The 144,179-nt window shown below is 40.5% G+C and overlaps 2 protein-coding genes across 3 annotated transcripts; both read right to left on the reverse strand.

The window, feature by feature from the left end:
- Nucleotides 1-2,978: 2,978 nt before the first annotated feature.
- LGR4 (leucine rich repeat containing G protein-coupled receptor 4) lies at nucleotides 2,979-100,301 on the reverse strand. 2 transcript variants are annotated; one of them, XM_060018628.2, is made up of 18 exons: nucleotides 99,648-100,301; nucleotides 48,724-48,795; nucleotides 30,494-30,565; nucleotides 29,173-29,244; nucleotides 20,787-21,002; nucleotides 19,871-19,942; nucleotides 17,916-17,984; nucleotides 16,938-17,009; nucleotides 16,684-16,755; nucleotides 16,281-16,349; nucleotides 14,241-14,312; nucleotides 13,167-13,232; nucleotides 12,387-12,458; nucleotides 10,645-10,716; nucleotides 10,265-10,390; nucleotides 9,329-9,444; nucleotides 8,990-9,073; nucleotides 2,979-6,206 (listed from the first exon to the last, which is right to left on the reverse strand). In XM_060018628.2, exons 1-18 carry the CDS (start codon nucleotides 99,830-99,832, stop codon nucleotides 4,930-4,932), a joined length of 2,856 nt encoding a protein of 951 aa, XP_059874611.1. In that variant the 5' UTR covers nucleotides 99,833-100,301; the 3' UTR covers nucleotides 2,979-4,929. The 2 variants fall into 2 exon arrangements, with proteins under 2 accessions (XP_059874611.1, XP_059874612.1); XM_060018629.2 differs by lacking the exon at nucleotides 19,871-19,942.
- A 17,111-nt stretch (nucleotides 100,302-117,412) lies between these two features.
- LIN7C (lin-7 homolog C, crumbs cell polarity complex component) lies at nucleotides 117,413-124,232 on the reverse strand. Its single transcript, XM_060018630.1, has 5 exons — nucleotides 124,181-124,232; nucleotides 120,542-120,660; nucleotides 120,211-120,282; nucleotides 118,280-118,489; nucleotides 117,413-117,683 (listed from the first exon to the last, which is right to left on the reverse strand). Exons 1-5 carry the CDS (start codon nucleotides 124,215-124,217, stop codon nucleotides 117,528-117,530), a joined length of 594 nt encoding a protein of 197 aa, XP_059874613.1. The 5' UTR covers nucleotides 124,218-124,232; the 3' UTR covers nucleotides 117,413-117,527.
- Between the last annotated feature and the right edge of the window lie 19,947 nt (nucleotides 124,233-144,179).

The raw sequence follows: 144,179 nt of genomic DNA on the forward strand, positions 1-144,179 counted from the left end.
TATCACTGAGTAAGGCAGATATTTTGGGGGGGAAAAGCAGGAGCGAAAACTAACCCTGTATCATTACAAGGTCAGGGTTACAAGGATCAGCCGTGATTTCTCTCAGCACACGGCCACACACGGCCGTATTTTAGGGGGTGGGGGGCGAACATTATCCAAGTTTAGAGATGTATCTAAAAATGCACTTTTGGTACAATCTTTCATTGTTTTTGGTAGCCCTTCGTCTGCCTAGCATCTTACAGGAACTCGTTTGTTTAGTGCATATGAACATCGGGGCCTTTCTGAAGGCTCTACTGTACTACGGTCTGTGCTAAGCACTGGAGATATATAAAATACAAGCCTTGCCGTTACAAGCCGTTACAAGCTCCTCATTCTTTTGTGGTGAAGAGTCATACCGTGAAAATATTCTGTTATATGCATTTTGTGAGGAATGAAAACATTTTGTGGGACTTCAGAAGGAGTACTCTCCTCAGGGATTGGGGATGGGGATGAAGGTAGTAAGGAAGAGGTGATACTAAAGCTGGTTCCTTTATTCATGCTGACAGAACTGTGTACACTTCTAAGTAAATGGGCTTTATCCAGCTCATAATGCATATTGCTGTAGAAATATCACACAATGAAAACTGACAATGGCTAAAACAGCACACAGGATTTGTCATTGACCAAAGAGTGATATGAAATCTTCAATGAAATTTAGATCTGCGAAATTTGACACCAAAGAATTACAGTAGAAATAATAGTAACTAAGGGCAATCCAGAAGACAGAAGCTATGGTTAATAAAATATGACATGGTTAAACTATTTAAATGGAATGTAAGTTTTGTTAAAATTTTCAGTAAAAACAATGAAAATGGAAGAAAACTAGAGCAATTTAAATGAGTGATAGAATTGATGGAGGAATAAAATGGCTTTGAGTTTTCATTCTGTATCCCAATTACTCAATATTGGTGTATCTGGTTAAAACCTTTTAGGAGAGCATCTCTCGAATCAATAACAACAGCATCACCCTGGGCCACTTTAGGGCTTCATAAGGGGGTAAACTTGAGAAGCTATTCCCAACAAACATCACCCCACATTACTGAAGCATAGTAGGAAAAAAAAACACCAAGTTTTAGTATGTAAGAGACCTGTATTTGAATCCGTGGTTTTCCTCTTATTTGCTAGTTTTCCCTAAACAAGCTGTTTTGCCATTCCAAGTTCTGACTTACTCCTCTGTAAAATAGGGAAATAATCTATCTCCCAGTCATATTTTATTAATTCTCAAAGCTTCTAGCACAGGACCAGACAAGAGAAAATGGTAAATGGTAACTTGTATCATTTAAACTCCAAAACCGTTCCACTGTAACCTCTTGCTATGGGATCTAAAATGTTTTAAACAAATTATGCCCTTGACGCCTCAGAATCATCATGATGACCAACTACTGCATTATGCTGTAACAATCCTGGAGCTAAGAGGCTAAGAGCTGCTGGTGCTGGTGCTTGAACATAATCAAGTCCTGTGGTCTCCTTTCTTACAGCACCTTTTCGTTACTGGGACAGAAACCATAATCAAGTTTGGTTGCATTATATAAAATGTATAAATAAGCTCGAAAGAGGGCCTCTCCCCTTAAGTTTCAGGGTATTAACTTAGTAACTTCTCTTCTTACTACTCATTTATTTTCACTTTCACGCTATATTTGAGATAATTCCTATTTTTTGCTGGCTTTGTAAACTTGTGTAAGTGAAGAGTGACCCTTGCTTGAAAATCTCTGTTTCAAAAATAACATCATTATCAGTGAGTCCTATTGCAATATATGACACAATTTAAAAAAATGTATCCCTGGACATATTGAAATATTTTCAGATGAAACAATTAGTTTTAGGTTTGCTTCAAAATAATCCAAGGAGCAGAGGGATTAGAGAAGGTGAGTGAATGGGATGAAGGGGAAACAAGATTTACCATGTGCTGTTGACAGCTGCCAAAGCTGGATGTTGGGTATGGGCAGTAAGGGCCTAGGGCATGGGAGGAAGGGTAATTATAGTATTCTACTTTTGGTTATGGGAATTCCAAACATATACTGAAGTTTAAAACAAACAAAAACAAAAAACATCTCAAATTAAGGGGAACTGGGTGCTGGTTTGGGTTCTAATTTGCTGTATGTGTCAGGTATTCACTTAAATTTCATTAGGCCCTCTATTTTCCCATCTGTAAAATGAAGTCTTGATGACTGTGAATACTGAATTATTTCTAAGCACAATAGACCCTTCTTATCCACAGGGGATATGTCCCAAGACCCCCAGTGGACGCCTGAAACTGTAGATAGTACCAAACCCTATGTATACTATGTTTTTTTCCCCATACAGTTTAATTTATAAATTAGGCATAGTATGAGAATATCTGAATTGCCAGCATCACTATTCTCATGCTTTGGGGCCATTATTAAGTAAAATAAGGGTTCCTTGAACACAAGCACTGAGATAGTCAGAGACAGCTACTAAGTGACTAACAGGCAGGATATACTGCACAAAGGGATGATTCGTTTCAGAGTAGACCAGCGCAAGATTTCATCACACTACTCAGAAGGGTGTGCAATTTAAAACATGAATTTTTTATATCTAGAATTTTCCATTTAATATTTTTGAACTGCGGTTGACTACAGGCAACTAAAACTATGGAAAGTGAAACCTCAGATAAGGGAAGAAAGGGAGGACTACTGCATTTGAGCAATTGGCTATAACTGGAATCATGCAGTTTTTAAAATAATTTGCTTTTAAATAAGATATAATTGATGGTATCCTCTTAAATTTCACAGTTTGTTTTCCGTGAGTATGGTTCAGACTTAAGATAGAATAAAACCTCACTTCTAAATTTCAGCAAAGTGTTCTCTCAACATTTCTTCTAATACTCTTAAAAATATTTTACTTCAATTTGCTTAGTTTAACACTAAGCAAATTCATTAATATATCTAGTATAAATTAAGGCAAAATAGATTGCTTTCCAGAAACTTTAATAATTAAACACACTGCATACAATATTGTATTTCCTACCATATGTATAGCACAGTTTACCACATATTTTAGATATCTGCTATTCTATTTTTTAAATGAATGCAATGAAAGTATTCAGTAACATGACTTTTGAAAAGAAAAAACTTTTAGCTAGATGTTTTTACCAAGTTATGATTTAATATTTATCAGATGTGTAAATATACAAACATGATAGCAATTTTAAAAACTTGTGAATAGTTGGCCTTACAAAATTACAACACACTGTAAATAAATCCCTCCCACATTTTATACAAACTACATGATTTTGATATACAAAGATTCTGTTTTTATTACACTGACAATATACAACCAAGACTATTTACAATGCAAAAAGTATATAAACCACAATTTAACATTCTGCTACTGGCAGCCACTATAGTTTAGGAGGTAGCTTTAATTAAACGAAATGAACAGAAGCCACATTTCCCAACTTGTGTTCTAAAAATAATTTACATAAGATAAAAATTCATTATATGCACATTATATACAGTTTAATTTTTAAACTGCAATCTAGCTTAATGTCTTTTAGTATCTCCTGAACAACTAATATGGCAGTGGGTTTGCTACTGATTTAGCATATTGTTCAAAAAACGTATTGAACCTTTATAACTTTAAGACTCCACGTAGTGAACATGTCAGAAGTCCATAGGTGAGAATCAAGTAAAATTTTTGATTTTTAAAGATATACGCCTAAGCTTTATGCCTTTTATTTTCTCCTTAGTGACATATTTGGCTTGTCAGGCCTAAGCTTTATGCCTTTTTTTTTCCTTAGTGACATATTTGGCTTGTCTCCCAAGAACACCGTTCCTGAGCTGTTGCACAGGCTCTTGTAAATCAAAGTAAGGGGGAAAATGTATGGCAGCTTCCATATAATAGTATAGGTTCAGGAGAATCCAGCTCACTAATAAATGTAAGTGCTTTGTGTCATAATTACTCACAATTTCTTCCAACTAAATGAAATCACTTGCCACAATTTACTTTCTGTATAATTTAAACTATAGGTAGATCACAGACCAACAAAACTGGAAAATACTGATAGCTCCAAGGATATTAGGACGTGTTTTATCAATGAGAACATCACACGGAGCCATCGAATCCCTCAGATACTATTAAAGTCCCATGTAAGTAGTTTAGCCAAATCTACTAATTCACACAGCAATGAGCCCTTTACTTTTTCCTAATAGTGTGATCACAAAACACTGAAGAAAAAATTGCTGTGATTGAAACAAAGCAGTGTATAATGACTGAAAACAAATGTGTTCGGTTATTCTTTTAAAATCTAACAGTTGTTAATATTGTTTTAAAAACATCTTCAGGTTTTATATTTAAATCTCTTAAACAATCTCTATTATGTCAGAGATGGATTAGACAATGCCAGACGATGATGCCTACATGCACTCTCAGAGTCCTATCTGGGAAACAATCCCTTTTTTTGGCCCTGCAGTAAGTTGTCCTGAGATTAATGATGAAACATTAGGTAAAATTAGCAAGACTTTTTCTTCAATTATACAAAATCACCATTTAAAATATTCTTAAAAAAATATTAACAGCTGTTCTTTATCTTGTGCTTAATTCAGAAATAGGTATAAATTTGCTTCTTATGGATCAGAAAAACCTAACGCTATATTGCTATGATATACATAGAATCTTTTTCAAGTTATACATTTGTTTCAAATAGACTACACATTGCTTGGACACTGCATTTTTTCATCCATTGATAGTTTAGGCACTTGTTCTTTGCAAAGGTCTGGTTTAAGAAATAAACTGCCGCCTTTCTCCTTCTTCTAAGTGACACCAGGCAGTGATCACAGAAGTGCTTCCCAGATGAGAGATCAGACTAGGGTTCATTCTATAAACACTGTGATTTGGGTTGATGGGGGAAACAGTCACAAACACACTGATTCAGTCTTTAACTCTTGGGAGATTGTAAGCATAGCGCACCAAAGGGAATCCTCGACTCTGATAGAAGCAGGCTCGTCCACAGGCCTGCACCTGGTCAGAACTGTCCGAGACAAAGGAATCTTCTTCATCTGCGTAATCAGAATGGGCAGACTGCGTGCCACAGTCGGACCAATAGCCGTCCGGTCTTTGGCAAGAACCCACTGCCAAGGCAGGACAGCTGTGTGATTTTATTAAGTGTTTGCAGGACACTGGCTTGGTCAACAGAAAGGATTCACAGCAGTCACACACAGTCAGGTTACCCTGCAAGTGTGAGTACATGCCGCAGTCATAGTAGAAATCCTGTTCCACACAACCAGCTTGGCTGCTGACGGAAACCGACACGGATCCGTTTTTCTTGGTAATATGTCGCTTCAGTAACTTCCAGTCTTCTTTAAACTTTGGGTTGAAGAAGACATACAGGACTGGATTCAGGCAAGCAGGCAATGGGAAAAATATCAGAGTAACAGACTTCATTATTTCGGGGCTGATAGAGATGGCAGTGATCAATGGCGCAAACGAGAAAAAGGCTACGGGGCAGAAAAAGATGCAGTTGGTGAAGATGAGCCAGGCAACATGCTTAATCATGCTAGAATGTGAGTTCTCTGAAAGGTCTTCTTTTTCCAAGTTGCAGTAGAGTTTAGTGTAGATGATGGCCATTAATAAAAATGCTAGTGAGTTTAACAGCACTAAGGTTACGGTAAATCCCAATGATGGGGTCTCTCCTGTGGGAAATGGCAAGCACAGAGGTGATGCAGAATATTCCCCTCCGTGGAAAAGGGGAAAACAGCCTGCTACTGCCGCACCCAGAAGAGCAAACAGGGCAGCAATCCGGAACTGTCTGAGATGATTGCTTTTCCCATTTTTCATTATATCTTTTGCAGATAAGCTTCTTTCGATGGCCGCTAACATTAATAAAAATATGGCACTCTCTGAGGAGAAAACGGCAAGAAACCCAGCTATTTTGCAGCCACTGCCAATCTCCCACCAAATGCCAAATTCGGCAAATCGGCCCCAGGACACAGCATCCAGGAAAGTTAAGATGCCGGTATAGGCTCCCATGAATAAGTTAGATATAGAAATCAAGCCTATGAACAGTTTGGAGGAAGGCAGTGATGTACAAGATGCAAATGTTGTTAAAATGACAAGCAGGTTGAAAAGCAATGCAACCAAGAAAATGAACCACACAGTAAGACGGATCATCCAGCTTCCCAGTAAATGTTCACAGGGCTTAAAAGCACCTAGAATGAAAGAGAGAAAAGACAACTTATAAAAGACCATATTCCATATGATATGGCTTGAGAGAGAAACTAGAATAATTAATCTACTACAAATTGAACTGATCCCAATAGAAAAGATTACCGTTTCTTTGATATTTTAGTCATTGGACTGGGCTATTTAAAAATTTATTTTAATATGTTATTTTAATATATATTTATTTCATTTCTTTTATTAACTATTGGGCAAACCATACAATGATATTTAAAAGAAAATTTTCACTTTTTCTTATACCTAAGTTAATATACATAGCACAGTGTCTAGTACCTGAAAGGTACTTCATAAACTGAGGGCTTGCAATCAGATATACTAGAGTTTGAGTTTGGGGTTCATAACTTGCTGCTCTTACTTGAGAGGGCAACTTAAACCTCTAAGAATTTCATTTTCTCACTTGTGGATAATAACACCTATTTCACAGCGTTGTGTAGCGTAAGTAAAATTACATACACAAGGTACTTAAGCGGGCTACTGGGTACATAGTTGTACTTCAGTAAATGTCAGGTCCTTTCCTTCTTCCTTCCTAGTTCCTAATATACTTTATACTAATTGTATATTATATGTATGTGTAATACATATATTTTTTACACATTTCTTATAGCTTTCAAAAGCAATCTGATGAAGCAGGTTAAGATAGGTATAATTATCCCCATTTTTCATCCAGAGAAACTGAGATTTCAAAGTGTTTGGTTGACCTGACAGAGGTCATTCAGACAGTATGAGAGCCAAATCAATGTTACACTAGTTAACACCAATGTTAACTAGTAATGTAAAACTATGTCCAATAAAACCCTACATAACGAACTAGGATTGCAAGAACTAATTTAGTAGCTGAGCTGTATGTTCTAGCAACTGACTGGCATGCTAATTATGTCCCAAATGACAACCGTTTTATTTAAAAGTTAGAGAAAACAGGGAGATCAGCTCGGTGCTTTGTGTCCACCTAGAGGGGTGGGATAGGGAGGGTGGGAGGGAGACGCAGGAGGGAGGAGATATGGGGATATATGTTTATGTATAGCTGATTCACTTTGTTATACAGCAGAAACTAACACAACATTGTAAAGCAATTATACTCCAATACAGATGTTAAAAAAAGATAATAATATTTAAAAAATAAAAGTTAGTGAAGAAAAACAGAATTTTGTCTACAGAGCATAAGAAAACTATGTACTGCAACTGCCCAAAAGACACGTTCTAATTTATGTTTCTGGATTGTCCTGAAGTTTGATACATCCCATAAAGCAACTTAATCACTGAGATATTCACAGACCTAACAAACCAGCTCTGCACCATTTATATGGATCTCACTCAAGGAACTTAAAAAAAAATTTTTTTTTTCTAATTAATTTTTTTATTGCCCGTCAGGGAAGTGTTAAGAGGAACCTTTCACCTTTATCTCTGTATCTGAACTCTTCCTTCTGCAAGGAACAAGGAGTAGCTAATCCGACCTGGGAGAACAGGACACCCTTTGGAAAGTGTCTGATTAGTGGGTGGAATTACTTTCCTTCAAAAGCCTGGGAATCTGGCTCCACCCAGTCTGTCTTTGGAAACCTGCTGCTTCCTCGAGTTTTAAAAGAAGGTTCCTGCTCTCCTCCACTTCCTGCTTCTGTGGCAGCACATGGCTGTCTCTGTGTTACTACAAGTGAGTGGAGTGGAGGAAGCAGACCTGCACTTCACTCCTATTGCCACCTGGGGAGATGAGCTCAGACCAACTTTCCTTCTGGTTGACCCCCAAGGTTTAAAATCAGTGTGGAAGAAATGGAATCTCTGCATATTCAAGTTTACACTCCCCTTTAATAAAGACGATCCCTTCCTTATGTACATTCTCCAACACAAGAACCCCAGCAGGGCAAGTGACCCCTTAATTTCTACCAGTCAATACAGAAACTAAATAACTGCATAGACATAAATGATTCTTGTTAATCCCATTCACTCAGCTGATCACTTTAAGATTATTCTCTATACCAGGCACTGTGCTAAGTATTAAAAGAACACATACACAGCCTCTGAGGAAGCTCACAATTCAGTAGTAATCATTAAAGAATCCATAATATTTACGATTCTGAGTTATAAAATTAATGTCCAGATCATCCTGTGTGATCATATTAAAGAGGAATCTACTTCATAGCACACAATTTAGCCATTATTTAAATTTTTCTTTAACAGTAAAATTCTAAATCCATCTTCTCTGACAGATTAGGCAGAATACAGTCATGACCAATACGTGGTGTCAATTTAATAACTTTCCCAAGTCTACTGAAGTTCAATGAAATAAAACAGAAAGAAACGTAATGGCAACCCGCTTGTTGCAACTAGACAAAGCTCGCACACGGCAACGAAGACCCAACGCAGGCAAAATAAACAAACAAATAAATAAATTTTTTAAAAGTAATGGCAAGGTTTCATTAAAAAAAAAAAAAAAAGGATAACACCAAAAATCCTTACAGACCAGTAAGAACTGGACCTAGGGTTAAAGTTCCATGAAGAAAGAGCCTCTCCATCCTCAACGTGCATAACTCTCGTCTGGGGAGCTTGTTAACACAAAGATTCTGAGTCACTGGGTCTGGGCCTGAGACTCTGCAAGAGATGGCTAAGCTCCTTGTATACAGACCACACGTTGAGCCAGGCCTTATGAAACCATCTAGTCGCACTCCTGTCACAGAAATCACATCTATCCCTGGAAGTTTTAGGTATATTTGCCTAGTGTTCGTTTAAAGCGAGAAACTGCAGCCAAATGTGTTAGGCTTACCTGTCGAGGGTGTACAGTGGATAATGATTTGACTGTGCTCCTCCTTTTCAGCACTGCTGGTGACAACTGCTAGGTCAGTGGGACCTGAATATATAACACAAACTGTTTAATTCAAGGTTCAGGCAGTTCAAAAGACCCATCTTTTCCTGCAGTCTTCTCTCTTGTACATGATGTAAGTTCAGCTTGCACCAGGCTTAATAACATATTAAAGATGTCAGGAACACAGTACACAAAAGCCATTTTTCTCCACAGATTTCACATTGATCCTTTGCAAACTGATTACAATAACAGAGACTTTGATTAATGCTGTGTTCTATTTTCAAAAGTTCATGCACTTGCCTTTATCCTTTGCCACACTGTGATCTTGGAGGCTGTTATCTTCTGTGCTTGAATGTGCATAAGAGTCACAACCCCAAAATGCACAACACTGATAAGCATATGGTACAGATAAAGACCTGAAAAAAATGGCAAAATCTATACTGAAATACCAACTTCACAGACATGCTTTTGTTCTGTAAAAAGTAAATACTTTAAGCTGGTCATTATCCGCTCTGGACTTAGTTTCTTCATCTGTTAAAAAGCTCTGGTATCAGATGACACCATGAGTTTCTCCATTTATATAAGGTATGCTTTTAAAAACAATTTGAATCAAGACATCTTTAAAATTTAATAGCAATACTGCAATTTAAAGTAAAATCTTATCAGACTCCTTTCATAAATGAGTTAACCACACCCAATTTATCATATGAAACTGGTAGTTTCATTTAAAATTAATGTCCCAGGTCATCTGTGACTTTACACCATTAAATGAATTCACTTTGTTCATATAAGTATAATGAAAATATTTATTCTCTTCTCCCATAATAATATTCCCAAACCCTCTCTCTACTATATCTAGTAAGGTCCCCTCTCTAACTCTAATATCTCTGTAAAGTATTATCACATTGTGTCAACTTCCTGTAGGTTCACATGTGCTTTCTGCCATCTTGTTGCAAATGACAAATCCCACTATATACAAAACCATTCTGATGAAGCGCTAGATTATCTCTTTGACCAGCAACGTGGTCTGCAATTCATGTCCTCAACAACTATGGACTAATGCTCATGTTCTATTTTTTTCCAAGTTTGTGAGGACTGAGGTTGAAAATACTCTTAAATGACAGCCTCCCAGAAAATCTGGGAACCACAGCAAAAAAAAAAAAAAAACCCAGGACACTCTATAATCTGGAGGTTTACCAAAACTTCCACAAAAAAGAAAAATAAGCAAAAACACACCTGAGATTAACAAAGTCTTTTGCTGCTAAGGCTTCTTTCAGCTTGAAGTTGCCCACAAGTTTCAGCTGATTTAGTCCATTTAGGCCTTCCGTTGGAAATGAAGTTAATTCATTGAAACTTATATCTCTAAAATGTGAATAAGACTTCAAATTAACTCCTAAGACACAAATCTGTACATGCATTAACATCACAAGTCTCAGAGCTCTAAGAGGAAGTTTAGGTGTGCGAAAACCATTTCAGAAGCTGCCACTACATCATAGCAGGTTAGCATTTATACAAGGGAACACTAAAAAGAGAAAATGATTTGGGTAGCACAATGCTAAAACACAAGTTTCTGCAGACTATTCACTACTTTCATGATATTGCTGCATGAAACTTACAGGTTAGTTATTGACCCAAGCTTGGCAAAAGCTCTGTCGTGAATTTCATGGATCAGGTTTCTACTCAGATCTCTGCAATTATAAAAATAAAGTGTTACTCTTTTGAAATAAATTCCAAATGCAGACTACACTTTAGAATCTGCTGTAGTCACAATATCCCTGATAAGATAACAAAGATCTTTAATCTTGTTCAACAACATTTTTAATGTTTATGTTAAAGTCCTTCCCTTCACAGCCAAATATTTCTTGGAATGTGTTCCAGGGAGCAGTAATTCTAACTGGCATCTGTTTCAAACAGTTGTGAATTTTCTCCACCTTATCATTCTGATACTAGTTCAGAAATATAAATGATATGATATAACTTCTGGTCCTATTAACTAGGTGAGGAAAAGCACAGCTCCTGACAAAGCTGAAAATAAAAACAGGCTTCAGGTTATTTGCCTTCTCAAAGGTTAGTGATAAGGCCGTGAGGGAAGACAAATAATCAATATGCAAACAAGAGCATTCCAGAAGGGCTTCAGATATCATTCTTTCCCCGAGCAGGAAATAAAAACCATATCAACACCAGAGCCATACACTATATTCAGGAACACACCCTGAGGAATTCTGATATTACAGAATTAATAAAACATAGAAATAATCTGCAACCACACTTACACGGAGCCTTAATGGAAATTTAAAGATAGGTTAAATTCATTCCATGACACATCTCCTGGATAACAGGAAAATTCGACAGACTTGGTTCCAAATCATGAAAAGGCCAGCTAGCTTTTCATTGTTGTCACTTATCAGCGCTCTAGAAGTGATGGCAGCTGGGAGCCAGTCCCCTTCCCCACTACTGCCCAGACCCACAGGAAGCCTGTTAGCAACAAGGAAAGGTCCAGCAACCCAACTACCAATAAAGTATTTCTCTAGTAGACGCATGTTTAATTTCTTAATGGGGATCTACTGGAAAACATGATTTTAATATATGTAATTACACTTCACTGTCAATGTTTCAAATTCTTTTCTGTATAAAAAAAATTGTTCCCTATTTAGTGTATTGCGTCTTCTGCATTGCATGAAGGCCGTGACATGGTTTGTCTGTATTCCCAAGTGCTTAATAGAGTACCAGGCACAAATATGCACTCAAATACAAATCACTTTTTAAATGAGTGCTTCTACTGCATATTAGCTGTGTTTGCCATGATAGGTACCCCAGTGCAGGGGTCAGCAAACTTTTTCTGTAGAGGGCCAGATAGTAAATATCCTTCACCTCTGGGGGTCACACGGTCTCTACTGCAACTATTTGACTATGCCATAGTATGGTGAAAGCAGCTTTAGGCAATTCTTAAACAAAAAGTCAGGGCTGTGTTCTAATAAAACTTAATTTACAGAAACAGGAGGCACGCTGGATCTGACCCACAGGCTATAGTTTGCCCACTCAGCCCCTAACAAACTGACAAACTTCATTATTATGACTTGAAAACACACAAGGTGTGTTTCTCAAGCTATACACGTTATACTTTTTCACTCACAAATGGGCAATCTCATAAATTAGCAATCTCATAAATTAACTAAGGTGAAAAAATGCTGAAAGGAAATTATTTATGAAGTACCATGTGGTAAAGTTTGAAAAACAATATTTATGCATAATAAATCCTATATTTAAGTATATCTACTAACATGGGAATTATAATGATACATTAATTTACAGTTTAACAAAAATTTTATTTCTCTCTAATAATCACAGAGGAACTTACAGAATCCTTAGGGATGTCAGGCCTTGAAAAGTATCTTCCTTTATTCGGTGGATCTGATTACGTTGCAAAGAACTAAAAAAAGAATAAGAATTAAAGATAAAAGAAAGAGAAAAAAAGCAAGAAAATATTTTCTATTTTGAAAAATAACATTTCTTAATTAAACTTTTTCTAAGTTTAAACATTCATTCATGAGTAACATTAATTGATCTTGTTGAAAGTAAAAGGAACTGTTGTTTCCTCGTCTAGAAGATGAAAGGGTTAGACTAATTGGTATTTCACCCAAAATTACACTGAGAGTTAAGGTACACTATCTAAATTCCTCACCAACTCCACACAGGAGTGACAGCAGGAAGACAACATAGTGAGAAAGGACCCAAGACGCAACCATACCAAGTACCACAGAAGGAAGGTCAGAGGAAGGAGGAGATAAAACATGGGAGTATAAGTTCCTCCCTTTCCTGACCTCTCAGTCAACTCCCACCAGAGCTGTCCTGTATAGCTACACTGTAGATATCCACATCTGGACCAGTTTTTTGTTTGGTTGGTTTTTCATATACACCACCCTCCTCCCATACCATCTCATAGAATGCCTGATAGACAGGTGCCCGATAAATGCTGGTCACATGAACACACTTGGTACCATTGGACATTTATTCATAGGAACACCTGATTATGTGAATTTCTAAGATCTTAATATGAAAGCCATTTATTTACAATAGGAAAGGCTCAATGAATTAACAATAGACCATAGAAAAAAGAGTAAGTCAAAGACCAACTTACATTTCTTCCAGAGCATGGCAACCATTAAAGCTGGGAAGGTCTTTTATATTGTTGTAAGATAAGTCCCTTAAAATAACGGAAATTAACAAATTAATTTTATCTTATCAGAATACTACATTATGAGAGCTGTACTCAGAAGCACTGAAAGCAGTGCTAAGATCTGTAATAAAGAAATACGGCTAAACAACAAAAGCAACTTTTTTTTTTTTACCCAAGACACATAAGCTTTCTAGAGCACCTACCTCAGTGACAGAACAGGCTTAAGACTGGCAAACTTCAAGTACATAATGTTGAGTATAGACAATATAAAATATATTTTAAAACATTAAGAATATACAATAAATATGAAAAATACAGTGCAGAAAATATATAAAAATTATGTCCAAATGGTAGAGTTACGAGTTTTTTAATTCATATTTTTATAATATTGTTTATACCATAAATAATTTCTATGTTGTTATTGAATTTAAAAGCTGTAAGAGGAGTGTTATATGTACTCACATTTTAAAAAATATTTATAGTAAATAAAAAATTGGGACTAGTTAACTCTGTTAATCCCATGCAGTGTTTCCTCAGTGTTATCATTGTGTTTGATACTCCATGACACCATTTAACTACTTGCTTGATCAGTCAGTCATTTATTTTGTTACTATCTCTTGCCACTGAATACTTGTTAACAACTTAGTAACTTAATTGTTTGTTCTTGTGACAACTTTACATCCTTTATTTACTTTTAATTTCCAGGGCAGCTTAGAGATTTTGGAAAGCTCCATGCTTAATTGGTTCCTGATCCAAGAAAGACTGGGGCTCTTACTTGGGTTATGGATGAAAGAGCAGCATACAGACAGCTAACTCCCCTGGGGCAACTAGAATAAGGATGAGGAGTCAGGATAAAAAAAGAAATCAAGGAAGCGGGATACTAAAATTCCTGCTCATTTCCATGAAGGGAACCAATAAGAAATAATTATACCTTAATGTCACCTAATGAAAAGAGTTCATTAAAAATAAAACTCAACATGTGTGAAGTACATAAAACAAAGAAAGGCAGGAGAAGGGAAGAAGAATCCAACTTACAAAGTCCTAAGCATCTTCTGTTCTTGGCACAAATTACTGGATATGCTGCTTATCTTTGTACCGGTCAAGGTCCTATGGAAAAACATGGTCTAAGAAATGATTCAAGTTGAGATGGTAAACAAAATTCTATTCTCATATAGAAACATACATGTTCACATACTTGCATATGGACTAGAGTCTATGTGTCCCACTGCCTAACTACTCCCTAAAGTAAGGCACGTGGGAAGAAGAATGAACCCTTAATACCCATATTATTTTCATAGTAATGCAGAAGAGCTTGTGACACGAGAAGTTAATATTGTCCAGATGATAAGCTTGAGTTCTCATGTGGACCAACAGAAAAAAATGAATCCGTAGTCACAGCCTGACCACAAGTTCTGCAAGTTCTGTCACCCCCTCATACCCAAAACATTTGAAACCAGGATAGCATCCTGCCCCCCAAACCATGTTTCTATCTTTTCTTTCAATCAACCTGACTCAATGTTCTGAAACTTTCTTTTAATCCCTGTATGATCAGGCCACTCAAGATGGCTGTTCTCTTGCTCTCTGTATAGCCCCTGCCTGACCAGGGCCTGCTTTACCCTACTCACATGACTGACCTTCCTGCATACTTGCCCCAGACCCCAGCTAGTGATAGTTCTTATCAAAGGGTGGTGAGAGGCATGCCCCTCTGCTGGTTTCCCTGGTAACTAATTAGCCAACCTGATGTCAATTCCTATAACTGGCAATCTCCCCTTCCCCCCACCCCAGGAGCGAAGACTGCTGCCATGTCCTGCCTTCCGTGTGCCAGCGGGGTGTTGCTCCAGGACCTTGCTTCAGACATGTAAGCTCCCCCATCCATTAAACCACTGCTGTCTCTGTTGCTGACTCTGGGCTCTTTCTTCGGTCATGAAGCTGGACAAGTGCAGGTCTTATAGACCTGAGGGGTGCAGCCCAGCAATCCCCTCCCTTTCTACCTCCCCATCTGCAGTCAGTCACCAGTTCCTGTTCTTCCGTCTTCTGTAGGTCTCAGCATCTGACCCTCTCCATTTTTTCTGCTACTATGCAGATCAAGGGTGAAATGATGCAGAGAGGGGTAGAGGAATCTCAGGCCACATGGAGGAACTCCAGTGATGGATCAAAGACACAGAACTCTCATGGTTAAATGTGTTCATTTAGCCAAGTGGAGTATTCCCATGGCCCCCTCACCATTCTACCTCTAGTCTCTCTTCTTATCCTCCTCACGCCTCCTCCTCCAACATTTTCAACACCTCCAAACTGCCGTAAGAGTAGACTTTAAACTCCTTAGCTCAATGCTTCCCAACTTTTCTTACATCTTGGCACACACGAATGTTGTAACTTCTGCGGCACACTGTGGTAAGGCTCCTTGTGGCAGAGATCCTAACCACGGTCAGGCCCCACGTGGCTTCTGGAGGGCTGAGGTCATCAAGATCTTAGATGCACCTGCAGCCCATTCACAGGCCGCCCACTGAGAAGCTTTACCATAACCAAATGTTCAGTACTCAAGGTCTGTCACTTTAAAATTACAAGCCCAACAATTTTCCAGATTTCTCCATATCATTCCCCATTTGATTATAAACATGCAATTTTAGCTATATTTGATCATCTGTATGCCATACCTGAGTATATTTTCAGTATTCCCGGTTTTACTAAATCCTGCCTTTCTAAATAAAAGACCAGGTCTGGGAGACCTGACTATCCAATTTTGAAACATTTCACCTCTTCCATAAAGCCTTTTCTGATCGTCTACATCGATTGCTCCACTTCTGAACTCCTAAAGCACTGCTTCTAATTTGGTACTTACTTACTGCCTTATAGTTTCAGTGACCTTTTCAGAACTTACCTCTCACATACTAGGCTATATACTCTACCTGAGTTGACTGACTCCAAACCCTATCCATCTCTATGCGTGATATTCACAAACCAAGATTGTAGAAATCAACATTAACTCATCATCATCACCAAAAAGCACTGGCAACCTACTAGCAGGCCAGCGTGGTGTTATCTTTACACAGCCCTTCTTCAAAAGGCCACACTTACAGACTCTCCAGATGGGCAGTTCCAGTCAGATTGGGAAACCGCTGTACCATGCTTGCACCACGAATGACTCTTTAAGAAATTGGGAGATAAAAAGTAATTTAAAATAAAAATTTTCATAGATAATATTTTCATTTTATTTTTTAAACAGCTTACAATTACAGTACCACTATACCTAAAAAGATTAGTTTCATCTCTTGATTGGACCTGAAAGTGTGATAATTTTGACCAAGTGTTCACATAAATAAGAATCATCATAAATTTTCAAAATTGTCTTTTGGATTTCCACCCAAGAAAAAGAAAATAAAAGATTCTGCTGTCTGGAGCTACAATGATAAATTCTAGTTTTCCATTAAAGCAACTGTGTAAATATTCAGGTTTGTTTTTAAATTTCTATAATACTTACAAGGAATGCAGATCAGATAAATTGTGAAATGCTGAGTTCCCCACAAAAGATAGAGGATTATCATACAAATGTCTGTAAAAATAGCCAAAAAAGCAAAGTTTTCATATGTTCACAAGCACTCCAACACTAAATCTATGTTCACAAAGCTCATATATCTAACAGCCTGAATTTCCATTCTTTATCCAGATGTTTGGCATTGTACAGACATTGCTTTACATGATTACATATTAAAAGAAAATTTCAAAACTACTTACATAGTTCTTAAGAGTGGATTACCATCAAATGCTCCATCAGGAATAACAGAAATAGAATTACTGTGAAATAACCTACAAAGATAGAAGAAAAATATTTTGAAATGTTTATCCCCTTGTGAAATAAGTTAAAACCTGAATATCTACTACTCTTCAGTAGGATGTAAAATATAACTGATAACAACTACATGAAAATTTCAAAAATGTGGGGAAATTGAATTTTTAATTCCATCTCATCTTTTTCAGGACCATACCTAATTCTTTTTAAACCCACTGCTTAACCTACTACCACTGCCAGGTTCCTTATATACATTTAGCTTGCTTCATCCTCAAAGAACTTTTGACTGCATGCATCACAGGTCTTCTAACCCCAAAATCTCCCTCATTGTCACCTGCATTTAGTTTTTAAGAAATGCATCTCAGAATATTTGCTATCAACTCATGACACACGATCTCTGTTATGCCATGTGCATTCTTATCTCTGACCTTGACAAATCCAATATCTAAAATGCTCCCTCATCTCTTTCATTTATCTAAATATTTCCATTCTTTCAAGTCCAGTCAAATTCCTTCTCTTTGGTGATGTTTTTTTCCAATGACCCCAAGCCTCAGTGAGGTCTTTTTCTGGAATGATTTATTTATCCTATTCACTCAGCACTTATTTCCACCTAGAAACTGCTCTCTGTCTGTCTTATATGGTCAGCCTCCCCAGTGGGACTAAGACCACAGCTCCTATAAAGCAGAGACCATACCTTATGGCTTGCTTCACCAGAATCCAGCCCTATACAGTAATCTATGCTCAGAATTGTCCGTGCTAGCCAATATAATCCAATCTGTATGATTGTGTGTGCATGTGTGTGTGTGTGTGTGTGTACTATGATACATATAATGGAACAAAGATGTTCTAAAATCTCATTGTTGGAACATTAAATGGTGAGTTCTAGGGATATTAAGGCACAGATAGAGCAAAGCAATACTCACAGCTCTTTTAGGCTGGGAAGGGCTTTAATTGCCTGAGGAAATTCCCCCAAATTATTATAGTTCAAGTCCCTAGAAAAAAATTGGAAAAATACATAAGAACATTGAAGGATGGTCACAATTTATAAGGTATTTTGGTACAAATTTTTTTTTTTTTTTTAAATCACATCCTCTGGATGGTAATCTTTCTTTGACAACCAATCGCCAGTCCATTTAATTAAATGTACACCTTTTCTTAGATTACTGAATAGAAAAAAGAATCTTAATGCTTCTATGATGTTTTAAGTCAACAACTTTAAAAGTGCAAACAACTCTCAGAATCACATATTACGGGTGCATTAAATAAGCCAATCACCTGAATGGCAGTTCTCCATAAAATGGAATTTATTGACTATCATCTGTAAATGACAATAGCCTGAGACTGAGGTTTCTATTTTAGGTTTAGAGTGGCTTCCTGAACTTCTGGTATGAGGGCGGCTGACCTCGGCCCTAACATCAGCAGGATGACCTAAGTATGAATAAGGAGAAGGACCAGGACGGTTTCATACAACCACAGTCCTCAAGTGGGTTACAAATTGTTGAAAAAGTTCCATTAATTAGGAGAGGGAAAAGCCGTAGTGATCTGTACTTCTAAAAGTCTTAATTCTGAGTGTATTTTATTTTATTTATTTACTTTTTGGCCATGCCACAAGGCACGTGGGATCTTAGTTCCCCAACCAGGTATTGAACACTCATCCCTTGCACTGGAAGCGTGGAGTCTTAACCACTGGACAGTCAGGGAAGTCCCTCTGAGTGTATTTAAACTTTAATTTCTTTTAACCTAAAGAGAATGTTAGCATATGATCAGCGATTGATTTCAGAATGAGAGTAAATAAAATCAAAAGGCCAGCACCTTAGAGACCAATGTTGTTTTCCTTTTCTACATAGAAAAAAATGGTAAATAAAAATTTAACTGGGAAGAAGAGGTTTAATTTTAATATAATTAGAATAATATATTGGAATAATACAAGGTTTAGGATCAGAAGACCCGCCCAGTCTTTTGTTCCACTGGTATTTACATACTTAGAATAGAACTGGGTTCGGCAGTATCTTCTTCAAGAGCTTCAACTTTCAAATATCCACTGATACTTACTATCTTTTAGTGGTTTAAACAGGAAAGTGAATTAATAGAGTACTAAAAGATTTTAAGTCTTCTCATTGACTGACAGTTAACCCAAAAATTCAATTAAACAAAATATTACAAACCCTAAGCATTCCAATCAGATGTTACTCACCCATCTAACTGGGACATTCTCTGAATCATTTACTATACCACGATGGCTAATATTATATGTCTCTGAATAAAGGCAACTAGTACAAACCAAAACAACAAAAATAAAGACCCTACTCTTGATTACACACAGCTGCACTATGTCTTTTGCTCATATCATGGTACAATGGACAGTTTTGAAACAGCCAGAATTCTCTAACACTTTAACAATAGAAACAACAACAAAAGTATCCTAAGCAAAATGGAAACCTTCATCACATTTAGCATATAAAAGCAGACATGGTATTAAAACCCACTGTTAACAATTAGCAAGGCAACTGAGATGAGGGAGAAAATAAAGAAACAAAACAACTTTTCCAGTATTAATTTTATAAGGTTCAAAGTTCCAAAACTGCCTATCATACTAACAAAACCAAAGTTTTTGAAAAGGTGTACGGCTTGGCAGACTGAGCTGGTTTTACCACGTCCTTTTGTAAGAAATATCAACCTGGTGCGCCATTTTTAACCAGAAACCTAGATTCGTTTTCATGACTGTGTTATCTGAAGGCAAGACTTTAGTCATGTATTAAAGCAAATTAATCATGAGCTGAACTTAAGACCATTACTTTTTTTCCTTTTTCTGCAATGAAATGCAAAACTGCACTGTCAACTTCCCAAGTGTGATCATCCAAAATACGAATAAACTTACAAGGTCTCCAGGTTATCGAGTCCCTCGAAACAGTGTTGACCCAGGCTTTTAATTTTATTGTTATGAAGATGCCTATGGGAAAAAGCACCAAAATGACTTTTGCCTCACCCAGAAGCAACTATTATAATGTTTTACATGTCTAAATTGGTAGAGCTTAAAGGAATGGTGCAGCTAAACACTGCAACACTTGACTAATGGAAAACAAATAGCATTGGGTAGATATCTCTTGATAAACACTGCACAGACTCGGATTCACTGAACATAGGAGGCCAGTGGAAAAGGAACATATCTCTAGTGGAAGAGGGGTGCACACATGGAAGATTCTTAATTATTTATCCATATCCAAACAAAAGTTTTGATGAGCTTTTAATTATATGAAGCAAAACTTTGATGAGTTCTCCTATGGGGAGGCAGGGGAAATGTCAGCTTACATCAGTGAGAATCAGTAACAGATTTTACAAGAAATGCCACTTTATTATGTCCAAGTTTTTGAAACAACAGAAAATCACATACTCTTTGAATAGACAGTAAAAACATGAAATATCACTGAAACTCATTTTCTATGGGCATCTCCAAAAGGATTTCCGCCTCTTTTAACACTGAATGCATTGCTGGGATACAAGTAAAAGCTGTACCAGTGTTTGCTGAATGACCCACTTTCTTCTCCTGACTACAAATGGCCATTTATTTTTGAGACATTCAACTGTTACTATCGAACGTTAATTTTTATAAAATTATCTTGTTTTGTATTTTTAAAAGTCAGCACATGTAACTTTGTAAAAAAGGCAGATCCCCCAAACACCAGCTCTCCAAGAAAATACTCCGTGAGGTACTTTCATAACAATTTGTCACAAGAACTCTGCTTTTGCCCCCAAATTAACACAAATATATAGTATTAAAAGGGGTGGATACTTACAGAACCACCAGGCTGGACAGGTTAGTAAATGCAAAATCCGGGATGCTGGAGATTTTGTTGAGAGCCAAGGTCAGCGCCTGCAGGGTCGGCAGATTGCTGAGGGGATGCACTGGCACCTCTGTCAAACTGTTGTCATCCAGCCACAGATGCCGTAACTGAGTGAGCCCCTCAAAACTGTCCTCAGGCACTGCGGTGATATGGTTGGCATCTAGACGCCTGACAGAGAAAAACCACCACCTTCAATAATGGATTCTAGTGGAATGAGTCAAGGCAAGTCACACAACTCTCAGGGTTCAAAAAAAAAAAATGGAGTTCTAAAAATGACCAAAGCCACAGCATCCCTTATTTCTTTAATTTCACTAGAAGTTTTCCTAAAATCTAACAATGTTTCCAAGACCAGCATATGGAACTCAGGTGTCTCCCTTCCTTCATAACAAAGAGATGCATACAAATCTGAATCCTTGGCTAAGCACAACTGTATGGCAGAATGATATATTAAAGAAAGAAAGAAACCCTCAGAGCTCAAGTGCGAATTTTATGTTGCAGAATGTACTTATCAAAAATATAGAAAAACAACAAGAAAAAACTAAGCTGACCAAATAATCTATTTTACTTACAGTTTTATAACTAATATTTGATATTAAATTTAATTGCTATTCTGACTTGGTACCAAAGGGGAAAGAGTAAGAACATACTTACAATTTTTTTCTACAGCAACAAACCATTTCAATAGATTCTCAACAATCCTTATTACCACCAGGCAATTTAAAATATAAGTGTCAGGCTTCCCCGGTGGCGCAGTGGTTGAGAGTCCGCCTGCCGATGCAGGGGACCGGGTTCGTGCCCCGGTCTGGGAAGATCCCACATGCCACGGAGCGGCTGGGCCCGTGAGCCATGGCCACTGAGCCTGCGCGTCCGGAGCCTGTGCTCCGCAACAGGAGAGACCACAGCAGTGAGAGGCCCGCGTACGGCAAAAAAAAAAAAAAAAAAAATATATATATATATATATATATATGTATGTGTGTGTGTGTGTGTGTGTGTCACGCACTGGCAAAGCAACCCTCTCCTCTTCTCTTAGGCCTAAGTACATCTGAAAAATTAGTTTGTCAAAATTAACAGATATTAAGAAAAGGGCAAACTGTCCCTAGGAAAAAATTAAACAGCTCCTCCAATCAACATTATTGTGGCTTTAGAGTTTCTTAGATTTTCCCCAAAATTTTGGAATTAAGGACACCTTACTAATAGGATTACCCATACTTAAAAATTAAATCCCCATCTGAAAATCTGAGAAACCAAGTCCTAAATGTTAGTTTTGACACAACCAGGCGCAATTGTTGGAATAACTGCTTTTCGCCAAAATGACAAGCTAGTATTAATATGGTGAGGAACCGTATGCACCAGGCAAATCACAACTTTCTTCGCAAATACCTTGTTGATATAACTTCACTATTTAAATCCATATCTCACAGGCTTGGATCTCTTGGTGAAAATTAGGGAACACTAGAAAACAGGTGCAAGGTCAAAACGGCAGTCTTTTTTTTTTTTTTTTTAGCAGTACTTAGGCCTCTCACTGTTGTGGCCTCTCCCATTGCGGAGCACAGGCTCCGGACGCGCAGGCTCAGCGGCCATGGCTCACGGGCCCAGCCGCTCCGCGGCATGTGGGATCTTCCCGGGCCGGGATGCGAACCCGTGTCCCCTGCATTGGCAGGCGGATTCTCAACCACTGTGCCACCAGGGAAGCCCAGCAGCCCATTTTTTAAAGAAATCAACTTTGGCAGTCTTCAAGTTCAGGAAATTCTGACTTCAGAGTGCTTTTCGTGCCTCCTGTTTCCCTGTGCTGCTCCAGCTTCGTATCCTGCCATAAGTGTCTCTTTTCCCTCCATGCAAGTGCTGAGCCCCCGCTCCCAACTAACTGCCCTAGCCCCAAATGCAGTCTCCTTTCCAGAGGCAGATTGGCCGAGGTCAAAGACCCTTGGTTCCGGTAAGGATCTGATGGAAGCCTTCTGTTTGATAGTCAGGATAACTTGAAGAGCACTAAAAAGTGGAGAGCTTCAGAAACTGAGCAGCTGCCTTAAGAATCCACTTAGAAACAAACAGTTTTAGGTTTGTTTATTCCTTGTACTTTCTAGAACCTACCTAACCCTGAGAAGAGACAGGCATCCTTTATATAACAGACTGGCAAAGGACTGGCTACAGAGCTGCTTAGCAGATTTTCTTTAATGAGTAGATGGCAGTGTGTTCAAGCACACACACACATACACACATACACACGCACACGCTTCACAGCCTCAAGGAACTTCTACTTAGGAAGAGAGAGACATTTTGTTGAGGCGGAGGGAGTTAAGGACATTTATTTCACATTCACACATCTGGACATTTTCTATAAATAATGTGGAGCTGAAATATAATCATACAATTAACCATATAATGTAACTAAATCATGCAATTAAATTCTACACGTACCTAATCTATCTGCAATTCATTCAACTCGTGTAAACTGAGAATCTTGTTAGGTACAAAAGGTAAAAATGGTGAACACGACAGTAATGAGGAGACTGACCCACAATATAACTAACAGACTGAAAAATGACTGCAGAGTGCTTAAAAAGTGCTATGAAGTAAATAAACAGGGTACTGAGATCAGGATTAGCAGGGGCTGAGGGGGAGGGTAGCTTCTTACAATGTATTGGTCAGGAAAAGCATCTCTAAGAAGGTGCCATTAAACTGAGATCCAGAGCAGGTGGCAAAGGAAGCTGGGCAAGGAGTGTTTGAGGCAACGGAAACAGTGAGGGCAGAGACTCAGTAGCAGAAACCAACTGGGTGTGGTCCCAGCAACTCCCAGAAGGTCTGAGTGACTAGAACACAGGAGGAAGAGAGTGGAGGGTCCAGGGAGACACAGATGTGGATGCAAATGGGGACCAGATGACACAGAGCCCCATTAGATCAGGTGAGGATTTAGATTGTATTTTAAGCACAAATTGAAATCCCTCCCCAGTTTCTCTGTGTCACAACAGTTTAAAAGTTTAAATTGCTCATGTTATAAGAGTGAGGATAATGTTCATTCACACTGTAGAAAATAATGAGCAGTGCTCCCCACACATACACACACAACACTCCACTGACATTAAGTCCTCTCTATATGTGTTTCATTAAGATGTACATCCAGTATAAGGTAAATAAGTACTAGGGATGTAATGCACAACATGATAGATATAATTAACACTGCTGAATGTTATATATAAATGCTGTTAAGAGAATAAATCCTGAGCTCTCATCAAAAGGAAAAAAAAAATTTTTTTTCTATTTCTTTAAGTATCTGTATGAGATGATGTATTTTCACTAAATTTATTGTGGTAATTATTTCATGATGTACATAAGTCAAAAAATTATGCTGTACACCTTAAACTTATACAGCACTATATGTCAATCATTTCAATAAAACAGGAAGAAAAAAAGATGTGGCAAAAAACTATAATAAGAAAAGTTGTCTAGACTTTATTTATTTACTTATCTATCTATCTATCTATCTTGGTTGTGTCGGGTCTTCGTTGCTGCACACAGGCTTTCTCTAGTTGCAGCGAGCAGGGTCTACTCTGCGTTGTGGTGCACAGGCTTCTCATTGCAGTGTTTTCTCTTGCTGCAGAGCCCGGGCTCTAGGTGCACGGCCTTCAGTAGCTGTGGCACGTGGGCTCAGTAGTTGTGGCTCACGGGCTCTAGAGTGCAGGCTCAGTAGTTGTGGCGCACGGGCTCAGCTGCCCTGCGGCATGTGGGATCCTCCCGGACCAGGGATCGAACCCGTGTCCCCTGCGTTGGCAGGCGGACTTTTAACCACTGTGCCACCAGGGAAGTCCCTTCTAGACCTTTTTTAACATAAATCCAGTATTATATACACCATTTAGGCTCCTGCAGAATTCTGTGCTACACCCCACCAAAGAAAAGGGGTGGTCTTAACTTAGCAAGATAACCAGGTGAGTTCTGAGCTAAGATAGTAATGAAACTACCTTCTATGCAAAATAATAATACAACAAAAAGTGCACAGACACAATTTCCTCTTTTAAAAATTTCCCCAAATTGTAAAGTCAGCCATACGTAAGAGATCAAAAGGAAGAAATCTGGGGAAATGGAACCCTTAAATAAAAAGTTAATGAGAAAAAGGATTTGTGGTGACTCAAATGGTTAATCCTTACACCTCAATCCACATGTGGGTGTTGGTGGCACACCCATAAATGTAATGAGTTTGCACTTACACTGAGATCAATGTTTCACAGAGAAATGGTCTTAGAAGGCATGGCTTTGTACCAATGACCTACACTATTAAAATTCATCCTAACTAACAGACCAAAAAACAAAATCCTGTAACTGATTCTTTCAGTAGGGGCAGTAAATGGCATTAGATATCTCACAAAGTGAAGAGATTATGTGGCTTAAGTTATTTTACCATTTCAACTTCATTTGGCAAGAGATAACTATTACTTTATTTAAGTGCACTTGAGTTGTTAAACAGTTAACAATGTATTAACTAAATTCCCTTACTATTTTCGTCTTTAAAATGTGCTTCTTTTCCCTATCCTCAAAAGCCTGTTTTATATCTTACTAAGACTCACATACTTTTTTCTCTTGACGTAAGTGAAATTACAGTAACAATTTTAAATGCAGCTATTTACTGATGAATGTCTATGTTATCATAAACACTTGTTCTGTGTAATCAAAAGCTCACCCTTTTTCTCTCTACTCCTCACTTACCAATAATGTAGACATTATAGTATTATATTCTGTTACCAGTTTCAAGTTCAAAATACTTAGATTCTGTTACGGTAGAAAACCTAGGAAATTTAGTCTTTGAAATCCTTTAATAGTCAATATAAGTGTGAACAACTATAAAGAAAAAAATTCTAGTGGATCAAATTCTGACATGTCATTTTAATATCCTGCTCAGGTAACGCTTTAGCCATTTTCAAGGCTTCGTGGAAGGTTGTTAGGTTAGCTTTTTATTAATATATACAATTTACTTTCAGATTTTATAGCCATCATCACCCATTTGCATCAAACCACTTCTGATCAATTTCAAGCCCTAATGAACTTTGCTCCTTTTGAGTACTATTTCAAAACCACAAGGAAATCTTTCATGTAATTCAGGTCTGAAGATCAGATTTGCAAACTGACTCAAGTGTTGATAACACTGTTTTACACCAGGACAGAATTTCAATTGTATCCAACTTGACCACTGCACCCACTATGCTAACAAACCCATGAACATTTCCTTCTTAAATAAAACAGGCCTGGCACATAGCTCCTTATATTTCTGATACATATAAAAAAATCCCAGTGCCTTTATTAAAAAAGTAGTTTGACTCCTCTCCTTACCCCTACCTCCCTCCCATCCCAATCTGGGAGATAATTTAAACAATGCACTGTACTCAGTGAGTGATGAGCACAGTATGCTTGTTTAAAACATTATTTTAGAGGAAGATACCTATGATTTTTGTGAAAATACTTTATTTTTTTTTAACTTTTTATTTTATATGGGAGTACAGTTGATTAACACTGTTGTGTTAGTTTCAGGTATACAGCAAAGTGATCCAGTTATACATATACATGTATCTATTCTTTTTCAAATTTTTTTCCCATCTAAATGATCAAAAATACCATGTGTACTTTAGAGTACTTATGGACCACAAGTTAGAAAAAAACCTATTTGTATGTTTTCTTGGTAATTTTTCTAATGTTCAAAGATTTTAGCCTTCTCTTTTTCAGCCTTCCAACAAGACAAAATGATTGAATATTTTGATCATTAAGTCTTGGGAAATAAGAACAATTCTGTATGAAGGTTTTGAAGGAAAACAAATTCTGAAGAAGCAAAAGAAAAAGAGAACTATTTAAAGTATCTAATGACTTCAGATCCAAGGGAGGTAAGATGGCTCCTTCTGTGTACATCCGTCCAAGGTTAGAAATGGTGCAGAGGCAGCGAAATCACCTTTCTTTAAAGGAACTCATTCCAATCTATTCCCTGAAATAGTCTCTGTGGAATCCCATTCAATTAGTGATGGCAGATAATGAATCCTTATGTTCCATAACTCGGCAGTTGGTGAAATGAGCTACTTAACAAGTATCTACCTTAAAATAAACTTACATTGAAACCAGAACTTAAATGGCCAATACCCCAGATACTCCTTTTTATGATAGTAGATACATTTTAAAGTTTAACCTTTACAGCATATGCTATGCTTTATTAGTACATATTTTCATTTTCATATTACTGCCCATTAACTACCTGATTATCTAATCTAAAATCAAAGGTAATCCATAATTTACAATTTCCAGTGATGTGCTTTTGGTGCAGTTATAAATGGTTTTATATCAGCGAGTGGAAGGGACAAGCCGGTCAGTCACTTTCACCTATGTCTTCTCTAGCTCATGTGCATCTCTACAAATGCTTACCTTTACAGTTATTTCCAAGGGCAATAAAAAAAAATTTATGGGACAGATTAGTACACAAATATGTGATGTGGTTATACCCTAATTTTATAATTAAAATTATAAACACCTAAGTGTGATAACTATTACAGTTTTTCATTCAGTGATTCTCAGAACTTCTGTATCCATGAGGATGATCTGGGGAAATTTTTTAAACTACAGCTTCTTGGACCCTACCTTTAAAGAGAGAGTATCATGACTCCTAGGATGTGGCCTAGGAATCTGCATTCTAACAATATCCCCCTAGTGATTTTGTTGAGGGCGGGCCAAGTGCCACACTTTGAGAAACTAGGCCCTAGTCCCACTGTATTTAGTGTTAGGACATGAACTGAGGCAATGCACATTTGTGTTCATCACTGTAGTAGAATAAGAAACTAATGAAATTGCTTGTTTTAAAGAATACTTTTTCATTACTTTCAGACTTTCATTACTTTCATTACTTTGCCTAGTTAGGCAAATTGGGTAATCTAATAATCAAAAGAAAGAACAGATAAAACAGTCATCATTATTAATATTAATAAACAAATGTTTATTGAGCACTTACTACATGTCAGATACCATTAAAAGTGCTTTTCATGAATTAAAGTACATGGTAGGTAATAAGCAAACTACTGCACAGAGAATTTTAAATAACGTGCCCCAAACCAGCTAACAGATAACAAGTGGCAGAGTGGGGATGCAAAACCAGACAGGCCTGTTTCAGAATTCTAATTAATCTGAATTTATCTGAACTTCTTTTGAGAGCAATGTAAACATTCTGACAGATAAATATGCAAAGGGCTTCTCTTAATCTTGGCGAAAGATTACAATAACCACATGCTTCAGTTCAGTGCTTCTCAACCTTTTCTAAAACCGAGCCCCTGAAGACAGAGAAGCTGGATCTTCTAACCCAGGGATGGGGAGCCCTGACAACACTAGTCCACAACACGCAGTCTAGTCATGAACAAATATCTGTTTATTTAACATAAAAATGGTTGTTTCTTTAGAATCTTCTGTGGGTTTGCATGGTTCCTGTGATACTACTGCTGCTTACCTGATCCCCCCACTCTAGGGGGAAGCGGGGTGTGCATAGCTAAACCATGGAGGCAATGACCCCCATTCTCCAGGTTCATATACATATTAATATATACATACGTTTATATGGGAAAGAATTCAAACAAGAATAAAGTGAAGTGCTATGCGAAAAAGCTTTTGAAAATAGTGGCTAAACATGGTAAAAACCAAGAGCTGAGATCTTTTTTGTAATTTAAGTATACTTGATTTACAATGTTGTGTTAGTTTCTGGTGTACAACAAAGTGATTCAGTTTTACATATATGTGTGTGTGTGTGTGTGTGTGTGTGTGTGTGTGTGTGTGTGTGTGTATATATCATATTCTTTTCCATTATAGTTATTATAGGATACTGAACATAGTTCCCTGTGCTATACAGTAGGACCTTGCTGTTCAAGAGCTAAAATTTTGAACATTCCACATCAAACCAAACTTTCCTCAAAAAAAAACCTGAGAAAAAGACAGCACAGGCGATTAAGTCACCATCCCTGATGACTGCTCAACATCCACAGATGAGGGTCCATAACTAATTTGCTCTGATCATCATTACCACCTGAAACAGCAACCTCTCTGGCTGTTTCTTGAGCGTCATGGCACAAGACTCTGGAACTCCTGTACACACATAACTCTGATTCCAAAGAGGGTGTAATCGCCTGCTACATGCAAGCTTGTAGCTTTCTCCCAGCCTTTGAGACAGAATATTCCAATGGACATTTCAGTAACAGCAACTAGCCATCCCCATTTTTATCCCAGATGAGAGGATACATGTCTTCTTTCCCTAGGATTCCAGTTCTTTACCTATGTAGTAGCCAGAGTGTTCTCCTAATGATTCAAGAATGCAGCAAACCAAAAAGTTACTTACAAAGACTGCAGAGCACTCAGTCCTCGAATGGCTTCACTGGGTACTGTTTTCAACTGGTTGTTCTGGAGAGTTCTGGAAGGAAATTTTGGGTTAGTGAATAAGAAGCAATTATGACCATTTTTTCTTAGAAGAATTTAGAACAATTTCTTTCCAAAAACATCTTTCCAATCGCAAAAAAAAGGATCAGGAGTCAAGGTGGAAAGCACCCAAGATAAGAGAGTTGCCAGAGAGCAAGAGGCATTTGTCATAAAGCCAGAAATGAAACCTAGGCCACTGTCCCAAGCCATCTCCTAACACAGACCTGCTGGGTCATCCAGGATTGTTTCATTCTCAGGAATTAAGGCACCCTAATTAATATTCATCACCCAAGGTACCATTAGTGTTAACTGGGAGGTATAACAAGTTAACTGGGAGGTATAGCAAGCAAACCCACTAGAATCCCTAATGCCTTTTCAAATTGAAATAAGGCACAGCCCAGAAACGTGCACATTGGAGAAAGACAATTTTATCAAGAGGACAGCAGACCCTGAGCTCTTTCAGTGGCCATGTCCCCAGTGAATGCAGGGCCAGGGCAGAAATAAGCTTTAATTATCTAATAGTCTCCGACCTGGAGAATGGAGATACAGATCAGTAATGAACATGAAGTCTTTACTAGTTTTTGCCTAATGTCCTTCCTGGTCATATTAATAAAATGACTGCCTGACAAGAATCATCACCACAGAATGGAATGGAAAAGGGCCCGTCTAACTCACTGAACCAGAGAGGTCTAGTGACTTACAGATGGTCACCCAGCGGGGCAGTGGCAAGGTGGGGCCGGCAGTCAGTTTACCGGCTCCCCAATCTGCCAGTTCCTGACCGCTGCCAGGAATTTATTTCTTGATCTCTCGCAGGCTATGTAAATGACAGGCATCTCAATTCCCTTTAGCTCTAAAATGATTTTACATCTGGAGCTCTTGTAAGCCATTTTCCCTTTAGGGTCAGTTCATGCAAAGTTCTTATAGCTATAAAAGAAGTAGAAACAAAACCTTACCAGTGAAGCTTAAATATGATTTTGATTCAATGCATTAGCCACACAAAAAGCCTAACATTCAACTGTAATGCACCAGAGGTCAGAGTGCCTGTTATTTCGACGTTAACTTTTGTTATCTAGACCCAAGGTTGCCTAAATCAGCCTCTAGCCTCCCACACTACCCATTGGCCACTCCTTAAATCTTTTAATCCTGAACTAAAAGAAACTGTGCTTAATCTAGCTCCGAGCATGTTGACTACGCAGAAAGAAAATACACAGCCAGCTGTGAAACTCTAAAATTGCATTACTTACAGAACTTTGAGTTCTTTCAACCCCGACAAGGCCTTTGGGTGGATAAAAGAAAGGTCGTTGCCAGCCAGTCGTCTAGGAGAAAAAAAAAAGTAGCAAGAGAAAAATAGTAATTCAGACTCTTAAAATTCATAACTCACAATGACCCAGTCTGCTATTGAAGCTCTACATTAAACATCTCTCTAGTCTCTCTGACATTAAACATGGACTTAAACCTCTGCTAAAGCAATCCCAAAGTTCTTCCAATGAGATAAATGCCTCTAGAATTTTTTTTTTAACTTCAATACAATAATTTAAACAGGCACATTTTTATTCTGGTGAGGTCAAGCAAGCCAAAACATATTGGACCAAATTAAGTTTGCTATTCATGGTCACTCTCTGCCGCTTGCGGTGTTTTCCAAGTGCCTCATAAATACAGAGCACTGGGCAGCAGGCAGGAGTTTTATACAGATCAGAGCACATCAGTCTGTCAAGGAGGAATGAATGCCTTCGGGAGACAAGGAGAGCCTGTTATCTCTCCATAACCAAGGGCAGCATATTCCGTGCAAAAGAGAGGCAAAAAGTGAAAGTCACTGTAAGCATAACTTCCCAAACAAAGGCATTTTTTTTTTAAAGACAAATGTTTTCCTAAAGAAATTTCAAAGTGACAAATTTAAGTGCGAGTAAGAGTGGAGTAAGAAAAGGATAAGAAGTCCTTGGGCCCTTTTGTAAGGAAGGAGCACGCAATTCATCCTGAGCCCCACTTTTTCTCCCGTTTTCCCAGACACTCAGACACGGGAGGAAAAGTTGGACAGAGAACTTTAGGGAGAAGAAGCAGGAAGCAGGACTGCAACTCGTATGAGTGACTTGTAAAGAGGTGAACTGGAGGCAGGTTTTCAAGTACAGTTGACCCTTGAATAACAGCGGGTTTGAGCGGCATGGGTTCACATCCACGCAGATCTTTTCCAATAGTAAATACTACTGTGCCACACAGTCCAAGGTTGGCGGAATCCGTGGACGTGGAAGAACCTTGGATAAGGGGTGGGAGTGGGGGTGATGATAAATTATCAGTGGATTAACCCCCATGTTATTCAAGGGTCAACTGTATTGACTTAAAAATGATAGTTGCGTGCCCCGATGATTAAACATAGGACTGTTCCAGCTTCCTGGTTCCATCAGGGGAACTCTCCCAAGCAATGAGATTCTGTATGCATGATTTCTTTTTAAAGGCTTTCTCCCCATCATGTCTTGGGATCATAGTCATCAAGTCATATTAATTCCTCCTCGAAAGAGTCTAATTTCCATTGTCCTTTCTCTTCTTTCTGTAAGCACCCTGCCCTCCTGAGCCTTATTCAGCAATCTCTTCTTTCTGTAAGCACCCTGCCCTCCTGAGCCTTATTCAGCAATTCATTCATTCACTAAAAAGTTTCGTTCACTGATTAACAAACATGAGCACCTATTCAGCTCCAGGCAGAGGAACATCCTCTCCTTAGGCTTCAAGTCCCCCCACTTCAATCTGTTCTTCTTAGACACCCTGATTTTAGGGACATAAGGAGGGCTCCTTTACCCTCCCTAAAACTTGAAGTCACAGAGATCTGAAACTCTATTTTTTAGATGCATTATTTTCTCTTGAAGTTTTTGTCCCAGTTAAAATGCAAATAGCCCTGGAAAGGATAATACTTGATCCTTACTAACTAAGCATTAACACAGAAATGTGTACTGAAGATGTGTGTGTGTGTTGCAGGGAATGGGAAAGTGAAAGAGGACTCAGAAACCAAGAGTGAGTGTGTAGAATTATTTCTTCAATTGCAAGGACAACCAGGCTGGATTCTCAGGCAACACTACAGGTTTAACACAGGGTTCATGCCCCTAAACTAAATTCTCCCTAGAAAGCCCTCTCACCGTGCACGACTTTGTTTCTCACAAGGCACCCTAGCACCTGAGCTCTAAACTGCGTGCCCTTCAAGGGCATCCCTCAACCCAGGCTCACAACAGCTTACTCTTCACCATCAGCCTCACGGCCTTTCACCTCATGGGGTCCACCATATGTAAAATGAGGGACCGCAGAAGATGGTGTTAAGACTTTTCAACACTTCTATTTAAAACTATTCCTCCTCAGCAAATCCTCTGGGCTCTAGACTAGCCAGCTTGACCACTATGTCTTTAAATGCTTCACCTCACAACCTCATCTTCACCCCTTAAATCCCCGACTCCAGTGTGACTTCCCTAGAAAATGTCAGTTCTTACCAACATGCCTTACGTGTGGATTCTTGGAGGGCATAACTAAACAGGCTACCTTCTACTGGCTGTTTCTAGCACATAAGTTTTATAGGCCAAGTACAAAAGCTTCCAAGAACAGAGTGTGTATCTCACAATTCTGTCACCACCTACCAGTGTGTCAACCCATTAGTCAGAAACTGCATTCTCAGCATTTCCTCCTTGAAAACAGATAGCATCCTATAGTCTACCTTAGTGCAGGCTTAGTACAAGGCCTCTCAAGGGGATTTCTACACCCCAGACTCACTAATTACATTCAACTGATAATGCTCATAGCTGTAATGCAGTGTTTAAAACGTCACATTTTAGGGCTTCCCTGGTGGCGCGGTGGTTGCGAGTCCGCCTGCCGATGCAGGGGACACGGGTTCATGCCCCGGTCTGGGAAGATCCCACATGCCGCGGAGCGGCTGGGCCGGTGAGCCATGGCCGCTGAGCCTGCGCGTCTGGAGCCTGTGCTCCGCAACGGGAGAGGCCACAACAGTGAGAGGCCCGTGTACCGCAAAAAAACAAAACAAAAAAGGTCACATTTTATAAGATCAAATTGGACCATAAGGACTAGAAGGAACAATAGCCTCCTTCCCCCCAGGGCAGCAAGTAGTCACGTGACTCTGTTATCTGAAAGACCAGCCTTAAGAAGCTCAAGTCCACCAAAAAATGAACACTGTAAACAGACCAAGGGTGTCATAGTATTCTTGTGCTTTCCTCTCTTACTTTTGAATGTCCCCCTATCTATGGGCTTTCCTGAGGAGTTCAGTCTATTGTACTAGGGCTCATGAAAAGAGGATTTTACAAGGTGACAAAGGCAGTGGCACAGCACAGAACACCTGATTACCTTTACTTGTCAACAGAAAACAGTGTTGAGCCACATGAGCCAAAACATTTACTCCCTTTTCCCAATGATCTGCCTCTTGATAAGCCTGGGAAAACTAAAGGAGCCTGACTTCCAAAAGCATCCTTTCTTTCTACACTACTTACAGTTCAGAGAAATGACCAAATGGGCTGTGCACGTGACTTATCCTGCACTCCAGGCCTGCTCTCCGGAGAAGCCTACAGGGCTAGGATTCGGGCGGGGGCGGTGATAATGCTGAGCGAGGTGGGGCTCACACCACTCTGATTACTTCGTTCCTTAGGAGAGTAAACAGATCAGGTGGAGCCTTCAGGAATGCATCTACCCATGTTTACCTAGCTCCTGGGTTAATGAATAATAAACACGGCAGCCCCGTAAAGCCTCTGCAGCTTCAGCAACTGCACCCTCCCAAGCCTCTTTACATTTTGCTGATTTTATGACCCAGTACTTCTTATGGTAGACCCTGGGGATGCTTCATGTCCAAAAACTCAGATCCAGGAGAGAGCAAAGTGAATAAAGAACAGGGTTAGGGACAAAGTCCCAAAATCTCTGGGAGAAAAAAACCTACCATGTCATGTGCCCAGAGCAGTTGCAGGCGCTGAGCTAGGTGGTTTACATTCTTTCCTTTTAATCATCTCCTGACAGAGTCCCTGAGAGGTTAGGTGACTTGGCAGAAGTCACACAGCAGGTAAGCGGGGGAGCCAGCATTCCAGTTCTCGCCTGACTGGCTCCAGTGATTATCCGCGTCCTTCTGCAACTCGATGCCTCTGGTGTGTCACCAAGAGGCTGGGAAATAATTCCCAGAAGGTGAAACAAAGGGGACCTGGGCAAGTTAATAGCCTGGTTTGAGGAGCAACAGCTCTCACCCAGCAGACCAGTGCTCACAGCAGGGACTACGGCATTAGGAGCGCCGAACTGCAATTATGGAGGAATTTCCCCACAGCCAAAGATGACCAACGGGAAACGGGGGAAGATGGGATCCCTGGGTGGCTAAGGGTGGCGGGTGGCATGCCCTAAACTCACTCTGACTCTATTTAGGGTACAGAACAGTCTCCACTGTGCTTTTTTAGCAACTCCCAAAGAAAAAGAGATGGCTGATCCCGAGGAAGAACTTGTCCCCCATGGCCCTCTACTAGCAAAGGGCAGCTCCTCCCCAGTCTAGGCCTGCCATTTGTATGCGCTACACCCAACAGTTTTCTCAGCGTCTCACTTCATGAAGACCTACTGGCTGGCTCCAGAAAACTCTTTTAATGTGGTAAATAATGATATTTATATCTTTTACTATTCTTCCAATGACTGTGAAGCCCTAAAGAAAAAACTCATCAGGGTGAGAACAGAAGAGTGAAAAGTGGTACCATGTTCTGCCTGCTAAAGGGGGGCGGTCCCCCGCATCACTGCCTACCCTTCTGCGTCCCGTAGCTCTTCAGTCTCCAAAGCCCACAGGCAACCTCATGCAAAGTCTCCATCCATCCACTCTTTTACTCCTCCTCCTGCCACCTAAGTCTAGACCCTCATTTTCTTCTTCTTGGATTCTTGCCATGAACCTCCACAAGACTCCTGCCTCAAACCACTTCATTATAATACTGTGAGATCTAAATCTTAAAACGCACAACTCTGAGCATTTTCCCAAAGGCTTTTTTTCCCACTGAATTAGCTAGACCTTCAGGATGATCCTCTCCCCTTTTCACCTTATTCCCGAATGTTCCTTGTGTCCTACGTTTTAGGACACCCTGCTTTCCCACCTCGGACTCTTTGCTCACTCATGGCACTGCCTTCGTCTGAAATACCTCCACTCCAGTCTCTGCCAGCTGAAACCTTATTCATCATTATTGCAAGCTGGATGCTACCAACAGTGTGGAACTATTAGGATATACCCTTTCTTGGATTCCACAGGTTATCTTAGACGCAGCTCTCTTGTCGGGTGCATCTTATTTTGCCTCTGGTTACTATGAACTTGTTGCAACTCCTTCATCTGTATTACAGGTGCCTTATGGGCAGTGACTAGGTCATATTCATTTTGGATCCTCTTGTGTGGGACCTTAGATGAAACAGACACTCAGTATTTGCTGTAATGCCTCAACTAAACCCCAGTATAAGACTCTGGATTCAAAAAAGGTAACACTGCTATTTAAGGTGTGGGGAAAGCTGACTTCGCTTTTCTGCATGTTTTCTCCTCTTGTTTCATTGCTACTCCCCCACTCCCCTCTGCTCTCCTAACGGGACAGAACTACTTGGGCTTGATTTGAAAGTGCAATGGCAACAATTTTCTCTCTTAACCTGTTCTGGTAGTATATTTTCTTAAGGAAGTGGGATGGACCTTGAACATGAGAACACCAGTCTCCCGGGTCAACAGTGTTATCTCAACACACGCTTGGTCGTGCACACAATCGTACAGAATTAAAACAAGTCTAGCAGGACTTCAAATGGGGACACAGTCTATCTCAAGGCAACTCCTATTTATTCTGCTTGTTAAAACAGTCCCAGAAGCAGAGATGGAGAGGGAAGAGACAGAGAAAAGGTGGAGGAAAGGGAAACTGATCCATTAGCCTCACGCTCCCTTCGGATTTGGAACCATTCCAGGAAACAGGATACAAGTGGCTCAGCGTATATGTCTTTATGAGTCTGTTTTGTGTGCATTTTTATTCATAAGGACCATGGATATACATTAGGGGCTCCTTTTAGGGGAAGCTAGAGTTTTCAATTATATCCTCGATTCTTAGTGCATATGCTACATGATATTTTCTATCTGCCACGCCTCCCAGAAGAAGGAAAGCAGGAACAGCGCTGGTTAAATGGACACTGGTCCATGGTCACCTGTGCCAGAGGGTTCATACCTTCGTGAGATGCGCTGAATAGACTGGGATTTCTTCATCTGGGAAGCAATTTAAAGCAACAAGGGAGGCGAGTGTGAAACAGAGAGTATGCCAATTGGTGTTATGTCTCTGAGAAGTGCCTGGATTTACGTTTCTTCTGGTCTATGACAGAAATGTCCCCGTAGCCATTTGGCTGGAATTCCAGCCAAGAATCAGTGGGGTAAGGACTATACTGTCCACACTGACTAGACACACGGGCTGGCTGAGGGGAGGGCGGAGGAGGGGTCAGAAGCTTCCAGCAGCTGTCGTGAGGAGTGAGCAGAGGGAGGCAAAGCAACTGCAGCAGGAAGGCCCAGGCCCCAGCACGCGCTGCACGCCAACAACGGAGAGATGTGCTTGTGGCAATCTCTCTGTCCCCTGGTGGAGTGGACCTGGACCCTAGGTGACAGAGCCACAGCCTCCCAGCCGCTCACATGCCCACCGCCACTTTGCAGAGGTGGTTACCAGGTGGCCTGGCCTTGTGGCAAGTCCTGCCAGAAGAACGGCTGTGAGCACCACCCTTCCCTTCTGGGCCCCGTATATCTACCCCTTGGCTACGGCTTCTCACCTCTCTCACCATTTCTTTCCACACCTACATGTCCCCACCCCCAAGAGATCCTCATTCCACGCCACGCATACGACCTCTCACAGATGGGACCCACACATATCTGGGCCGCCCCTCCTGCGATGCCGTTAAATTCTCTCGAGGGGGTGCACCAGCACGGTGCCACGCTCTGTGCCAAGTTCCACAGACGCAACCACGAGCCCTGACTCTGCCTTCAGAGATGGCGCGTCCAGTTCAAACCTGATCTGGGCCAGGAAGGCCATGCACGGGAAAGCATCCAACAGGAGGTGAGTGACACTCTCCTATTAAATATAATCTGACATCAGCAGGACCCAAAATGTTTGCAACAGTTTTAAAAGTAAAATTTAAAAAAACTTATAATGTGTACCTCTAATAAGTCCTTAATCATCTATTTATATCTTCTTTTTTTTTTTTAGATGCTGGGGGTAGGAGTTTATTAATTTATTAATTTAATTTTGGCTGTGTTGGGTCTTCGTTTCTGTGCGAGGGCTTTCTCCAGTTGTGGCAAGCGGGGGCCACTCTTCATCGCCACGCGCGGGCCTCTCACTATCGCGGCCTCGCGGCCTCTCTAGTTGCGGAGCACAGGCTCCAGACGCGCAGGCTCAGTAACTGTGGCTCATGGGCCTAGTTGCTCCGCGGCATGTGGGACCTTCCCAGACCAGGGCTCGAACCCATGTCTCCTGCATTGGCAGGCAGATTCTCAACCACTGCGCCACCAGGGAAGCCCCTACTTATTTATATCTTAAGGCCCTACTAGGGGCTCAGAACTCTGCTGGATCCTGTGAAAAATTAAGAATTCAAGAAGTGTACTGTTCCCATTTAGGGATATTTGGTATCAGTACATCTTAACAAAAACTAACATTTGGGTAACAGTTTTCATTGTCATTACCCCACCATGTTGCAGTGGGCCTGCTCCTGTTATTTTTTTTTTAAACAGATGAGGAAAGTGAGCCTCTGTTTCCTCTGTGCCTTGTCTAAGATCCTACAGCATAGCTAAAGAATGTAAATTTTAGAAATAAAATAAGGTAATCAAAACAAAATAATGGAAACTCTAGAGACAAAACCACGTTGTTTTGTGACTGACTTTCAAAGGACCAAAGGATGTGGCTGTTTTCTTGGTAATACGGAGGGCCAACAACTGACTAGCATCCTTGACAGGTCTCCTTGGACATTCTTCCCACCAAGGTTAAATAAACTTCATCTGCCACAGTGGAGCAGAGAGTCCTGAATCAACTAACAATGTTTTACCCTATTTCTTCACATACCAGGGAAGAGTTTTATACTTTCATATAACTTTGGAAGAATATGTAAAAATTAAATATATTTTTTGAACATGCATGTATTAAGAACCCTTATTATTCCCAAGGTTTTTTAATGTAGTCTTCCTTCACAGAGAAGGGGAAAATTATTTCATATATATATCATATTACATAGTTCTGTCTAAATGCACAAAAATGAAAGCAGTAATGCTTAACAAAAAATAAGCTTGTCTGGGCTTCCCTGGTGGCGCAGTGGTTGAGAGTCCGCCTACCGGTGCAGGGGACGCGGGTTCGTGCCCCGGTCCGGGGGGATCCCACGTGCCGCGGAGCAGCTGGGCCCATGGGCCATGGCCACTGAGCCTGCACGTCCGGAGCCTGTGCTCCGCAACGGGAGAGGCCACAACGGTGAGAGGCCCATGTACCGCAAAAAATAAATAAATAAAAAAATAAAAATAAGCTTGTCCTTGCTAAAACTCAGTCTACAGGCCATCAAGAACTAGTCCACATACTAAAAGAGCTTTATTCAATTCAAAGAAACTTAAGTTCCACTGGCACCCGACTGCCCTTTTGTGTCTCTCACTTCCTCTTATAGTAAGTAACCCACAGAAGACTTTAATTTATAGGCAAATCAATAAAAACCCTGGCAATAGTTACATTTCCTGAGCAAAGTTTATCCTGACAACCTAGTCATTTATCTTCTGGCACTAAACACATGTAATATCTAGCCATATGAGGAAATATGTTACAGCTGAAAAAAAAAAATTACAGCTAACATCAACCAACAAATATTGACCTTCTACTACAAGTCAAACACCATAGGTATGGCAAAGTTAAGTACTGAGTTTTCCCAAAACATTTCTCCTTTCTTTTCTTTTAAATAAGGATAATTCATTAAACATAAGACGTCAATGGAATTTAGTTTTTATATAGGCTGATAATAAACTCAAAATAAGAGGAGATCCTTTGTCTTAACCCTTCCCTCAATTTCAAATTCAAAAATGTGGTCACTGTCACCAAAGGTCATGCAGGAGGTGTGTGACAATAAGTGCTGCGCTTAGAGGAAAGTCCATGGAGTTGAATAGACAGGTGCGCACTGATACGCTTAGAGCACAAAATAACAAGACACTCAATCCAGCACTAAATGGTGAGGGGCAGAGAAAGTACAAGAGGAATTTGGATAAGGACCAGGGAAGGCTTCTTATGGCAGAAAGGGCTCAAAACAGACTGAATAAAAATGGGTAAGATGTGAATTGGATAGAGAGGAACTATGGTACATACTGTTGGTTGCCTACCATATACCCACTCAAGCCTTCCTGGAACAGCCTGGGTTTATTCAAATATGACTTATCTCCATGAGTAAATTCTGATTGGTCTTAACCAATTATGCTGAGAAAAGAAATTACATACATATACTAAGAGAAAAGTCGGGAAGTATAAACAACAAAATATTAACCGTGGGTATTGCTCAGTGTAAGATAATAGGTGATTATTTTTCCTCCCTTCTCCTTATCTTTCTATGCATCTAGACTTTAAAAATTGAGTATGCGTTGATTTTAGGATCATTTCCTTACAAAGGCAAGTGCATCAATGAAACAAATATTTCTAGCAGCTCTAACATAATCTTTGATGTACACATAAATTCCAGCAGGGGAAAATGATGAACAAATTCTGAGTTAAAATTCTACGAAAGCATAAAAAAAATGTGTTAAATAAGCATGACTTGACTAAGAGTGGACAATACATGAAAGAAATGACTTAGCCTATTTCCTTACTGGAAAATTCAATCATGCCAGTAGAATATTAAAGACATTTTCACTTACTTGTAGTTAGTACTACCTTTAGTCAAAGAACAAATAATTAGCTTTGATTAAAATAGGTAAATGAGCCAGCAAACTGTGGTTTCATTAGCCTCGCTACACTTTCTGAATCCCAGGTGAAACACTTTAACAACTGTTGATTCTCCTGTTTGATTTCCCCTAGTTGCTTATGAAACACTAACTTATCAAACCCCAATTCTGAGTATATCACATGTTTCACTGCCTCTACTTCTAAGCTGCTAAGCACTATAGGACAAAGTTACAGAGCCTGTTGGTTCCACTGTAAATTTATATTATCTAGGCTTTAACCTTCCTATTCTTCAGTGATCCTTTGTTCATTTCAGGTTGACCCAAGTAAACAAACATTTCTTACAGCTGTCTACTCACTAGGTTCCAGTAAGCCGTGATAACTATAGTTTCTTTCTCTCAGGCGTGTCTTCCTTCCCCCTTCTGCTTCGTTTGGGGGACTTCTTCTCTACTCCAGGCGGTCCTAGTGAGGATGAGCCCAGGACCCAGGATGGACCATACCAACCCAAATAGAAGAGAGTGACTGGTTCAAGGACAGGCACATGAAGCCAGCCTGGCCAATGAAAGTTCTCCTAGGACTTTTCTGCTGAAAGCAGCGAGGAAGACTTTAGATATTCATCTTGAATCTCAAGATGCAAAGATGTACGTGGGGGCTGCTGAAGGTTATTTCTCCCACTATAGAACAAAGAACAAAGCCAAAACACAAAAGTAGAGACAACTGAAGCTGAAGCATGAGAAAACTCTCACAACTGTGAAACCTCCAGATGCAGGACCATCTGAAGCCAACTCCACCTCTAGACTTCCTAGATCTACATAAAACAATAAATCCTCTATTATACCTCAGCTGGGTTTTTGTCTCTTACACCCTGTGGACTCCTGTCAGATACAGGACATATTCCAAACTTTACCTTCTCTCCCCAAACCAGAAACTACCTACTAGCAGTCCCCAAATGCCTGCTTCATGATGAACTTCTTTATCCCAAAGTTACTCTCACAACTCTCAGTAGAAATGACTCTTAAGGAAAAAACACAACTTAGGGCTTCCCTGGTGGCGCAGTGGTTGAGAGTCCACCTGCCAATGCAGGGGACGCGGGTTCGTGCCCCGGTCCGGGAAGATCCCACATGCCGTGGAGTGGCTGGGCCCGTGAGCCATGGCCGCTGAGCCTGCGCGTCTGGAGCCTGTGCTCCACAACGGGAGAGGCCACAACAGTGAGGCCCGCATACCGCAAAAAAAAAACAAAAACACAACTTAAATTCAAGGCCTTTTCTCATAATCTGGCTGTGGGCACCTTTCTCTAGCATGTCAATGTTGATCCTTCATTTCTTGTGAAAAACCTCCCCTCCTGCAGCTCCCCGGGCACAGCTCTGCCCTAGTTCTCCTGCTTCTCTGGCACTTGGTCTTCTTCCCACACCCTGATTCAAGTGTTTCCCAACAAGTTGTCTTTGGCCTCCTTCCTTTTCCTTCTACCCTCTCTCCCTTGGCAAGCTCTTTCAACCTAATGTTTCCAGTAATCCCCTCAAAATAAAAGACTCTAAAATCTATACCCATGAAACTCCATTCTATAATCCACACCCATAAATCTCTAGTCTCAACTCCACACCTATATTTCCAGACACCCCTACCCACCTCTCACCTAAATTCAAGATGTATGTTCAAAAACTGCATATGCTGTCTTCACTTCTGAAAGTTTCTCTTTCTGCATGGTCTTTCATTTTGTCAAAGCACCACCAGACTCCTGGTAATCTAAAAATGAAGTGTTATCGACGACACCCCCTGTCATCCCAGCTGAGATGTCCTCTTGCTTCTATTCCCATAACATCTTTGGCTGAGTTCCCTCCTCCCTCTCGCTGCCTCTCATCTACCCTAGTTCAGAGACTCACAGGTCTCAACTGGACTATTGCCATTATCATCTTCATCAGTCTCCTACACTCTCTTAATCCCAAGCATCCTAACCTCTGCTATGAGATTATACTCATGGAAGGTCACATCTGATCAAGTCATTTCCTAGCTCAGAAAACTTCCATAGCCACTCAAAACTTGACACTCCTCCATGAGTCTGCCAAGAAAGGTCCTCCGCCTGGCCCTGAACTCCTTTCAAGGTTTCTTTCCCATAATTTCCTTTCAGGAATTCAGCCCTAAACTCAAACCAAATACCACAGCATTCCTCTCCATATCCCAGTCTGTCGCCATATCTTTGCTCATCCTCCTTTTTCCACATCTCCTCATGAATAACTCCTACTATCCCTCGAGGCTCTCCAGAAATGCCAGCTCTTTGATGAAGCCTTCCCTAATCTTTTTGCTTGAAGTTATTTCCCTTCTCCTTTGAACTCCCGTAACTCTACAATACCATTCACTCATCTCTCTCGAAGGCAAGAATCCCGGTTTAATTCAACACTGCACATAACGCTTTACCTAACACAAGTTTGGTGAATCAATGGATTGTTTAATAAGTCTTTCCTCATCCTTTCCACGTCTACCAGGCCCATTGCTAACATGCTGTGTGACCTTGGGAAAGTTACTCAACCTCTCTGAGGAAAAACTCAGCTTCCTCATCAGCAAAATGGGAATAAATATAGCTTACAGAGTTTTATGAGTTGAAACAAAACCATGGTTGTTCTAGGAGGGCCTATCTGGTACACAGTAGGGCCAATTAGTAGAAGGTCCCTCCATTTCTCTTTTCATCCTTATAATCTAATCTGAGAGCTCTCCACATGACACACAGGGAATGGTATGAATCAGAGTATTGATACTCCTCTGTGAGATGATTATGTACTTCCCAACAGCAAGTGTAGGGATCATCGCTACCAAGGCATCCTATCAGAGCACTAAAAAGTGGGACAAGAGAATGCTTCAAAGAATGTAATATTTTTAACAATCAAGTACCACTGGAGCGACTGAGGAACTCTTCTGCCTTTTGGGGGGAAATTATTGCAGTTGATAAAACTTATCTGAGAAGCCTTTATCAAGGGAGTAAATGTTAAGCAAGTCAAACGTTAGTTTGGAAGCAAAGGAAATTCCTTGTAAGTACTGGAAGAGAACAATCGTCAGCTATTTTCTAGAACTCTAAACAACCCAGTAAGACTATTTGAGACTACTTATGCATCTCAAGATATGAAAAGGCGACAGGATATAGTGGACATGGCTCTGAACTAGGTAGGTCTAATTCTAGCTCAGATACATACTCACTGCTGAGCCTTGATATTCTCATCTATAAGATGGTGTGGCTAGACCAGAAAACCTCATTCTAGGAAGACCTCCTTGTTAACAAGTGTTTTGTTCAATGAACTTATTACTATGGGAAATGCCGGGCAGCCAACCACCTTTGATGGTTAGCTGTGGACATAGAATTGCAGACGATAGTAAATAGATGTCCTCTTAAGCTTCCTTCCAATCCTGTGCCTCTTGAGGCCGTATCATAGCTTAGAAATTAAGAGGAGGGGCTTCCCTGGTGGCGCAGTGGTTGAGAGTCCGCCTGCCGATGCAGGGGACACGGGTTCATGCCCCGGTCCGGGAAGATCCCACATGCCGCGGAGCGGCTGGGCCCGTGAGCCATGGCCGCTGAGCCTGCACGTCCGGAGCCTGTGCTCCGCAACAGGAGAGGCCACAACAGTGAGAGGCCCGCGTACCACAAAAAAAAAAAAAAAAAAAAAAAGAATATTAGTGGAACAGCTATCAAATCTGAACAAGAATTACAGACCAGATAATACATATCAATGCTAGTTTTCTGAGTTTGACAACAGTACTGCAATTATTTAAGCAAAAGTCCTTGTGTTTTTGGAATAAACAATGCACTATTTAGAGACAAAGGAAAATTATGATTACAACTTACTTTCAAAAGGCTCAGAAAAAAATGTACACACATTGAATATTGTGTGCATGTATGTGTGTGTATACAGTTTTATATGTAAGTATTGGCTAAATTAAAGTATTTAAAATTTTTAGTTTTGACCCACTCTGTATCTCCCTGTTCAAATTACGTACTAGTCCTCTTTTGTACAGTAATGCCTCTACTTAGAATTAATTGTCCTACGCACCAAAAAAACGAGTACTCAGAGACCTAATTTTCACGTTAGCATTGCAAAGAGTTCCAAAGTCAAAGTACATTTTGAAATGGATAGAACTAGCCCAGTCTTATAGTATGTATTAAACAATAACTGTGCAAGTGCCAAAGCTGGCAACCGTTTCCACTGCTGTTGCAACATCTAAGCTCAAAGTAACATCCATGGATTGATTTCTCAGTGGGAGGCTACAGAAAAGTAGTTGGATATTCCTTCTGCTGTTTCTAATTAAATCAATTTCACAACTCCACATTTCAGCCATTCCCTAAATGGCTACCAATGCCCTGACAGGTCCCAAGGAGAGCCAAAAATAGTTGCGGCAGCATCACATAAGATAACCCATCCTGTGGATGCTAAATTAATATTTCCCCAAAATTCTGCCTTTCCTTTCACGTCGCTAACAGAAACCTATATCGGCCCACTCCAACTCCCATCTCCAGGCAAAACAACCTCTCCCCCAAATACTTCAAGAAAGACTGCAATGTTTAAGGGGATTAGTGAAATTTACATTACTCATGTCAACGTAGCACTTCATGGTCACAAAGCACTTTTATGTAAATAATCCCCTCTTCCCTTTACAATACTACAGTGAAGAGTCCCATTTTAAAGAGTAGGAAACTGAGGAAACAAGAGACTGTCCCAAGATTTTAGACATTTTATGTATTGAATTTAGGGCCAGACCCTATGTTTTAAGATACCCAGAGAAAGAAGGGGGAAAAAATATCAGTGAATGGCATCTAGTCATTCAGGACAAAGAATCCTAGTCGCCTCCCTATCGCTCACCCTCATATCCAATTCAACTCCTTCAGGATAAAGTCTGGAATCCTTAGCTTAAAAAGTCCCCTGATGGGGGCTTCCCTGGTGGCGCAGTGGTTGAGAGTCCGCCTGCCGATGCAGGGGACACGGGTTTGTGCCCGGTCTGGGAAGATCCCACATGCCGCGGAGCGGCTGGGCCCGTGAGCCGTGACCGCTGAGCCTGCGCGTCCGGAGCCTGCGCTCCGCAACGGGAGAGGCCACAACAGTGAGAGGCCCGCGTACCGCACACACACAAAAAAAGGCCCCTGATGATCTGGCCACATCTCCTAACATTTCTCTGCCTTTCAGTATTTCACATTTCTCTGTATTTCAACTGGAATAACTAACAACTTCCTAACACTTCCTAAGTGTCCTAACACTTCTGAAATGTCTACCTCCATGCCTTTGCACATGCTATAAGGGTCTTCCTGGAGCGCCCGTACTACTCATCCTCACCTGGCTAATTCCCACGTGTCCTTCAAGACTCAGCTGAAGCTATTCTGGAAAGCTTTTCCCAAATCCTCCAGTCTCAAGTAAACAGGTTATTTCAGGCTTCTGCTGACCCAGCATTCACTTGTTGGACCGTCTTTACCACGTCGCACCAAGTGTTGGTTCCACCTCTTCCTCTGGACCCATGTTATCCAACTGAACTTTCTGCAATGATGGAAAATTTCTATATCCACACGGTCCATCACAATAGCCACTAGGCACAGGTGGTTACTGAGCACATGAAAGATGGCTAATTCAACTAAAGAACTGGGTGTTTTGTTTGTTTGTTTGTTTTTGCGGTACGCGGGCCTCTCACCGCTGTGGCCTCTCCCATTGCGGAGCAGCAGGCTCCGGACGCGCAGGCTCAGCGGCCATGGCTCACGGGCCCAGCCGCTCCGCGGCATGTGGGATCTTCCCAGACCGGGGCACGAACCTGTGTCCCCTGCATCGCAGGTGGACTCCCAACCACTGCGCCACCAGGGAAGCCCAAGAGCTGGGTTTTTCATTTAATTTTAATTTTTGTAAATCTTGATTTAAATAACCACCTGTGGCTACAGCACAGCTCTAGACAAACTGTCAGCTCCAAGGACAAACACCATACTTACTTGCCTCGGTATCCCTGACACCGACCATAGGACCTGGCACAGAGCAGGATTCAGTGTTTGTCGAAAGAATAAGTGAATGTGTAAGTGTCTACAAACACTTATTAAGTTGGGAAGTGATTCCACCCAATATTCCCAGCATTCTGGGTTAGCATATAAAATTCGGCCAAACCAGTCACCTCTTGTAAAGCGCACCTTATTAACTATCAGGGGAAAAAAAAAATCCTCAGTAAATCACTCATTTCTGCTCAGGGCACTTTAGCTTCACAATCGCACTTAAATGACTTCCAGATGACTTCTGGACAAAGGGTGACGCTGTTTATAAAATATTACAATACTCATGCAGCATCATTTTGGAATGTCGAACCCAACTGCAGTGTTTTATAAAGAAAAAACATGGGCTTTTTACCCTGATTCTATTAACATAGAAAAGAAATTTCTATGTTATTTCTATTAACATAGAAAAGAAATTTCTATGTTAGAAATTTCTTGAATGCCTTAAGTATTCCCAGCATATTAAAGACTATTCTGAAGAATTCTGTAAAATTAACCATCAACTCTCCTGACTGAATTCATGTTTGAAATCCCATACAGTATTTGGAGAAGCTGTACAGACTTGATTTGATGGGCTTCCTCACTGCCATGAGCAGAATGCAGAGACAACATGACCTCCTACAAAGGACTAGCAGTCAAATCCAATTTGGTTCCAATTAAAACTCTCGGTTGACAGAATTCATGAGCTTGACATATGCTCGGTCATTTGAGATTTTAAGAAATCCAAGATGCGAACTTCACAAAGCAGAGATTAACCAGGGCGGACTCCGCATCCAGGCACCCACTACCAAATCCCTCCGAGTGCACTGGCTGGCAACAAACTGGTCGGCACACACCGCCCACCCAGAGCAAGGAGGGCTTCTCCGTTTCCCACCCGGTGCGTCTCACATCCCTGGTGGTGATACAACGGCTGAACAACTGCTCATTAATGGCCTTTCGCTGTATAATTACTTCTGTAAAGGGAGACTAATCCTGAAGTCTAAAACTGTATGTGAAATAAAAAGAAATAGGTGAAGCATCCTAGAGCTTGAGTGGGTGGGTGGGAAGTGAGGGATTCAAATACATAGTTCACTGCTTTTTCATTGAATTTAAATGTTTAATTAAAACTGAAGAGCTATTTCTTACAAAAGAATTAATGTTCACTCAAGAAAAAAAAAGGCAAAAATAAAGTAAAACATACATTTAAACCTTGTACCAAGGGCAACGGTTGGTATATAGGCTGCAGCTTTGTTTCCCCTTTAGGCACTTTTAAAATAGTGAAATAAATACCAGCCATCATTTACATAACACTCACTCTGCTTCATGCACTGTCCTAAGTATTTAACATCTATTTAATTCATTCTGTCTTATCTGCACCTTAAAGACAAAGAAACTGAACAGAGGGAGGTTAAGTAACTTGACCCAGTTCACAAGCTTGGAAGTGGCACATAATCTCTGTCCAATTTTTTCTGTGGGAACATTATGTTCAACTAAGCAGTGTGGGAAGAAAAACTTCTCCTTAACTTCACTAAATCCTTAACTGCTGTTTCAATACTCTGTCAGAAGCAGCGAGCACAACCTGCTTGGCTTATATTTGATTCCTGTTCCCCATGTGCGGGGAGGGGCCGAGTTAAGATAGGAGACAGTCACTGACTTGGATCTAATACTCAACAGCTGGCTGCAGGGCACAATCCGTAATATGAATTTAGATTCCTTCAGGGCCATAGCTCTTTGATGTTCTTACCATCAAACTGTCACCTTCTTGCCTCTACATATTACATAACCCACTGGCTTAGCCGTTTTTAAAAGCCTCCATTTAACGTGAGTCAACTCTGCTTTTATTTTTTTAACCTGGATTCTAAAAATCTACCGTTCCCAATTCCTATAAAATCTAAAAATGCTTATTTGGGTGATGAACTTCAAATAAGTGTGGAGAGCAAAACAAAATGGAGGTTATAACAGGTGGAAAGAAATTTTCCCCCATGTAAACTGTTAAATTGGAAATTTTAAACTGTTAAATTTCCAATTTCAGAAACTGTTAAATTGGCAGTGAGATACCACCGCCAAGCTCGGAAACAGCCTTAATGTTAAAGATGTTCTCAGAGACCCGTAAGATGCGCTATGTCCTCAGCCCAACCCCCAAGACCACCTGCCAATGTCCAAGGAGACAGTTTTCTGCTCGTTCACGTAGAGGTTGTCTGCTGCATCATGACCCTGAAATACTTTGAATTATTCTTTATGGCTCTGTTATCCACACAGCAACTCCTGTGGCAACCATGGTAATTACACTGCAGCCTTGTTATCTTGGGATAACACTGTAATTAACCTGTGTCACTGCAGCATTCATGGTCATAATAATTGCGGCAAAAAAAGTCCTATGGAAGTAGCACTTTTCGTTCTGGCTTTCAAAAATAACTTCAGCAATCGTACTTCTTAAAAACTCAAATTTGTTTTGCCCCAAGACATATGATTTCCTCTGTACAAAGGCCACTGAACCAAGCTCTCTGAGTGCCCCCTGAGAAACAGTAGACTATCTCTGTCATAAGAGCTCCCAAAGAGAACAGGAGAAACAAACAAATGAACAAAAAACATTTCTCGAAAGAATACTTACAGCTCCTCTAGAAAAGGGAAGTTCTTAAATGCATCTTCTGGTAACTGAGTAATGTTGTTCATGCTGATATCCCTGGAAAACAAAGTTAAGAAAATTGTTAACTAAGTGATATTAGACTTAAAACACTTAAGTCAACAGAAAAATAATTAGGTGCTGAAATTTTGTAAAGAAGCAAGAAAAATGAGACAGACGTAGGAATAGTCATAATTCAGTTTCAGAATGCAATGCTCAGAAAACAGAAAAGCTAAATCTTTTATTATAAATTACGTCCCATCATTTATAACATACCCAGATCCTGGGTTTTCACCCTTTAAGTATTCTTGGAAAAAAATGTCTCCAAAGACCTACAATGAGTGAGCCGGTGTGGCTTTTCATTGCTCTGGTGTTCAAAGTGCTGTACCTGATAAAAATAAACAAATGAACACCCAGAACTTGATAAAAGAGATCTGCAGGTATGGGTGGCTTCTTAAGCCACTGTCAGGGATAATAAAACAGGTCCTAACTGTACCCCAGTCGTATTTTCTGCAAAACCTATAAAAGTCCTCCAGGTAATAGCTGTAAGTAGATTTCATTTTTAGCCTATGAACAGATGCAGGCTGCAAACAAGTGCATACATGACAGGTATGCGGTCCATTTCCAGTTTTTCCTTAAAGAGACAGCAGCAAGGAGGGTACTCACTCGACGATATCACTTGACAATTAACTAGTGCAAGCAGCTGAAAAAAATTCTTTATTAACCATTTCCTTCTTCCCTGGCAGCTGCCTTTTGAACTGGCTTTCTCCTTCCACACTCTACTTAATCTGGACACTGTAAAAGGCAGCTGAAGGCAGCCTCACCAGGGACAGCCCCCGCAGGCTCTGGGTTGCCTGCCTTACCCAGATGCCTCTGCCTCTTATTTGCTGTTAAATTCTCTGGCTCAGCCCACAGGTCTCTCCTTTCTAGAAACCACCATGAAAATTCACATGTGTGACTTTCCCACAACTGGATTAGACATAATAGTCTAAGGAGGTGGAAGAGACATCAAGCACACAAAAACCAGCCGACAACAATACCACTGTTCTTTTCACTACTTTGGTCAGGTAAAAATCTCCTTTAAAGGACACCTTGAGTATCAAGGTAGGTGAGTCCCTTCTCCCCATCTTTCCTCTCACGAACATTTCGAAACGGTACTTGCATCTCTTCTTACTAGCCCTTCCCAAGGCAGGTTTGGAAAACTTCTTGGCTTGGGAATAATAAGAATGGCAGTTGCAAAAACAGCAGTAGCAGCTAACATGTTGAGAATACTGATCATGGGATAAGACTGCATATCAAATCTCACTTTACGATTGGGGAAACCAAGGCTTACTGGGGCAAAGTAACCTCCCTGAGGCCACCAACGAGTGGTGTAACAGGACATGTGAGCTCCACAGTTCAAGATCTTAACTCCAAACTCTGAGTCTTCTAAAATATCATTTGAATCCTGCTACTTTGCTCCAGTAAGTAGTTAAGACATAAAGCAAACCCTGAGTCCCACCAAGGTTAAAAAGAGGGAGGGATACTGCCTCCAAGACCTTGGCACAATCATCAATGAATCTCAGGAAGAGCGCTTCTGATTGATGATTTAAAAAAAGAACTATAGGGTTTCCCTGGTGGCGCAGTGGTTGAGAGTCCGCCTGCCGATGCAGGGGACACAGGTACGTGCCCCGGTCCGGGAGGATCCCACGTGCCGCGGAGCAGCTGGGCCCGTGAGCCATGGCCACTGAGCCTGCGCGTCCGGAGCCTGTGCTCCGCAACGGGAGAGGCCACAACAGTGAGACGCCCGCGTACCGCAAAAAAAATAAAAAAATAAAAGAACTATAAATAGCTTTAGCCATTGAAGAAACAAAGTTCTGAAAATTCTCTGGAGACAAATCCCAAGACCATACGGATTCACATGCATTCCAAAATTGTCTATCATTAAAAACAACTCAAATTCTACTAAAGATAACTTACAAGAAAAACAAAATTAATATACTTTTCAAGGAATTATTATTTTTAAATGTAGGCCCTGATACTAATTTAATCAGCTATCATTATCCCTGGAGAAGGGGGAGGGGGAACCCTTCATTTTTCATAAACACTGGAGCAATGTGCGAGAGAAATAGCACCCAAATAGGGGTCAGATGGAATATTGTTTCATCCTGGGCCTCAGTTTGCTCATCTGTAAAATGGGGGAGTTGAACTGATTGATTGGGGGTCTTCCTGGCCTGACATTATATACTTCTGTGATTCACTTTTTTTTTTTTTTGGTAGTTTTCATGGAGGGGCTCATCCTCCCTGATGAAGATATATGAGGTTCAATTGATGGAAAAGGCATGTTTCTGAAAAATTTACCACAACGCAAAATTTAAAGACTACTAGTTTGCCATTATAAAACTACTGAGTCACTCCCACTGGAGCACATTTGCCCTTAACGAATAAATTCACTCTTAAGAATACAACAAAACTTTTACTCACGTTGAAAAGTAAAATAATAATGAGTAAGCAGTGATTCTGTAAAACATCACACAATTTTGGTGTTCTTTAGTCATTCCAATAAAAGGAGAATGGACAACTATAATTTATTACTTTACAAAAGGAGGCACTCCATACTGTTTCCTCTTAAGTTTGGCACACCTGAATTCAGGTGAGTATCACAGCAACAGAAAAACTGACTGACTGCCTCATCAGAAAAGACACATGATTATGAGAGAATTTATACCACACTCTTCCCTGCATTCCAGTTTTTAAAAATGCGTACATCTATATAACTGTCTCATTTTTCCCCCCTCAGAGTAACAAGACATAACAGGTAGCTTTGCTGTGAGCTATAAATGCAATTAGTGGGACTCCATATTTACAAACTAATAAGTGTTAAACACGTGGTGAGGTTTTGTTTCAAAACTTCAGGTTCAGAAACAACACTTGTTTCCAAATTGATCTGAATTTCACAGACTCAGAGTTCTATCTTTCTAGGTATTTTCCATCATATTTTCTAGGCCTCAGTTACAAAGCATTTGTGAATAAGGAAGAGAAAAAAGTAAATAAATAAAAGAAAGGGAGGGGGGACCTGGAAGATGTTATCTCCAGAGAAACTCTGGAAACATGTAGTTACAGAGTATAAGGTGGGTGGGTACTCATTTAAAATAATGAGGACTAATGGTGATAAACAACCTACAGACAGCCTTAAGAGTATATTCCAGACCTGACATCACCAATACTGGCAAGAGAGCTTGAGGCTGGAAAGGATGCTGGGGGTGATGAGTTAACTGTAACCATTTACAAATGGAAGTCCTAAGCCAATAATTACAAATATATTGGGCTCATCTGCCTATAAATTACTAAAATACATAAGTAAAAAAGTGGTATATATAGAAAATTTTCAGCTAGAAGGTAACACCTCTAGGTCAGTGCCTTGACATTCATTATGAGCAACACAATCTTGCCAGGAATATCTGTAACTAAACCCAGAGATCTACCATCCTGCGTTCCTACAACGAAAATAAGTGTACCATGGAAAACAAAATAATCTTACAAGGTCAGAGCACCACCAACTCATAAACACCTCTGAAGAGTAATTTCAAGAGAACTGACGGCTTTACTTGAAGCCAGCCCAGCATGGATGGAAGGGTGCAGGCTTGGGAGACAAAGGCTTACCTATCGATTCACCAGCACTAGCTCTGTGATCTTGGGCAAGCTGTTCACCTTTTCTGATTCCTAGCTTCTTCATTTGGATAAATGGAGGAAGTAGTAACTAAACCTTGTAGAATGCTGTGAAGAGCAGAAGATCAGATTCATCACATAAGAAGCTAAATAAATAATAGGTGTTATTTCATCATCCTCCGTGTTCTGGCTGCTCCTGGAAGCTGTGTGAATCTGGTGGACAGAGAGCCAGCAGGCCAAGAATCTCAGCGCCTTTGGTGGCCTTCCTTCCCAGAGAAGAAACCACTTTTACACAAGGGAAACACTAAATGGTGCAGAAGGTCTAGAACCTGGAGTCGTTCCTAACTACAAAACTGGATTCTAAACTCCAGAACTCCAGGAGTCCAAGCTGTTAAGATAGAAGAGCTCTTTGAGATCAAGTACTTTGTTTTAAAAGAAAAATGTTGAAGCCCAGTTGTTAACGGAGAAGGGAGGGAGGGAGGAAATTACATTCTTATAGGAAATTGTTAGAAGGACAGGAAAGACAAGAGCCATTTTCAGAAAGATCAGGAGGACGTCCAGCAGGGTAAGTGATGAAGCAGGGCACAGAACCTAGAGCTTTTGCTTAGTAGGGGGGGAAAGCCTGAATGTATCTTTTCTATACATACTGGTTCCCTAACAGATTTCTTTATAGTGGGGCCTTTCAACGTACACCAACTGGTACAGGGCACACGCCTGCATATAACACCCAATGCAATATTCCCCAATTTTTACAACAAAGATCAAAAATGCAAAAGCACATCACCCCACGAGGAAAATAAAGGTGAATGCTCCAACACCAGCAGTCACTGATTTCAAAATTAACAGTGAAATGGCGCAACTGTTTAGTTCAAACTGCTAAATCTCCCCAGTGCTTACACTCTCATCTTTTTTTTCCCTCATAAAATTCATTAATATTAAAGTATCTACAGAGTAGAGAGGAACATCATGTTTCAACAAGGTACCTTGTAAAATGCTCCCAAAGCGAGCCTAACCTGTTTGCTGTTGGCCCAGCGTGTACCACCGTGGACTCTGCCACCACATGCTTGCTGGTCTGGGCCTTTTGCCATGGAATTATTTAATTTTAATATACTGTGATTGACCCACGTTATCTAACTTTGAATAAGCCTTCCTATTTGTGTTAGATAAAACTACACTGCTGCTGCCATAATGTTAATAGTAAGTCAAATATTACCCAGCAGTCTGAGAAGTTGATAAATTATGTTTAATAAATTACAAACAGGTTCTAGAGAAAACATCATTCTCTAATATATTCTCCAGAAAGTGGTGGTGATGTCCTTAGACTCAACAGACACATGCTGATAATGATTAAGAACTAATACTATTCCAATGACTTTTCTAGGGTCTTGTCATCCACCAAAAATTTTCAGGCCGCTCTCCAATTAACAGATGTCTATTGTCTGAACAAAAACAAAAAACTAAAACTAAATTTGAAAAATAGCCTGGGTAGAACACATTGGAAGGGAATGTCTCTCTCACGCACAAGTAGTATAGATAACACATACACCACCAAAGGTCTAGACAAAGCTTATATAGAGTTTAATTTCTTTTCTGACAGGGTTCCATATCTTTGGGCAAGTGATCTCTTTTGCTCCCTACTTTTATAATAACAAAGCAACCTATGTTCACTGTTTTCAAAGAATTGAAATACAGGGAAAAGCATCCACAATATCAATACCCAGAAATAACCACTGTCCTATTTCATGGGTGTCATTCCAGGTTCTTTTTCTCTGGATGGTATGTATTTTTGCCAACATGAAATGCTATCGTTCTGAACGTATGTATCTCTTGATGCCTAAGATTCTTCATTTGCAAAATGGAAAAAAAATTCTCTGAAAATATATTTTAATGAAAGCATAAGTACTTAATATATCTCAATGCTATTTTGGGCAGGCCATACATCATGGGAGGGGAACTTCACACCTGGAAATCACCGTGCCAAAAGGAAAAGAGGTTAGTTAAGTCTCTTTTCCAGAGACAAGGAGATATACTGTCACCCATTTAACAAATATGTACAAAGCACCCAATTATCCACATGGGTGCAAGGCACTGTGCTAGGATGGTGAAGTTTTATATCAAAAGATATATTCACAGTTCTCTTTTTTACTCTTTTAATTAAAATCCATCACTCCACTCTATTCTTAACTTATTACTGCTTGAGACATTGTTGCAATATGTAATTAAGTTTAACCTTTCTAAAATGCATTCTTGCATTCTGGAAGCAATAAGAACAGCTACATATGTGTAAAGATACTGCTCTTTAGTTACACTGCAGAAATGGGGCCAAAATGGTGTGGATGCCATTTTAGTCAGCTTTTGCTCTAGAGATATTTTTCTGGCCTTAACGTGTTTTTGCACTGCTAGAATCCAACTAGATGGCATGATGGACACCCTTCTGATGCCATGTGAAATATCTCTACTCTTATTTTAGGCAGCAGGATAAATTGGCTCCATACTATCTGGCATCTTCCCTGGTGTTTCAAGCACAAAGGCTCAGTGCTTCCCAGCGGACAGATCTAACACTTGATTCTCCAAGCCTTGCAATCCTTAAGAGGAGAACCGCTACAACAACCATACTGTCACTTAATAGATAAATGTTAATCACTGCCAAGAAAAGTTACCACCTTGTAAAGTCATTATCTGTTTAAGGTATTTGAATGTCCTAGTATATAGTCTTCAAATCTTAAAAAATAATAAAAATACAGTAAAAAGTTTTGGCTACAGGAGATATAGAGAAGAATGTTTAATTCATTTTATGATCTTCTACTTTCATGGATTAAAACCCCTGTTTTAGAACCTTTTAGCATTCTTCCACTAAAGACTTCCAAAGCTCTATTGACACTGTTATGAAAATGAAAAAATACAAAACAAACTGGAAAAAAACATTCACAAAACACTATGGGATAAAAGATTTGTATCTATAACACAGAAAGAACACTCAAAACTCAGTAAGAAAATAAACCTGATTTTTAAATGGACAAAAATATTTGAATAGGCGCTTCACCCAAGAAGATCACACAAATGGCAAAAAGCACATAAAAAGATGTTCAACATTAGTCATTAGGGAAATGCAAATCAAATCACAAGGAGATAGCACTCAGCTATCAGAATGGCTAAAAAAAAAAACCTGACAATAACAAGTGCCAGTGAGGATACAGAAGAACGGGAACTCTCATACACTGCTAGCGGTACAACCATTCTGGAAAACAGTCCTGCAGTTTCTTATAAAATTAAACATATACTTATGACTATGACCCAGCAATGCTAAGTATAAATGGATGGGTTAGGAGAAAGGTCGGCTACAAAGGGAAAGTTTGGCCCACAGGAAATGCTCTGTATATCTTGATTTTGACTGGTGGTTACATGATTGTATACCTTTATCAAAACTCTTAGAACTGTATACTAAAAGTATGTATTTTACTGTACATATCAATAAGTTAAACATCAATTCTTGTGTTGGCCTTTTATAAATAAGTATATATATGATACTACCTCTTCACATTTCTCCCACAGGAAAAAATAATTCATCCTGTGGCTAGAAATCCTCTTTTCCAGGACTTGCCCAAAACCAAATAACGTGATGCACAGCACTGGCTTGGCTTCAGAGTCAGGAAACCTGCAGGTTTTTTGCGTTTTGTTTTGTTGCCTTTTTTGTTGTTTTTTGCTTGTTTTTCCAGCCTCTGCTATCCACTTGCAGGACACTGGGCCAAGCCTCTTCGTTCTCTCTTTACTGAGCACCTATTAGGTTTGCAACTGACTGTATGCTCGGTCCCAGGTAGATAAAGACAAAGAAGACAGAGTGTTTATCCTAAGGGCGCTCTGCAATAACAAAGCAGTAAGTACTGTGATCCGCGTGGCAGAGTGAGGGAAGATGGTCAACCTAACGTGGGACCAGAGACTTCCAAAGGCAGGGCGGTGGTACCAAGTTGGAAAGGGCAGATATTACTTTATAGAGAGCTGCTATTTCAATCTCTGATCTCACTCGTTATGTCGGCACTATTTCCCAACAGAGATGCAATTGGCTTTTGTGCAGGACAGTTCTTCGTTATGCAAGACAGTCTTGTCTTGCCTAGCTCACTATTGGGTGCTTGGTATCCCTGGTGCCCTGGTGCACTAATTAGTGCAACCAAAAACATTCCCCAAACGCTTCCAACCTTCCCGCAGGAAGCTGGCAGCACAGAGAGGGATGTGAAATCTATTCAGTGGGTGACAAACGGCATCTTATAAAAAGAAATATAAGGAATGGTTAATATCAAAGTTAAGCACATCACACAGAAAAAGAATAAATATTGTTTCATGACAATTATTTACATTTCATATATATATATTGGGTCATGATGTAAAACATAGTCATCACTGGATTCATAGGAAAAAAAAAAATTGAAAGCCTCTGAATCAGATAACTTGTTTGTTTGGGTAGAGGGTGCCTTCCAGGCAGTGGGAATATCATGTTAAATGAGATAAAACCAGAGTGGTCAAGGAGATAAAACTACACAGGAATTGGAGTATTCTAAGCACAATGGATATAACTGGCAAGAGAAGCTACCAAGGCAAGCAGAAAGTATGTCCCCAAAGGCCTTTGTGTATGACCTCTAGAAATCATAACTTTATTCTAAAAGCATGGAAAGCTGCCAGAGGAAGTTTAAGCATGTCACGTTTGCTGCAGAAAGATCATTTTAGCAGCCATCTACTGCCATGGGATGAAAGGAAAGGAAGTTATTAGGAAGAACAAATCCCAGCTCCTCCGGAACTCAACCTCCTCTACTGAAAAATATTCTGAACTTGCTAACTTCGAAGGTCCTTCCCAAATCTATCATTATGGCTCCTACTTTGGCATTCCTGCTCCTGCATATTTCGTGCATAATTAGTAGAAAATAAGAAACCCTGCGATTCACTTTTTTCCTATACGTGCAGGCACATTTGCTTGTGTTAGCAAGTGTGTGAGTGAGGACTTAAACATACCCCCTTCAGAATTACAAGGGTTCAGCAATTAAGAAAGATGCATGACTTCATTTCCAAAGGTAATATTTTATGCTGTAATTGTTTATGGTCTCAGTGAAGCAATACAGCCTAGGAGACACTGAAGGTTGTGTTCTTCAAGGAGATGTTAACCCAACAAGGTAGAAAAGAGAGAGAGCAAAACACCAATGTGTAAACCTCACACCCCCACGAAAGGCAGGTGTCACTTAAATTACACATCCTCAAAAGGGTAACTTAAAAAATAAAGCTAGGGCTTCCCTGCTGGTGCAGTGGTTGAGAGTCCGCCTGCCAATGCAGGGGACACGGGTTTGTGCCCTGGTCTGGGAAGGTCCCACATGCCGTGGAGCGGCTGGGCCCATGAGCCACGGCCACTGAGCCTGCGCGTCCGGAGCCTGTGCTCCACAACGGGAGAGGCCACAACAGTGAGAGGCCCGCGTACTGCAAAAAATAAAAAAATAAATAAATAAATAAAGCTAGTTAGGCTAATTCAATAGTATTTTCTAATACTGAAAGAAGTTCCACTTGTTTTCGGGGCTTTTTTGTTTTTTGTCTTTTTAAACAGAGCCTGTTTTCAAGTGTGAGATGTGTTCTAAAGAGGAAAATATAAAATACTCTAAATCCGGAGCACTGTTTACTAAATGGCAAAGAACAATGAATACCAAAGACAAAAAGAACATTCCTTTCTATAGTTTGATCGAGGACCCCTAGCATCTGGCATCACATGGAACAGACAAGGGTTAAATGATAATATTCCTTGTTTTCTCGCTACTGAACGGGTGTTCTCAGGCATTCTTTGGGTGTTAACAGCTGTTCTGGTAACCCTAACGATGACAAAACAGTGCTCATTACCAGCCAAGACACACAGACAGAATGCAATTTCAATAGTCCATTTAACATCAACAAGAAGGATTGTAAGGATTGTCGTCTGGGCTGATTGGAAACACTCAGTTACTTCATCCTAGCAGACAAAATACACTATTCACAAAGAAATCAATCCCACAGCATTTATTATGGTAAATATTCTAATTAACTAAACGGTTGATGTTTTATTATAGCTACACTTATTAACACCACTGATAGGAAAACATTACTTCATGGTCCTTGCCTTCAAACATGCACACCCACCCACAAAAACTGCTGTTCAGACGCTCATTTTTTTAAACTTCAGCTCACAACCAATTAATGGGCAGTGAAATCATTTTAATGGGTCATAGCCAACTTTTTTTTTCAATTGAAATAAGAAGGAACAGAGAATAAAATAGAAAAAATCAGAATACATCAAATGTAATAAAGGTAAGTATTGTCTCACGAAATTTTGTTCCTGCACTCGTGGGCTTCTGTCTTCCTGATGGCAAAGTCGCAAGTTCATATATATCGTGTAGTTTTAAGTTCATGTATATTGTCTGTGTAATATAGCAAGATCCATGAGTTCAAGGACTTGGGTATTCAAGCCAAATCTTTTTATTCCTCCTGCCAAATGGATTCAAAACTCCAGCTGCTTCCCCAGCACCACCAGGTTGGCAGAATGGATTTAGTAACCTTTAAAGTACTTCCTTCAAGTACACTCCAGTACTTTCATATTTTAGTGACATTGGTTTTCTAAAACTGACAGTAGCAATATGAGAGAATGTCACAGTGAGCTACCCTGAACTTTCTTTATTAAAAAGAGAGAGAGAGAGGGAGGGAGGGAGGGAGAGGAAGAGACATACAGGCACACATTTAAAAGACTTTATTACAGTATTACTTTTCAACTGTTTCAACAGAACTGTGGATAAATCAGCTGAGTTAGCTAAATTTCTACTTGGCTACCCTGGGCTCTATCGAGATTTCTAGAAATATATGATAACAGCATGACAAATTTCCACTTACATAAAATGCATAAAATGTTTATAAATAACCTGACAAAACCATCCTTCAATATGTAGTGATTTAAAGGTTAAAAACAAAAAAGACCCCCCCACCAAAAAATCTACACTCCAGTAAATCCTTTCTAATGCCCCAAATCCAAAAGAGGCCTCCCAATAAACACTGTTTGCACATCCAATAATCATCCCAGGCAAGAGGAGCTTCAATTTCCAAGACACTGAGGCACTGACCTCATTATGTTGAGGCAAGAGGAAAATTCCGAATGATGAGGCAGTCTATACCCTGAAGACCAGCTGCCAACCGTCAAGGCCTGAACCCAGGGGCAGACTCTGGGGTTTCACCATCCCTGTAATGCAGGCTTTGTGGGGCGATTGCTTCCCTTCAAGCCAGGAGGCATGCAATACACACACACCACACACACCTTCCCCCTTCTCCGCTCTGGTGGCCATTTTTTAAAAGGCTTGTAAAGTGTATTCTATCCATAGAGGAATGACTCAAAATTGTAACTGGGATGACAATCATTTCTGTTGACTATTAGACAACAGACATTGATAATGCCAGTTGATAAAAAGTCATTCAAGATACTCCCTTGGGAATGACTTACAACTCATTAAAGTCAATATAGAAGCAGCTAGGCAATCAAATCTGAGTTGATCCTGGATCTTTGGGAGCAAAGATTCTCAAGTCTGGTTTTCTCATACTTCTGCACAGCTCTATTTGTGATAAGTCTTCACGTTCTAAGAAGTTCAGGTCACAAAGCACTTCACTTTCCTTTTAATTTTTGCAATCATTATGGGTCATATGGTCCTTTGTTTTTTACCCTGGACAGAAAACAATAGGCTACCCTGAAATCTGTTTAATAAAAAGAAAGAGAGAGACACACATACACACTAGAACTCCAAAACACAATACTCTGTAATGACCTATATGGGAAAATTACTATATGGGAAAAGAATCTAAAAAAGAGTAGATACATGTATACATATAGCTGATTCAGTTTGTTGTACACCTGAAACTCACACAACATTGTAAATCAACTATACTCCAATAAAAAATTAAAAAATAAAGGCACAATGGATAGTTAAAAAAAAAAAAAGTTATTGCTTTAGAGTGTCCATCCAGGAAAACCTCTCAATTCCTCAGCTGACTTGATGTTTTGTTGAAGCAGTTTTGTTATTAAATTGGAAGCCAAGAAGAAATAATGTCTTAGAAAATAAATTCCTATAAGGAGGAGGATCTTTAATCCCCCCAACCTCCAGTGAAACCAGGTACACACTTCCGATCCATTTGTGCGTGGGTGCATGCACGCGCACACACACGCGCGCGCACACACACACACACACACACACACACACTCTCCCTCTTTCCCCCCCACCCGCTCCCATAAAGAGCTTAACCACAATTAAAGAATGTTGCAGATTAGGAGGCCAATTCAGATACCAATAAGGAGGATGACAACTCACTCCAGTCTGCCTTGGACAATCCCAGTTTACATCTATTGTCTCAGCATAATTATTATTATTATTTGTGTGTGTGTGTGTGTGTGGCCTCTCCCGTTGCGGAGCACAGGCTCCGGACGCGCAGGCTCAGCAGCCATGGCTCACGGGCCCAGCCGCTCCGCGGCACGTGGGATCCTCCCGGACCGGGGACGAACCCGCGCCCCCCGCATCGGCAGGCGGACTCTCAACCACTGCGCCACCAGGGAAGCCCTCAACATAATTATTAATAGTCCTCCTTTTCACTTTCAAAGGGGTGGTCATTTGGATGATAAATTAAATCATCATCCCACTAACAGCTATAGATATGACTGAATAGTGTTGAAGGAGTTATGAAGGGAAGAAGTGGAAATCTTGGTTTGGATTACCTTGGGGAGGGCTTAAATAAAAGGCTAATTCCTCATCCGTATAATATTATGATGATAATAATAATATGGAAAACATCTTATGAGCATCTGTAGTGTTTGTAAATATCACTTTGATCAATTTCCTGCTCCTCCACCTAGACCTTCTGTTCCATTAGGGCAGGGTCTGTGTTTTGCTCACGAATGTACCCCAAGCCTCTAGCTCAATGTGTGGCCACAGTTTAATGAATGACATGCCAGACACTACATTAAATGCTTTAACAGTCATGTAACAAGTACTTACTTAGCATTTCCCAAAAAAGAGAAATGTTTAAAAAGGCTTAATTTCCCAACCATCTAAAGATAGTCAAAGGCCTGGCTGCAGGAGAAAAGAAAGGAGAGGCATGTAAAATAGCTTCATCTTGACAACTGACACCTGATCTGCGTCTGGGACAGACATCAAGAACACATTGTTTATGGACAGCAAAGGGCATTAATGACAGATTTCCTCCCAAAGTCTACTGCTATAACCGAGTAATAACCTTACATGCAAACACATTTGGGAAAAAGCAAGAAAGAGAGCAAAGCTTTCATTTCAATACAAGTTCCTGGATTTAAAAATAACTTGGGAGGAATGATGTAAAATTGGATTTCAGTAAAACTAATTTTTCTTCCTCAAAAATTCAAACTACAGGCTTTGTCCTATAAATAGCATCTCAAAGAACCACTGAACTAGAAAGCAGAGTGATTAAAAGTTTCTCCCAGAAGCCTGACCAAGAGCCCTGGGTTTGAACACAGCTCTGCTCGCTCACTGGCTGTATAACCCTGTTATAATCATCCTGTTATAACCCTGTATAACCCTTAATTTCTCTGTGCCTCAGTTTCTTCAAGTGTAAATGGGGATAACACTTCTGACTTCAGAACATCGCTGTGAGGATTAGAGGATGTAACCTCCAGCCAGTGCCCAGCACAGTTACCTAGCCCACAGCAAACACTCAAAGCCAACTATTATTATTTTTATTATTATCATCATCCCCCATCACCATCTAATCTAATCATCTCATTTTAATAATGAGGCAAGAGGCCCAGAGGGGTTAAATATTTAATTAATCAAAGAACCAAGATCAGAATCAAAACGATAAATCCCAGTTCAGGGTTCTTTCTACTACCTTAAACTAGAGCACGTGGCAGTAATATTTTAGCAGTATGCTTTGGGACTGGGGAAAATAACTTCCCCAGAAACGTGTTCAATGGTGCTTAGATTCTGAAGTTAATGGGTAAGAGCTGGCTGAGCCCCTCAACTGTAGCTCAGCTAATGAACAAGTACTACAACCAAAACACGGAAAGAAACAAACCAATGCTACCTGTGCTTAACTCAGTAAATGCATGAAAAGTCTCTTTTTACTCATTAAGGATGTTGGTCCTTGAAGAAGTCTTATGTTTAAAATGAGGCCAAACCGTAAAATGGAATGCTGGACACCTTTAAAAGGTGTTGATGGGGCTTCCCTGGTGGCGCAGTGGTTAAGAGTCCGCCTGCCGATGCAGGGGATGTGGGTTTGTGCCCCGGTCCGGGAAGATCCCACATGCCGCGGAGCGTCTGGGCCCATGAGCCATGGCCGCTGAGCCTGCGCGTCCGGAGCCTGTGCTCCACAGCAGGAGAGGCCACAACAGTGAGAGGCCTGCGTACAGCAAAAAAAAAAAAAAAAAAGGTGTTGATATATTGATGGATTAATATGTTCAGTTTTATGTAAACAACTCACAGCTTTTTTTGTTGTTCAACATATCTTTATTGGCTTGATGATTAAAACATTCCCTCTGATCTTAGGGGGCGGGAAGAAAGGAGCTGTATGCAAACCAGGTAAAAAGGTAGAAGGCAGGGCCTCTGATGCTAAAGGAACAGCATGTGTGAAGGACAGCAAGTAGGCTGGTCTGGCTGGGATGTGGAGTTCACAGGTCAGGGGCAAACCCAGAAGGATAACATAGGCTCAGATTACAGAGCACACTGAATGTCCGTATAATAAAGAACTTGAGGACAGAAACCAGGAGCTATGGAAAATTTTTTAAGGAACATAAAGAAGGCTGCTTTACAAAGAAATTCTGGTGGATGGGCACGACGTTTACCTTCTCTACACCTTTACGACTACCTTGATTGAAATGACACACTGGCACTCTGCTGCTGGCCCACGCTGAATGAGGTCAGAAGCGGCAGCGCCACGAAACGGATTGCTATGGATACTGTAAGAATGAGATGAGGTTATGATTCATGAAGCCACACAGTGTTCCCTTCAGCAGAGCCCTTGGGAAAAACTTCTCTCTGACCTCAGTTCCAAGAAGAGCTGTGTTTCTCCTGCACAGTGTGTCCTTTTTATCTTATAGACAATGTGGAATCACAGAAGTGGATTCTCTCTCCCTCTTCCCATTAGCTACTAAGATTTTCTGAGCCAAAATTGTAACCCCCTCTTTCACAAATGTATATACATTAGATGGGCAGCTTCAGGAATTCCTGTCTTCAGTTGATCTTCTCTGGTCCTAATCTGGGGGCAGGGGATAGTCCCAGTCTTCTAGCCAGTTATTTTGTACTTTATCTTAAGCATTTTGGTAAAAGCTATCTTGAATTCTTTTCTGAATAAGGAGGATCAGACCAGTCCTTTTTGAGCACTCTCTATGTGCCTGGCGCTCAGAAGCCAACAAATGCACAAGCCCATTTGGGTGGTTTTATAAAAGGGTGATCCTGGAAGCGAGAAGGTTGAGAGGGAGAGATACAACAGCACAACGGCCAGAGAGGAAAAGGAAGAAAAGAGCCCCCTCAGAGGCAGAACCAGCAGAACGTAGTGATTAGAGGCTGGGGAAAAGGTAAAGTTGAACCTCGAAGATGACACCGTGGTTTTTTGCCCACAGATCTGGGAGGGGGATGCTGCCATCAGTTAGGGACATGACAGGAGGGCAGAGTGTGTTGGCTCTGTCAGGTCATGAGTCGTTATGTGTTGGATGGTAAAAAATGCCAGCCCAGAATTGAGGCACAATGTCAGGGAGGGGTAAAGTCACGGGAGAATGAAAACTACAGAGTGGGTGGCATCGCCCAGAGAGGACATGCAGAAATAGAAAGAAAATGGCTGAGAAACAAAGGTTTAGAAATAACTCAATTGGAGGAACAGAAAGAGGAAGGGAATGATCAGGAAAGGGAGGGAAGAATCTGAAGGAAAAGCTTCTCAGAGATCAAGTAAATACACTGTCCAATGCCACCACGTAATCAGGAAATAGATTAGCCACAGGATTTGGTAATTAGATCACTTGTCAATAGGTTTATCAGAGCATGAATCTCATAAACACTAACCATGACTAGAATTTTTTCTTTCTTATTTTGGCTCTGGGAATAGAACAAAGAAAGGGAGAGAATTTCCTGAGGTAACTGGGCAAGATTTAAAAGAGAAAAGGAAAAGAAACACAAGGTTTAAAGAGGATGTGTGTAAACATGTGAGAAAGAGACCGCCTGAGGTGGAACTGACTGGGCTAGGATGCTGATAGATGGGAAAGGGCACCTACAATGTGACTATTCCCCCTGCTGGGAAGGAAGGGGCGGGAGGGTGGGCTCCCTCAAGAGCAGGTGGGGCTCCTGGCTGACCACACCTCCCAAGGGTGCGGCGGTGCAGACAGAACCCCAGGTGTCTGTGACTACTTGGCGTCCATTCCTTCATTCTCTAAGTCCAGGAGCACTGATTCCAGCCTCATTCTCACACTGAATGTATTCCTTTCACTCCTACAGCACATCACAACTACATTTTTTTCCCCTAATGTGTTTTCCCAGCTCTTTCTCAGCTACAGTAATTAATTCAAATACACCACCACTTAAGTGCCAATCAAAGCCCCATTGAGATCTAAGAAGAACAATGGTGTGCTTATATGCAGTCTATTAATTTAAATTACCAGCTGAGTCACTACATGCCAACAATTAAGCAATGACACACACACAGATTATACTCTCCATGAATATACTAAACCAGAGATTTCAGAGAATGAGTTGCCTGGATGGCCAAATTTTCCAGATAACTGAGTGAAGGTTTGCCCCTGGGGGCAGCGGGCCGGGCGGGGGTGGGGTGGGGTGGGGTGGGGTGGGGCGGGGCAGGGTACCAGCATCCAAATAACTTTTTTTTAACTTATTTATTATCTCCTTAGAACTCTATTCACTCTCCAACAAGGCCCTACCTGACCTATCCCTGGGTTCCCCCCCAACCTCATCCCAAACCATTCATTCCCCTACCCCCAGCTCACCCAAGCTCCTTTCTGTTTACCACTCTGAGGCGTTTCCCCAGCTCCCCTCCGGGCAGGTTCACGCTCACCTTCTGGTTTCATCTCAAATGTCAACCTTTAGCCCCATGACAGTGGCTTCCAGTTTACTCCCTCACCATCCAGTTTATTTCCTCTTTCTAGCTCTCATCCTTCAAATTATCTTATTTGTTACCTTTTCATTTTTTTAACTAATTAATTTTTGTTTTTAAATTTTTGGCTGCATTGGGCCTTCGTTCTAGCATCATCCGGGAATCTGATAGAGAGGTACAGTCTTGGGTTCTACTCCAGACCTACTAATCAGACACTCTAGGGGTGTTAACAAGCTCTCTGGATGATTTTGATGCACGTGCAAATGTGAGAGCCACTGCAGTACCTTATATTATGCTGCTTCCTTAAGTATTCATGGTCTTCCCCACCAGAAAAGAACATTTACAAGGGCAAAGATCTAGTCTGTCCTGTTCACCACCAATCTTCTAACTCCTAGTCCACGACCTAACACACCGTAGTTACTTTAGGAGATGAGGCATCTCATCCCATAATGAAACTGTGGGCTACTGAACTAAAACTACTCAAACGTTTTGAATGTTTAAACGCCTATCGTTATTCAATACCCCGAAGGCACCGCTAAACTCAGGTACCTTTTTCTTCTGCTTTTCTTACTTCTTGACACTTAGGTCACTATATTTCCCCCCATATTTCTTAGCACTCAGGATAGAATGATTATCTCTTTGTAGAGCTGACAAAACCACGGCAAGGTGACCAATCCTTAGAGCACTCTGGCCACACTGTAGAATCACATCTGTCTCAGGAGGTCAAACACAATTGCTAAACACTGGCTTTGCAGCAAGGCTGCCTGGGTTCAAATCCAGGCTCCACCACGTATTAGCTGTATGAACTTCATCAAATTGGTCAACTTCTGTGCTTCAGCTTCCTCATCTAAAAAATAATGAATAGGGGCTTCCCTGGTGGTGCAGTGGTTAAGAATCCGCCTGCCAATGCAGGGGACACGGGTTCAAGCCCTGGTCTGGGAAGATCCCACATGCCGTGGAGCAACTAAGCTCGTGCGCCACAACTACTGAGCCTGAGCTCTAGAGCCCTCGAGCCACAACTACTGAGCCCGAGTGCCACAACTACTGAGCCCGCGTGCCACAACTACTGAAACCCGAGTGCCTAGAGCCCGTGCTCCGCAGCAAGAGAAGCCACAGCAATGAGAAGCTGCACACTGCAACGAAGAGGCGTCCCCGCTCACCACAACTAGAGAAAGCCGGCATGCAGCAACGAAGACCCAACACAGCCAAAAATAAATAATAAATAAATAAATTTATATAAAAAAAATAATGAATAATGGCACCTACCTCAGAAGGTTGCTGGGAGAAGTAAATAAGGTAACACACGTAAATTGCTGAGATCACTCCCGTCACACAGGAAGTACTCCATACACACTGGCTATGAGACATCACACCCTGCTGGTTACTAGCCCTCAGACTTCGGGTAAATTCTTGGCCATGGTAGTTCAGGACCAAAATAGGGGTCTCTATAGCAGAGCACTGCCACTCTCTAGTAGGCAAACAATTAAAAAAACATTCCACATACCAGGAGCACCGATCCTACTTCAGATGGGCTACCTTTACAGTTCCCTGAATACCTCTCCCACACAGACTCTTCCTCCATACTCTCTCTCCCCAACCCCCATTTTTGACCTTGTGTTCAAAGTGCTCAGAAACAAAACAAGTACAGCCATCCCTTGGTACCCTCTGGGATTGGTTCCAGGACCTGTGGTGGATACCTAAATCCTTGGATGCTCAAGTCCCAGAGTCAGGCGCCTCTGCATCCGCAGATTCAACCAACTGCAATCGTAAACATGGTACATGGTCTGTGGTTGGCTGAATCCATGGATATGGGACCTGTGGATACGGAGGGCCAACTGTATTTGCTTTAAAAATCAGAGATCTTCTGGAAGACAACTGCAATTGACTGCAACTGCACAGAGGTGGTAAAGCAACAAGCAGGGGAGTGCGGGAAACTGGCTGATCTACTCTAGACAAAAGTGTCCCCGGTGAAGGTCCAAAAGCAAAATTCAAGAAAAAGGGTCCTGCAAAAGCAGCCCATTTCTGCTCTTCGGATGATATAAACAGAGAAAAATGAAGAAAACCAGAAATCATGGAAGAGTAACTGGCATGCATCAAAGCAGTTTCAGGGGCTTCCCTGGTGGCGCAGTGGTTGAGAGTCCGCCTGCCGATGCAGGGGACACGGGTTCGTGCCCCGGTCCGGGAAGATCCCACATGCCGCAGAGCGGCTGGGCCCGTGAGCCATGGCCGCTGAGCCTGAGCGTCCGGAGCCTGTGCTCCGCAACGGGAGAGGCCACAACAGTGAGAGGCCCGCGTACGAGAAAAAAAAAAAGTAGTTTCAGATACCTACAGAGCTTACAAAGGCAGCAAGTATCTTAGTCACTGGGAATATCCAAGAGCATCATTCAGTGGAGCACTGACAAGCCAGCATTCTTGCTTAAGAACTTGCAGAGGCTCCCTGTTGCTCATGGTGCCAAATTTAAACTCCCCTCTCCCCGCTCAAGGCTGGGATTCTCTATCAGCTAACACCACCTTCACCTTCTTTTTCTTTCCACGCTTCATCTACACGCACCTGCTCTGACTAGGTCTTCCTCCCTCAGACCCCCGCGCCCCATCCCCTCCCCGCCACTGAGGACTAAGCCTTCTCACTTTTGTTCACGTGAGACAGTGTTCCTCAAAACGTGGGGATAGTGTGTAGTCTGCCAGCAAGACACATTGAGACCACAGAGATATTCAAAGTTCACCTTGGAGCAACTTGACAAAGTAATTTTATGCCTTAAGTCAAATAATAAAAACTTTATAGGTTTGTATCTTGCCATTTTACTTTTTTTCATTTTATTTTTCTAAAAATTAATCATTATTATATTTTACAAAAGTATCGAGCCACACTGGATTGGAAATTTAAAAGAACAAAGCTGGCCCATCACCACAGATACTTTAAGAAACACTGCACTAGACCCCTCACACTTCTATTCTCTCCTCCCACAACCTAATCTAATTTTTTTCAAGGCTGCCTATAAAATACCCTCCCTGAACAATACCACTCAACGGGAACCTTCTTTTCAAAGTTTGTACCCATCATCATTTCAGCTGCTGGAAATTGTTTAAGGAACTGAACAGAAAGGTAAAACTAACCATTTGCAAATTGCTTGCTCTAAGGAGCCCTGTTTTATTTGCTTTATGCTTCTCTGCACCCACTGCAGAGCAGAGGCAGCACGGTGTAGTGGTTCAACTTCTGGGCCAAAACCAGACTCCAAAATGGAACCCAATGCCCAAGGGCCATCAACAAACGCTGGCCATGTGGCCTAAGACAAGTCCTTTAACTCTTCTCTATTTCCGGTTTCTCTTCTGGGATGTGAGGCTGGCATGGTATGCAAAGCCTTCCCAACTCTAAAATTAAATGATGTCTGTTTGTTCTTAGAAAGGCTCTCAGGTTCCTCATGGGCAAATGGGAAAGCATCTGCCTGCCACAGGGCTGGGGAGGTAGGAAAGCATTTTGAAAACTATAGAGGCCTCTGTGAACTTGAGGATTACTATTATTATGCTGCATATACTAGGTGCCCAAGCAGAATGCATGAACTAAATAAGGAGACTTCATGTAGCCTGCCTGCAAAACTGAAGGCTGGGATGGTGGCAGGTCTCGAAACTCTGACTAGGGGGGCCACAGAAAATACAGGCTACCTGGTCTAGAGAAGATGAGCTGAAAAGGAGGAAGAGAAGAGCTCTTGTGGAGATCAGAGAAAATGTAGATGAGCAAAGTAGGTACAATGAACAGATGCTATAGATGGGAGAGGAAGAAGGAGAGAAACGATTTCCAACTGTCTTATATAGGCTTAGTGTTTACACTTGTGTCCCCTTGTAATATTCATAACAACTCTGGCCTTACATACCCAAAGTAAGATAAAATTTGGAGTAGAAGCCTTCGGTCTTTCCATTATACTGAAACTGCAAGGCAGAATATATCACAAAATATAACATAAAAGGACATTCTTAATGCTTTAGAGATGTTCAGTAAGAGAAGCCGCTGCCTTGTCGCCGGAGATCTTGGGCACTGGCTAGAAGACCATTTGTCAAAGACACAAGAGAGGATGCCTACTATGAATTCAACTCCCAGAATTCTGGTACCTGAAATCAGTAGAGCTTCCAACCCTACCCCCTAAATCCCACACGACTGGGGAGACCAAAGCAGGGTTGCCATTTTTTTTTTTTTTTTTGACACGTGAGAACATCTATAAAACATCTATTTTAAGGGTGTGGGGGGCATTTAATATCAAAATAAGCCATAAGGACATAATCTTAGAATAAAAGATGGTCTTTTCAGATGACTAAAAGACTTATTTAAAAATCACAACATTACCCCTAGTCTTCATTTTTCACCCTGCAATTCGTCACACAGGCAGGTGGGAACCAACACCGTTATATCAGACGACCTTTCTGACTACTTACAATTTTTAAGTGGTTTTTAAAGGATCAATTTTTAAAGGATCAAATTCTAACAACAGTATTATCTTTTCTAGATAACATTTTTTTGACCAAATACCACTTCCACTAAACAACACTACTTTCAATGACAAAAAGAGCTGGCACCTAGTGCCAGGCGCTGTAACAAATGATCCACATGCCTTACTCTCACAACAATCCATTGCTATTCCCATTTTCCAGAACTGGCAGTGGAACTGCCCAAAAGTAAGAAGCCAGGATTCGAGCTCCCAGACGGCTTGTCTCCAAAACCCTGTCTCCATAATCACTGTACCATAAGCCTTAAAACACATGCACACCAGGAAACTAACACAATATTGTAAATCAATTATACTTCAATTAAAAAAAAATTTTAAAAACACACACACACAACTGTCAGGCACTACCAAATTATTTTAAGAAATATTCTGAAACCATTTAGTTTTCCAGGAAATTTATCCTATAAGAATAGGAGTGTCCTTTGGTTTGGTGGAAAGTGAAGCCACTTATATAATGAAAACATTGACTGTGTAGTTTTTCCACCATAGTTTTCCATCATATAGGTGGAGAGAAAAAAAAAAAAAGAAGAAAAATCTCAGGAAAATAAATCATGAGAGCAGTAAAGATGTTTCCTAAGAGCCCTACAATTTTCGTAATTATAGTTTACAACAATGGTAGTGAAAATCGCTAGTGGAGTTTTTGCCCTTGTCACAGGTGTTAACTTAATATTGTTTGTTCATAATGTTATCATGCAAATCATATTCCTATAAGTAACTCCAGGCCTACATATCATGTGTTTGCAAATCCTGTATCTGTATGATGGGCCTCCTGCTTGGTTGGGCACTGCAACCAGAAAAATGGGTGGGGTGGGGTGTTGAAAGGAGGTTGAAGGGGGTGAAATATGGGTGACACTAAAAAACCTGGCACACATCACGTCTGTTTGGTTTGGTTACTAACTAGTTTTAATTTCAAATAATCCCCCCCAACACTTTATTTTGGTTCTTCTGTTGTTTCCACCCAATATTTAGACAGCAACATGAGCCATAGAAAGTTGGGATGGGTCTAAAATTTGGGGGATGGCAAGGCCGAAACGCTTGGCCCAGAGTGCAAACTGCCACTTATGTGGCTGAGCCAGGACAACCAATGTAAACATGTAAGTTAGTCCAAATATACACACTCTCATTTTTATTTTAAACTGATTTTGCATCTTAGTAATTTCTTCCTTAAAAATAACCAAAGAACCTTATTGTCTCGGCCAATTTTTTTTAATAAGTTGCTATTTTGAAAAGAAATCATAATTAGCCATACACAATGGATAGACCCACGACACGCTGCTAGTTTCTAGTGTTGAAGAAAGTTTCAAAGTGGTACCTCGTAGCACTCATTCAAACCAATGTATCTCCATAATGTGCACTTTTTACAAAGTGCTTTACAAACAGTGAGTTAAAATTCGAAAAGAGTCGTTATTTTTACTGAATACCACCTGGTAGGTTATTTCCTATAAGAATAGGGACTAAATCTGTCCTTCTAATCCTTGTCATGCCAGGCATGGAAAGAAGATGGTTCTATTTCTAAAGTATTTATAGTTTTACCTGAATCTCATTTAAAGGACTAGAGTCATGTGTGTGTGTGTGTGTGTGTGTGTGTGTGTGTGTGTGTGTGTGTGTGTGTGTGTGTGTGTGTGTGTGTTTATCCTAAAACAAGCCACAGAGATGATCTAGTCAAAGCTGCCTCCAACCCCAATCCCATCCCTAGAACTTGTATTGATGAACAAATCTAAGCCCCAACATGGGACATTTTCTTTTTTCAAAGCTACATAACCAAGATCAAGCCCAGGATCTTTTCCTATGTTTCTCCCAAATTAGTAATTAATGTGCATTACATACAAATATCAAAATCTAAAAACACACAAGAAGATAGCAAAACAAATGCCAAGTCTAGAAAGAATATCTATTTTCCTTACCTAAGATCTGAAGAATGTACAACAATGGTTCTCAACCAGGCTTGATTTTTGTCTCCAGGAGACGTTTAGCAATGAGTGGAGATAGTTTTAGTTGTCACAACTGGAGAAACGGGGGTTCATCTAGGGAATAGAGGCTAAGGATGCTGTTAAACCTCCAACAATGCATCGGATAGGCTCTGAGATGTTTTTATTTATTTATTTTTTTTTTTTGCGGTACACGGGCCTCTCATTGTTGTGGCCTCTCCCGTTGCGGCGCGCAGGCTCAGCGGCCATGGCTCACGGGCCCAGCCGCTCCGCGGCATGTGGGATCTTCCCGGACCGGGGCACGAATCCGTGTCCCCTGCATCGGCAGGCGGACTCTCAACCACTGCGCCACCAGGGAAGCCCTGAGATGGTTAATTTTATGTGTCCACTTGACTGGGCCACAGGGTGACCAGATATTTGGATAAACATTATTCTGGATGTGTCTGTCGGGGTATTTCTGGATGAGATTAACATCTGAATCAGTAGAGTGAGTAAAGCAGATTGCCCTCCCCAAGGTGGGTGGGCCTCACTGTATCTGTTGAAGGCCTGAATAGGATAAAAAGGTAGAATGAGGGGGAATTCACTCTCCCTGCCTGTCTTCAAGCAGAGACATCAGTCTTCTCCTGCCTCAGACTCAGACTTGGACTGAAACTACACTACTGCTCTCTTGGGTCTCAGGCCTTCAAACCATCAGCTCTCCTGATTGTCAGGCTCTGGATTCACATTGTCTCCCCTGGGTCTCTAGCTCACCAACTGCAGATCTTGGGACCTCTCAACTTCCATAAACGCATGAGCCAATTCCTTATCATAAATCTCATATATATATCCTACAGAGTTCCATTTCTCAGAAGAACCCAGCCCCACAGCAAAGAATTACCCAGCGTAAAATGTCAATGCTGAGATTGAAAAACCACGATGGACAAGAATACTGACATTGTCTAATGGAGATATTATTTATATATAACAGAAAATTTACCATTTTAACCATTTTTAAGTGTACAGTTCAGTGGCACTAAGTATATTCATACTGTCATGCAGTGTCCATCAACCACCATCAAACCACAGAACTTTTTTCATCTTGCAAAACTGAAACTCTGTACCCATTAAATCATAAATCCCCATTCCTCACTCCCGCCAGACCCTGGCAGCCATCATTCTACATTCTGTCTCTATGAATCTTACTACTCTAAGTACCTCAAATAGAATGGAATCATACAGTATTTATCCTTTTGCGACTGGCTCCTTTCACTTAGTATAATGCCTTTAAAAGTTTATTCATGATGTAGCATGTGTCAGAATTCCCTTCTTTTGCAAGGCTGAATGATATTCCATTGTACCCATATACCACATTTTGCTTATCCATTCGTCGACCAGTAGACACTGGGGTGATTTCTACTTTTTGACTATTGTGAATAATGTAAGTGTATGTGTTCAAATATCTCTTCAAGAGCCTGCTTCAAGTCTTTTGGGTATATAACTAGGAGTGGAATTGCTGGATCATATGGTAATTGAAATTTTGAGGAACTGTAATACTGTTTTCCACAGTGGTTGCACCATTTTACATTCCTTCAGGTGCGCTTTGAATTGACAAGGGTCTCAACATCTGCAGTTTTCGTGTGTCCACCTCTCTCTGCTCTACTTCCCTCCCCATATCCTGGCCCTTTCACGAAGCAGGTAGTGAGCCAATACATTAAAAACTGGAGCACCCTGAAAGAAATCCTAGGAAATGATGTTTTAATATGAATAATCATTCTCTAATGTTCCTTGAGGTACAATTTCTATCATGCATCTTAACCAGTGTGAGGGGGCGTGCAGAGGCATGGAGAACGTGGGAAGGAATACAATTGCATGCCTAGGAGATCCTTCTCCAAACCCATTCTGAAAGCCATCTCTGTCTCCAGTCTGTGAAACCTGATAGCAATAATTCCCACATCATCTTGAGTTTTCTATGTGGCACCTTCTTTGAGAAAAAGGGTCTTCCTGTTTTTGAGACCTCTTATTTACAGACACCTTATGGAAAAAGATTCTGGTGTTACACAGTACAGTACTATTAAGTAGTCTTTTGATCCAAGATCAGTCATTTCCATGAGTTAATTCCTGGAGAAATATAGTTTTACATACTTAGGCACAAGACAAGAGTAGGTCCAAGATGCTCAGGAAGTCTGAATTCCAATTATTTTGTAACTTTGTTCCCACAAAGACCCTTAGGCTTGTCCTGATTTCTGACTAAAATGTATGGTCAACAGGCCTACATGGAACAGTTCGGAAGGATAAGAAAGTGATATCTCACATGTCTAGAGTGCCTGAAAGCAGTGGTTCTCCAAGTGTGCTCTCGGGACCAGCAGCAGTAGCATCACCTGGGGATGTACTAGAAATTCAAATTATTGGGCTCCACCCCAGGTCCGCTGAATCAAAAACTCTGGGGGTGGAGCCCAGCTATCTGAGTTTTACTTACCCTCTTGGCGATTCAAATACACATTGAAGTGGCACATTTGAGAACCACCGCCTAGATCTTACTTTTACATTCCTGATATTATTTGAACTTCACAACAACCTTGTGAGGCAGACAAAGCTGGGATACTGTCCCTTTTTAAAAATGGGGAAACTGAGGCCCAGAGCAGTCACCTGACTTACCTCAAGTGATATAGCTAAGGAAACGGAGGGTTAGAACAAATTTGTTTTTTATCAAGTCATGAATTACATTACAGGTAATGTAATTATTGATAGTATCATACATGTGAAGGGCTAGAGAAAAACTGGGGGTCACATAGCCAAGCAGTCTCATTATACAGATGAGGCAACTAGAACCCAGAGCAGGTTTTACATCTGAATAAGACCACACAGCATCACAAGGGAAAGCTCCTTCTCCATCAAACCGTTCTGAGCAGTGAGCCTCTAACAGTTAACTAGCTCCTCAAATCATGAGTCACTTTTTATTCCTCTGAGGTTCATGTGATAAGTATTTAGTTTGGGACCTACTAGGTATTTCACAGAGAAAAGCAGCACTGATGACCAAATAGACTGTTCTCATCATTAAACAAAAAGTCACCTCTGATAATACAACAGGATAAGAAGGTTAAGGATATAGGGTGAGAGACACTGAAGGAATTGTCAGTGGACCTTTATCGGACCAGGGAAAGAAACAAATAAATGATGGAGAGAAAGTAAAAGGATCCAGGGACTTGAGGACATGATGAGGTTGAAAAATCTGAGTAGTGACAGTCATGGAGAAACTGAGCTAAATATTTTCATAATAATAGGTTATGGTCAAGAGGTATTTAGCAGCTTGGGGTGTTGGCAAGGTCCAGGCTGCAGCCATGGCAGGAAATGGCTGCAGTGGAGGTGATCAGGGCTCACCGGTGTGATGAAGAGAAATGAAATGAGAGGCAAGGGTGTTGGAAGACATACCCATCTGGGATAAATAAATGACAGGACTTACAGTAGTGCAGAGATGGCAGAAATGAGAAGACCATGAGCTTAGCACCTAATTCTTCAGAGGGAGCCAAGAGAGAAGTCAGCCGATGACAGTACTAGGGAGGGATCAGAACTGAAGGTCATGCACCACAGAAGGAGCAGAGGTCGTAATGACCTCCGGGCAGAATTGGGGCCAGGCAGGAACATCAATGCTACTCTCTAAATGGTGTGGGAAGATGGGCAGCACCTAACCAAAAGGCTGCAGGGAAGCAGTGTCCCCAGGAGAGAACCAGCAAAGAGGCTGAGAATGCAGGAAAGTGTTTCAACCTGAGAAGGAGAGTTAGAAAGAACATGGGGCAAAGGTTTAAGATGGAAAGGAGGAATGGGGAACCAAGTTAGGGGAGAAGAGATATACAACCCACCTCCAACACCACGTCTTGTGGGAAGTCTACAATCATAGCAAAATTACTCTCCCGTGGGGATGAAAATGCTATCCCAAGACCCCAGTGAGCCCCAAACCGAACTTCAATATAAAAAAGCTTGTCCAGGGGCTTCCCTGGTGGCGCAGTGGTTGAGAGTCCGTCTGCCGATGCAGGGGACGCAGGTTCGTGCCCAGGTCCGGGAGGATCCCACATGCCACGGAGCGGCTGGGCCCGTGAGCCATGGGGAGAGGCCACAATAGTGAGAGGCCCGCGTACCGCAAAAAAAAAGCTTGTCCAAATGAAACAATCCCATGTAGCTACACAACTAGGTTACCCACCTTGCCATAAAATTGTATTTCATTTTGTGGTACAACTTGGGGGACCTCGCCCTTCCATTTTCATGTACTGAAATGATATCTACAGAGTTCTTTAAAACCACCTATGAGGTAATCATCTTCAAAACAGATCTGCAAAGTGGGAAGTGAGCTAAGTGTTATTACCACTATGTTGCCAATAAAGCCCAGAAGTTAAGTGACTTTCCCTGGGTTACAGAGCAAGACAGAGCCAGGCCTGAGATGACTCTTAAATGAATTATGACAACAGTTCTCAAAGAACAAGTCCATATTCCAGGATGTTCCCAGATGGTCTACAAAGCAGGGAAGAGTCACACTGGTTCTGTCCTAGGCCAAGGATTAAGAGAGCACAGCAGAGGGAAGCCATTTATTTTCATTAAATTATCCCTTACAACTCAACCCTCTGCTACTAGAAAACCTGCTAGGAAAAAAAACAAATTGGGTAAGAAGTTACTGAACTCTTGCCCCCTGGCTTCAGATTTAGGTATGAGGTGACTCCTCAAGCCTAAAAAGGGAAAGGGAATTAGCAGATCAAACATTTATTACTGAACCAAACTTGGGTCTACTGGCCCGCCATGCAGCAAAGCCAATCTACTGACACCAGGTTGTGATGAAGGAAAATACAGCATTTATTGCAGGGTGCCATGCCAGGAGAACAGGCATCTCGGGCTCAAAAGACTTGAACTCCCCATTGGCTTCTGGAGGAGGGTGTTTAAAGGCAACATTTGGGGTGAGGGTTGCAGCTTGTGAACTTTCTTCTGATTGGTTGGTGGTGAGGTCACAGGGTGATGTTTTGGGAATCTTAACCATCAACCTTCTGGTTCCAACCAGTCTGGGGTCTAAGTGCTGGTGGCCAGCACATAGTCACCATCCTCCACCTGAGTGGGGGTCTAGTTTCTGCAGAACAACTCAAAAATACGTGTCAGATTGTTATGTATATCCCCTGAGGAGGAACTAGGACTCTGTTTTATTGCGGAACTATTGTTCAAGCTGTCATTACTTTTCTTGTTTAATCTCTTTTCCTTTGCTTCTGCACTCCCTCACTTCCCTGATTAGTAACTGCTTGAGTTTGCTCTTTAGAACTCAGGGAAGGCCTAGGAGACTAAAGCCTTTTTCTACAAACAAGAAACAGGGGACAAGGAGGGGCTTTTGTATCTAGGAAGGCCCTGCAGGGTCCTGCTCAGTTTCAATCCTCCCTTTTCTTTGATACTCCTCAATTCTTAGGGGAACAAGGCCAGGACAAGAAAGCCCACGAAGTTTTGGACAGAGAAGTTAATCATAAACTCAGCAGGGGAACTTAGTTTTAGGGGGACTCAGTTTCACATTTCCTATGGGCCAGGCACTGGGCTAGACACATAACAGGCTCAGTTCATTTAATTCTCACAACTACTCTGAGAGACAGGTATTATTAACTCCAACTAGAGGAATAAATTGAGGCTCAGCAAGGTTAAGAAACTTGCCCAAGTAGACTGGACACGGTGCCTTGTCCACTGCACCAGGATCCTCAACAGATAAAAATGAAGACCTAAAGTCTTACTGAAGGAAAGCACAGCTGACCCTGTGCCCCAAGCCGCACCTCCTGCCCCATCATCTAAGAGTGTATGTATCAGAGGAGGGTGGATCCTGAGAGCTGATCTCTGTGCCCCTCCCCCAGCTCCACCCCATTATTACATGTTAGTTTAATATCAAGGCTCATGGGAGATTCCTCCCAAGTTACATTCCTATTACAGAAAGCTTGAGTGGCCGGAAGTCTGAACTAATGAGTAGGTGGTCTCTGAGACTCATTTGTCCCACCTAAGTAGCCTATGTATCAAAATAGCTTGAGATCCAGGCAACACCACTCCATCTTCCACTAATTACTCTGCAACTTTAACAAGGGGGGGGGGCAGAGGTGAGGAGTTACTAAAATTAAAATAGGGAAAAGTTGAAGCAGCTTACCAATATACATATTCACAAATATCTTATATAACTTTAATGTTAGAATCTCATACCTAAAAAGCTGTTTAAAAATGAGTATATATATGTATCACACACACACACACACACACACACACACACACACACACACACACACATAGATGTGATTTTTAAAAAGAGAACGGTGGAACAGCTAGAACATGAAAATCACCCTTTCATGATAAATTCCAGGGCATATTCATAACAGGAGTCAGACAGATTTTGTTTTCCACCACATAGTTCTATAAAAATAAACTGTCATCACAACATCCTTGTGGTAGTAAAAGGCCATATTTGCCTGCAGTTAAATCTAACAGCAGCTGCTCTATGGAAAAAGACGGCCCAATAATTGGCTTCTTTCACCTCTGTTAATCACGAACAAAAGTGTCATTCAGTTTCAAAATGGACAAAATGCTCCAATGGATGGTCAGCTAGCTGAGCCAATGGGGTGGAATAACAATAACCCTGTAGCATTTTCCTTTTTCCTTTTGTTTGGTCTTTCAAAGCCCTTAATTAAGACCTGCACAAAGCACCCCTACAGGCCTTTTTCAATGAGGCATTACACGCCTGTTTTCTTGTATTTAAAGAAAAAAAATAGCAGGGATTTTCTGAGACACATTAAACAGAATACACAATTTCCATTTATTTGCAACTGAAATACTGTTAAAATTTTAGAGCTTAAATATTATCATCAGTAACAAAGCAAGTTCTTTGCATGGCAGGCTTGGGGAGTGGAGGCTGAAGGAGGGGTTGTTTAGAAGGGGGTGGGTGGAAAGCAGGATCAGAAGTGCTGTGCAACCATTTCTCCAGAAATACAACTGTTAGCAGACCTCATTTAGAATGATCTAGACTGGGCTCCTAAACCTTTCATTAGCTTCACATATACAAACTGAAAGAAACAGCCAAACTCAAGAGGTATTCTTAAAGCGAACAGCTAGACAAGAGACAAAAAACTGGAATTGAAACTGCTTCTTACAAACTCCTTAAAAATCACAGAGAAAAAGATAAAACATTTTTGCAGTTAAGCAATCTCTATAAGAACTTTGTGCAGTTCTATAATTCATGTCTGCCCTTTTTTTCCTCCCCATCTTGGCTTTAAACAAAGCTTCACATATTATAGTGGATAAGAATCAGAATGTCTAGCTTTTTAAAATCTCCATAGCCTAATTAACTTTTCATTATTCAATTTTCTTTTTGCACAACCTAAAAAAGGCCGTTGTGTTCGTTTTTAAACGCTCTGAAATATAATCTTTCCGGGTTGGAGACTGTTCTGAAAATACCTAGTCCTGCCCATAATTTGTTCCTCCCTCCCCCTCTCACAAATATCCTGAGTGACAGCTTAATGTGACAGCTTTCTTGCCACAATTCACTGAAGGGGAGTGGCAGGTAGGGTTCTTGGAGAACAAATACCTAACAAAGCCATCATTCTGGGGAGTTACTTCCAAACTGTCAATCCAATCCATCAAGTAGAATGTGCTCCACTATTCTCTTGTAAATGTGCTTATTTCAAACAGGGCAGAACTCAGGCAGCTGCCCCGCAGAAGACTAAATGACCCAGCTCAAATGTCACCTCTGCTGCGAAGCCTTCCAGCTCCCCAAGGCAGAGCAAGTTCCCTTCCTCTCTGCTCCCACAGCCCTTTTGTTCATCCCTCCTGATGGCACTCCTACGCTGTATTTTATTTGTGTTTATGTCTGTCTTCTCCACCAAACCAGATCACCCGTGTACACTTGTGAGCCAGCGTGGTAGAGTGGAGGAGGGCACAAGCTCTGGGGTAAGACTGCTGGGTTCAAATCCTGGTTAGAGATTATTAACATACGACCTTGAACATGTTACTTAAGCATTCTGTGCCTCAGTGTTCTGAGCTTAAAATGGGGATAAAGAATACCTTTCTTATACATTTCCTGTGATGATCAAGTGAACTTGCAGATGTGAAGCCCTCCACACAATGCCTGGCACACGTAGGAGCTTGATCAATGTTAAAACAGGAAACATCATCCTTATCTTCCCTCCTCCCCCCATGAAGACAGTAGCATGGCTGGAACAAGAGGCACACACTCGATGTTCGTGGAATAAACTTTTGCTAAGCATATTAATTTACTAATAAAATGTCAATTTCCAAAGGCAATTTTTCCAGGTCTTTCAGTGTATTCAACATTTACGAGTGTGTTACGTGCAAGGCACAAATATAGGCAAGGGAAGAGCTAAAGCGATGCTAAGCGAGACTTGATTCCTGCCCTCGTGGAGCTTATAAGCAATTCTGCGCATGAGGCATCTGGAAATATATGTCTGTAGTATTAATGGCTGAAGTTATGCTGAAGTTATGCCTGATACGAGTTTTCTCAACAGTGCATATATTACATCGTAAAGTATTTCAGAGACTTATGTACAACAACGTGTCTCATTTTGCTAAAGAAACAGCAAGTAAGAGAGTTTAAGGATGTTATATTTCAGATACTTCAGTGAAGTCTGTAATTCTTACGAATCCTCATGCTAATACTAATATAGCACGTGCACTGGCTCCAGGGCCACAGCTTGTCCTACGACAAGAGTCATTGCTCTCTGGAGCCCTGGAAGAGTCAAAACTACTTAGGAATGAAATTTAAAGATTTGGGTCATGAACACATGTGTACCAAGTTATTGTTTCCATTAAGCTCTTTTCAAAGACTTTACTGTTAAATATAGAATCACTTGTTTAAATGTTGCAATTCTAGGAAGAGCTACTTTAATGAAATCATTGCTAATTAAAAACCATTGTTAAATTAAAATAAATCATGCAGTGTTTTAGTTGTTCTCTAGTTGAAAAGAAGGTTATGGAAACAAAATGATTTTGCTACACATTTGCCCACGATACAGTTTCTTTTGTCATAAAACACTAACTTCATGAGAGTGAATAAATTCATGAAAGCTACCAATAAATATTTGCCTTTGACAATGTCAGGCAGATTTACTGCATCCCATTCTCTTTAGAGAAGAGTAATATCTGAGGAATAGAAATTAACTCCATAAACCAGCCATTGGAGCAAGCCCCCTGCAGGCAGGCAGGGGCACTGCCTCTTCCCTCTTCTGTCACCAGGTTAGACCAGCAGCGAACATCTCTCACTCTCTCATGGATATTGCAAATTCAAACAAAACAAAACACCATGATAAATTTTGGTGCTTTTCTTATTTTTCCATAGAGGTATGCAAATGGAGGGGGAAAACTCACCTAGTTGACAATATCTGACGATCAGTTACCTAAACTCTAATAATAAATCAAACTGTCAAGTCTTATTTTCTTCATCTAAGAGCAAGTGGTGTCCAGCATCTTAACACTGCCCAGATATTTACTGTCTGTCTGTACAATGATCAATGCCTATTTAAATATAATGAATCCTTAAAGCATCCCTGAGAGTTTACAATGAATAGTATTGAATTTATTATATTATCAGGATAATTAAAGTTTAGTACAAATCTATCTTAATCATTGTATGAAATTTTGAAAATATTTATGAGCAAAATTCTGTTACTTGAGATGCTACTTACAGAAATCAAATGGCAAATGTCTCTACTATTTTAAACTCTCAAAGTATTCTAGAACACATATTGCAAGAGAGCTTCAATTTTCTGCCATGCTTCCTGACCAATTCTTTAACAATTGTAATGGCTTTATTAGCTATTCAGTAAGTATTCCTTCGATTTACTCCTTATGTTAGCAAAATGAGCTGGTTCTCCTAACAACAGATCATTTAAGGCAAAAATGTCTCGTAAGCATGAAAATTGAAATTGTTTATGGATACAAAAAACACCTCCGTTAAAAACATCTTTAGGGCTTCCCTGGTGACGCAGTGGTTGAGAGTCCGCCTGCCGATGCAGGGGACGCGGGTTCGTGCCCCGGTGCGGGAAGATCCCACATGCCGCGGAACGGCTGGGCCCGTGAGCCATGGCCGCTGAGCCCACGCGTCCGGAGCCTGTGCTCCGCAACGGGAGAGGCCACAGCAGTGACAGGCCCGCGTACCGCCAAAAAAAACACATGTTTAACTAATGAGATAAATGTGATATTCTATTTTCTAAGAGTGTACCCTGACCCAAAACAGCCTGGCCTACAAGCTACAAGCATTTTTACTGTAGAATAGCCAATGACCCTATGAAGCCACTGTTATTCTAGACCTTTTCTGAGAGAAATGGAGCAGTTAATATTGTTTAAGGAAATGGGAAGGGATAGAATTTTGAAGCTGGGTGACAGGGGCCTGGGGAGGAAAGTTCTGAAACTATGCTGCCCCCACCAAAATGACACTGAACAGTTTAGGTCTTATAAAGCATCTATAGGAGGCATGGGCATATTACTCTACTTGAAACAAAGCCCTGGGTAGAATTAATACTTTCAATTTCTCCTGGTGGAATATTTTCAATTCCTCGGAGCAACGAGACACTTTCAATTCCACAAACTTCCACCTGGGAAATGAAACAGAACTTCCTGCAATGTTGTGGCTGTGAAATTTAAAAAAAAAAAACAATACTCTCATGGAAAATTTTTCTCGCATCTCCATGCCATGCTTTAGGGCTCTAGATGCAACTAAACTTATCTTAAAAACTAAACAAACTGAAACAAAGACATCTCTTTGCCAACCCCTCATAAGCCTCTCAGTTGCATCCCGCAGGTCTGAGCCTCATCTTGACAATGATCCGTTACATAATGATCTCTATACTTTGACTATGACAACATGTGACTGCCTTACAAAAACACTTCTTAAAAGCACTCAAGTAAAAGTACTTGCTTTTAAGAGTCTAATCTTATTTTTGAAGTTGGCATAATTGTTCACTTAAAATAAGGAGATATTAACTTGAAAAGAGAGACTCTACAGAGAATTATTTAGTACCATTTAGTCATGAACTTCTCTGCCTACAACTTCAGACAAATGCATCGCACCACTGCTCTGATGAAGAGCATCCACTGGGCACATCACGCAAGAACTGAGGCCTAAGTCACTATGTCAAAGGTATAAATTATGGTCCAAAGACAGCTCCGGGCACTGCTGAGCTTGGAATTGCTTGCTGAGCAGCCATGTTGTTCCAAACAAACTCAATGCTTAAGAGGCTAAAGGGCAGTGGAGGCAATTATTGGAAGGAAATTTCTCACTAGGCCAGAAAGGAATAATTAAGCCTTTGCATGCTAAATCACATCACTGGGGTTAACAATGAAGTAATCAAGTGTAAATGGTGGCAAAGCCTATCTATAGGACTCATGAAAGGAAATTAAGGTTGTGGGTACTCTAAACTATTGTTGCTTAAATACCACAAAAATTAGTCCTGAAAACTTCATTCACTTATCCTCTCTTTATACAAATGTGTGTGCTTTTGGTGGGAGGCAAGAAATTGGTTAATCCAGCAATTAAGGCAAATATACTGAATCATCCGAAGTAAAACACCACTCAGCTACTAATTCACAGGCAGAGATCCAACACAATTCCCCACACTACTTAGACTGGACCAAGTGCTCAGTAATGAAGAAGACGCACATGGGATTTATTCAAATATATGGCTAAAACATTTAAGTTATAAACCTAATGCACGATTTATATATTACACTTTCTATGCCGCAGGGTGTAGAAGAGAATTCACACACACACACACACACACACACACACACACACACACACACACACACACAGCTAGGTGGGATGTGGGGAGACAAATTCGGGGAGAAACATGGAGGACACACACATCATCTCCAACAACTGCTCAGTAGCAGTTAAAACTGGTTTAGGAATTCCCCGGCGGTCCAGTGGTTAGGACTCTGTGCTCCCACTGCAGGGGGCAGAGGCCCAATCCCTGGTTAGGGAACTAAGATCCGGCATGCTGTGCAGCGTGGCCAAAAAAAATTAAAAAATAAAACTGGTTAAGCTCTAAAGGGAGCAAAATAATGTGGGCCTGACAGTTAAAAGGTCTAGATTCGACTTGGGCTTTGCAACCTCAGGTTATTATCTCACCTCAGAAAGAGTTTCCTCGTCATATTTCAGGAGTGAGACCAAGAGTAAGATTTCTACTAAGATTTCTCAAGACCCTAAACTGATCTGGTGTAGTAGTTGTTGTTGTTGGAAATAATTTAAGACTCAGCAAAAGTTGCAAAAATGGTGCAGAGTTCCTATGCATCCTTCACCCAGCTTTCCCGATGGCAACATCTGACATGACCAGAATACATTAGCTAACCCAGGAAATTTACTTTGGTACAACATTATTATCTTAAAACTACAGACCCTACTCAGATTCCACAACTTTTTATATGCACTCCTTTTTTTTTAAACCACACGTACGAATTCATATGATCACCACTGCAGTCAGGATAAGGAACTGCTCCCTCACCACAAAAAAAACAAAAACATGGGCATATTACTCTACTTGAAACAAAGCCCTGGATAGAATGAATACTTTCAATTCCTCCTGGCAGAGTATTTTCAATTCCTTGCAGAAAATAGACACTTTCAATTCCACAAACTTGGAAAATGAAATAGAACCTCCCATAATGTTGTGTTTGTGAAATAAAAAAATACTCTCAAGGAAAACTCTGCTCTCACCTCTATTCCTCGCTTTAGGGCGCTAGGTGCAACTACAACTTTGTCAAAAACTAAATGAAATAAAACAGACTTTTCTTTGCCATCACTGCCCCATCACTCCCTCCTGCTACCTCTTTAGAGTCTCACTGTCCTCCTATCTCTAACCCTAGCAACCACTAACCTGTTCTCCATCACTATAATTTTGTCATGTCTAGAGTGTTTTAATGGAATCACCAGCATATGTAACCTCTTGAGACTGGCTTTTTCACCCAGCGTAATACCCTTGAGAGTTATCCAGGCTGCTGCATGTATCAATAGTTGGTTATCTTACTGCTGTGTAGCAGGCCACTGTACTGATATAGTTTATTATGGCATGTGGATTTTCAACTTTTTATGTTTTAACTAAATTATAATTATGGGATGGGGAGGAACTTTTAAAACCTTGCTTTGCCATTGCTTAAGATGGGTTCATACTCCAAGAGATACTGATTCTCTTAATTGGTGATTACCTTAATCACTCCAAGATTCAAGGCTTCCCTGACAACCCAACTTAAATAGTGAGCCCCCTTCATCCTGCTTTATTTTTCTCGACTTAGTATTACCTGATCTTATATGTTTATTGTATTTATTATTTTACTGTCTACCACCACCTCTACTGCACCCCATGCCAGGTAAGTTACATGAGGGCAGGGACGCTGTCAGATATCATCAGATGGGACTTCCCTGGTGGCACAGTCGTTAAGAATCTGCCTGTCAAAGTAGGGAACAGGGGTTTGATCCGTGGTCCGGGAAGATCCCACATTCCTTGGAGCAACTAAGCCCGTTCACCACACCTACTGAGCTTGCACTCTAGAGCCTGCGAGCCACAACTACTGAGCCCGTGTGCCACAACAACTGAAAGCCCACACCCTAGAGCCCGTGCTCCGCAACAAGAGAAGCTACCGCAATGAGAAGGCTGTGCACCACAACGAAGAGTAGCCCCCGCTTGCCACAACTAGAGAGAAAAGCCCACACACAGCAACAAAGACCCAACACAGCCCCTCAAATTAATTAATTTAATTTTTTAAAAAAGATATCATCAGTTATCTGTGTCCCCCCAGCACCAAGAACAGTTCTTAATACTTAATAAATGTGTTGAACAAATTAACTTTTAAAATAATGACTTATTATCTCAATAAGTATTACTTTAGAGTTGAAAGATTACTGAGTCCATGAACCATTATACCAATATTAGTAGCTCTCAGAAAATAGCTTGAACCGATAAAATTATTTGCACAAAACCTTTTTATTCACCTCTACAAATTAACTGCCTCCTATTATACAATTTCAGTAAAGTACTGGTTCCTGAAAGACTGGACAATAGACAAGGAAGAAGTATAGGAAATCTTACCATCTGACAAGCATAAGCCATAAGCAACACGAGTCAAAAGCCTCATTAAATATTAAAGGTTTACGTAATCAAAGAAAGGACCGTCTACTCTGATAATGTGCTTCCTCCTGCTTTGTTTTGTCAACATACTCTGGAGGGCTACCAATGGTGCTGGGCAACTCATACAACTAAATGTAACTGGATTTCTTCCATGTTAAATGGAGAATGTGAGCCAGATCAACTGTCTTCTACCAGTTCTTAAAAGAAGTGAACTTTTAAGAAAGGAAAGCAAGTCAGAAAAATATTAGCAAAATTTTGGTTATGATTTATGTAGTTGAAATGCTGAACAAATAATAAATAGATATCAGGTCTCTAAACATGTACCTGTAAATATATGTATGTATATTTAAATATACATATGTATGTATTTATATATTTATTGGGGACATATGTATGTAAATATAGGCTCTTTGGTGCATGGTCCATACCACACACAAAACTTTTGGTACCACTGCACCAGAGACCTTTAAGATTTAGAAGGGTCCAAATCTACATTCTAAGGAGCTGAGAACACTTCAAGCAGAGCACAGACAGATTTAACCTCTCCAAAACTAATTCCTCATCTATAAAACAAGCAGTTCATGATATCCACCATACACAAGATAGATAAACACCTGAATCTAGGAAGAGCACTAAAAGACACTGTCATACAACCCACTCAACCAAGGAACCCTGGTCTGAAAAAACAAGATCCAACACCCCATCCACAAGACCTCATTTCTTACCTGTGTGCCCTCACACCCTGGGGTTTCTCCATCTCTAAAATGCAGAATAAAAGCATGTGCTTTAGAGGGCTGATGGGAGTATTACATAGATAACGCATGCAAAGGCACTTCACCTAGTACCTGGTACTCAGTGACATTTATGATTTTTAGCATCTATGTTCATAACAAGATGAGGATGATAGTTTATCTGAACGGCAAGACAGACCATGAAGAGGCTCTTCATGACAAAGAATGCAACTTAAGTGAAATAAAACAGCAAAATGCTTCCAGAAGAAGACAACCTGTAGAGTTACCAGGTAAATGACTCTCCATGATGGGACTGGCACATTCCAAATCAAAACTGTGGTCACAGATTCAGTCATGAACAGCCCTGCTGCTAAAGGAAAGAGCACATAGATTGAAACAGGAACCCATCCAGTCTGTAAAATATTAACAGCTTAATAAACATCAGCTCACCATCCAAAAACACAGTATTCAAGTCAACTGAAGAGTACCAGCTAAATTAATACCAAGTTGACTCCATGAAATGCCTTGGGGGGAAAAAAAGGCTCATGGGTGATTCACTTTTATGCTGACTTCCCTATAAAAACATCTTCAACAAGAGAGGCAGGAAATTCCAGTGAGTGAAAGGGGGCAACTATATGGAAACCATCATACTGCACACTTTGCTTTTTAATTTACTTCAGTGTTTTGGTTTAAAGAAGCACATTCAGAAATTTGCTCCTTAAGAAACAAAAAGTGAGTATGCTAACGGATCTGATCCTCATACACCATCCAACCGAATTCCAGAAAAGAAAAAGCAAGCTAAAAGGCACACAACTGATATTTACTTTCCTGACACAGAAAAACACTATTAACATAGAAAATGATGTGAAAGTTTTCAAGGAGATCAAGTCACAGAGACCTTTTAAAAAATTCTGCTAGAAATAAAAGATAACTTAATTTTACCCAGTAAATTGATTTTTGAACGTAAGTTACTCCTGAATCAAGGCACAGCACCCCACTGTATGTACACATATATTGATACACGTGTATGCTTTTTCGGGATACTTTATTTTCAGTTCTGATTTTTTTCCCTGTAGTAACCTGTCGCTTCTCATCATTTCATTTGTCACTTTAACCTTATCCTCTTCTGAAACTGTCAGCTCTCCATGCTAACTACAGAATGGACAAATACCGAACACCAACTACCACCCACTAACTGGGATGTCATCACAAGTTACCTAACCCTTTCCAATCTTTGTTTGCTTAGCTGTAAAATGGAAACCATGCCATGTGTAACATGCCAAACACACAAGTAGGCCTAGCAATTCCTCACCAAATTTCCATTTTTTTGAATCAGACTTTCCAAACACAAACACACTAACAATTCAAAGCGTTTTCACTGTCAGCAAAATGCTCCACATTGGCATCACTTCTACACGAGTCCTTCAGGCATCATGGTTAACTGCCAGGTATCAAAAAGAAGGCTGGGGCTTCCCTGGTGGCGCAGTGGTTGAGAGTCCGCCTGCCGATGCAGGGGACACGGGTTCGTGTCCCGGTCTGGGAGGATCCCACATGCCGCGGAGCGGCTGGGCCCGTGAGCCATGGCCGCTGAGCCTGCGCGTCCAGAGCCTGTGCTCTGCAACGGGAGAGGCCACAGCAGTGAGAGGCCCGCGTACCGAAAAAAAAAAAAAAAGAAATATTACATACTGACCTACACAACAACATGGTAGAATCTCAAAAGCATTATGATAAGTAAAAGAAGCTAGGCACAAGACTACAGTCTGTTACTTTCCATTTATGTGACATTCTGGTAAATGGAAACAATATAAGAGACCCAAGGTAGAACACAGATCATCAGTTGCCAGGGACCAAGGGTGGGGAGAGAGGATGACTACAAAGGGCACAGGGGGGAGTGATGGAAATGTTCTAGATCTCGACAATGGTGGTGGTTAAACTCCTATACACATTTCAAAACTGTACACTTATAAGGGTGAATTTTTAAGATTGAGAGGTTTAAGGGAGTTCTCCCTATGAATCAGTAGTTATAAAGGTCAGTTAAGTAGTCAAAGAAGGAAGATGGAGCATTGGAGATTATACGAGTTATTTTAGAAAACACATATGGAGTCACTAACAGAAAGTGAGGGGCTCAAATAGGCTCATTCGTGAACAACTGTATAACCAAAACTTTTTAAAATGTAACCGTACAAATTTAAAGGAAATCTACCTATAATCAAGAACTACAAAAGGAGTTACTCTTATAAGAAAACGTGAGAGGCAGTAATGTCTATTAGCATGTTGTTTTACAGCTAATGTTCAGTAATGATACCAAGAACCATCAGAAATACCTTCTAGATGAGATGCATATACACATTTAAATATTTGGCTATATCTGGGACAAAACAGGAGCTCACCTCCTTTTCAAGCAATCATCTACTCCTGTCAAAACCAGCCCGCATGTCTAAGAAACAACAGAACTAGAAATTCAGGCTAGGGTAACTTAAGGGCTGGAAAGGACCCTGATGAAATGTATGTCATTATTTCCTCCGCCAAAGTCATGAATCTTCTTATCTTTGGTGTCATAGGGTTGTTTTTTTTTTCCTTCTCCTTCTGGAATGCCACCTCAGCCAGGGTGGTGCCAAGGGCAAATTCCTTTAATGCAGAAAAAGACCTGAAGAAAAACAGCAGTTGATTTACCCCTCTGTTCCACGTTCTTGGCCCTCTCCTGCCACACCTGCTGACAAGCCTCCACACTGTGGATTCAGATGCCACAAAGCAAAGCCGTTAATGCTAGCTGAACTGAAACCAAGTCCCCAGTAGAAGCTGGTGCTACGCAACAGAAGCCTTAAAGGTCAGTGTGGCAGGGCTTGGCTAGCATGAGAATGATCAACTGACCTCCTTCTGCAGACTGAAAGGAAGATAAACACAAAGGCAGACAGTCCTAAAGGTACGTTTTATCGGGAATCAAGCATCCTTGTCCCCAACTTGTGTATCCATCAAACACATGCCACATATCAAACTTGCGAGCACAGCCTCGAAACGTCCTGCATACACACACACACACACACACACACACACACACACACACACACACACACAAATTCCCTTTGGTGAAATAACTGATCAAGCAGGAAACCCCACCATGGAAGCAGGTCATACAAACTTAATTCAAATTGATATTAGAAACTGGCTTATCCAAAACACGAGATTTCCTTTCCACAGAATGTAATAGGGCTTTGGAAAACACAGTCTGATTGCTAACAGCAGGGCCTGTGGTTAGCACACAAACTTGCCAACCTACCATGAAGGATGAAGCCTTCTGCTGCATGCCCTCACAACCCCAGACTGTTTGCAAAGGGCAGGAATGAAATATTCCATATGTTTTCTTTGTCAGTGACATGGCTATTGAAAGCAAGGCCATGGTAGTCTCCCTGCTGAGGGACTGGGTCAAGCTATTCATGTGTAACCAGGCAGATGTCAAGATGGTAATGGGAAAAACATCTCAAACATTTTTTTTTTTTTTTTAAAGAAAGAGACCCAGGGTACAAAATGCACAACTGTATCTGAAACACTCAACCAATCTAAATAGGTCCTGAGCACTCTTGCATGTTAGCTGCTACTCTGAATTTACAATTCATTTTCAAATCAGAGCTGAATCAAAACCCAGAAAAGTTTTCAAGCATTCTGAGAAAGATTTAACTGTGCTTACCAAGAATGTCATATAACTTTTGAGAAATATGAAAGATTTTAAAGAAAGGATTTTAGTTCTAAAGTTACTTCAAGGATAATAAGCTTTTCTTGATCCACAAAACACAAGCATTGGTCTCAAATGTAAAGAAAATACACAGGTATCCAATAACCAGTATAATATCATTTTCAAAGTACTTGAAACAAAAAGTTCTCCCATAATCTGCATATTGCTAGAAACAAGGTGATATGAAGAAACAAGAACTCAGCTAAATTGTCAAACCTGAGCTAATCTTATCCATCCCCAACATGGAAAGTGATGAGAAACCGTTGGGCACTCACTGGCATGAGGCTTCTTAAAGAGTTAAGCGTTGTCTCATGAAAATCCTCAGTGTTCCAAAGTCTGGAAGTAGAAAATTATTATCTAAAGATCACACTGACACTGTCTAAGGTCACGTGCCCGTTTGCTGTGAGGAGAAACAATGCGTTCCCCTATTAGGGGAGCGTCCTTCAACTTGACCAGCCATCTCAGGGAAGCAATGCCCAGTCAGAGACCAAGGCAAGAAAGCATGATTTCCTCCAAGCTCTCTGCTCTAGAGAAACTGTAACTCCCCACCACTAGGCTTTCTTGTTAGAAAGGGAGTAGCACCACCTGTAAGAAGGAATCTTGATAAAAACATATGCATTACTCTTTCTCCACCAGGATCTTTATGGTTTTCTGAATGAAAAGTCTACCAGATGAAGAGCCTTTTTTCCATTAGCACAAGGGCTCACTGTGAAGTCTCCAACAGGCTATAAACCTGATATACATTCAAAGAACCAGAGAAATAGAGTTTAGAATTTTAAATCTAAGTGACTTAAAGGGATAACACACATAGACAATTGCTTAGTCGCTCCCCAAAGAAATGAAAACATAATGTAATGGGTCCTTGCCACCACTCAAACAGGTCATGCTAAAGTTTCCTACATGTGACCCTTAAAGATAAAGTCAAGTGACCTCTTCTTGCAGATGGAAAAGACAATGTCCAAAGGGATTAAGTGATACCTTCAAGCGCACAGATTTAGGACCTCAGGGGTCTTGATTCCTTGGGCCACACTCTCAAAAATAAAACAACTTCTGAAGTCCTGTTCATAAAAATAGGTGCATAAAAAGAAGACTGGAGAGTAGATAGTGACATAAAAAGCTGGATTATGCGACCACGGACTCAAAATGACCTTGGAGAGAACAGAAGGCCAACAAGAAAAAATTTTCTTTCTTACAAAGTTAAGAAAACATTAAGATTTTAAGACAAACCCCACTAATCAAATGAGATGAACTAGCAGTAGCACAGAATGGATGAAAACTGGGATTATGATAAACTGCTAAGTATCAGTTAGTAAATCCATGTGTAATCTTTTAAAACATGATACTAAAATGTTAAATGCATTGAATACTCCTCTCTTAACTCTGATCAAATTGTATGAGAATTCTGTACGTGCTTGATGTGAGATAAGGAGAGCCTGAAGAGGACCCAAGGGGCAATGATCAGATTCGGAAAATGCAAAAGCTGGATTTAGCGCCTAAAACAGAGAAGCGTGTGAACAGTCTTCAAGAACATTAAGGAACCTAAAAGTTAATCAACAGTATTTGCCTTCTCTCCCCTCACCTCCATAGGAGTTGCTAGACTTCGGGATAGAGTTCTTATGGTGTCAGTAAGGTATTCAAGACAGAGAATAGTGCCGATTCTCTGGAGATTCTCAGGCAAAAAAAGAAGCACCCTGAGATGGCTTCCACACACGGGAAGGGTGACAACGTAGATCGCAGTGGTGGCAACCACAGGTCTCCTCTCTCCTGAGAAAATCTAGTCTGCCAAGCCCTTCTTGTATTATCCATACTAGTCGTATATTTTCTCTAAGGGCCTCTTAGCATGAAGCTTACCCTGTAGGGAAATGGGAAAAAGCAGAAGTTAAACAGCATCATAGCCCAGTCCCCAGAGTTTTAGAGAGAAGACTGCCAACTCGGAAGCATACCTCCTACCCTGCACTTCCCAACAAGAAAACGTGAATAAGAGTGAGATTTCTAACGGCCATCTATCTACCTCCCTAGGAAAACAGCTCTAATCAAGCTCTTCAGGGGAGCCTGGAGGTCACCACTTGCATTCAGTTATGCTGCGGCTTATACTGAGAGCTCCACATGGGCAGTCAGAGCCCGGGCGGAGTGGGCAAGTGGGATCCCAAGCAATCCTAGGTGCATTCCTCAGCCATGCTTCCCACAGAGCCAAGGGAAAGGCGCCATCTCCCTGCCAAAGTTAGGTCACTCTACTCGGGAGGGGAAATTCCCCCAGAGAAAACTTTCAAAATGTACAGGGAACAGGGAAAATCTAACTCATGATTTTTCTGGATACCACGCTCTGAAATCTGATTCAAAGAGCAATAATATTCTGTTGCCAGTGTGCACTGAGATTTTCATTCTTTTAATGGTCAATTTTATATGTAAAACTTTGTTTAAAAAAGGGGGGGGCTGCATTCTCCTAGTGTAAAAATAGAGGGGGGAAAAAACTAGCTCAAGGGGCTTACATAACTTTTTACTTATCTTGACTCGGAATACTTAAATACAAATGAAATATGAAGGATAAAGGGTCATTAGCTATCCCGTAATATATTAAATATGCTTTCCCCACACATGTTTTCTCACTAGCACAGACAACAGAACAGCCCGGGATCTAAACGTATACCCAGTTTTGGCCCAGCTGCCTCCCAAAATATCTATGGTTTACATTTCCTTACAAGGATATTCTTATATTCTTAATGGGCCAACGTGTTGCCACAGAGGCTTGGTTCAGTGTTTTTCCCATAAGATCTTTCATTACAGAAAAGCTAAGAGAACTACCAAAATATGTATTTTTTAAATGTTCATTTCTGAAGCCTACACTCTTAGATGGGCATTCCTGAACCCCAATCACTTGCATCTAAAATAAGAGATGCAAAATGCAAAATGACAATTCTTGCTGTAGACTTACTGCAGGGGCAGAGGGGGACCTGGCTGGCATGCTTTTTTGACTATTAAAATATGTAACAGTATCAAAACGTGCTTTAGAGACTAAAAACAACCACCCATTCAGAGTTTTAACTGCCTGTACATGACACAGAATATTTCTATATTTCTACAAATATATATATATTTGTATATTTCTATACAAAGTTTAATAACAAATATTTGTCTATGGGTGGGTGAATCCAGAGTATACTACTACATAATTACATCTTGCCATTTAAAGGGGGTATTTGAGTAGTAACTTGCTCAAGTCTTTAGAAAGTTGAGATGTTACTAAATGTATATGAACTATAAAATCATTTCTAAACTCAATTTTGTACTCACCCAATTTCAGACAATAGAGCCGATACCCAGCCTACAGTTTGTTCACCAAGTGTTGAGACACAAAAGAAATGTCTAGAAAGGCAGACAAATTAGTCATTGTGTAAGAGTACTGATTTGCTAAATGCCCTAGTTTTTTTTTCTTCACTGACAGAATTTAAAACTAAAGCATTTTATTATCCTCAACGAATCTTTCGAAAAATTACACTTCACTGAACAAAATTGGGGACAAAGTTATCCGTGTCCTTGTATATACAGGAAAACAAGCTTTGGGCATTGCCCAAAACTTGAAGGCTTCAGGAGGCAATTAAAGAGCAATCTAGATAATACATTTCTAAAGACAAAACCATGAACTCTCATTTAAAAATAATTAAAAGCAAAGCTGTCTGATCAAGTTACATTAGTTACGTTTCTCAGAGTTTAAGGCACATTGGGCAGGGTTTAACCTGTAACCCAGGTATACTGATAAATATTGTGCTTTTATGGAAACTTCTATCTTTTTTATAGAGAAAAAGTGGGAAACGGTCTTAGAAAAATTTCAATGAGTCACTAAAGGATTCTTACAACTTCACTTGCTTGATAGTCTACACAGATTCAGAGAGATTCAAAGCAATGAGAGCCATTAGTCACCAATATGCATTATTTCCTGACAAGAAAAATGGAAACAAAAGGATAAGCACAACCAAGGAGACCAAAAACCAAAATCCAAACTTGCAGGCTGTCAGTGCTTTCCGCCATTATAAAGATGACTAAAATAAGAATTTGAGAGATAACCTGACAGAGGCCAAGAAAACGCCCAAACTTGCCTGGATCCACCTACTAGTACAGAACTTTGATCTTCCCTAAGAGATTAAGTTGTCAAATGTTACCTTACGATTCACGTAAGAGCCAAGTGCCTGGACATTAAATGCTTGTGATACCATAACTGTCATTAGCATTTAGCTGGACTGAAAATCATAAAATATTAGTGGTTACCACAAGCCTTCAGGAGCCTCGAATGAGAATCACTGGTTTAAATCCTGGGTAGAGCTCAGACCACACCCAGCACATTGTTGCCTTCTGAGGCAGGTTCCCCATGCATACATTCCAGTAGAGGTGGACAACTGGGGAAGTTTCCTCGGTCAGGGAGGGATTTCAGGATTGAGACACCTACACTATACTTAACACAACACAGAGGATGGGACAAACGTATGGGGAAAAAAATCGAATTAAACAGAAAGAAAACTTTTGGCAATAAGACTTGTTTACTTCCTTGTTCTCAGGTGAAGAAGCCAAGGCCCTGAAGGGTTAAGTGTGTCACCACCTCAAGGTCACTCGTGTGATTTATTGACAGATCTGGAAACCAGCTCTCCATATTCCCAGCAGAATGCTCTTTCTTCTCTTGTTTAAAGAGAACCCAGCAGTTCACTAGTTTGTAAAATAAACGACCTGTACCTAAAGATGTTCATATATTGGCCTTGTTTAGAACAAAGTTCCCTGGTATATAACACAAATACTTCTCTAGAAAGACACACCGCAGAAAATAAGCTAACAGTGAAATTTACAGACAGTAACTTACAGACATCAAAATATCAAAACTCGACCATCAAAAAAGGTATAAACATTTAGCCACTGATTACTGACCTGCCAGGGAATACAACTGACACTGGAGGAAATAAGAAAATACTTTCAAATAATACTATTAAAAGAAAGGTGCTTGGAGTCGTGAAAAAAAGTATACCTTAGGGAAGAATCTGAGATGATGCTTCCCAAAGAAGAAAAAGCAACAGATTATTTTTTAAAATCCTTCAAAGCCCCTCAGGTAACCATCAGTTCTATATAGAAAGCTTGCTAACCTGCCCGTGTACAAGATACACACACCGTGAAGGCTGCAGAGATTATGACTAATTATATGGAAGTGAGGACGTTGAGTAACTTTTTGTACAGTATCCAAATTACTGAAACAGAGTGATTTTAGTTTCCAAGTGTGAAGCCATACCAACAGGAAACAAGCGGGGCTATTCTACCCCAGCAAAGCGCCTTAGCTAGTCATGCATTCTGTAACAAGTCTCCATGGCAAATTTCCTAACACACACTTCTAAACACAAAGAACTCCTCCTCCAAGTGAGTGGCAATAAATAGGCTTGTGCAACTTCAACTAGATGGATATTCAGATACTTCTGGGATCTTTTCACGAGAGTAGTCGATCACTATCGTCACCTTGCCATCCTAAAATTGTGTAAGAATTATAAATCATAGAATGTCTGGAAGCTACAAGCAGCCTTACATAGAATCTAGTGAATCCAATGACTTCATTTTCCAAATGAAGAAACTGTCACCAAAAAAACAAACAAAAAAAAAAGGTAGAATGACTCGCCCAAGGCCACACAATTACTCAGGGGCATGGTGAGGGCTCAGACCTACCACCCTCTCCACAAAGCTACAGAAACAGCCTTTATAATCCTAAAACTATGCACCAGACATAACCTAGCATGCGGAAATTTGTAACCCCCGTCTACAAGTCTCAAATTTTGTGACAGTAACACACAAACCAGAGGACACACGTTCACTATCCCCTCCCCACCACCACCATGACTTCACCCCTTTCTCTCTCAATCAAGAATCTTGGAATGCAGGTGATTAAGAGGGACCTTATTGGCTCTAATGGGGAATAAACTTGAACCCTTCTGATTAAAAATACACTTCAGAATTTTAATACTAGTCGGAGTACTTCCTTTAAAACACCTCAGGGTGAAATGTGACAAGCCAGTGCACTGTGACACAGGATCAGGAACTGCCGCTGCAAAATATAAATAAGCACTACAGGTGCAGCAAACTCTGTGAACACGGGAATCCCATCAACAACACTGAGGATTACATCTGACTCTGCCCCCAGACTCAGATAAAGCAGCTTTCAGCAGGAAATAGACACTGTTAGGCTGAACAAGTTTAAACGAGCCTAAAGGAGAAAAAGCAGGTATCCTCTCTCTGGGTTCTCAGATCTGGACAAAAAGCTAAATGCTGAGAATGCGGAGTTTGGCAATCCCGCGTGGGAATGAGGGCTGAATTCCAAGCCCCAATCCTGCCCCTCAGTGTGGCCTTAAGTCCTTATTTATTCACTGAAGCATTAAGTGCTTCGTTTGTACCGGACTCTGGACTCCAAGTTGAGTAAAATAAAATCCCTGCTCTGTCAACGAGGAGTCCCAATGTGGGATGTGTACACACCTGAGTGAGGTGAAGGTAAGACACCACTGAGGAATGACAAGAAAATAACTTCGATTAATAATTAGTCTCATCTTTTTGACTTCTATTTTTGTGATTATCATTTTATGTATAACTAAACAGGCCTTGGTGCCCATGCTCCAGAAATTAGACATCAGTGGATCAAAGTTTGGGAACCATGGATCTAGTTCCTTGGTGTGTACCTGTGTTCCACCAAATCTGTGATGGGACAGCAAATCAGAAGTACTAGCAAAGAGACCTTGGGTGATTCCAAGGTGTCTTATAAGATCAACTGGAGTGGGCAGATCACAACACCCGCCCCTCTTCAACATGGCTTTTGAGATCACTGGTTTCCCAAAATGCAAATACACGGCCCTTGAAAGGCCCTTTACAAGGGCTCGTCATTATAACATATATTTTTATTTATTTATTTATTTGCGGTACGCGGGCCTGTCACTGCTGTAGCCTCTCCTGTTGCGGAGCACAGGCTCCGGACGTGCAGGCTCAGCGGCCATGGCTCACGGGCCCAGCCGCTCCGTGGCATGCGGGATCTTCCCGGACCAGGGCACGAACCCGTGTCCCCTGCATCGGCAGGCGGACTCTCAACCACTGCGCCACCAGGGAAGCCCTATAACATATACTTTTAAGGGTGAAATGAAGAGTATTCAAGTGAAATAAGGAGTTATCAGGAGGTACAACTACTCTACAGGTCACGAAGGGAAAAAGAAAATATAACACATTTGCCCACCACCACAGCTCAGAAAGTGCTATGATGATGCTAGTTTAGACAATCTGATCTGGACTGGTGCCAATTATTTATCTGTTTCCCAAGCCACGAACACTCACTTATGTAAGGCTCAAGGTTGAGAATATAGCATTTCACTACCTTTGGTGAATTCTAAAGAAAGATGCCTGATGCTCTATAGCAAGGAGTGTGCTCTCATAAAAATAAAAATTTCTTTGTGGTTTTTAGGTACTAATGTAAAACAGCCCTCTTCCTTATAGGGCAAGTCTACACATTAAAACTCAAGGAATCTGCTAAACAAGGTCTTTTCAACTGGTCAAAATAGTAAAAGTATGCTTTTCTCTCTTGGACCTGAAAGAGGTTTCAGGGAAAGCCACCTCTCCTGAATGAATTCCCTAAAAGTATGAAGAGGTCTTGGGGAAAAAAAACAGCCCCTTCCCCTCTACCCAGTCTTCCTTCCCTTACTTCTCCCCACTCCCACACAAACTTTCCCACGTAGGGTACCTTTGTGGGCAAATTGCTTGTCACTGCAAAGTTAACTTTTTTTTACTGAAAAGTTAAATTTCACCATATTGAAGGAAAATGACTTCAAATGTGTAACTAAAACCTGAGACAAGGGGAAAAAAAAAAGAGAAGGGGGCTGGCGGCCAAAGAATGAGACAGGTTCCAAGTGGCCACAAGACTCAAAAAAACCCCACTGGCAGAGGGCAAGTAGAACACCTCCCACCAGCCACCTGGAAACAGCACCGCTCTGGCCTGCACAGAAAGGATCTCTTCACGGGGTCTGTTATTCCTTTCACACTGTCTATTTCTAAGAGATCCCTCTCAGCAGCTGTAAGGTAAAAGGAAATTCCCTTTACCCAAGGCCTCTCAGAATCCCTTCCTCTCTCAAACAGTTCTTTCACTGCCCTTGATTTAATCTGGCCGCACAGCACAGCAAGGCAGGACAGGAGCATACACCAAACCCTGCACGCAGTTACCCTATTCTTTCTCTACTGGTGCCATCTGCCAACACCACAGCCAACACCTATTTCAGAGTCTTCGTTTCTAAAGCGAATGTCTAAAACTCTCCGTCCCCGTTTGTGGAGGGGGGTTTTGGAAGTCAGAACCATCTGAGTGACTTTCCCAACCTCAGGCAGCTCAAAAGAAAAGTTCTACTGGTTAAGGAACAGCAGAAAACTGCTCCCTTTTGGGACAGGCAGAGCTTATGCTCTGGAACTTTCATTTTCCTCCAATATCCTGTACTTCAGGTCAGCATTCCTTCTTTAAAAGGCCTTGCTGGGTAAAAGTATTTCACCCAGAGAAACCTGCAATTTCCCCCCCTCCCTTCTCCGTTGTTTTCGCCCGGTTTCCCTGCGAGCTCCAGAACCCCAGGCGTTTGCTGGTGAGTCCGGAGTGGAACTGGACTGAGGTGCCAGGTCGCTCCCACCCCTGCCCCCCGCCCCGAACAGGGCCAAATGGGAAGGCCATTCGCCCCGACTGCGGTACAGGTGTTTTCTTCTCCCCACATGCTGGAACCCAGGAGGCTCCAGGTGCTTCCCCACGAAAATTGCCTCGGTCTCAGACTCAGGCCAAGTTCTAGCCGCCCTCACCCCTGCCGCCTGCAAAACTCTTGCCAGCTGAGCAGGGGCTCGCGGGAGAAGAGAAAGTCGCGTGAAAAGGCTGCCTGGGGCAAGTGTTTCCAGATTCCTCCTTCCTCCTCGGCCCCACACGCACTTGGGAGTTGGGGGAGGGTGGTGGTGATCGTGCCCGAAAAGTCTGGGTAAAAGAGCTACACGGGTCTCGGACCCGGACTGGCAAAGCTTGTGAAGCTCGCGGCGCTGGAGCGGGGCAAGGAGGTGACGGCGCCCCCCTCCTCGGGACACTGGGGATGGAGTGGGATCTGCCACTGGCTCCGCCCCCCGGAACCCCCTCCGGCGCCCCCTCCGCCCGCACTCACAGCGCTTGGGTGAAGGCGCTGAGCCCCTCGGGCACGGCCGTCAGCCCCTTCCCGGAGCAGTCCACCCGACGGTCGCCGTCGCAGCTGCAGGGCGCCGCGCAGAGAGGCGGCGCCGCGCCGCTGGGCTCGGCCGAGCCGCGCAGCCCCAGGGCGAGGAAGCAGAGCAGCCCCAGCGGGCCCGGCATTGCTGCGGCCGCCTCCAGCGCCGGCCTCTCCCGCGGCGCCGCGCCTTCGGCGCGCCTCTGGCGCCCTCCGACGCCCCCCGCCGCCCTGGGCGGCAGGCCTGCGGGCTGGGCCGGGGGCTCTCCTCTCTCTGCAGTCGCGGGGGCTCGGCCCCTTCAACAGTCCGCGGCAGCAGCAGCGCAGGGACGCGGCGCTCCGGAGTTTCGCCCTACCCGCTGCTCCATGGAAGCGCAGAGGCAGCCCCGTTCCTCCAGCGGCTCAGGCCAGCCGGCCGGGCCGGGCGCAGCTGCAGGGGCCGCTCTCTGCCATCGCACCCGCCTCCCGGTTCCCGGCCTCCCGCCGCAGCCGCTCTTCAAGGTTGCGGAGCGCAGCCTTCAGCCATGCCGGCCCCTCGCCACAGCCCCCCGCCCGGCTCTCGCACAAACACCCGGGCTCTTTCTCGCTCTCTCGCAGCCGCAGCTCAATCTCCTCCCGTCCTTTTCCCTTCTAGGGTTGCATGCTCGGGTTCCCAAGCCCCCAGTCGCTGGGTTATGCAAATCACTTAGGTACATGCAAAACTAACCCGTCTCCTGGAGCGCCATTGGCCGGGGGAGGTCTCGAGCTCATTACTATGCAAAGAGAGGAGCCGCCATTGGCCGAGAGTGGGACCAGAGGGGCGTGGTAATCGGGCGTGAGTGACAAGGTGGTGGTGATGGTGGTGGTTCGCGGCAAAAATCCCTGCCTTGGCTCGATTTGCGTGGCAGGTTGTGGATCGAAGGTGGAAGCATCCGAAGACTTAGAATCTGGGTTTTCCCTCCCCCACTCGTCGTCTTCTCTCTGCAGAAATTGGATCTCCTAAATTGGATGACCTGAAAAGTAGAACTTGCCTCCAGCATTCAGTTAAGTTTCAAATGACTCTCCACTGTTCCAAATGGCGAGGACTTTGGGAGCTGTGCAAATGGAAGAAAGATTTTGAAGAGGAGAGAAAAGGTTTCTCTTAATCTGACATAAATATTTGAGTTTTAGCTATATACTAAATTAAAACTGTGTACCCCCCATCCCCCAAGCGCCTCTCACTTCAACTGACATCTTTATATCTACCTTGATATGCACTTGATAGCTAAGTCTTAGCAATTAGCCATCCACCATACAGAGTTTTGGTGACCGCAACTCAGATCGCTTTCTCATCTACTTTAAAATCCTAGAACACAGGAATCTTGTTAGGGTCAAAGGAGGTGATGTTTCTGAACACTGGGCAATTTCTCCAGACAGCTTTTGCTGTCATTTGAGTTCTAGGTAACTACCCTTGAGAAGCCAGCAGCAACTTTAGTGTTAGGTAATTATCAGCATTCCTTCCTCTTCTGGACTTTTGTGGCTTAATAGACCCCACGTTATTGTTATCATTGTTTGTACCAAATACTGCTTTATGGGCACCTCCTTTCTTGCTTTCCACTGTGCCTTTGGGTTATTTTACTCTATTTTGAAGACATTGCCACGAATACTTTAAATTAAGGCAGGCTGGGTTAAAAATGTCACTGTCATCAAGTTGATTACTCATGTCATGTAAGTAAAATTAAAGAAAATGGAAATAAGTTGATGCAGACCCAAGGAGTTTAAAATGAAAATTTTCCATCATATTTACATTCAGGAGTTTATTTTAAAAATAATGCCCAGTTGGGCACATGACTAACATACAATAAATTTATCCACACGCTTGAGAGTCAAATAAATACAGATATGCCTTGACTTTAAGTTTTAGGAATGACCTGTTTGCTCTAATTGTAGGTTCGAAAGAGAAATTAAAGGTAGGTGGACAACCCTACCTTTTATAGATAAGAAATCTGAAGCTTGCAGATGCTGTGCTCTGCCCAAGATCATCACAGAACAGCTCCTGGGCTCCTGGTTCCTTGTATGTTGCCCTTGGAGGCTTCCCTAAATTGGTTTCCATTGTCTAAATCGTTTCCATTATTTTCTAGCAACTCTCATGAGCAAGTGAAGAGCAAATTGTTAATTTCATTTCTTTATTTGATTCCTTTAATGTCTCTCTTTCGTAACAACACTGGAAGATGACAGAATTTCTCTTGCCAAGGTATCACTATCTTCTGCTGTTTTTTTTATAACAATTATATATTATACTGATTGACTTTAATTTGTCCAAATAATTCATTTCCTTTCTTTTAAAGTAGTGGTTTTTAAACTTTAGTTAGCATAAGAATCACATGCAAAGCTTGATTAAAACTGCAAAGTGTCTTAAAAGCCTTAGAGCCTCGAAATCAGCATTTTGATACATGTCAAGTGAAAGTGAGACACGTGGTCCTTGAACCACACTTCGAGAACTTTATTCTTTGCTTCCAAGGAATAAGATCTTAGGGCTGGCAACTTAGATGAAAGGAGAGATTTGGATTGTGGAAAAAGGAGAGATGTAGATTTTATTGCAGAATAAATTCCTATTATCTAGGAGATGAAGAAGGTAAGAAAGGAGGATTCAAATTGGCAGCTTGTCCAAGATGACAAAATATCAGGAACAAAGGACTTGGGCAGAGAAAAAAAGAGGTAAGATATGCTAAAGTTTTAGTATTTCTGGTAGTTGCTACATTATATATGTTTTGCTTTAAAGAAAAACTAGCCAATTAGTCTTCACTTCTTGGATAAGATGCCCCAAGAGAGGAAAAAAAACGCTGATTTTTAAGATACTATCCCAGACAACTAGAGAAAAATGATCAGCTCTTACATAACCCTTAAGGACCTAGAAAGATATCTGGATGAACCAAAATTTGATGGCAAACAAGTAATAAACTTAGTAGAGACTCTGCCTCCAGACTGGTTCCTCCTTCTAGTTTTTCATGGCCATGGATGAGTAAATGGATAGCATCCACAGGCTGGATAAGAGGAAGCGGAGCCTAGCTACAGTGCCTCTGCATTGCAGGGTACTTTTGGGCAACAAAGGAGGCACACCCTTCGAGTGATGTTCACCTTGGGGCTTTTGTGCAAAGGGCACAGGGCATGTTGACTCATGGACAAGCTGGATTTTGTCCAACTCACACCCTCACCCAGACATTCTTATAAATATAGAGCCTACACAAGTGTATGAAGAAGCCATACCTGCAAGCTGCTCCATTAAGGAAACAAAACCTGGGAGATCGTGAAGTTTCTTCAGTAGTGCTGTAATAACTGGATTATAAGTCCTCGAATGTACAGAATTTCACCTTTTATAAAGTAACTCCAATTTACAATAGAACAAAAATCTGAGTTCACGGCAATCAGCTTAAGAAATAGAATGTTACAAATGTAGTTGAAGTTCCCTTTGTACCTCTCCCCAATCATATTCCTTTCCTTCTTTCTCTCTCTGGGAAGTAAGACCTTTCCTAAATTCCATAATTAATGCCCGTGCATATTTTCATGCTTTTTGTATGGGTGCATCCCTAAACAATATATATTATTGTTTTGCATATATAAAGAATATCAATCTGTATTCTTTTGCAACTTGGTTTCTTCATTCAGCCTGTGAGCTTTATCCATGTTCATGAAATATGTGCTATTGTTAATTCATTTTCCTTACTACCTAGTATTCTGTTTAAAGAATATACTCAGTATTTATCCATTCTATGAATATGAAACTTATTTGTATTTTTTCTAATAACGCTATCATGAATATTCTTGTACATGTCTCCCTTATATATGCCAAGAGATTCTCTAAAAGGTATTTCCTTTATACACGTGTGTGTGTATGTCTAGGAGTGGAATGGCCAGGTCATAGACTATGTGCACTCACTGCTATTGGATGTCAAATTGCTTTCAAAAGTGACTGTACTTATTTGTGCTTCCTTCAGCAGAAAATAAGAAACCCCATTACCCTACATCCTACCAATACCAATATTGTGAGACTTAAATATTTGTGAATCTGATGCACCTGGAATGAAATCAAAGTGTAGTTGAAATTTGAATTTCCCTGATTACAACTGCATATTCTCATGTATTTACTGGGCATTTAGTGTGCTCTTCTATGCATTGCCTATTCATTTCCTCTGCCTGTTTGTTTTCTGTTGGGTTGTTTATATTTGTTTTTCTTGTTTAGGGCCAGATAGTAAATTTGGAGTTTTGTGGACCACGGACCACATGGTCTCTGTCATAACTATTCAACTCTGCCATTGTAGCAAGAAATAAATGATACATAAACAAATAGATGTGGCTGTGTTCCAATAAAACTTTTTTGGCAAAAACATATGTTGGACTAGTTCTGGCCCGTGGGCCATATAGTTTCCCACCCGTTTTATAGGTGCTAATCCTTTATTGAAATCTAATTATTCTTTGAAAACCATTTGTAGGATTATGTAAAATTCAGAAAGACATGCCTCAAAGGTAACCATCTTTCCTTGCATGTTGACATCAAGCACTTTTAAACTTCTGGTCTCCATGGTGAGCTCATGCTGAAGATTATACTGCAGAATAAGCCCCAAAGAATCTGTTGCAAGCTTAAACACGCCTCTCTTTCTAGAATGAATGGTGTCGAAGTTATCCTGGGCACTTAGGGTTTATCATACCTCCCATCCAAAGACACCCCAAATATTTGACCTGATGCAATCACACGACCGGTGAATAATAGCTATTGAGTTTATGAAAGCATCCATGCCAAACCCACCACCTCAAGTTAGAAGCCATATACATATATTAAAAATACGTATGTATCTATATATATACATACATATATATGGGTATTTGTATGTACATATACATACATAAACATTTCAAAACATAATAGGTTCAGGAAATAAAGAAAGAATATCAAGTCTATTCCCTATCCATCAGACATCTGATATGTATCTACTCTAGCAACTGAGTCCTCAAGATAAATGCTCTTGTTTCTGTGCTCTGATGCCTCCACATTTGCATCTGGGGCTTTGGGCTGGAGGAGCTCCCACACTGGGCCCAGAGGCTTGCAGTTAGTGTTTCACTCACTTGTCCTTTCCTTCTGACTCTCAGTGTCTGTACAGTGGTCCTATTTTGCACAGGAGATAGCATCTATTTTTTAGGGATAATTTAACATAACAATGATTATTTTGAAGCACACAAAAAAATAACAATATGAAGTTGTTGAAAAACTAAAAATATCTTTTTAAGCTACACAAGTGGTCAAGTTTGGGCTTCTGGGCCCTCTTTCCTCTGCCATCTGTGTAGAACTGATGGACCTTTGGGATGTGAGGACTGACAGTGAGGCTTCTGGTGTGACTGACTGAAGGCCATTCTTTTTTTTTTTTTTTCTCTTTCTCTTTCTTCTTTTTTTCTCTTTTCTGAAGGCCATTCTTAAAGCCAGACCTTTTCAAAACATGATCCAAAATTTCTTAGTTTCCTGACCTGGTCAAATATCCTGTGGTCAGATGTCCTTTTCAGTACTTCTGAAGACCCATATTGACCCCAAACTTCAAAACATTAGGACAAATACCAGAAATATTTTCCTACACATAATATTCCTAATACATATTCCTAATCCTTTCTAAATCTGATTTTATTTTCCCAATCTTTCCATTTCAAATCTAACCCAAGAAGAGAATGAGACTCAAAGGAACAATTTCTGAATTACAGAACCGCACATGGATCCCAAGGTCTGAGTGCATAAACTACTGGTGAGAAACAGAATGAGGCAAAAAATTAAATGAGCGTTAAAGTAACCAGGTGTTGTAATAGAAAAGTAAAGGGAGAAAAATCAGAATAGAAAACTGGGAAGATTATCACCTAGTCATGCTGAGAATTTGTTAGGGCCAAAGTATTAACACAGAGTTCAGTCATAGAATTTGGTTCCTTTTCACTCCCTCAGAATTCCAAATAGAACTTTAAACATTTTGGAAAGACCTTAGCATGAGACAATTATTCCAAAGAACTACAGGCAAAGTCTGGGCATCCCATAAAAGACGTGTATAGAAAACCAACACTTGGGGTGGGAGTCTGCAGTGGGGTTGAGGGTAGTTCTGCTGCTGAAGTGTCCTGGAAAGCTCTCTTTGTCTACAAGAATATATGTGGAAAGAAATCTAGAAAAGCAGGCAATAAGAGATTTTAGACTCAAGGAGAAACTGTGGGAGGATGTGGAGAGAATACTTTACATTCTGTGGGTTGTCTTTCTTTTCCTGACCTGGACACCTAATGCTGTCTCAAAAAAGACCTCTTGGGTAAACACCTCTTAGGTGATTCTCTTTCTTTTTGTCTAATGACAGCTGCTATGACTCTTCGAAATAAGAGGAGTGGCAATCAGAATGAAAAATTTAAAAATCCCAAGGTTTTTGAAAATGTCTTTAAAATCATTTCAAACATAAAAAATTCTGAGGCAATGCTCTAAAAATTCAGGCAATCTACCAACCATCTGTAATTTTCAAGATTACCTTGGAGAAGGGCAAAGCAAGGAAAGGTCTGGAGACTGGATCAATGGCACTGGATGTTAAGGTGATGCCAAAAATGCTTTCTTGGGGTCTGGTTGACAAAATCTGGTACTATTTATTAAACTCTTTTTTTTTTTTTTTTTTTTGTCTCAGGTTAGTGTTAAAATATATGAATTCAGTTTATAGAACATTATGAGGAAAGTTTAAAAAAAATTCAATATGAAAGAGAAAATAGAGGACTTTGAGATATTAGGGAAACACATTATAGTAACTTTGCCAGTTTCTCCTTTTATTCCAAAATAACACAAACTTGTCAAGCTTTTCAACATTTTTTGGGGGGGATTTTTTTTTCAAGGAATAGTTACCATGCACCTAGGCCTCACAACTTACTCTGCTGGGGACTGAACAGTTTAGATTTATGCAGGTCAGTCCACAGGTAAATCACTTGGAAAAGATTTTTTTTTAATATTTATTTATTTATTTGGCTGTGCCAGGTCTTAGCTGTGGCATACTGGATCTTCCTTTAGTTGTGGCACACAGGCTCTTAGTTGCGGAATGTGGGATCTAGTTCCCTGACCAGGGAGCAAACCCGGGCTCCCTGCATTGGAAGCAAGGAGTCTCAACTGCTGGACCACGAGGGAAGTCATTGGAGAAGATTTTAAACATAGAAATTCCACCTCCATTGATTCTGATACAGTAGGTCTGAGATGGGGCCTGGGATTCTCCATATTTAAAAAGTTCCTGATTCTGATGTAATCAGCAGGATTGTTGGTCAGTTAATCTCCCTGCAGTCAGAGATCTGAGAGGTGCATTTTGTTGTCAGCCTCTGACTATAAGGTATGATTTGGAGTCTCTCCTGTCAGGCAGCTTACAATTCAATTTAACTTACAGAATTAAGAAATTTAGGCTTAAAAAGGACCTTAAGGCTTGTTCAATCACCTGCCTAAGGCTTAAGAATGTTCAACAGCATCTCTGCTTCTTTTGGATACAGCTACCGTCAGCTCATTCACACTCCCATTGGTAGTGGCAGTTCCAGCTGTTAGAAAGTTCTGCCTTATGCTGTGCCAAACTTTCTTCTTGATACTTTTGAAATCCTCAGAAACAGAAGGAACTTTGGAGATCATAGGTTAAATCTCATTTACCAGAGAGAAATCAGACCCACAGAGGATAACTAAATTACCAAAGGCAACATACTGAGTCACTGGCAGAACTGGAGCTAATGTCTAGGTCAGTTGCTCTTTCCACTCTATACTTGGTTTAATATGTATTTTTAATTTTCATGGAAAAGAGAACATTTAAAAAAAAAAAAAACAAATTTAGTGTCATAGAAAGCCAGTTAATCCCAGTACCTCAGTTTTTGATTTATTTAAAGGAACTTACCGTGTCCCCTCTGAAACGACTTTTCTCTTGATCAAACATCCAGTTTGAATTTGGGTGAAGATAACTGAAAGATGTAAAGACAAAAATAATTTCCAGTCAACTTAAGTTGTTCATACTTAGTAGAAGGGCCTAAATAATACTAAATCAGTTATCCTCCCCTCCCTCCCCAAAACCTATATACTGAATGGTAGATATTCTTGTAATTTGGTAATTTATATAGGTTTGTTTTGTTTTCTTTTAGAATGTGTTTGGAAATTTTTCTTTCCACTTTTACAAAGGTTTGAACTTCATAAAATACATTGAAATATTACTTTGGGGCTTTAAAGAAAAGATTGGGTACATTTTAAAACTTAGGCCTGATCTTTAATTAGCAAGAACTACTAGGAAATTCTAAAGTAGAATCAACAGCACTTTGGTGCCACCTGGTGGTAAAATATAAAAAGGTAGGAGAAAAAGGTTATACACAGTTTAAGAAATCTGTGAGGTTCTAGTTAAAGAAGAAGGTGGGGATAAAAGGGGGTGTGTGCATGTTATTGACTCCTTCCTTAATCAGTTTTAAAAGAAAAATGTTCATATTATAAAATGACACATTTAGATTAAAAAATTCCAATTCTGTCAATATTTGCAAATTTTAAGAATTTTTAAGTGTTTTAAAAATTTGTGTTGTTTCCAGCCACTGTTTACAAAATTATTTACGTTTACACTTTTATTGGGCTACAAGGACACCACAATTTCTAGGTTTTAACTTCCATCTCAGTTGCTACTCCTAACTGCTTCCCCCCTTAGAAGCGCTCACACCATGGGAGATCGGTAAATCTGGGAAGAAGGAAGAGGCATTTTTGTCTCACCTCTGCCCTTCTAGGGATGGGGTCTAGGGAGTGAGCAAGCTCTGCCCCTGAGGAATGGAGATGATGAGAACTCAGTCATGGTCCAGATGAAGAGGGTCAATATGGCTAATTTGAGGAAGGACGTTTTCTTCTTAAGCCTAAGGTATGTATACCTGACCCATCTTTAACAGAAAGTGAGCTCCAGGGGGCAAGGGCTTCGTTTCTGTTCTCTCCTGCACCCCTACCCTCTAAAACGTGACTGGCACAGAGTAGATAATCAATAAATACTCGGAGTATGAATGAATAAATAATAAAGGTGGTATTTTGGCCCCCATCTGCCAACTCATTTATTTCCTGCCATATTCAGAAACATAGTGGGGAAGAGAAACTATTTATTGGGCCCTGTCCATACCCCAACTCCCCAGATAGTCACATAGATGACTTCTTCAATTCATACCATTCAGGTTTCTGTTCAAATGTCATCTCCTCAGAGAGGCCTTTCCTGTCCTCACTCTCTAAAATAGCATCATTGTGTTCTTTCATATCGTTCTCTCAACAAGTATGGATCGTCTGCCATGTGCCAGGCACTGTTCTCAGCTCTGGGTACATGGCAGGAAACAAAACAGAGGCCTGCCTGTCCTCAAGAAGTTTATGATCTTGGAGGGGGAGTGGGCTGACAAAATAGACAAATACCTATCAGCAGAGGGCGAAGGAGATTTCAGGCTGAGGGAACAGCAAGTGTAAAGGCCTGTCATGTTGGAGAAAGGGGACGAGTGGGACTAGAGAGGGGAAATAGTGTGAGGAAGGCTGCAGAGGCTGGCCATACAGGGCTGGGGGGTCATGGTGAGGTGCTTAGATTAGTATTCCAGCTGGGGTGGGGAGCCAATGGAAATAAATGGTAAGGACAACTAATAGAAAGGGATCATGAGCACAGAGTAAATCCTTAAAAGATAGTGCTAGGGGCTTCCCTGGTGGCGCAGTGGTTGAGAGTCCGCCTGCCGATGCAGGGGACACGGGTTCGTCCCTGGTCCGGGAAGATCCCACATGCCGCGGAGCGGCTGGGCCCGTGAGCCATGGCCGCTGAGCCTGCGCGTCTGGAGCCTGTGCTCCACAACGGGAGAGGCCACAACAGTGAGAGGCCCGCGTAGAGCAAAAAAAAAAAAAAAAAAAAAAATAGTACTGTCACTGCAAGCATTATGGGACGTGCAGTTGGTGCTGTATGGAGGCTCCAAAGAAAATCACAAAGCTAGCTGCTCAGATATGGTAGGCCCGTGTCCCTGAGCCCATCTCAGCCCAGAATGTGAAGGGACTGTGGCATCACAGGTTGTGAACCTTGACAAGTGATTTAATGTCCCTGAGACATCTAATGTCTTAGGGACATTTAATGTCCCTAAGAGTCTTATTTTCTCTTTGGCTCTCAGCCTTCTTACCCTGCTGGACTTCCTAACACTCATCACCACCTAAAAGTACATTAAGTTTTCTTGTTCCTCTGACTCTCCTGCTTTTGTGCATGTGTGACACAGGACTCTAGCTCAAAAAAGAAAACATCTAAACCAAAATCACCTAGACTTCCCTGGTGGTCCAGTGGTTAAGACTCTGCACTTCCAATGCAGGGGGTCGGGGTTCGATCCCTGGTCAGGGGACTAGATTCCACATGCCGCAACTAAAAAAAAGATGCTGCGTGCTGCAACTAAAGATCCCGCATGCCACAACTAAAGATCCCACATGCCACAACTAAAACCCAGAGCAGCCAAATAAACAAACAAAAACCCACCCAAATCACTGAGAAAGCTAAGAAATGAGGAAAAAAAGATATGTATGTATGTATAACTGAATCACTTTGCTGTACACCTGAAACTAACACAACATTGTACTTCAACTATACTTCAATTAAAAAACGAAAAAAAAAACTATTGGGAATTCCCTGGTGGTCCAGCGGTTGTGACTCAGCATTTTCACTGCCGTGGTCCTGGGTTCAATCCCCGGTTGGGGAACTAAGATCTTGCAAGTTGCGTGGCGCGGCCAGAAAAACCAAACCAAAGCAAAACAAAAAAACTATTATATATAGCATGGATAAACAACAAGATCTACTGTATAGCACAGGGAACTCCACATATCCTGTGATAAACCATAATGGAAAAGAATATGAAGAACAATGTGTAGAAATGAATCACTTTGCTGTACAGCACAAATGAACATTGTACAATAAATCAACTATACTTCAGTAAGTTTTTTAAAAAATGAATGAGAGGAGGGGACTTCCCTGGTGGTGCAGTGGTTAAGACTCCATGCTTCCACTGCAGGGGGCACAGGTTCAATCCCTGGTTGGGGAACTAAGATTCCGCATGTCACATGGCATGGCCAGAAAAAAAAAAAAAGAGGAAAATACTAGTTAAAAGTGCAGTGTGGCACTGGTGGAAAAGTATGGGTTTTGAAAACAAATTTGAGATTTAATCTTGGCTGTGTTAATCACTAACAGTGTGATTCTGGAAAAACTATTTGGTTTCTCTGATTCTGTGAAAGTTATGTGCCCCTATCTTGGTGTACACCATCGTTATTGTTTTTATATGGTTCCAGTGTAAGTTCTTGATCTACCTGTGGAATTATGAAAAGTAAGCCAATTCAAGAGGGTATATATAACAAGTCACCATACTGTGCTAGGCGATGGGGGAACAAATGTGAACAAAACAGTTGGGATCCTTCTTGCTGTGATTAGAACTTAAAAATTCTAATGGGAAGGCACAATTAAGCACGTAACATAAACAAGGAAACAAGGTGTTGCCATATTAATAGAGGAACCTACCTTTAGATGGAACAGATGGAGGCTTAACAGAGGTGGTGACTCCAGCTTACACCTGAATGAGCAGCCACCCAGGGGAAGAACCAGAGGGCAAGCCTTCCAGCGAGGGGGATTTGGAGTGGAGTAGAGCAAATGGGGCACTAGGATGAGACGAGGCTTGAGAGGAAGTAGGGAATGGATTATGCAGAACCTTTTCAATCATGGCAAGGGATCTGGATTTTATCCTAAGCACAAGGGGAAGTTTTGAGGGAACAGCACAATCAGCTGTGGCTGAATTACTGCTTTGCATCAGGCACGCACAAGGAGCCAGCACAAACCTTTACAGGGTGAAATGGCCAGAGACAAACGCTCATGTTCCCATCAGAGCAGGGGCTGCTGCAGAAACGCCTCTTCTCAGTGCTGAATATTCTGCCACTGCCAACTCCTGGAAAGTCCTTGAGTTGAGAACGATACAGCTAATTTAGTAACTGGCAGCCTAAAAAGAAAAAGCTAAGTTCTGAGGGGCTGATAAGCCCAGGAAGCCACTGGAGGCACAGCTCAATTACACAGATGCATGGGTGTTATAAGCATTTCAACCACAGCAAAGAACCCCTCCCCTCATCCCCAGAGGCCAGGACTCCATCATTTCTTAACCAAAACCATTTCTACTGAGACCCTTTTATTGCACAGAGGAGGAGCCACATTTAATTTTGCTTCAGCACCCATTTTCAATAGTGATGCCACCAGAACATGGATTCTTATGCATTTGTTTTCTAGGGCTGCCATAGTGAAGTACCACAAACTGGGTGGCTTGAAGAAATTTAACGTTCCAGTTTTGGAGGCTCGAAGTCCCAGATCAAGCTGTCCATAGGCCTGGTTCCTTCTGAGGGCTGAGGGAGAGAATCTGTTCATGCCTCTCCTTGTTTCTGGTGGTTTGCTGTTAATCTTTGACATTTCTTGGCTTGTAGAACTATCACCCCAATCTCTGCCTTCATCTTCCCATGGTGTTCTCCCTGTGCATATGTGTCCAAATTTACCTTTTGTTTTAATAAGGACGGCAGCCATACTAGAGTAGGCACACCCTAATCATCTCACTTTATCATCTCTAAAGACCCTATCTCCAAATGAAGTCACATTCTGAGGGGTTAAGACTCCAACATATCTTTTGGGGGTGGGGGAGACAACACACAATTCAACCCACAATACCTTAAAACACAAAGTCAAAAATTAGCACCTAAACTCTGGGTTCAATGTACGTCAAGTAAGAGATACCAGAAATAAAAATTTTCCCTTGGCTATTTCATGCTTTCAGATTGCACTTCTCTGCCAAATAAAAAACAAAATTAAACGTTTGGGTTTTTGTTACTCTCTGATGAAATGCAGTAACTGCCATGTAAAGGGACCTTATCTGCAGCCAACGGCTAAAGTTTTTAATCCAATTGTTTAGAACAACTCTGGAGAGACTAACAAATTAGAATTCTTCCAAGCTTTCTCTCCTAAAGAAAACTTTTTAAAAGGACCAAATCTTGACTGTGTCCAAAATATGCTTCTGTAGCTGATGAGAATTAGGAGAGCTCTTACACATAACTTGCTGTTGGTGTGAAGTGCTTGTCCTTTTTTTTTTTAAAAGAAGTTTAAATCAAAATAAAGTTGACAAATGGGCTCTGCATGAATTTACTTTTGCTCTGTATATAAAGTGAGTCCTAAAGATTTCACGCAGGCTTTCTGCCACCAAAGAAATAAATGTACAAAAAACTGCCACTGAAGAAATACATGTACAAAACTTTTCATCATATTAAAACCAGAATAATCAATGATAATGAATATAACAAAACTAGAATTTAAAGATTTAGAGAATGGGTATTCTGGTTTACTAAAATTTTGAAGAAACTGAGGGCTAACAATAAATATATTTCGTTGTACCCCTGGTTGCTTGTATAATTTTATGCCTTTAAAAAATTCACTATGGTGAATTATGCCTTGTATCGTCTGAAGCCCATTCCAGCAATCCACTGTCTCTAGGACATATCCTCCCCACAAATTGCTTTTCTGATTGAACAAGTCCCTTATTGGGACTTATTTTCTTATGATTTTCATTCTGAATGCGACCTCAACCCTACATCCCTCAAACTCCAATACTTTTAGAATTCCAGGAGTTTCTTTGATCAGAGTGAAATCTGAAAATTCCTATGCATCTTATTTCTTATTTTCAAGCATAATTTAAAGGTTGCTTATCTGTTTTCTAGGCATCAAAAATAAGAACTTGCTAATTTTAATTATTTGGCCACAATGTCTTCCTTTAGCTAATAAGGTCCTGAAGCTATTATACTCGAAAATAACAGCAAACACAAACAAACAGCACTTACTATGCAGGCACCTTTCTAAGGGATTTACAGATCATATGACACGTATAGGCATCCTTACTACACACGACAGATGAAGGAACTAAGGCACAGAGAGGTAACTTGTGTAAGATTACACAGTCATAGTGAATCTAGGATTACAAATCAGGACAGTCAGGCTCCAGATTCTGTGCTCTCAATCACATGCCAGACAGCCTCTCTTAAAATAATACAAGAGAATCTTTTCTGCAGTTTACGTTTTACGAAAGGCAAAGCAAAATATGGGAATTTGAAGTTTCATTCCAGTAACCACCAGAGTATGCTTTTACCTCATTTAAAAGTTATTTTATACATTTCTTTCAGAAGCACATTGTGTAGTTGCATCAAAATTTTTCAAATCCAAAGAACAAGAATATAACTAATACAAATTTATTTTAAATAAGCCTTTGAAGCAGAATTAAATTGATAAATGAAGCCATCCACTGAAAAAGCGTTAAATCCATTTTGGCTATTATATTCCTTTACTTCAAACTTAAAGTAGAAGCATACTGTTTACTAACGTTTTTAAAAACTATGTCCAGATACAAATTAGTTTGGAAGTTCTTGAAAGTTAATGTGGAAGCAATTTGGGCTTTTCCACTATTTCATCATTATAGAACTACAACCACCTTTGAAGAAACACTGTTAGTAACATTTTGGACAATAAAAACTATAAACCAGATTGTCAGTAGAGGAACAACAAAAATATATGTTAGAAAATTCATAAACATACATTTATTCAGGAAATACAATTACTAGAGTCCTTAATATTTCAATGATCATTCCACATAATAAAATACTCACAACATATATTCTTTTAAGTCTACATCAAGTCATGCTGACATTCTTTTCAGATAATCCGTAGCCATCTCTTCTATTAAATGCTATAATATCCATTTGTATTGTAAACAAAGTATTGAGCCAAAGTACTTGAGCAAAGTAACTTTCAAAAATTTAGAAGAGGAAGACAATGTTTTGTTTTTTAAAAAACACATCTGAATTATCAAACCCCAAAGAATTAGGCCACTACAACCTAGTGTTATACTAATGGATAAAGTGGCCATATGAAGGTAGCACATAATTATCAATGAAAATATTTCTCATCTGTAACTTTTAAATATGCTTCTCAAATAATAAACATTTATTTTTGAAAGTTTTAAAGGGAAAGGGGGCAGAAAGATGACAGACATTAAAAATTTACATTTAAACTACTGATATTTTACTTAAAAAAAAAAGAAAGAAAAAGGGAGGCTGTAGTTACTTCCCAAATAAGGAATGCCAAGTACCTTTATTTCCTAAAGAAATTACTAAGAAATTGTACCAATCATTACATTTGCAGCTATTTAGTAGTAGCTGTAAACTGAATTATTCTGATACTTCCAAAAGTGTACTTAGAGCATTTTATAAAGGGGAAAACAAGTGGTTCTCAACCCTCGGTGTCCTTTAGAACCAGCTGGAAAGCTCTGAAAAACTAAGCATCTGGTCCCACCTCAGAGATTCTGATTGAGTTGGTATCAGATGGGACTCAAGTGTCATTATTTTTTAAAGGCCTGCAGGGTATTCTAATGTGCAGCTAAGGCTGAGAATCACTGAGTCAACTCATTTTGAAATACCAAGAAAATAAATGGAAATTGGGAAGGGAAGATAATTTATATTTATAATTTACAAATCAAACACCTACTATATACTTACTATGTACCTAGTTATGTTCATGAATCATACATTTATAAGATGAAAATTGCCTTCATTTCCTCACTATACTAGACCACTATCGTACATCTCTGCCACTGAATGACTGCATTTTTCTATGGTCAGGATTTAAAATTCTGGGATACGCTATGAAAACTGCATTAAAGAAAATAAACTACTGCTACTCATGCTCAACGGGAGCAAGCAAAACTACTGTATTTGGCTCTTTTAAGCTATCCATATTTTAAGAATTACAAATAAGTGCCAACCCACACAAAGAACAGATTGTGGATTACTCTAGAAGAAACAAAAAATAGCTTACTCAACTTACTAAGTTTCAACACCAAGAAAGGTTTAACTTGGCTGAAAGTTCTGAAACAGCTGAGATACTGAACCAGGAAGCTATAATTTATAATGAAATGTTGACACACCCTTAAAAGCTACTGCAGCTGTAGTAATACTAAGATTTCTTCAGGGTTTAGTTACCATGTAATGCAAGAATACAAGCATAACAATAATATTACTGTTTTTATATGCACCGATACCGCTCTTTAATATATAAAGCTCTACAACAAATACCTCTAATTATTTTACAATTAAATTAAGTCTGTAACTCTTCTACACTACTTTGGTCTCAACATTTTTAAAACATCAATTAATTTGGAAATATACAATTTAATAACATGATCCTATCAATAACAAGCACATTTTGTAGTGGACTAAAGACACATTCAACCATGCAATCCAGTGTTCAATACCTAAAAGATAAATAACAATGCTGACTTTTATTCTGAAAATCATTGGAAACTGGAATAATCTTTTAAGACTCACAGTGCTCACAAACATGCAGAAAAAGATACACATTTCTATTCTTCCTGAAGGAATGTCACAAAATGCCCACTCTTTACACAGGGTTGATAATTATTGTAAATTCCTTATGTATTTCAATCCATTATTTTCTTTCTAGCACCTGTCACTTAAAATTTTTAAAAGCCTGACAAATGTTCCTGTAAGTTGTGTCTGAAAATGAACCTTACCTCTTTAATTTCTGCCTTTAAAAAGACCTCAGTCACCGTCATCCACTAATAGCTGCCTTTCAGTAAAACAGTGACATCCAGTGGACAAATCAAAGTATCTCAGAATTCCCATCATTATAACTGAATCATAAAGATCACATCTCTAAATCCAACTAGTGAATGAGTTCTTACTCATTTTGACAAAGCGTCTGCAGATTCTTATGAATGTATCACCTCATGATTTCTATATATCTTAAATATACCCTTCTATCTTTTTCCTATTTAATATCAAGTCTTTAAATTGAGCTACTTAAGTGTGTGTAACTCTTTAGCCTAGTGAGGTTAAAGGTATTACTTTTTCTTCTTTGCTATTTCCCACCACTGGCTTATTAACTGGCTCATCTCTAGAAATGGAACGATGAAAATATAAGAAATATATTTAAATAAAAATGAATAGCATTAAAAAAATTTGCAAAAGATGAAACCTAAACCTCTTTTTGCATTTGTAATTTATGATATATTGTTGACTATAAATAGAAAGATGTTATCAGTATTGCTAACAATCAAATTACATTCTCTTGCCTCACTACTCAAATATTATGAAAGAATACATATTTTAGCAATGATTGTATCAGTGTTTAAAAACTTTTATAAATCAGTATAAATGAATATTCATTATATATTATGTTTAAATAAAAGTAAAAAACTTCCACTGTGCTGAGTTATAATTTACCATTGATAATATATATTATGTGTGTGTTCCAAATACAAAACGCATCAATGTTAACATTGATAGTGTAATAAACTGCTGTAGCTGAGACTGTTATGTTTAATTTCTTGGAAAACCATGAAGAAATGTTACAGGTGAAAAAAAAAGCAAAGAAAAGAATGGAGAACTGTTATTTTTAAATAAGCAGCCAAATAAAGAAAACTTTTTTTCCCTAAAAAAAGGTTAAGAATGTAAAAGTACATTTTAATATTAAAAAAGCATTTTTAAAAATCTATAACAACTTTATGACAAAATCTGCATTTGTTGAAAAAGGCCTGTAAAAACAGCAGGACGGAATCGCCCTCATCACCTTTTTACTTTTTCTTGTCAGAAAAAAGTGTATGCATCTCTGGAACCATAAATGATGTTAAAATAGGCATTTATAAAATGGCAAGGAGGATTTCACGGGAAGTGTTTTTGTTTTTTTTTTTTACAATCATTGGCATTGCGGCCATCAGTAGGTCACAAGTAAAACTTCTCTATCTAAAAGCAAAATGGAGTGTAAAGTTTTAGGTCTGTTGCCTGCGTTTTGCTGATCTCATTTTTTCAAAGCGTGACTCCATTTCTTCCAAGACCTTGGGTGTGTACCGTACTACTAATTTAACCTTTCCTTGAGCTGCTTTCAGCAGTTCTACAGCTTTTTCATGATGTTCTCCTTCAACGCTCTAGGAAAAGAAAAACCACACAGACACAAACACAATTAATATCTAGGTTTTGTAAGTAACTCAAAATGAAAAATGTTTAAAATATACACAAGTAAAAAATTTTTAATGTTGTATTTCAAACTATAAACCTATGAAATAATCCTGCTTTATCATTTTAATCAGTGTAAAATCCTCTGCTAAACCATATTCTGTTTGTAGTTTAGGAACTGGTTCTTTAGGTTCCAAATAATTAGCATATCAATCTACATGCCCTATTATTTCACTAGGTTAGAAGTAAATCAGGCAATTGCCATTCTATAAGACTAAATTGAGGATAGACTTTTAATTTAATGTATTGCCTTAACTACTAAGGACCTTAGTTACTTCATAAAAATCACACTAAGCATTGTTAATTTACATTGGAAAGAAGCAAAACACACCCAAAGTGCTTCAAAAAGTATCACTCTACTAAACAGTAGTGCCTAAGATTCCCCCAAGGGATTTCTAAACTACAAAGCTTCTTTGGTTTTTCCCTACATCTTCTGTTTCTATAACTCAAGTACACCCCCAAGTGGTCACAACACATTGCTACAAGTAGAAATAAAATGCATCCCTACCACTCCATTAACAGAAAGGAGTTGATCTCCTCGCTTGAGACCCCCGTGTCTATCAGCAATTCCACCTGGAATTATTCGGGATATATAGATTGGAGAGTTTTGTTCTTTGCCTCCCATAATATTGAATCCAAGGCCTTCTTCTGTTTTTGGGAGCTCAACAACTCGAGGATGAGAATGTCCTTCACTGGCAGCAAATGCAGCAACAGTAGCCTGAAAGAAAATTTTACGTACTTAAAAAAACAGGACATTTGTTCACTTCATTCTTTTTTTTTTTTTTTTTTTTTTTTGCGGTATCCGGACGCGCAGGCTCAGCGGCCATGGCTCACAGGCCCAGCTGCTCCGCGGCATGTGGGATCTTCCCGGACCCGGGTACGAACCCGTGTCCCCTGCATCGGCAGGCGGACTCTCAACCACTGCGCCACCAGTGAAGCCCCTGTTCACTTCATTCTTTTGTCCCTTTTTAAAAAACACTTTTGAAGTAAATATTTTTGACGTCTGAATGCCCACAAATGCACTGACAGTGAAGGTAAGCTAAGCAGATGGTGTTTTAAGGAGGATGAGTGAAAAGCCTACCCTGGGATTATGCAGGAGTGTTAAGGTCGTTCAGGCCACTCCTAGGCCTTCCAGTGCCCAGAACTTCTGTGCAGTGCTTGGCAAGCAGGCTTGCTAGGAAGATGAACAATGTGCACACTAAAGAGGAGAACCCCTCCCCTCACATGCCAGCAGCCCTGAGCTCTGGGGGCTGGGAAGCCTGGCCCCTCCAGGGGCTTCTGGGCAGGGCGCAGCCCACCTACGCAACCTGTACAGAGGCAGCTGTCCTTGTAATGCAGTCATTCTGGCGGCTGTACTATTTGCACTGTATACTAACTCATCAAGAAATAACTCAATATTGAAAAAAAGAGGGGTACACAGAGTCAATGTGAATTGTGAAACAGAGCCACATCTTTAAAACTTTCAAATTTAGACTAATCTAGACTAATTCTAACAGAGTTGAGATTCTGGGTTTCATTTTGCTTTTAAAGATAATTAAGTAATCTGGTACTCTTTTTTTTGTGTTGGATCAGGGTACGTGAGCAAACATGGGAAGGAAGAGAGAAAGAAAATCAAGATTTGTTGAATACCACCACATTCTAAGCTCTGAAAGAGGCCTCATTTTACAGATAATGGAACTGAGGCTCAGAAACTCAGGCAGCTGTGAAAGTCAGCAATTAAACCCAAGTTTTAATCGTTTTTTCCTACTCTGTCAAATAATACCCACATGTTTAAGTGTTTGTACTCAACAGAGAATCCAATACTGCCTTTTGTGAACCAGTAACTATCAATGAAAAACTACCTGTTAATGACTAGTTCTAGTTTAAGTCACTTACTGCCGATATTTACTTATTCTAACCACATATGATGGACACTGAGGTCAATGCCTGAATTATCTGAGGAAAATACTGGCAGAGAAAAGCACATAAAACCTACCACCTGCAGCTCTGAAGAGGTAACCTCCTATTTGCAGAGTTAACGTTAAGGAGAAAGTGAAGCGCAACTTGGAGGGAGTACCCCAGATCTACCATTAACTATTTGCGTGGTTTGAGGTAAGTAACCTAATCTGATGCTTCCCCACCAATAAAGTGAGGCTAATAATTCATACCTCAGAATTCTGATGAATATTTAAATAATGATATATACATTACATATAGCAACTATGTATATATGTATTATTTGTGTGCAAGTATATTTTTAATGCATCATCTAAACTGCATAAAATATCTTCTGTAAAACCAATTAAAAAAGTCCTATTTCTCAGGAATCGAGAAGTTTAGTGTACCCTGAAAGATACTGTTAGTTTTCAAAATAAGCCTATCGTGAATCTAATAATTGCACATTTTAAACCTTTAATTTATGAAGAATCCTCTCCCTTTTAATAAATGAAAAAAATGTACCTTTGCAGTCGCATTAGCTCTCACTTCAGGACTGCTACTGATGTCCACAGTCTCGTAAACATGTTCATATACCTGCAAAACCCGAAGTTATTATTGCGATTTTTAATCTCAGAATATACAATGTTTGAGCTCTTTGTGAAGTTACTGAATGTGTTAAAATTTTAGACAAAGTTATGCATCTTTGTAAAATGTTTTTCTATTAGAAATTCCAAAAACAAGAGAGGCAGGTTCTAAAGTTCACTTTTTTAAGAAACTCTGAACCCAAATTTCAGAATATTACCTTACCCTAATTAACTCAAATTTTTAGTAAATTTTAATACCATTTACTCACCTCTCTTACAGCATTGCAGAATTCACTTTGAAGGACTCTTTGTAAAGCCTGCAGTTTCTGTGGCGGTACCTCTCCACTCCTTTGCAGTTTTTCCAACAATTCAATTGCTCTACAAATATCTATAGTTAAACAAACACACACTGATAGATAATTTTCTCAGAATATTCTCTAATATTTATTTCTTTTTTGGCCATGCCACGCGACATGCAGGCTCTCAGTTCCCCATCTAGGAACTGAACCCGTGCCCCCTGCAGTGGAAGCATGGAGTCTTAACCACTGGACTGCCAGGGAAGTCCCAGAATACTCTCTAAATGCTTGTGTAACAGCGCAGCATTTAGGATTCATTCCTTAACGACTAACAAGAAATATGTATAACACAGAGAGAAAAAGCATGAGTATGAACTTGTGTGTGGTGTGTTTGTGTGTGTGTTCATGTATGGAGGATGGGAATGTAAAGTCTGAGAAGAATGTTAAATTTTACTGTGGATTAGGAATACTGATGTTGCACCAGCATAAAATCTGGAAAACAGCACCTTTGAGAGACACAGGAAAATCAAATATAAAGTACTAAATGTCACAGGAAAGGACTGGAGCTCAAATGTCATAGACACATGAACACTGTACTGCTTCAGAAAAGCTGACAGTATTACCAGAAGCTATTTAGTCAATAAAAATTTACCTACCATCATTAGTAACCAAAGCACTGAACAGTATAAAACAGTGTGCTAGTGAAATCACTGTTTATTTCCCAAAAGGAAACGTAATATGTATGTAGATAGGAAAACTCTTCAATAATAGGTGCAGTTACTCGCAGGAACACATTTAAAACAATGATAGAAGTGAGTAAAATTAACTGGTCTGTTTTCAACTTAGGATCATTAACACAGTGTATTTGGGATACACAGTGTATGGGATTCTACACATCTATACAGATACATTAAGCATGTTAGGCAATTCTCATTGGGAAGTGTGAGGCTAAGTATTTTAGGAATTAAGAAATTTTATAAGATTCAGTCAAGTTCCAACACTGTCTAACTCTCGTTGGAGTTTTGTTTTTAACTTTTTTGTACCACAGGGGGCTATAGTACCTATTATTCTAAATTGTTTTGTATTTTCTAAACATGTATTTGACTGAGCTTGTCTTTATTAAAACACTGTGAATCTGGTCTCAGTAACAGCTGTGTGATCTTGGGCAAGTTACTTAACCTCCCTGTGTCTGTTTTCCACTGTAAAATGGAAATAGCAGTATCTCCTTTATAAGAATTACTTGAAGACTAAAACAAAAATACACGGTAAGGGTCTGGCATATAGCGAGCATAAATGTTATGTTACATCAGGACCAATTAATCATAAGAAACAAGGGATTCTACACATCTATACAAATACATTAAGCATGTTAGGCAGGTCTCATTGGGAAGTGTGAGGGTAAGTATTTTATGAATTAAGAAATTTTACAAGATTCAGTCATGTTCCAACACTGACTATCTCCCTTGGATTTTTGTTTTTAACTTTTTTTGTACCACAGGGGGCTAGAGTACCTATTATTCTAAATTCCTTGCCTCCTTTTGTCTTAAATGGAAGAAGTTCTGAATTTTATATTATACTGAAGGACTGGAACTTTTTTCTTTATAGAATTCGTATGTGTTTGCATCTGGAAACCTAGGAATAAATTGTAGTGAAGAAAGAAGTAGATTCTTCAATTTCAGGTAATAAAAGCTTAAACTGTTGTTAATCCAATGCAATGGAAAAAGACTTTCCCCATTCTGATCTCCCACCACCAGAATGGCTGGTGAATGAGGAGTGCTGGTTCATCAAATATTCTAACTTACAAAATTACAATATGTAAGCTCTATAAAAATTTCCAATTAACAAAAAACTGAAAAAGTAAAATACTCTTTACTGAACCTACACTGTACCCAGTATGTGCTCAAAGGGGTTCCACTGAATCTTGTTTTGACGACTTTGAAGGCATTCAGGATCTTGATCATATGCACTATTTTTATATTGTAGGATTGCTGGAAGAGTTTCTTAATAAAGTCTGTTAAACATAATGCTAAGTATTAAGAATCAGAGTTGGTGTAATCTGACTTTCTTATTCTGCTAAATGGCATCCACTGGCAGTTCATCGTACTAAGGTTCTGAGCTGTGGAACTACTGTGGAACTAAAATGAACTCTTAAATAGGAGAAAACAAAGCCATGACTACCAAAACTAAATGCCAGAGGTGAAGTTTCATATTTTGTACTGCACTTAAAAATACAAAAGACCACCAACATGTTAGAATCCTACACCTGGCTTTCAAAGAAAAACACCTACTCCTGTTAACACCAAACAAATTTGTTCCCATCTACAAAGCACAGTGTCATTGTGTTCAGGGAGAAGATGTCACAGTCTTAGGCCTGACTTAGCAAGTCTTCCCAGAGTAGCTACTCCTCTGTCAAAAATGATACTTTAATTAATGGTCTGGTGGGCTGGAGAAAAACAACATCACTTGTAAAGAGACTTACAAATAGTGAACACCATAAGGGATAAACAATGTTAAGCGTGCACTAGTTTGTGTGAAGGCATGAGGAAAGACTCCACATACAATTCTAAAAATGTATTCCTTTCTTAGAGCAGAAGTTAATATTCAGAGTGTAAATGCAAATGCTAATATTTTCAAGATATTTTCAATCTCCATCCTATACTTTGTTTACTACTAGAACTCCAAATGTTTAGTTTGTACTTTTTGACTCTTACCGATGACTTCTAATACTGGTGTGTCAAAAGTATGCTTGAAATTATTTGAAATAAAGCATTTGGGGAAGAGTGGAATGCTGAAAATCTGCAACAGGACACTTTAAGGCTCATAGCCTTGTACCTCCACTGGCTTTTCCGTTTCTAATTACTCAGCAGAACGGGTTTTATTTTCCTTGACAGCCTGCTCTAAAAAGCAAGCCACCAGCCAGTTAGCAATCGTAGGATTTGTAAAGAAGGAATAAGGCTGCACTTTCAAGTATTTTACAATCTATCACGATTCCGCCTAGTTATGTAACCTTCTTCCCAAGACCAGCTCAGTAGGAGTGTTTTTAAAGCACCTTCTCCGTACCCGGGAGGGGCCCCACAGCCAGGAAATACCCCCAATACGAATACAAGTGAGGTTGTGGTGGAAGTAATGATGCGTTTTGTGCACAAATAAGGGGACGCGGGAACGTTCTGTGGGAACGCGCTGTGTGTCCGGGCTGTGTGGGTGAAGGCGGGGACACTGGGTTGTGCACGCATCAACACCGGGCAGTGCGTGTAGCCTGTCCGAACTGGGCGTGTGTTGTTTGCTCAGCTTGACACATCTCTGAACGCTGCGTCTGCCGTGCCCACCCAGGGAGAGCGTGTGCAGCGTTGTGTCCGCGAATGCAGACAGGTCGTGGTGAACTGTGCTGTGCTCCCGAACGGTTCGTGTGAACACAGGACGGGTCTGAGGATCAGTCAGGAACAGCAAGCGGCCTCCCCGGGGCCGGGCGCAGCAACGTCGGCGGCCACCGGCGCCAGCGCGAGGGACATCGCTGGTTCCGGGTCTCGGAGCTTGGCTGCCCCACGCCCCCCGGGGATAAGGCACTCCCCAACCCCCTCCGCCCACGTCGGTCCCTGCCTCGGCCCCACTCACCCCTCTCCAGTCGCACAGGTTCCCCCAGCGCCGCCATCTTCTCCCTTTGCTTGTAGACCCACAGGAAATGACGACACAGGGGCTGAGGTGGAGGGGAGGGGCCTAGCGGGAGCCAGGAGCCCGGAACAGGGGCCGGCCAGTATCGCGAGAACGGGAGCGGTGTTTCCGAGCGTCGTGGCCGTCTCTAGAGTATGGGGTACCTATGTGCCGGGCTTCCGAGGTCGGTCTTGTGCTGCAGCTGCAGCGGTCGTAAAGTTCTCAAATCCTCCGGCCAACTACGATTGAAAAGAGCCCCTTTCCCGACTCGTGCCCCCTGCGTGGGGATTCAAGCCTTATCCCACTCTCTTGGGAACTCTTGGCTCCACGTGGGAGAGTCTGGATTCTTGTTCCACCTTGACCATTCGTGGCTCTGTGAGCCTGGACTGCTCACTTATCCTCTTTCGGCCTCAGTTTCCCCCTCTGTCCGACAAAGAGTCCTGTCTCCGAGTTCTTTACATTCTTAAACAATGAGATTCGATGACAGGTGTGTAAATGAAATATAAAGTCTCCATTTGTGGCTGCATTGCTTTAATTGATTTAACAATCCAAGGCATGAATTTTCCCTAGAAATCTGTTTGTGAATAAGGATGGAAAGTGCAAAAAGCATGAAACATACCTGGGTGAGCGAGAAAATAAGGCACTTTGGTGCACCCCAAAGCAACAATTTAAAAAAGCTGATCCAAAATCTTATGTAAATGAAATATTGGGAAGCAAATAATATTCTTAACACATTATAGATTCTTAGGGCCACTTTTGAAATTCATGAACCAAGAAAAGTTTTAGACCTTAGTTTAAGTGAAATATTAATTTGCCCAGTATTCAGATTCCACTAACATTTATTTGAGCGGTAGTCTATGCTGACAAACAACTTTTCAACACTTCATGACAGGATTGTTTTAACCTCCTGGTTGCCCCAGATCCACCCTTTCCATTCAACTATAATGTTTTCTTCTAATCCATCCGAATGCCACCATTATACTCTCTTTTCCCCCTTGAACCCTGATCCCATCATCAAAGGTTTCTGTACAAAAACTTTCAAAGGCTTCTCCTCTTGTTTTCTCTTTCTAAAGCCTTGCATACTCTGAGCCTAACTCATCTATCTAACCTCATTTCTCATTATCCCTCCAATGCAATAACCACTCCAATAGAGGCAGAATATTCAAAACCATGTTTCTTCTTGCTTCCAAGTCTTCATTTATGTCGTTTTTATGTGGAATGCCCTTCCGCATTTCCTCTGGTTCTCCAAGCTGTATACATCCTCAAACTGAACCCATCTTCCAGGGCTGCAGAAGACATGCCACTTCTACTAAGCTTCCCTTTCTCCATCCTCTTCCCCTTCTTTGGCCCCTAATGGCCCTTATATCCTGCAAAAGCATTCATGTGCTTATCTCTTATTCATTGTTGTCATTTGTTGCCACAGATATTCAAGAAATGTTTATTAAACACTTAATGTCTTCCAGGCACCTTGCTAGGCACTGAGAATAATACCACGTGGAGAAAGACAAACGCAGATGTTGCAGCTGTTTCTTCAAGTATTTTCTTTTCCTCCATCCTCCAGCTCCTCTCCTTTGATAACTCCACTTACACATATATTCCTCTGCCTGACATCGTCTATAGCTCACTGATGCTCTGTTCGTTTTGGTTTTTCAAGCTTTTCTCTGTTTCCTTTTTGCAACATCTAATATTCTCTTAATCCCATCTAGTTCATTTTTCATCTCAGATATTGTCATTTTTATCTCTAGCAGTTTGATTTAGGGGTGTGTATGGGGGTGTTTCTACATTTTCCATGTTCTCACTTAACATGCTCAATCTTTCCTCTAGCTTCCTGGACATATAGAATAAGATTATAATGACAATTTTACTTTGTCTACTAAGTCTATCATCTGTGCTATTTCTGGCACTGCTTCTATTGATTGATTTTTCTCTTCATTGTGGCTCATAGTTTCCTGCTTCTTGCATGATTGGTAACTAACTAACTAAATAAGGCTAAGCATTGTGAAATTTACTTTTTTGGGTGCTGGATATTTTTGTACTCCTATAAATATTTTTTGAGATTTGTTTTGAAATGCAGACAGAACACTTGAAAATAATTTTGTTTTTTGAGGCTTGATTTTAAGCTCTGTTAAGTGGAACCAGTTGAGTCTTTTGTGAAGGGCTAATTGTGTCCCACCACTGAGGAAATACCCTTCTAAGTTCTTTACCTCATGCCCCATGAATTACGTGGTTCTACTCTGATTGGCAGGAATAGGAACTATTCTTATGAACTGGGATTGTGGACTGTTTGCTTTGTTCCTTTTGAATGATTCTTTCCCTATCCTTGGTAATTTTTTAATACACATAATAATCATGAAATTTCACAATTCCAGGGATAATTAGAAGATCCTCAAAGTTTGCAGGGGAATAAAAAGAATGAAAAGTCACATTCTAAGGATTGGGACTCAGAACATGACAAATCATTAATTATTTGAAGCATAGGTAAGGAAGAAAAAGTATTAGGAGCTACTTCTGAGCAGGGAAAATATGATTCAATTAATTAAGAACCCATTTATATTCAACGTACAAAGTAAATGAAAGAATCAGTTAATTTGTAAGGAGAGATCTCCTAAAATGTCCCTTCCTAATTCATGTATCTTTGAGAATTAGAGTTAGGAGAGATCTAGAGAGTTCCAACTCCTTCACTTCATGGGAAGAGAAGACTGATCGCTGTCCCGCATCTCAAAGGAGGCAATTGTGAGCACAAATGAGGCAGACCTGCTTTTGCTTGTATGCCTCTGCCAGGTTATTAAATCACTCAGCTTCTTAATTGAGAATTGCTCTTCCTGTGGAAAAACTCCTCTTCACCTGTTGCTTCCTCGCATTACTTCCTGCTTCGGAGATGGAGAGGAACACTCAGAATAGGAAGCCTGAGTCTAGACAAATCCCAGTGAAAGCTAAATTATGCAAATGTCATCTTTGTATAAGAAATGAAAGTCCTAAGTAGGATGCAGGTATGAAAACTTTCTTCACTCAAGACATTGCAAATAGAATGTACTAAGACAGCATCAATTAAGAGAAAACTGGAGTGGGTGGGGAAAATTGGGGGTAGAATGCTGTCTAGGGAAGCTGGGAAAGTGGAAAGTAATGTGAGGAAGTCAGACACTCCAGGTGGAATGTTTTACTATTTCATTGCCTGTTGAACAATATACAAATAGGCACTACTATATAGAATAGATATTTAAAAGAGTTATATCTTATTACAGAGTAAAACATTACTTTTACGCAAAAGGACCTATTCAGGCTTCTATTAGTACAATTAAAGTCTCAGTTTTCTTTCTTTTTCCAACCGAGTTTCTATAATATACTCCTCAGAAAAGTAAAATTTTTGATAAATGGCTTTCTTTATTTGAAGTGAATGATCTTGTCAAAGTGAAGTAGCCTGCATTTTAAATAAATTAAACAATATGTGAAAACACTTGGTCTAATCAACTAAACACCACAATATGGGGAAACCTCTACAAGAACACCTATTGAGGGGAATTTTTCTTGGTCACAGATCTCAGCTCAGAACACAAAACCCCATCTCAGAATACCAGAAATCTAAGGTAAACCCTGCTTGTTAAAATGAGTTGCAGGTTATGTTAAAGTGTAAGGGTTTACTTTTTTAATGTCAATTGTTTCATCATCACTCTACACTACATGTAAAGGCACAGATTGATGTATTTTTCTGGCATCTTCCTGACGCACCCTTCCCCTAAATAAATCTGTTTGCCAGGATCTTGTCGCTTAAATTAGCCATCTCAAACTCTTGGTCCTGCCAACACAGGCAATTGTGCCAATGTTCTCAGCATTTACTGGCACACGAGCTGTTGCCTTTTCTTTGGCTTTCTATGTGTACCTAAGGCCATCATCCCTCCTTCACAAGACAGCAGTCTGGCTTATGTGTCACTGAGACAGACTTCAGAATTGTTTGGACTCACTCTGGTTCTCTCCAGGGTGTTCATCCTGCACGATGTATTTTCAGCCATACAATATATTGTTCAGAATTTGTCGTGCACATACTTGCAGATTGGCAGAGCCACCTGCCAAAGATGAGAACCTTTTAAGTTGTTGTCAAACGTCATAAAATGTGTTCCGTGATTAATTCTGTGGGCACAGATTGGTTTTTGCACAGAGTCCAAAATTTGGGATATGTCACAGTGACTAAATGGCACTGGCATGCTGAATGAATTTGGAATTTGTTTTGTCAAGTGTGGGAGCAAGCACACAGATGGGCTTTGATCCAGTGGTGCTGCTTGGAATTCTCATTATAGCAATGATGTCACTTGTCACGTGGAGTGGGTGATAATGCTGCCAAATCATGGGCAAAGCAAGGCAAATAAAGTACAGAGGCCAGGCGAGAGGGTTTATGGTAGCACAGGAAGCTTTCACTATTAGCTGACCTCTGCTTAAATGACATAAACATTGTGTCAGGGCTGCCAAAAACACACTTAGTTGAAATACAAGCAGAGAAGTAAAATTCCAACTGAAAGGGCTTTTTAAAAAGGGCCCATATAACCTAAGTCTTCACTTCCCAGAAAAGACCAAGTAAAACAAACATGCCCTTGCTTTTTAGATAAGGCTGTGAAAAAAATCTTTGAGCCGCAAGCAAATTCAACCAAACCAAACCCAAGGCACTTTGCTTTATAAGAAAAGCTTTGTGGATTCAAAAGGTCAGCAACCATGCTGGGAAATGGAAAACAAACAAACAAAAATCTATGGTGGCAAAGAAATACAGCATATTCTCACCAAGTATGCACATCAGAATTCTCTTCAGGGCTTAAAAAAAATACATTTATTGTGCAGCTAAAGCAGTACATAGAGGGAAATTTATAGCTATAAAAGCCTATGTTAAAAAAGAGGAAAGACTTGAAATCAATAATCTAAACTTTTATCTTAAGAAGCTCAAGAAACAAGAGCAAACTAAAGCCAAAATAAGTAGAAGGAAAGAAAAAGTAAAGATTAGACAAGGAGTAGAATATATATAGTAGTATATATAAGTAGTATATATATACATAAGTAGGATATATATATATATATATATATATATTTCTAATATATACATACATGAAAAAAAATCAATGAAATCAAAATTTGGTTCCTTGCAAAGATCAACAAAGTTGACAGACCTTTAGCTAGACTGATCAGGAAAAAATGACAGAAGATTCAAATTACTAAAATCAGGAATAAAAGAGGGGACATTACTACCAACCTTACAGAAATAAAAAGGAGTATAAGGGAATACTATGAAAAACTATACAAATACATATAAACTCACTATATATTATATATAACTAATATATATATTCATGCCATCTAATTTATCTAATTTGTTGATACATATAACAGTATGTATGAGTATGCACATGTGTATATATATATATATATATATATATATATATATATACACATATTTTTTTCATGCTAGAGGCCCATCATATAAATTTTGATTCAGAAAGTCTCAAGTATGACAGGAACATTTGTATTTTTGGAAAACTATGATGGTCTTTGTAATGTGCTCTCTTTGCTGAGACCTACTGACCTAGTGCATAGCACTTATTCAAAAATATTGTTGAATTACAATTAACTATTTATGTATTAGTTAATATTAGGTGCAGATGCATATAAACACAAAACTTCAAAATATCCATGCATTTAAAGTAAGTAAAAGAAATTCAGAGATAGGTAATTTGGGGCAAGTATTTTATTTTGAATGACAAAGGGCCCAGTTACAAAATCTCAACTCTGTGCCTTGGGAAAAAGAGGAAAAAGAATGCTGGGATAAGCCTCTAGAATATTTGCCATACCATACCACAACTTCTAAAACTTAACTCTAAACTTTGTTCCTGGAGCATTCTAGGTCAATAGATTTATTTTCTCCCATTAGAAAGTTTCAATCAATTAATTCAAAAGAATTTACTTAGCAAGTGTTATGGGAAAGAGGAGAAATGCCAGATGTGTTCCTCCCCTCAAGGAACTTTCAAGCAATTTGGACAATGAAATCTATACAAATGAACCAATCCAGAATGCTTTCTACCAGCACTTACCAAAGTGCTATGTTTTACAGTTTGGCCCACTACTGTATATTTACATTTAAGCTTTGAAAAAGCATTCAGTCTGCAAATGGACTCAAACTAAAATATTCATTGAAATGAAACACATTACTATGTTAAGGTAAATTGAGTCTGAAAAATTAACATTTATTCAACCACAAACCATTCCAAAATATGAAGATTTAAAAAAAACACCCCAAACTCTCCAGAATCCATTGTTCTTCATGCTTCTTATAACTTACCAGGCATGGACAGAACTTTGCAAAACAGCATTAGAATAATTAGCTTCTTAATCTTTCAACTGATGTGGTCATCAAATGGCTAGTCAGAAAACAGAGACTATAGCCTTATCACATCAATTCTGCAAATATGTCCCGATTACCCACTATAGTAAATCACTATGCTGGGTCCTAGAGATACCCGGAAGATAGCTTACTCTCAAAGAACTCACAAATCCAGTGGAAGGGGATAAGGGGATAGACATCTAAGCAACCCCAGAAACAAAAGAGGGATGTGCTAAATGTTATTACTTCTGTTTTTACTGCTTTTGTTGCAGGGGTTTTAATTGAGTAGTGTTGTGTAGTAAAGAGTGGGGTGAAGTGCTTTCTCATGGGGGGTAACTAGAGAAAATTTTAAAGAGCAGGGGTTCTCAGTCAGGGGCGATTTTGGAGCCCAGAGAATGTTTGACAGTGTCTGGAGATATTTTTAATTGTCACGACTGCAGATGGTGGGATGGGGGTGAGGATTGCTACTGGCATCTAGTGGGTAGAGGCCGGGATGCTGCTTTAGCATCTTACAATGTGCAGGACAGCCCCCTCAATAAAGAATTATCCAGCACAAAATGTGAATGGTGTGAGATTGAGAAACTCAGCTTTAGCAAGAAGGAAACATTTGTTCAGGAATGATGAGAATGTTGACAAGTGGGTAAGTGGGGAATGGGAATGCCAGAGAGAGGGCTTTATGAGCAAAGCCATGCAGGAAAAAAAAATGTATGCCCTGTTTAGGAAATGAGGAGGTCTTCCATGGGGTGTAGGTGCCTGCCTGGGATTGGGGAGTATGTGGAAGAAAATGAGGGCTAACATTTAGGCTGAGATGGGGACTTCCCTGGTGGTCCAGTGGTTAGGACTTCACGCTTCCACTGCAGGGGGCACAGGTTTTGTTTGTTTGTTTGTTTTGTGATACGCGGGCCTCTCACTGTTGTGGCCTCTCTCGTTGCGGAGCACAGGCTCCAGACGCGCAGGCTCAGCAGCCACGGCTCACGGGCCCAGCCGCTCCGCGGCATGTGGGATCTTCCCGGACCTGGGCACGAACCCGCCTCGCCTGCATTGGCAGGCGGACTCTCAACCACTGCGCCACCAGGGAAGCCCGGGGCACAGGTTTGATCCCTGGTCGGGGAACTTAGACCCCACAAGCCATGCGGCCAAAAAAAAAAAAGAAAAGAAAATTTAGGCTGAGGTGGATTGTAGAGGCTCCTGAATGCTTGGGTTTATTCTTTGGGCTAGAGTGAGCCATCAGAGGATTTTAAAAGCTGAAGAACTACAATTAGAACTGTTATTTTAGAAGTATAATCAGAGGGAGAAGCTTAGACTCTCATAGCAGATAGTAAGAAAATTCCTTTGAGAGAGTTACCTTTGAGCGTTGTCTGTTGTTAAGCTCTGATTCTTAGAAAGTGCCAAAACTTCAAGAAGAAAGGAGAGATTCTGCGTAATTAGACCAGGGTGAGATGGTGTGAGGTGATATGGGATGACTCCTGAGATGAGGAGGGGCAAAAGGATAAGGGAGAGGTGCACTGCTGAATTTTACTCTGTGAGATCCTTCCTCGTGGCCTCTAACGCTGAGTAATACAAAAATCACAACATGCTTGTTGTATTTGGATTTCCCATGGAAGGTGACTATATTTGGATTGAATGGGGGTTGGAAGAGCAGGATGGTGAGAATGGGGCAATGGTGGCTAGAAATGGGGCAAAGGGTTTGGATGCTTCCGTAATAAGCAATTTCATCTCCCATCTCCCGCAGAATGGGCCACTCATCCCATACCCTCGACCTTGTCCTTATCAGTAACTCCTACCTCCCACATCTTAATCTTAATCTCAAGCATTCCACTCTAGGACCCCCACCTCATATCCTTCCAGTTCTCTGTCCCTTCCACCCTGACTTGAAAATACTTTGACCAGATAATTCATATGTCCTACCATCTTTTCACTGTCCCCATTTTCCACATGTCCTAACTTACCTCCTCATCCAATCTATCTATAGATAGATTTTATATTCTATCCTAATAATCACTCACATTACACACCTAAGTCCCTGGCACCTCTCTTTTCTTTGTCCTTCTTTGGCAAAACTCCAATCTGGTCATTTACAACTCTCTTCCTACTCTGCACTTGTTTTCTGGTTGCTGAACTTGGATGGAGGAAAACACCCAATCTTACCCATGGTCTCACTTTAAACTCATGAACCACTAAACTCAAGTGGGCCCAGCAATTCTAATTCATTTCCCTAGTCTATTCACTCTTACTTCATAAACAAGATTTCAAACCTCTCTTCAAACTTTCAACACTTTCTCTTTCTTCATCATTCTAAGCTAACAACCATAATTTCTTTTTCACTGAGAAAATGGAAGCAATCAGAAACGACCTTCCATAGGCTGCTTCCAGCACTTCTACAAACCTACTTGCATCTATGCCTATGTTCCATCTTCCATTCGGTTACCCTGAGCAACTGTCCATGTTCCGAGTTAAGGCACGCCCCTCCCTTTGTACACCAAGTCCCAGGACCCCACATCTACTCAAGGAGATTACTCTGGTAATTTTTCTCTAGAAATTTTGGAGAGGCTCTCTCTTCTTCATTATCAATTTATTTCCATCAGTATATAAACATGCTGTATTTCTCATATGAAAATAGTATCCCTTGATCCCATGTTTCCCTCCAGCCACCTGCCCATTTCTCTTATCCCCTCTATAGCAAAACTCCTTCAAAGAATTGCCCATACTTGCAGTCTCCATTTCTGTTTCCCTCACTTTCTCTCTTTTTTAAAATAAATTTATTTATTTATTTTTAATTTTGGCTGAGTCTTCTCTGACCTCATTGGACACCTTTCCGTCATCTTTAATGGTTCGTCTTTATCTCCCTGGACTCTTAATTTTGCGGGGTCCCCAGAATTCCATCCTTAGACTTTTTCTGTTCTTTGTCTACTCTCACTGCCTAGCTGATCTCATACAGGCTTATAACTACATACTAACCATACCAGCACTGTCCAATAGAAATAGAATGTGAGCTACAAATGAGTTTTAGATGTAATTTTGAATTTTCTATAGCCTAATTTAAAAAAGAAACAGGTTAGTTTTTTTTTTTTTTTTTTTTTTGCGGTACGCGGGTCTCTCCTGTTGCAGAGCACAGGCTCTGGATGCGCAGGTTCAGCGGCCATGGCTCACAGGCCCAGCCGCTCTGTGGCATGTGGGATCTTCCCGGACCGGGGCACAAACCCGTGTCCCCTGCATCAGCAGACGGACTCTCAACCACTGCGCCACCAGGGAAGCCCTAGATTATTTTTAATAATATATTTTATTTAGCTAAATATAGCCAATATTTTAACATATCAATATGTAATCAATCTTAAGTTATTAATGAGATGTTTTCCAATCTTATTTTCATACTAAGCCTTTGAAATCCAGTGTGCCTTCTACAGTTAGAGCACATCTCAATTTGGACGAGCCACATTTTTTTACGGACTTAGTTTTTTTTTTTTTTAAATTGTAATACGGTTAATTTACAATGTTGTGTTAGTTTCAAGTATACAGCAAAGTGATTCAGTTATATATATGTGTCTGAGTGTGTGTGCGCACGCGTGTGTGTTCTTTTTCAGATTCTTTTCCATTATAGGTTGTTACAAGGTATTGACATTGTTTTTTACCTGTTTTATATACAGTAGTGTGTATATGTTGATCCCAAATTCCTAATTTATCTCTCCCCACACTGCTATCCCCTGGACGAGCCACATTTTAAGGGCTCAGTAGCCACCATGGCTACTGTATTGGACAACATGGCTCTAGATGCTGAATATTGGCTTTTACTGAGGAAGATGAGGAGTTACTGGAAAGCTTGGAGGAGGGAAATAACTTCTTTTTAGAAGATCACTCCGGCTGCTGTGTTAAAAATAGACTAAGCGGGAGCCAGGAGGGAACAGAGAGACCAGGTAAGAGGCTAATGCAGGTGAAAAACAGGGAGACACTAGGGGACTTATATTATAGGAAATATAAAAAGTGGTTATATTGAAGGTAGAACAAATAGGACTTCTGGATGGATGGTACAGAAAGAAAGAAAGGAGTTTAGGGTGATTCCGGGGTTTTTGATATGAGCCACTGGAAGAATTGGAAGAACAGTGATGCCTTTTTATTTTTATTTATTTATTTTAAAATGAAATCTTCTTTATTTATTTTTGGATGCGTTGGGTCTTCGTTTCTGTCCGAGGGCTTTCTCTCGTTGCGGCGAGCGGGGGCCACTCTTCATCGCAGTGCACGAGCCTCTCACTGTCGCGGCCTCTCTTGTTGTGGAGCACAAGCTCCAGACGCACAGGCTCAGTAGTTGTGGCTCACGGGCCTAGTTGCTCCGCGGCATTTGGGATCTTCCCAGACCAGGGCTCGAACCTGTGTCCCCTGCATTGGCAGGCAGATTCTCAACCACTGCACCACCTGGGAAGCCCGATGCCTTTTTAATTAATTAATTTATTTGTTTATTTATGGCTGCATTGGGTCTTTGCTGCTGTGCGCAGGCTTTCTCTATTTGCAGCAAGTGGAGGCTACTCTTTGTTGCGGTGCACAGGCTTCTCATTGTGGTGGTTTCTCTTGTTTCAGAGCACAGGCTCTAGGCACGCAGGCTCAGTAGTTGTGGCACGTGGGCTCAGTAGTTGTGGCACGTGGGCTCAGTAGTTGTGGCTCACGGGCTCTAGAGCACGGGCTCAGCAGTTGTGGCACACGGGCTTACTTGCTCCATGGCATGTGGGATCCTCCCGGACCAGGGCTCGAACCCATATCCCCTGCATTGGACGGTGGATTCTTAACCACTGCGCCACCAGGGAAGCCCCAGAGATGCCTTTAAGCAAGGTGGGGAAAACTAAAGATGAGCAGGTTTGGAGAAGGCAGATTGGTAGCTCAATGTTGGTTTTGCTAAGTGTGGGTTTTCTATCAGACAAATAATAAAAAGAAGAAGATAGTTTCAGATAGTAATGTATGTTATGAAGAAAAGAGAATAACTGTTGAGTGACTCTGGGGGTCCTCCTTAGATGGGTTTATCAGTGAGAGCATCTCTGAATAAGGGGCATTTGAACTGAGTCTGGAACGATGAAGTGAGGCCAGCCAAGCAAAAATCTGGAGGAAAAGGATTTCAGGCAGAGGGCACTACAAAAACAAAAGTCCTGAGGCAGGAATGTCTGAGAAAGAGAAAAATAGCCAATGTGTCTGAAGTGAGTACAATGGAAGGATGGGGGTGGGCAGCCATCCAGCACCTTTTCAGTTGTGGTGAAGGAGCTGGGATTCTGTTTTATGTGCATTGGGAAGCTTCTGGGAGGTTTTAAGCTAGAAGTGGCATGATCTGATTTACATTTTACCATGAAAACTCTGGCTCCTAAGTGGTGAATGGATTTATATTATATTACATTGGTTATTATTGTTATTCTTATTTTGGGGGACAAAGGTAGAAGCAGGGAGAGCGGTTAGAAGCTTTTCCAGTAACTGGCCAAGACTTTATGCCTCTTCCCATGGCATTGCTCTACGTATCATGCTAAGTCTTGTCTTTTTTTTTTTGTGCTAAGTCTTTTCATGAGTTCAAGGGATTTCTCTCAGTAGAAAACGCATATTCCTCACCTCTCTATCCTTGGTTATGCCCAGCGCCATGTCCTACCCACAGTAGGAGACTCAATGCATGTTGTTGAGTGAATTATAAGGCTCTACTCATCAAGGTTCAAGAGCAAGTTTTTCACATCTTTATCTTTCTTATATATGGCATTTTGTCTGTCCCTTAATGGAAGCTCAGTAAATGTTGTCACGGTGGGGCAATGCCTTCTTTCAGATAACCGATTTACTGAGAGGGATCCTTGGAGAGCCAGAGGCCGTAGGGAGGGTTTGGGCCTTGCTGGGGTGCAAGGCAGGGAGAAGGCAGGGAAGGGGAGCATGTTGAAAGAAGGGAGGTGGGTAGAGACACTGACTTTGAGCATGCCAAGGACAGATCTGGCCTCATCTTTAATTTGGCCTAGGGCTGGCCTGCTTCCCTGGATGGTGATGTGATCCCTCTGTATGGGAATGGCTGAAATGGTTTGATCACCCCGGAACCATAATCCATCATCCAAATCATTCATTAAGGAGGGCTTTCTGTTTGGCCTTGTTCAAAATCAAGCCTAGAGGAATTTGCCATCCAGCATCAAAATTTTCTCTGTTGGTACTGATGCTGCAAGTCCCAGCAAACGCAAGACGACAGGCTGAATTCAAGCTTTCTGGCACTCCTCCTTTCCTGGCTGGGACAGATGTCCTCAGGCCTAATATCAGCCTGGCAGAGGGTTGAATGCTGGACTGAGTCTCTGCTTTGCTGAATGTACTGGGCTTGAGTTTGATTCTGTCCCATAGATGTCTGCAGAGAGGAGGGATGACATTTGGCACCGAGATAGAAACCCAGGTGTCTGGCTGGTTACAGTCTCAAAAGCCTTGTTCTTTTCCTTTAAGTCTCTGCAGCTATTTGGACTCCATCTCTCATCACCCAGAAGTTTCAGTGCCTTTAGATTAGGGATCTACACCCACAACTGATGATCCACTGGACTCCCATCCTTGGCATCTGAACAGAGCCAACAGGGCTGGTTACAAATTCATTGTTAATTACTGTGTGTAATCACATTAGATCTAGGTTTGGAGACACCCTACTTTGTTATTGTTTCGGATCTGAAATGTGTATAAAATTCTTTTTAAAAGCGTGTCATTTTTGTTTTCTAATTAGGATATTGGGGTTTGGAGTGGCACCATTGTGCTGTTATTTAATCACGCTTTTTCTGGGGAGGGAGGAAGGAAAAGAGTTTCCTTTTTCTCTCAACAATTACTCTCATTTCTGCATTAAGAGGGTGGAAACTTGGTTCCTCCCTCATCCCCTTAAGGCAAAGAGTCGATGGCTCAGATCCACAAAGGTTGTTGATTTTGACTTTGGGTTGCCCTACTCCGTTTTTCCCCTTCTCTCATGCTACCTAGCACAATAGGTAAGTTCTTCTAGCCAACACTCCGTAAGGGTGGGGTAAGAAAGGCAGTCCATTTAAGGTTTTTTTAAGCTTTGGGTAATCTGCCTTTATATTCACTAAAACCAGCCGGGTTGGTGGCATATTCTCCTTTGTCTTTACATCTGAGCTGAACTTAAAGTTTAAATGGTGCCTGAATGAATCACATTGCTTGCATTCTTGTAAGTAACTGCAAAACATCCCAGGCTCGCAGGAACCCGTGGAGGATGGCCTACACGAGGATGTCACTGCTGCCATATTAGCCACTCCCTGCTTTGCTAAAAACTTGCATTTCTTATATACTGCCCCAACCCCATAGAGAACTGATGTCATTCTAATATCATTCTTGCCCCTCACCTCCCTCCTTTGAGAGGGAGTCAACATTTCCCCTTTCCCACTGCACCCCATTCACACTTTCTTGCTTTACAACCTGAGCCTCAGTTTCCTCATAAGTATAATGGGGATAATAAGAAATAACTGCCTTGCCACATGCCACAGAGTTATTGAGGATCAAACGAGATAATGGCTACGAAAGTGCTTTATTTCTGCAAATGTATTATCGTTTGCTTACTGTTCTTTGTTAGCTAGTGTTGGGGAGGAAGACATTTTCCCCTACCCTTCTAGGTTCTTCTGGCTGGTCTAAGAATTACACTGACATGAGACAGATTAACAGGAGAAAATCAGATAAAAGTTTAATAACATGTATACATGGGGAGAGACCCAGGAGAACTGAGTAACTCACCAAAATGGCTGAAGCTCTCACCTTAAATACCATATTCAGCTAAAGACAAAGGAGGATGTTGAGGTTAGTGGTTTGGGACATCAAAGGGGAGGAAGGCAATTGACATGGAGATGGAAAAGCAAATGATTGGTAAGCAAATGTTTGCTGGGACAGCCAGAGATGATGGGATGCCGAGAGGGATTTTAACAAGCAGACTTTGCTGGGTTCCTTTCTGTCTATATATCTAGTACATATTATACTGATCTATGGTGACAGCTCCCTGCCTGGGACAGGTCCTCTAACTACATTCTTTAGGCAGTTAGGGGAAAAGTCAAAGTTTCTTCTTGAGCCTTTTGGGTCTTGATTGTTTTCAGTTTGAAATAATCCACATGCCAAAGAGACATCTTTTTTTAAATTTTTTTCTTTTATAAATTTATTTATTTATATATGGCTACATTGGGTCTTCGTTGCTGCGTGTGGGCTTCCTCTAGTTGTGGCGAGCAAGCAGGGGCTACTCTTCCTTGCGGTGCACAGGTTTCTCATTGCGGTGGCTTCTCTTCTTGGGGAGCACAGGCTCTAGATGCATGGCCTTCAGTAGTTGTGGCACGCGGCCTCAGTAGCTGTGGCTCGTGGGCTGTAGAGCGCAGGCTCAGTAGCTGTGGCGCATGGGCTTAGTTGTTCCACGGCATGTGGGATCATCCCGGACCAGGGATCGTACCCATGTCCGCTGCACCGGCAGGCGATCCCTAATCACTGTGCAATCAGGGAAGTCCCCAAAGAGACATTCTGAGATGGCAAATGTTGCTTGCGTACACTAGCTACATGGTGTAGCCTGCCTTGTGTTTCAAAGGTTGAAGTTCTGTTGGTCCTGGTAAGTTGAGGACCATTTCAAAGCCCCAAGAAAAGGACTGGAAAAGAAAGCATATAAGAAAAATGTCTTCTTGAATAGTTCATTCATTTCCTATGCACGTTATTTATATTCTTTTCACTGGGGCATAGGTTGAATGTGGCTGCCAGGGCTGTGAAATAAAAGGCAGCATCACAGGTCCTTTGGGAATCAATCAACCACTCAGAATTGGATTTCCCCTTGATTTTCAATAAATGGAGAACAACAGAATGTGATTTGTTCTAATTATATAACAACAGGATTCTAAGCATTGCTTTACAAATAGCTGCTTTTATGTCATAATAATGAGCTTTGAGGGGAAGCATTCCGAGCCCTTGTAGCATATTCTTTGTTTTCTCTATTTTATCCCCTTGAGGAAGACGATAAACTGAGGCACGAAGATGAGTGTAAACTCTCCAAAGACGTGGAACTGTTGTCTGAGCTGTGACAGCTCCTCACCTGCTTTTTTTTTCGTCTATACATTTTAAATGTCTTCTACAAGCTTTAAAAAAAATAACTGAATAAGTCTATGTTTACACTTTTCACACTGCCTTTTAATTTATTTTTGGTTAGCGTTCACTCTAGGTTTCTGAGGGCTTAAAGCTATCTGCTAAAAGCTGCTTTCTCTGTCCCCAAAGAATATTTAACCCACTCTGCCAAATAAGATCTGCTAGGTGAAGCCCATCTTGACACAGGAAAAAGCAAAAGGAAGTAATATTTATCAGTGTCTACTCCATGTGGGGTCTCACGCTAGGTCCTTTACACAGGTCATTTTATTTAATCCTCACATCAACTCCACAAATTACATAAAATTATTTTCATTTTATTGACAAGTACACCGAGGCTAGTAAGTTGCATCATCAGGATTTATCCACCTATGAAATATTTCAGTCCCTAGATGTTCTGGTCTGCAGCATTTACATTTTTGAAACATTTATAATCTTTCCAAAATTATAGTCACATCTCCCCACCTTGAGAGACCTAACTGTCTTTGATTTTAAAAGAAAGTATTCCCTCCATCTACAAAGTAGTAGAGAGTTAGTTATAGTCTAAAGGTTAAATGTAAATCTGCAAAAATGCCCATACAAATAACTTACTAATAATTTTTCATCAAATATAAAGATGAAATATTAGTGGTCCTGCCTGTATCATTTTATGAAGATTTAGCCATTTTAATTATGACTTACACCAAATACCTCAGATTGCATTATATACTTTTCATAGAGTACGCAAATGTACTTATCATTGTTCTTTGACTTAAAAGAGTCTCTGGGTACAAAGATTTCCTGGTGGCTGGGAAACTGCCAGAATGCACACTGATGAAAGTGCACTGAGGAAGCACAGAGACCGTCCTGCAGTCTGCAGCTTTCATCACTGGAGCTCCATCGTGCATGTGTCTGCCTCTTCACAGGTGGCAAGGTTATATCATCTTTGCCCAAGGTAAGCCCTTAGAGTTAATGTTACCTTTTTCAGCCAAATCTGAGCCACTTAAAATAATCACTTGGAGCACAGTATGATCACCCCCTAGTGGGAACTTGCAAATGGTATCAGCACCAGGAAGCTAAAGGGCAGAAGAGCAGATGGACTGCCACCTTTTCAATTGTTGTTGTTTTTCCTATTGTTTTCCTTAAGAAAACTGTAATTTGTTGCACAAATACTATGTGCCTGGCTTTCCAAATGACATTACCTGATTTATATCTCATAACAACTCTGCAAGGAAGATATAATTATCCCCAGTTTTTCGACAACAAGTGATTAAGTATCTCACTCAAAGTCATGTAGAGGCCCAGATTCAAACCTGGGTCAGTAGTATTTTCCTGCTCTATCAATAGTTCCTCCTTGGGGAACAATTCCCAGGATTTTCTTCATAGGAGAGTTGTCAAATACAATAGAACAAGTACCTTAAAAAATAATATAAAACAACAAGGACCTACTGTATAGCACAGGGAACTGTATTCAAAATCTTGTAATAATCTATAATGCAAAAGAATCTGAAAAAGAATATATGTGTGTGTGTGTGTGTATAGACATACACATGTATGAATCACTTTGCTGTACACCTGAAACATTGTAAATCAACTATACTTCAATTTAAAAAATAGTAATAGGAAAATAAAAAATGTTTATAGAAACCATTTCTAGTACACTGTTGGGCTTTTTAAAGTTCTGGGTTAGTATTAGATAGGCCTTTTACTAATCCATTTTATTTACTTCTGTCTGCCACCAGCTGTAGCTACCGTATAAAAGCCAGTCACTTAGAGTTCGAGGTACAACTCTGGAATATGGTGCTAGACAGCCTTTTTCCTCAAACAGCTTGGGATAATCTCTGGAAAGCTACAGATTGAGAAATGCAGTGTCATAGAGGGTTAAGTAGTTGGACTTAGTAGTTATGTGATTTTGGGTAGATTATGTTGACTTTCACCCCCAGGTTTTTTAAAATTAATTTTTATTGGTGTATAGTTGATTTACAATGTTGTGTTAGTTTCTGCTGTACAGCAAAGTGAATCAGTTATACATACACATATATCTACTCTTTTTTAGATTCTATTCCCATATAGGTCATTACAGAGTATTGAGTAGCGTTCCCTGTGCTATACACTAGGCTCTTATCAGTTATCTATTTTATATATATAGTAATGTGTATATGTCAATCCCAATCTCCCGGTTTATCCCTCTACCCCCTTTTTCCCCTTGGTAATCATAAATTTGTTTTCTACATCTGTGACTCTATTTTTGTTTTGTAAATAGGTTCATTTGTACCATTTATTTTCTAGATTCCACATATCAGCATTATCATATATTTGTCTTTCTCTGTCTGGCTTACTTCACTCGGTATGATTATCTCTAGGTCTAACCATGTCGCTGCAAATGGCATTATTTTGTTCTTTTTTATGGCTGAGTAACATTCTACTGTATATATGTACCAGATCTTCTTTACCCATTCCTCTGTTGATGGACATTTAGGTTGCTTCCATGTCCTGGCTATTGTAAATAGTGCTGAAATGAACATTGGAGTACATGTATCTTTTTGAATTATGGTTTTCTCTGGATATATGCCCAGGAGTGGGATTGCTGGATCATATGGTGTTCTATTTTTAGTTTTTTAAGGCACCTCTATACTGTTCTCCATAGTGGCCGTACCAATTTACATTCCCACCAATAGTGTAGGAGGGTTCCCTTTTCTCTGCACCCTCTTCATCATTTATTGTTTGTAGATTTTTTGATGATGGCCATTCTGACTGGTGTGAGATGATACCTCGTTGTAGTTTTGATTTTCATTTCTCTGATAATTAGTGATGTTGAGCACCTCTTGGCCATCTGTATGTCTTCTTTGGAGAAATGTCTATTTAGATCTTCGGCCCATTTTTTGATTGGGTTGTTTGTTCTTTTGATATTGAGCTGCATGAGCTTTTTGTATTTTGGATATTAACCCCTTGTCAGTCACACCCCCAGTTTTGCTAGTTGTAAAATGGAGATAACAGTACCAATCTTGTGGGGATCATTATAGTGAGAATTAAATGTTAAGTCCTTAGTACAGAGGCCATCACATAATATATACTCCAAATATGATCACTAATATCACTCAGTTATTATTAATTTTTTAATCAGTACCATAGCCCAAGGAATCCCCAATTCATTGGAATTACAATTCATATTATTACCCATCACTGTATACTCACACATCACCTAGCAGATGAGAAGTGCTACTTGACTCTCCATTACTTGGTATATGATTTTGTGGTGGTTTGGATGTTGTATAGTTAAGGAATTATCATACTGATGAGCTTGAAAATGGCCAGAGCATTCTCTGTCGTAGGGATTAGGATCACATCTGAACAGTGAGCTCATTTGTTATGTCAATCACTCAGTAAGGCTGGTATTCCAGTGAATGACAGAAAGGAACAAAATGAAAAGTTTCTCCTGGATGAAATGTACTAGCTCAACAGGAGATAGCTTCATTATGATGAGCAGTAAGATAGCAGACACACATGGAGTCATTGTGCTTAGAGATCAAAGGAAGCTGCTAAAGGTATATTTGAGGTGGGTTGCATCCTTTTGGGCAAGAACAGAGTTTCCCAGTATGCATTCTGCATCCTTCTTGTCTTATTTGGGTTAAGTTTCCATGGTCAAGTAAGAATGGGAAATATACCATGTTATATTCCTTTCCCACATTAGGAAGTCACAATGCATATGAGACATTTAAGGCTCTAAAAATACTGTAGGAATCAATCCTTCTTCTATTTATGCCTGATCATGAGTGATTTCCTCATTTTCCCCATGAAAATGTTTTTAAAAAGATTTGGGGGAGCATACATATGTAAAATTTGGAGATGAGTAAAACAATAACATGTCTATTTATAATATTTAATTTATAAATTTAGATGACATAGGTATTCATAACAACATATTACAGAAAAATACTTATTCAGAAATATTGCTTTTGCGAACTCAAATTTCATGAGTTTTTTTTTCTTCCCACACAGAAGAACCCCCAAGGGAAAGTAAAGGCCTGGGGATACAGACTTGGCCTCTCTTATTCTGTCAACTCTCTCTCCTTGGGGTCTCAGCACTGACTACCCACTGCAATCTCCCTGGAGGCTTAAAAACTACATGATGCCACCTGAAAACATTTAATCAGAATCTCTGGGACTGGATCCCAGGCATTAGTGATTTGCAGTCTTCCTTAGTGATTTGCAGTCTTCCTTTTAGGGTTAAAACCTCTAAAAGGTCATCCCCTTATGTCATCCTTCTGAAAATTTGAAGAGTAGTGACCTATTGGAAGGAGTTGCGTCTGAACTGAGAAAGAATCTGTATAATGTGCAATGTTTCTTTAAGTACCTCCTCCCCACCGCCAGGTCACTCCTAATATCCCTGTTACAGACTTAGACAGACAAAGCCCTGGCATAGCCCCAGTGAAGAAGCTGCATGCTTCCGATTGGATGGGATATTATTGGTAATGGGCAGTCTCATTTCTGAATTGAATTTGAGTGCTGGGAAATCATATCGGCTAACATTTCAGTCCTTTGTTTGTATTT

The sequence above is a fragment of the Delphinus delphis genome, chromosome 8, assembly GCF_949987515.2.
Source record: "Delphinus delphis chromosome 8, mDelDel1.2, whole genome shotgun sequence".
NCBI lineage: Eukaryota > Metazoa > Chordata > Mammalia > Artiodactyla > Delphinidae > Delphinus > Delphinus delphis.

What these genes read in the sequence shown, in the direction of transcription:
- LIN7C (XM_060018630.1), bottom strand. Translation starts at nt 124,217, where the DNA reads ATGGCGGCGCTGGGGGAACCTGTGCGACTGGAGAGGG. An exon ending in TCTGCAATGCTGTAAGAGAG is followed by an intron (nt 120,283 to 120,541) that starts GTGAGTAAATGG and finishes CGGGTTTTGCAG; the next exon opens with GTATATGAACATGTTTACGA. An exon ending in TCCTTTCTGTTAATGGAGTG is followed by an intron (nt 117,684 to 118,279) that starts GTAGGGATGCAT and finishes TTCTTTTCCTAG; the next exon opens with AGCGTTGAAGGAGAACATCA.
- LGR4 (XM_060018628.2), bottom strand. Translation starts at nt 99,832, where the DNA reads ATGCCGGGCCCGCTGGGGCTGCTCTGCTTCCTCGCCCTGGGGCTGCGC. An exon ending in ACTGCCCATCTGGAGAGTCT is followed by an intron (nt 14,313 to 16,280) that starts GTAAGTGTGGCC and finishes GTTTTTCCATAG; the next exon opens with GACCTTGACCGGTACAAAGA. An exon ending in AAAGACTTTGTTAATCTCAG is followed by an intron (nt 9,445 to 10,264) that starts GTGTGTTTTTGC and finishes CATTTTTTTCAG; the next exon opens with GTCTTTATCTGTACCATATG.